This window comes from Rhyacophila brunnea, unplaced genomic scaffold (genome assembly GCF_057557595.1).
Source record: "Rhyacophila brunnea isolate RB1 unplaced genomic scaffold, BYU_Rbru_1.0 scaffold_8, whole genome shotgun sequence".
Lineage (NCBI taxonomy): Eukaryota > Metazoa > Arthropoda > Insecta > Trichoptera > Rhyacophilidae > Rhyacophila > Rhyacophila brunnea.
This window is the reverse complement of record NW_028233350.1, coordinates 35040573-35159633: the sequence shown is the minus strand read 5'-3', so window position 1 is coordinate 35159633 and position 119061 is coordinate 35040573. Positions and strand designations below refer to the sequence as shown.

General features: G+C 32.3%; 3 protein-coding genes across 10 annotated transcripts; 1 reads left to right on the top strand and 2 right to left on the bottom strand.

Moving 5' to 3' along the window:
* The first annotated feature begins 1140 nt into the window (after positions 1-1140).
* On the top strand, positions 1141-44120 carry LOC147064177 (putative phosphorylase b kinase regulatory subunit alpha). 7 transcript variants are annotated; one of them, XM_085959008.1, is made up of 19 exons: positions 1141-1581; positions 1953-2938; positions 3826-4039; positions 4842-4951; positions 8797-8944; positions 10621-10785; positions 11608-11775; positions 11916-12057; positions 17361-17488; positions 19121-19318; positions 24147-24236; positions 25902-26158; positions 30357-30485; positions 30562-30700; positions 32233-32280; positions 33793-33906; positions 35035-35153; positions 35779-36036; positions 41947-44120. In XM_085959008.1, the coding sequence occupies exons 1-19, from the start codon at positions 1323-1325 to the stop codon at positions 42172-42174; spliced, it is 3900 nt and encodes a 1299-aa protein (XP_085815134.1). In that variant the 5' UTR covers positions 1141-1322; the 3' UTR covers positions 42175-44120. The 7 variants fall into 7 exon arrangements, with proteins under 7 accessions (XP_085815134.1, XP_085815133.1, XP_085815138.1 ...); XM_085959007.1 differs by lacking the exon at positions 8797-8944 and adding an exon at positions 6200-6347; XM_085959012.1 differs by lacking the exon at positions 24147-24236.
* Positions 44117-49224, bottom strand: mRpL28 (mitochondrial ribosomal protein L28). Of its 2 annotated transcripts, none has more exons than XM_085959014.1 (5): positions 49078-49224; positions 48731-48992; positions 47647-47966; positions 46920-47101; positions 44117-44345 (listed from the first exon to the last, which is right to left on the bottom strand). In XM_085959014.1, the coding sequence occupies exons 1-5, from the start codon at positions 49096-49098 to the stop codon at positions 44291-44293; spliced, it is 840 nt and encodes a 279-aa protein (XP_085815140.1). In that variant the 5' UTR covers positions 49099-49224; the 3' UTR covers positions 44117-44290. The 2 variants fall into 2 exon arrangements, with proteins under 2 accessions (XP_085815140.1, XP_085815142.1); XM_085959016.1 differs by lacking the exon at positions 44117-44345 and adding an exon at positions 46039-46175.
* Positions 49225-57484: 8260 nt separating this feature from the next.
* On the bottom strand, positions 57485-91662 carry LOC147064175 (fatty acid hydroxylase domain-containing protein 2). Its single transcript, XM_085958794.1, has 7 exons — positions 91469-91662; positions 90901-91075; positions 70083-70156; positions 69494-69669; positions 65788-65969; positions 64575-64847; positions 57485-58843 (listed from the first exon to the last, which is right to left on the bottom strand). Exons 1-7 carry the CDS (start codon positions 91521-91523, stop codon positions 58678-58680), a joined length of 1101 nt encoding a protein of 366 aa, XP_085814920.1. The 5' UTR covers positions 91524-91662; the 3' UTR covers positions 57485-58677.
* Between the last annotated feature and the right edge of the window lie 27399 nt (positions 91663-119061).

Below are 119061 nucleotides of genomic sequence, written 5' to 3'. Positions count from 1 at the left end.
TACCGAGATTGTAATGGCCGATATGAGGCAGCGCAAGACCACTGGTATGGTTCTGTTGGACCCATTGATATACTACTAGATGAGCAATTCCCATACAAGTGTCATTTTAAAAATGTACCACAAAAAATATTACGAATATCGTCTTATAATATTTCCTTGTAGGTATAATGCGTTAAGACCGTTAACATGGATTCCCGAATTTCACCCGTATTGCCCTGGCTGTAAAACTAAATTTGCGTTCTTGAAATAGTGAACCTAAGGGTGACTGCAACGCAAAACAGACAGAGCAAGTCGTCATGCGCTGACTATTAGTTAGAGTAAGATGCAAGCTAGATTGGGCTTACTCAGTAAGTTTTAACAAAGGCCGAGTCGCTGAAAATCGGGCGTCATTTTAAGAAGCATATGATTCATCCAGTCGTATATCAATGGTTGGACCTCGAAAAGGCATTTGATACGGTCTGGCATGACGGTCTAATCCACAAAATTTTTACCACGAACATGCCCGTGTACATCACAAAAATCATCCAGAACTACCTGAGCGGTCGAGCGCTCTTTGCAGTGGTCAAGCGGGAGAATTCATCTCACCGCACTATTGATGCAGAGGTACCACAGGGCAGTTTGATGGGGCCCAGGCTCTTCAATCATTTCATAAGTGATATGCCAAACCCCGCCAACTGCACACTGGCGCTATACGCAGATGACACAGCCATCCTTTCCACTCGTAATTTCAATCGAACATCCCGCTAAAGGATGAACTTTTTGTTTGTTGGACCCATAAGGACAATATTCGGAAGAGGGTTTTTCTTAACTGTTTTCCCTCGAAAGACTTGTTTGAAAAGCGAAGGTAAATGTAAACTCAACAGCCCAATACTTAGCCAGATTACATGCGGGAAAGGGCATTAATGTACTTACAAGACCCAACCCTAGAAATAATAGTCAGGAAACCGAGGTCTGCCTCTCAGACCTCACAAGGTCTCAGTTAAAAGAAAAGGTAGGAAGAAAAAAAATATATGACAACGCGTACTATTGTTTTTGCTGAAATACTACAATTTCTTGGACCGCGTACTATAATCCTGTGACAAAAAGATGGCAACACTGTTTCTCTTTCTCTTTCTCTCTCACTCTCACAGTGTTTTTGACATTCAAGTGACATCGTGCATACTATTAACTTGTCAGCTGGTTATATTTATACATTCAATTTGTAGTGTTATGGGTTCATAGTGTTTTAATAAGAATGGTAGCTAGAAATTATTACAATTGACGACCTCGATATATGTGAAAAACCTTTACAAATAAGATATAAGTAAACAAAACGCACGAAAATGCGGAGTCGCAGCAATTCAGGGGTTAGGTTAGATTATTATCAACGAGTTGTACACAAACTTATTATGGATCACCAACAGCCAGTAACTGGACTTTTCCCTGCGAGTCCTGACAATGAACATGCGTGGATCCGCGACAATGTTTATTGTATACTCGCCGTCTGGGGATTGTCCATGGCGTATAAAAAAATCGCTGACCAAGATGAGGATCGAGCTAAAACTTACGAACTTGAACAGAGCTGTGTCAAATTAATGAGAGGTTTGTAGAACACCTTATTCTTACTTAATAGTCAGTAGGACAACATGTAATTTATTAAAACACAATTTCTACCCACCACTGTATGTATGTATGTATGTATAATAGCAATCACCAATAATTATGACTTATTAATAATGGTTTGTTACGTTACCTCAAATAACTCGATAAGAGGCCTACAGAAAATGGAAACCAGATGAATGATATCGCAATATGTTTGTTTTGTCAATTTTGTTTTTGCTATTTTCCATTAAGTTTCCATGATTATTGTAAACAGTGTTTCATATTGTTTGAGATTCATTATTGTATTTCTTTCCTCGACGTTTCGGGCTATTTATTATATTACTATCATTTTGTAATATTATTTGTTTTAGGATTGCTTATGGCGATGATGCAACAAAAACAGAAAGTGGAAGACTTTAAAACAACTCAAAATCCGTTAGATGCCCTTCACGCCAAATACTCTTCAATAAACGGAAGAGCTGTCGTAGGAGACATGGAATGGGGTCATTTACAAATTGACGCCATCTCTCTTTATTTATTAGTATTAGCCCAAATGACAGCTTCCGGTCTGCAGATTGTCTTCTCTCTCGATGAAGTTTCATTCATACAAAATCTAGTGTTTTACATTGAATCAGCATATTGTATCCCCGACTATGGAGTCTGGGAAAGAGGTGATAAGACAAATCACGGCTTGCCAGAATTGAATGCAAGCTCAATTGGAATGGCGAAAGCGGCCTTAGAAGCCATGAACGAGCTCGATCTGTTCGGAGCCCGAGGCGGACCATCCAGCGTCATTCATGTTTTAGCAGACGAAGCTCAAAAATGTCAAGCCGTGCTTCAATCGATGCTTCCTAGAGAATCAAACAGTAAAGAATTAGACTCCGGTTTACTTGCAATAATTAGTTTCCCTGCGTTTGCCGTCGATGACCCGCAACTGATCATAAAAACGAGAGACGCAATTATAACGAAATTGAAAGGAAAATACGGATGTAAACGTTTCCTGAGAGACGGCCACCGGACTCCTAAAGAAGACCTCAATCGTTTGTATTATGAACCGTGGGAGCTTAGGATGTTTGAAAATATTGAATGCGATTGGCCATTGTTTTTCTGTTACCTCATTCTGGACTTTTGCTTTCAAGGAGATAAGCAATCTATTGTTGAGTATTCAGAAAAATTAGATGAGGTCTTGATCAAATCTGAAGACGGCATAAAATTAGTCCCCGAGCTTTATGCGGTGCCCGGTAATAAAGTCGACGGAGAATATAAGGATCCGGGTAGTCAAGAGAGAATACCGCTTGGAAGATGTCCATTTCTCTGGGGGCAGTCTCTGTATATACTGGGAAAACTTTTACAAGAGGTAAATAGGATTCATTTTTTAAGTCATCAAATTTCATATTGACCAATGTTTATTCTATATAAATTTGATTAAAATATGCGGCTAATGTTGAGCGGAAGTAACAATGTCTGCTTTTTGTTCCATAGATCATGGATCCACCATTTTCGCAATAATTACACATGTTGATTGGGAAAATAATGAATTTTATTTTAAATAAATGTAACTAATCTCTTGTCCACCTTAAGACGATACATCAGTGAAACGGCAAATAATTTTCAACCATAGCCGCGACGAAATTGTCGACTCGCTGGCATTCAGAGAGCGAACGTCGAGGTGTCAATACGTCAATATGTTTAGTGATGGCGACGGGGGTATTAATTCTTAAATCGTGTAAAGATGACTAAAAACGTTACCCATTTACTTGAAAAAGAAAACATGTCAATGAATATAATATTATTATTGTTACTAATAGAATAATAAACAGAACATTAAATGGACGCATGTTGGATTTATATGACAAATTTTATTTCATTCGGCATGCGTCATTTGCACCCGCAATCCGCGCATCGCCTAGCCACAATCTTTTTAGACCATGCCTCAACTGAGGTATAGCCTTAAATGCAATCAGAAATGTCAAACCCCTTTGGTTTTCTACAGTTGTCTCTTTGTGATAAATGCTGAATGACAAACTGTCAGGAAAGCAGATGAGCAGGAAAGAGTAAAACCCGTTTGTAGTGATCAGGTCCATATGTTACGTGACAATGAAATGACAGTTCACTTTAATATTCTGTTCTTGTGTCCATAAACAATACACAATAATATGACTGTACAATAAATAATTATGTGGGTATACATATTATATATTACACCAACGCATACTCTATGCTCCCATGTTACTCATGTTTCAGGGATTCCTGGCTGCCGGAGAATTAGACCCTTTGAACAGAAGGTTATGTTCAGAGAAGAAACCCGATGTGGTTGTGCAAGTTGTAATTCTGGCAGAAGACAATATTATCAGGGACAAGCTAATGGAGCATGACCTCTCCGTTCAGACAATAGCTGAAGTCGCACCCATCGAAGTCCAGCCTGCCCGAGTTCTAAGTCATTTGTACACTTACTTAGGTGTGGACAAGCTTTATATAATTGCCAACGGTTGATTAATTTTAAAACACATAACGTGGGTCATATCAAATATGTTTTTCTGTATAGTTTTTTTTGCGATCTAACTTTTACATTAAAAATCGCAGGTTACCTATCAAATTTACAGAACTGTACATATTTTTTAAAAGGATGACTTACAACTAAATGTTATTTAACCCGTACACTACGTTAAGCATGTTAACATGCCCAAATAAATCGAGCCTATGTTTCAATGGGTATTTAGACATGTCCGAAATTAATTCAAATTAAATTTTACCACAGTTAATTAATACATGGTAATATAATTGACTCCGCACCTTCATATCTTCATTTACCATTCCACCGTTGGTGTATGAAAGTATAACACTTCATTTGGGAGAGAAAATATGATACTTTTAAAACAATATATTTTCAGATTATTCTGTATTAAAACATGTTTTTGCTCAAGTCAATTAATTGCAGATTGTGTAGAGTCTAAATTCTATAAACTGGCGTACACGTCACACGGAAAGCATTGTGCCATCGCGTTCAACTGTTCAAAAGTTTTCAATGGGAGGGAAGCATGCATGCTTAAACGGGGGGAAACCGGTACGCCAGCTTATAGAAGACTCTACCTGAAATATTATGTGTGTGACAGCTGCTCCCAAGTATAGAATATATAGAATCACCAATTAATTTTTTTTGCATTGAAAACTTTACTATAAACTTTATATCAATAGGTACTGTGTAATACTTACAAATGTTGTTATTTATTATGTTTTGTATTTTTGGTTGTTTTTTGTAGGGCGTAATAAGAAACTAGGTCTTTCTGGCAGAAAGTCGAGGGACGTAGGCATTTTAAGTACCAGCAAACTCTACTCTTTAAATGATAGAATATTTGCATTTACACCTCAGGTATGAAGAAGAATACACTTATTTATTTAAATTTATTTTATTCAGAAAAACATTTTACCTACCGCTTCCGCCAATGTTGTAAGCCATAGTAGCCAAGCTTTACGAACCACACATTGGTATGCATATTTAGACAAGTGCAACTTTGACTTACAAAATAAATTCTATGTGCGATGTTTGCTTTAAAGATTTATCAATGTTTGGTCGAAAATGTCCTCAAAGTATGAACTCATGATAAAAGAATTAATTATGTTCAACATTTTCTTCACAGAACTGCAACTAAAAAGTGGATCATAATAATATTATGTTATGGTCATTAACATGTAAATTTTTCAATAATCCAAAGTTTAATTTTTTGGTTTAGAACTTTATAACTAAGAAAATAAAAAAACTTTTAATCATAATACATAGTACTATTATAGAGTGGATTAAAACCTTGTTGAAAATTTTCTAAAAATTGTTTTGAAATGATTATATTGAAGGGTTCATAAGTTTTATAATTTTGCAATCAAAATTTACCGTTTTTGGCCAAAACATTGGCAGTATCTGGTGTCGGTGACTTGCAAGGTTACATGTAAATTGTACGTAAAACAGTTCACTGTGAGCTTTCTTATCGGAAAGAGATGTCCGTATACTAAATGGTCTCCAATTTTATTAGATTCAATATGGACATTAATTCAATTTTCATAGTTGACTTTGGCAAAATTCATGAATTCACGAATGAAATCCTAACCTAAAATTTATTTGCTGCTGGCTTCTTGTAAAGTGTGAACCAACAAAAACCGTGTTCTATTTAGACATGAATTTTATGTCAGTACTATACGACCCAAAGAGGTTTGGCGCTCTTCAATATACGGCCTTACTTTTCCGATAGAATATTTCACGGTGAAGTGTAATAAGGCGAATTGCATACGTACAAGTTTCCGGACACGGACTTGCAATAGGTGAAGTGTTAATAACATGATTCTCATTTCATTTGATGATTGACGGATTCTTCTGGCATTACGGTCATGATGAAATCACTTTGCAACGGTATTGGTGTCATTTGAAACTATCGATACCAACACCTAAATGAGTCGCTTGCACTGCCACAAGAATCTGACACCATTCTACTTAGTCACAAAATTGCATTTTAGTAATTCAGATATGTAGGCAGTAGTTACTTGATTAATTACATTATTTCAATGTTTACAGCTGTTTGTCTCAATATTATTGTAAGATACAGACGATTCAATTTTTTTTTATGTGTAGTTTTCTGACATGACACGGTTCTACATAGCTTCGGATTATGACCTGATGATCGATATCCTGAAGTCCGAAATAAATTTTCTCAAGTCGTCGTGGCAAAATCTTCTAGGGCGGCCGCTTGTCGTTCTGTCGTTGAAACAATTGCACCTAGGTACCCCAAAAGTATTTTTTTCACCTAGCGGTCTTGTATTTTTTTTTGTGAAAATCGGGGCTTTAGAATGATGCTACCTTCCATGTTTTGATTATTCATATTTTGACTCCTCTTTAAAATGATCTTTTCCACCATGGGCTAATTTGAATATCATAACTTTTATGTGTTCCCTTGAAGTTATTGTCTATATATTATCCGTGTTGATTGATTTGTATTGTTTTGAAAATAATATACTGAAAACTACTTCATAATAATACAGGTTACTAGAAGATTATGATATTCATTTTTATCAAAGAAATTTAATTGTATATAGGTGCATTTATTTATATATTATGTATGTAGTAGGCATTGGCGAAGATAGGGGTAGGCTGTGGAGATCCGACATCAATAGTGCACACTAAAACTAGTCAGTCACAGCTATTGACCTAAGAATACAAATTGCAGATAGTTTTTTGTTTAAATTCGATTAAAACCAGACACCAAACCATAATAGATAAAAAATATTGTTCTACCTATAAAATGTCTAAAATGATGTATGATTTCGGGGGCTTAGGGTGACAAGGGTGAAACTACAAAACAATGGTTTTGAGATAAACACAAAAACAGTCTTCTTTTAAGTAATTTTCTCCTTAAGACATATTATTTTTATCAGTAAAAAATACAGTGGAGAGTGTAATGCCAGGTCCACATTGGCAACATGTCGTGCGACAACCTCGTTAAATTTTACGATAAGTATGATAATTATCGTAAAATTTCTTAAGCAATTATGATAATTATCGTAAAATTTAACGAAGTTGTCGCGCGACATGTTGCCAGTGTGGACCCGGCATAAGGTTTTGCCTTTATAATGATTTTATTTGTAATGATGTAATAATAGTGATTTTCGGAGCCAGTTCAATGCTTAACTCAAAACCGTGATTATTGTAGTTTCACCCTTGTCACCCTAAGACCCCGATTTAATGGCATCTCTTAAGGATCATTCTTTATCTTTGCACGAATTATATTTAACAAAGAAGTTTTTAAATAAATAATTATCATGAACTAATTCCTGGCCTATATTACATATTGTTTAACGTTGGTTTAAGTAGGACCAGATGCAAATCCTTCTCTTATTTTTGATTTGTTTATGAGATTATCTAGAACGATAATATTATGTGCTGCAGAAACTTTATTGTCGCCATTGTTGCTTTATCCCAAGTCACATGTACGCCCGGCACTGATGTTGGGTCATACATTGCCCGAGATATGGTGACAGGCAATAATTTCATAATTTTTTCCGGCAATAGTGCCGGCAATGTGAAATTTTTTATACTCGTTTACGCCCGGGTCCCTTTAAATATTTTACAGAGAGAAGAATATTTTTTTTCTTATATCTATTATGGTATGTATGCTTTAGGCAAGGTTCAATTTAATTTAAAAAAACTACCCGATACCACCTGCATTTTGTATTCTTTGTTCATTTAGTATGATTGACAAAGTTTAGTGTTCACAGTTTATGTCGGATTTCCACAGCCTACCTCCACCTTTCGCTATTTGTAGTAGTTTTATATTTAAAAAATTGCGTTTTCACAGACTTTTTGTTGTTTAATAATCTGAAGGGTAGGGTATTTAAAATGCAAAAGAAAGTGGGGCGCACTTGTATATAACCATTATTATTTATGCTGTAAAGTAAACAACAAAAAGTCATTAAAATTCCTTTGTAAAAAATATGTAAAATAATGTAAATTTATTAAAAACACGATTTTTTTCTTGTGAATCGATATTACAGACATTTTCATGCTACGAATAATAATATGCATTAAAAATGGCATTTTTTGAGGGGGCGTCTAAAATCTTTGGCTTAAATTTTTTTTGAGGTGTTTGGGATAAAAGTTTTTATAGTTTGATGGATATTGTATATTGTAGAGAGGTTTTTAAAGCTTTTACGGTTCTGTGTAAACTAATAGGGAGATGACTAAATTGGGTTTTTTCGAGAACACATTGAGGTTTAATGATGTTTCCTAAGCATGTCTACCATTCATTATGAATCCATTCAGTTATTAACATGTCAATAATATTTCCTTATAAAGTTGTAAAAATATTTAATTTAATTAATAATGATATTGTTTAAAAATACTCTTTATTTTGAGACAGAACAGGTGTTGGCCCACAATTAGATTTTCTATATTTAAACTATTCCGTTTAAAAATAACAAATAATATCTTTTAGATTTTATTACTTTCCTACTAATGTATACACTTTTTTAAATCATTTTTAAATTGGCTTAAATTCAGGTTGTTTACATTTAACATTCCTTAATTTTTCGTTCAATAATATAGAAACCCTCTTTTAAATCACCACTATCCGAAGTAGATATCATTATTCCTTGTTGAGTTTTCATCAAAACTATTAGTGGTCTGTTAGTGGTAATGCTATGTGTGCCATTTGAATCACTGAATGCCTTGCGCAGAACTTTGATTACGAAGAGTACTACACGTCGCGTGACCCCGACCTTCTTACGAGCAATTTTACAGCCAACCTGGCATTCCTCGGCATGAGTTGGAAGCAAATGCTCGGCCGTCCCACTATTACACTAATGGCGACGCATTATCTATTAGGTAAACCACTTTCACATAACTTGCTATAGCTTCTACTAACAATGTACAGCTGGGCTGAATGAATGGGCTTTATTTTAATTTTTTGTGATTGTTTTTATAATAATAAGCTTATATTTTTGTGTATGTATTCAGAGCTGGAAATGGAACCAAAACCGAACCCTGAGAAAAACTTTTTTTTTGAACCAGGAACGGAACCCTTGTTTCTGAAACTTGAAAACATTGGTACCGGAAATCCCCGCAAAATTTCAGTACTCCAGTGGTCCCATTGTCAATTTTGTAATATTTATTCTTCACACATGCTTGAATCAGTTATTAAAAAAAAATATTATTCCTTCATAGTCCAATGCGTAAAGCACTGACTTCTCATGTGGTGAGTGATTCCTGGTGAAACTACTTTACATTTTTGTTATTATCTTAGCCTGAATGTTTCTGTAATTGTTTCTCACTGCTTCTATTATACTACTGTCATTGGGCCTAAGCCTATTTTTTTTTTTAAACTAATATTGAATTCACTGAAATTGTGGGATCCATATTTTCTTCGTAAGGATATTTTTAAAAAAGAGTATAGACATATACTTTTGATATTAATACTATCGACTAAAGGTACTTGATGGAATTTGAATTTAAATTCTAATGGATTCAAGCTCTGTACTATTCGATTTAAGTAGTTTTGTTGCGACCCGGGTTTTGCCTTTCGGCATCTTCAGGCGACGTGTACAGTGTGTTTACCTTTGGTGAGTGTACATGGCGCCTGAAGATGCCGAAAGGCGAAACCCGGGTCGCAAAAAGCCACTTAAATGGAATAGTACAGAGCTTGAATCCATTAGAATTTATATACTTTTGAGTTTAGAAATAAAAATAAATATCTTTAACTGGTTTTCAGGATTGGTAACCTGGGTTCCGATTTTTGTTTTGGTAGAACCGAATGTTTAAAAAAATAGGGGGTTCGAACAGCTCTGGTATGCAATTCAATACTATGAAATGACAATAGTAAAATTGTTGTTATCATTAAACTGGGACTATGGTATCCATACCATAGTCACCCATCGTCTGATAAAAAAATCGTGTAATCATTAAATATATCCATCTCCTACAATCAGAAAGGATAGAAATCACATATGTATGTGCTTTATTATAAAACATGTGTTCTTGTTTCTATGTAGCTCACCAGAATGTAAAAATGTTGTTCTTTGATTTTTTATCATTGTTGACCAATGTCTTATTTTCTAAATTTTATTTTTATTCAATTAGCGAACCTTGTTTTATAACCATTATTTTTTTAGCACATTACACTGGATATTGTTATATATTAATTGGAATTGTGTTTGATAACATGATAATATGTATGTAGTTAGTATTGGTTAATAATAAATTAATATCTGTATAGAACAAGAACAACACCCACGGTGGCCGCGCGGCTTAAGCGTTGGACTATAACGCCGTTGGTCCCAGGTTCGAATCCTGGGTCTGGCAAGTACACATATTGTTTTTCAATTTGTTTCTGTCGGTGTATGGAACTAATAGGTTGAGCAAGTGGCTGGCATCCATTTCTCGTAAAAAACAAAAATCTGTTAATACAAACCTCTACTCTGTGGAGGCCCATATGATCCTATTAGGATCGAATATGGTCGAAAAAAAAAAGAACAAGAATTTAATATTACTTAACATTTTTTCAGACCAAGGTAAAATACCGATGGCAATGATAACTACAATGAAAAAGCTCAAATCTGGATACATTAACGGAACCCGTGTCACTTTGGGTAATTTGGGAGACTTTTTGAGCACGTCCGCGATAACGAATCTTAGTTTCTTAGGCAGTCAAGAAGACGGATATCCTGACAGTGAGATTATTGATTTGTTTAAGTTTTTTAAGTATAATAATAACACTTATTCATAATTTTATTATATTAATACTATCGACCGAAGGTACTCGATGGAATTTGAATTTAAATTCTAATGGATTTAAGTTTTTTACTATTCCATTTGAGTAATAGTACAAAACTTCAATCCATTAGAAATCATAATTTTATTGTCAAATATTAAACGACGTACACAAACTATTTTGGAGTCTCTGAAAAGTACGTCTTATGATTGATGGTATCTTACAATCATTGTCAAAAATGCACCAGTTATGACGGAGTTAATGGGGATCGTTTGGTGCGTAGGGGTAAGCTGGTGCGATGGAGCAGGTAATTGAAATACATACTGCCTAAACACGTTGAGTTTGAATCGTGCCCCTAAATGCTATTTAATGTGTTTTCAAGTAGATTATACTAGGCTATTACATTCAAATAAAATCTTACAACAGAACTGCAGAAGGTGAATTTGGCATTAGTGAGGCGAATGTTCACCATTGGACAAATAATGATCATACAAAATTCTATATTTTCATGCAAACCAACGACAAAATACTTTAGGTGGAGAAATGCTGCCTCACTTACATCCTTGATGGCACAGAAGACAATATTTTCAACAATCAAAGTCAAAAGTCAAATTGTGATTCAGAATAATCAGAACTTAATCTGAAGAAGCTTCAGATTTTGAAGGTGATGGGATTACAGATAAAAGTAAAATAAAGATTTTGATTTTATTGGTATTTAATTTAATTATAAGACATGCATAAGGTATATCTATTGGAAATCAATTGATTGTCTCATTCGTAGAATTGAATCCTCAAGTTCAGCAATATTTGGAAGAACACTTGCTGAGGTCGTTCAGTCATAAATCGAGTCTCCTCACGCAGCCCAGGGGTCGAAGAGACGTTAGGACTCTTCGCAGAAAAATGTCTGTTAAAGGAGCCATCAAGAAGACCAGATCAATCAATGTCGATTGTAAGTACAGATTTACTTTCCAAGAATCATATATTATTCTTTTACATTCCTCGATAATTAAATGAACACTCAATAATCAAGACTTTTAACATGTGTACATAGTTTTAAATAATAATCTAATGTTTCTGTCATAAATATAGCTGACACGCTCGGTATGGAAGGTGAATGCGTGGTTCCAACCCTGGAGAGGAAGTCTTCGTGGCTCGACGTTGATTCCGTTGGACGAGTGGGTCGTAGTCCTTCACCTTCATCTGACGATTGGAAGAAAAGGGCTGTCAACAGGTATCAACCAAAGGCGTTAAATCTATAATGTGTGCATACATTTGTAATTTTTTTCGCTTCTAATTTCAGTGTTTTAATTGTAAATGAACACACTACAGATAAAATTTTCCCAGCATTATTTATATTTATTATTGTATGGCAACACGCTCTTCGTGTTCATTAACCCTTAACACTCGAGTGCCGCCATATCGGCGGCATTAGAAGTTTCCCGTATTACTCGAGTGCCGCCGTAGCGGCGGCACGCCAATAAAATAATTTTTTGTAATATTTTCAGCAATTTTTATAATGCGATTTCAATCAAGTTAGAATGAATAATAATAGGTTATTACATTTATCTGGGAAAGAAGTCGGCAAAAGAATACTGCGTGCGTAATTTCTACATAGTATTTTTATCTAAATCTTCTCTTTTTTTATTCGTAGGTCGCTTGCTTGCAAGCAATGTTTTTTTGTCACATAAATTTTATTTATTGAACGTTCCCAGACTAGAGTGAACTGAAGTTGTTTGTCACGCATGATTTTGAAGTGTGTTTATTTATTTTTATTGGTTCTCGCTTGCGCAGGGGCGTCTCGTATAGTTTACAGTTTTATATTTGAATAGACTGTTTTTGATGACAATACTTACTATTATATTATGCCGATTCAGAACCTTACAAATATAATGTGAAATACTCTAATGAGTCAAATGAAAATTATTACGTATCGATTTATTATTTTTTGAGAAATCTTTTGATAATGTGTATCGCACTGGGAATAAGTTGTTATGAGCCCGAAACTAATTTAGAAAATTTACGAGACGGCTGCTTATATTACAAGTGTATTTGAAGGCAAATCATTTGGATCATATTTACAGTCATAACTATATGAAGCGCCGAGCGCCAAAGGAGCTCAAGCACCATTTAACAAAAATGCTACAAAATGGCCGACAAGTTTTCAGTGAATTTATTTTTTTAATTTTAAACTTGAATGTTGAAATGGACAATTATTTTCTAAGCAAAGCAAATTTAAAAAAATCAAAGTATTATTTGCAATAACATTTAATGAAAAATATCTATTGGATTCCAAAAAAATGGTGTTTGAGCCCCTTTGGCATATAGAAAAATGAAAAAAGGTGGCACTTGATACTTTTTTTTGTTGCATAAGCTTCTGTGGCATTAACATTTTCAAACTCAAATAATGGCATTAATTTAAAAAAATAAATCATTTAAAAAAAATGTTTTATTGTAAGGGTTTGGATAGCAATAAAAAAACATTTTGATATAAACAAATTTTATTATGCCAAATAAACACTGAAAAAATGGTCAAATTTGTTATGATTGTTACATGAGTTTGTTTGGCATAAAATTTGCCTTATAATATTAACCTTTTAACAGCCCAGCTGAAAGTACTAGGTATACTCCCCAGGGCCCAGGAATTAATTATATTATAAAAAAATTAAAAGAATAGTGAAAAGTCCAATATAATGCACTTACATATATGAGACCTCAATTGAAGTTCGGCGAAAAAGTTTTTCATACACAATTTCGTGAAAATGTCTGAAAATTTTCAGGTATGGTATGGTTGTCACAACACTGCACTTACAAGAATTAGTTGAATTTTTTTTTTTTTTTTAATATACTTAAGTATTTTGAAAAATAAATTTTATAGTATTTTTGTAAAATGTCACCATAAATACTTATAGCACTAAGAAGTATACTAAACACATTAAAATCACTAAAAACTTTCTTGTGTATGGAAAATTTCGAAGCACGGTTCAAAACACAGAGCAATGTCGCACTGCTTGCACAAATACCTAGTTTCTTTCCGTCTTTTCTGATTTTTTGTATTGGCACATACATAACATCTTCTTGCCGCATTAATTTTATTGTTAGTAGGTGGTATTTTACCCAAAAAATGTCTTTCTGTTAGCCTAGAGGGTAAGGGTGCTTTTCGCTTCAAAAGAGTTTTTGGTTCTAACTTATGTTTTTCGATCAGTTGTCCGATGACTTTCAATTGAAATTCACCCAGCGGTTGTTTTTTTCCAGTTTTTTGTTGGAACAATACATGGGCATTCAGCAGAGATAAATCTATCAAATGGAAAAAAAGTTTTTTGTACCATTTGACAGTTTTTCTTGTCGAATTTACAGAAGAAATTATCATATCACTACGATCCACAGCACCCATGTTTTTATTGTAATCAACAATGCATTCCGGCTTGGAAATCGGAATTTTAGTCTTATAGTCTACTTTTCCAGTAGGTTTGAAAGTATTGTTGTGAATTGTGGACAACATTGTAACATCCTTTTTATCCTTCCACGCCAAAGCCATAATTTCGTCAGTATGGAATGTATCGGTTTCCCCTTTTTTCAATTTCTTAGTAAATTTGGGCATCCCAATTCTGTTTCTCCTTACGGTTCCACAGGCATTCGTCCGGTGATCATAAAGATACTTGAATAACGTTGGGCTGCTGTACCAGTTGTCAATGTACAATGTATGCCCTAGTTCCAAGTATGGTCCAAGCATCGTTACCACCACGTTGCCCGATATACCGATGTAATTATTTTTCTCAATTTCAGTTTGTTTTCCGGTATAAATGATTACATCTAAGACAAAACCAGTTTTGCAATCAGCCATTACAAAAATTTTTATTCCGAAACGACTAGCCTTCGTCCTGATGAATTGGCGGAATAAAAGTCTGCCTTTGAAAAGGAGAAGACTCTCATCAATACATATGTTCTGATATGGACACATGTACTGCTTGAAAGAAATTTTCAGTTCCTCCAGGACCTGTCTAATTTTATATAGTCGATCTCCGGGAACCTGCGTTTCATTGTCACAAAAATGCAACATTCGATGCATCAGTTCGAAACGATTCCTGGACATGGTTTCGGAATAACATGGTGAAAATAACAATCTGTGGATAGACCAGTGTTCAGATATTTTATTCCGTGAATTCCTTGACATTAGCATACACAGCCCCAAAAATGTGTACATATCATCAATTGTGCAGTCTACCCATCGCCGTAGACGATCACTCAAAACTGTGATATTTTTTGTGGCAAATACAAATTGTCTGTTGGTCTCTCGGACTAACATTTCAATAAAAGAAATATCGATGAAACATTTGAAATAGTCCATTTCGAGTGCATCCGAAGTCAAATTATCAGCTTTGCATCCCGAAACGTTAGCATCGAAGGAAAATGCGCGTGGCTCAAACATATCCGATTTCCACTCAAATGTCGGTCTTTCAGTGGATTCCGGTGTGATAATTTCACTTTCATCGACTTCCAAAGTTTCCTCAAGTTCGACATCCGAATCATCACTTCCATCGTCTTCAGATTCAACTGTTTCGATAAGGTTATCGATTTCACCAACTTCGTCGATCTCATCCATTTTGAATAATAAAATTTGTAAAACTAAACTCGTAAATAAAACACTTTGTATACGCAAATCGAATCCGAAATACAAATAAAAAATAGTCACAACACTTAGTCCTTTGTCAATTTCTATCTAAAAACATCGAAAATCTTTCTTTTCATTCATGTTTAGTAGGTAAAATCTAAAACAAAACTCGTAAATATAACACTTTTTTATACGCAAATTGTATATGAAATATAAATAAAAACACTTGGTCACTCAATAGAAATTAAATTTCAATGTAAAAACATTGAAAACATTCCAATTATAACGCAAATCTGAATAAGAAAGCATTCCGAATTAGCATCCCGACTAAATGATATTCCGGCGACAACTGACTCATCACTATCGAATCATATCAACTGCCTATTGTACAAGATATCCCAGTGTGCAGGGGAATTTTGAGCTAACCCTGATTTGGCCTCTCGGGAAATTCCCTTATTCTCTCGATGTATGCGCCGTACAAATGTTTTTTGCTTGCAAGGTCTGATCAGAAATGTAGTTACACGTTTTAAAATTAAATAAATAAATATTTGACTCATACAAGCGTGTAGAACGGCTCGGCGTATATCGTACGGTACGGGCGCCTGAATAGCCGCCGTGTATGACGTAAACGTTACGTTACGGGCAGCTATCAGGTTAAATACGTTTTTGCCATTACAGCAATGATTTCAAAGCTTTTGGATGGTTTTTTTTGTAATAACCGTCTATATACCCAATATTATTAATAATACTAAATCAAATCGTTACTCCAAACTGGCCAAAATAACAAAATCATTATTCAAATTTAACACCATCATTTTTTCTCAAGGATTCGGGTGATTTTTTAAATACTGTTTTTAGTGTATATCTTTAGTAATTGGATATAAAATAAGATGAAATTAGAAATAAGAGTTATTTTCCTTTATGGAAGTAAATGTTTAGTGGACATAATTACTAAAATGACGTTAATAACCATATTTCAAAAGTAATCTAAAATATTTTAAACAACAGCGTATGTGAAAGAAAAACGGATAAAACATGTTATACTTACCATGATTTTCCTCGTTTACAGGTTTAACACACATCGAAATTATTTTTGTAATCCTTCAGCTCATTTTTAGTTTTTTTCACTGTTGAGAACGTATATTCAAAAAAAAAAATCTGACAGCTGTTTTGGTCTTGCACTCTCCATAGAATATTGGCAGATAAGCTTCTGTGGCGTGTCGACATAACGACCAAAACAATTATGCCACAGAAAATAAATCTCTATTGTAAAATATCTATAATTATTTGAGCGATAAGACTTTGTGGCATGATACATATCGATTTATAGAAAAAACCTACATTCAAATGCCAAAAATCGTAAAGTTGGCGCTTGAGCTCCTTTGGCACTCGGCGCCTCATATGTATGGACGATTTACACTTTATAGCCACTTCTCTACATACCGCTATTTCATTACGATTCTGTGATAAGCCAGGATTACATATTGGAGATTGCTTTGTGAAATACCACACAATGAAGAATTATAAATAAACTAAAAATAAGTACAGTATATTCATTATAAATCTATTTTATAGAAATAAAAAAAAAAAAAAAAAATTTACATTTTTTTCACCTATTAAATGTTTTATATTGAAATTATGCTTTTTACGGAAAAAAGTCTCGAGTGGGTGGTATGTACCTATAAAAAAAATTTCGAGTGGTAAAGGTTAATATTATTTACAAACTTTTCCATCGTTTAAAAGTTTGTAAAATTATTCATTCCTTTTTAGTCGGTGTTTCCGTAGATAATCAGTACTTAATATAATCTACCTTTGTCCGAAACTATATTTACTATTTCTGTTTACAAAACGTATGTCGACTGACTAGTGCATAAGCGGAATTATTTAAATATGTACTAGGTATTAATTGTCTTTTTTGTATTTAGAGGAACATCAACAACCAATTTAGGACAAGCGACAAGCCCGAGCAAGGATGCTACTCCCGTAATTAACATTGAGAGAGCTCAGTCAGAATCACCAGCTAAAGATGACGATCGTACCGTAAGAGGCAAAGGTAATATCTTGTCTGATACAGTCATATCTACTATCAAAGTATTCATAGTTATGTAATATTCACTTTAACTTGTAAAGAAATTATATAACAATACGGTGACAATATTAGGTAATACCAAACTTAACCCAAAGAGATAAAAACAATCGACCTGATTTACTGATACTTAATGGAATTAAAATTTAAATTCAAGGTAACAATTTTATTATTATGCAATTTTCAAGCGGACTTGGAGATTGAGTCTTTATATATTCACAAAACTGAAGCTGATAATTAGGTTACTAGACTGCGGCAAGTATAACGTGAAGCGTGGCCGTTTCGAGAACTACAGTCCTCCCTAGGCCTTTCCTCTTCGTTCCCCTCGCCGTGCAATCATTTGATTTTTGTTATTTGTATGTGCTGCAAGTTTGTGTAAAGTGTTTAAACATGCTAATAATGCAAGTGTTGAGAAAAGGTAGCAGGAGGATTATAAGTCATGTTATAACTTACTGCGAAGAAGAAAAAAAAGAAAATGAGCTCACTGGGCCTTTAAATAAGGTCGATGATAGAGTCGCTGCAATGACATGTAGATATTCTTCGACATTTCAGTTTTACAATATAACTAAAAATATTCTAACAGATTGGAAAAATATTGTCGTCTGGTATTGTATTCGATATTCAATTTCTGAACCAAAGTAGGGGGGGAAAGTCTCCTAATACTGGCAATCCTTTTATAATACATCGCAGCGCCATGACGGCGGCGGCCATGACACTTCAAGTTATAATATTCGCAGTCTAAGACCATGATTTGAATTACCCCATCTCTACCCGCCATGTATGTGCAGCCGCAATTTGTGCATGGCCACCTTCCATGATACTATGTCAGAATGAAAAGATTTTAGTGCCACACTTCCTTGTTCCGAAACGAAGCTGCATGGGACTGACGTAGCAATAATGCACCTTGGTGCTTAAAGAAAGAGTTCAGAAATTAAAAATGAATCTTGACTTACTCTTCTGTCATTTATCTTTAGTGACATGAAGTGTCTTCTGTACCCTTATACTGAAACTATGCCGAAACGGGCGTCAGGAGTTGAAAGTGATAAATTTAAAGAGGGATCGGCATTATTCCGTCCTCCACACGACCCTTGACGACTTTTCAAATGCCTCAAAGTTGGCCTTGGTTGATATCAAGTCGACTTGGTCAATTGGGCCCGTATATGGAAGGTCCCTGGCTAACAGCTCCGCTCAGTCGGATTCCATCAGCAGGCAGTCCCAGAGGATGTGTTCAGTATCTTGATAGTAGTGCCCACATAACATCAAATTAGCTGCAAGTCATTTCACATTGCCGTTTAATATGTAGTGAGTTGAACGCTTGTGCTTTGAAATATTATTGATAAAAACATCCATTTCTCGTAAAAAACAAAAAATCTGTTAATACAAGCAACACTCGGTTAAGATCCACACGAACCTCTTAGGATCGAACATGGTAATGTACTGTAATTTTACAAGTAGTATAAATATGTAGAAGTTATTTTCGAAAATGAACCAACATTATTTTGATGAACAATCGTGTAAAATCCCAAGTAGCAATAAGTAAGTAACCCCAGTTTGATGGACTCCTGATATACTAATTTGATATTCAAATTGATTGTGTAGTTATGGTGAACCTTGCACCTCGAGGGGCAGGATCCAGGCACCGCTGCACTTCAGAGACAGGTGGAAACAACTCCAGTCAGTACGCGGAGCAGGAGGTGGCAGAACTCCTCGCCATGTTGCGGGAGGGTGACAGTCTTGAGGAGCAAGGAGACATTCTGCAATATTTGGTTGACACTCATGGCTTAGACTTCAACACTGGTAAAAAATATATATCATCCAACCTTCATTGTTCGTTAGAAAAAACAGGTCTCAAAAAAATACAACCTATGACATGTGTTTTTTTTAATTGCTTATAATTGATATTCCCTTGTGAAGCCATTCACTGATACTTATATATCCAATTGAATGTGAAGCCTGTATTTTATAAAGAATGAGTAGATAAACTAACTCATTTGGTCTTTTCATGAGATTCAATGGTCTCTTGGTGACATTCATGTTAATTCATGATAATTTTATAAAATGTATTTATCATTTGGTAGGTAATCACTCACTAGGTGCATATAAAAATAATTATTCAATATTCATAATGTATAGGTAGATATCAACATTTTAAATTTGAGTTTATATAATATAAATAGTGACAATTCTATGTGGTGGGGTGAGAAAAATGTGTCAATGGTTCTCAAACTTTTTTGTGTTGAACACTAGTTGTGGGTTGGGTGAGTTTGCTATACTCGACACAGTGTCTCACATCTTGGAATCAAACTACTTACCCAGTGACATACATAGGCAAAGTGTTGTCCTTAAGTAGACCCAAAATACCACTTCATATTATTTTTAGTTGCTGATATACACTTACACAGATTATTTGAGCTGCAGGCGATAAATTGACTCAAAATCTATTCTCAAAAGTTGTAATATTCGTATTCCTTCCTTATTTTGCCGCCTCCAAGCAACGTATAACCTCTCCACATGGGATATTACTACAGCTAACCTCATTTCTCTCAGATTTCAAATCCATGTGAAGTTTTGAATACTATCTCTCGAAATATTATTTAAACTTGTTGCTAAGGTGGGACAAATACTTTTCAAAAATGTAATTATAATTCGTAATCTGCGCAATTTTAAGGTTAAGGCCATTGGACCCGTTTTTTCCTGTCTTCTCAGAATTGTGGAAATGGCAAGGACGTTTAACACGAATTGACACATAATAAACACTTTATTTATTTAAAATCTAATAAATAATATTCAAATAAAACTTTTTGTGTCATTAAAATTTTCTGATTCGCTTTACTTTTTAAAATAAATGACAAATAGTCAGTCCTGTTTTCGAAATTGGCCAAAACGACTGTCACGCCACAGTGAATTTTTGAACTTAATAATAGTTTTGCAGGTATATATTGTATGAAAGAAATGGGTAAAATAATACATTTGATTGATTAACCCACGTACTTTTTTTAATATCAGAAAAATAAATATTTTAAAGCCATTTTAGTTTGAGTATACATCAGCCAATTTTGAATGATTTTTTCTCACAAAATAATATATACTGCACAATAAAAATATTTTTTTATTATAATATAACATTCAAGTAATACTATAAATAATAATTAACCATGAAAAAATAAATAAAACCCTATAAATTCGATACAATTAGTGACGCTATATTACCAAAACACGTCGTACGTTTTCATGTATTTATCCTATTTTCAGACAATTTAGAAATATAATTATTTTGCAAAATTAACAAAAAGAGACCATTTAATCGATTAATCCATATAGTTTTTCTAATTTCTCATTTCTAACCTTAGTAGGCTTCTGAATTTCAACGGTGATGACATCTTTTTTTTCCAAGTCGCGAACAGTATTTTAACTCATAGAAAAATGACCTTTACTCGCATTGCAGTAACAATCAAATTGGCAAGACCACATGACGTAGACCAGGTGTTATAATTTGTGTTGACAAATCAAACATCATAAAATACCAGTGAATGTCAAACTGAGAAAAATGTAGTTATATTATATTATTTATTATCTTGTAATACAAATGGTTGCAGCATGTGAGATATTGTAAGATAATTGAATCTTATAACCACAATGGCTACAAAGAAGTCCTAAAGGTATTCGTTCGGTGCAACATTTATAAAAAAAAATATTTTGGACTTGAGCAGTTTAGATAAAATATAGGTGGACTTTAATTATTTTGATAAATACCTACTTGGTTGGGCTTTAAGCGATTTGAAAAACTTTGCATGTACTTAATACAGTTTTTATGTACCTGGGTCGCCATGTTTTGTTATTTTCAAAGGGACGTATCCAGGAGTATGTTTATTGGCATTATCAATAGAAACAAAATAATATTATTTTTCAAGGTCTATTTATTATCGATCTTAAGTGGTTTATGTCACAAATAGTAAATTTGTAGAAAATATAAAGTAAAATACGTTTTCGAATGCTGTCATAGTAATGGCCACTGAAACATGTGTCATAATTTTCCTAATCGTCAAAATAATAATAAAATAAGTGTTTTGGGGCACAAAATCACGTAAATGTTTTATGATGTATATATATTTTTCAGATGGTTTCTGGTAAAATCTTTTTTTTTCATACTGCCACAATTCAACTATTCATAATTAATTGTTTGTTAAATTTTTCATTGTGCACTTTGACTTAATAGGTAGGTGATAAAGTTTTTACCTTACTTTATTGTATTAATTTATTGTTAAGTGAGAATTAGCTGCTTTCGTTGTCATTGTATATTTGATGAGTGCGCATCCTGACGATGTCGAAAGGCGAAACCAGGATCGCATAAAACGACTCAAATGAAATAGTACAAAACTTTTAGAATTTAATATATTTAATGCCGAGTTGAATTGAATGGAATCACCTTAGGCATTTATTAGTAATTATTTAACTCAAGTAAAACATATATTGAGGTAAGAACCTATTTCATTGAATAATAAAAACAATATTACTCTTCACATCACAAGTGACAAGATTTATATGAATTGTGTATTGCCTGAACTCGTTGATCCTAGACTAACACGGTCGATGGATATAAGAAACCCTCAATATAATAATTATCAAGTTAACAATGAATATCTATCAATATAATAATATCAATTATCAATTAATAGCTATCAATAGAAAAGAAAATAAAATTATAAAAAAAACAATTTATAATAGTTATTCTAATACATTGCATACCGTTAAACCTATACACTAATTAAGGAACCAATTATTAATTTTCTATACACTAATGTTCCGAAATCCTCCGCGGCGACCAAAACGTACTGCCGTCAAATACACGCTATTATAATAATTGTTTCTTAAATCATAATTGTTGTGTACTAAATTTAAAAAAAAACGTTCCTCGACAAATATTCATTGAATTGCTTTCTTTTATGAGTCATTTTTTTATAATTTAATAAAAACGCAATAATAACAGATATCTTTCATGCCATCTTGTGAATGTTTTAAACTTATAATTTGTAATGTTAGCTTATGAAAATGAATAAAATTATATTTGTTTACACTTTCGTGTTTTTTAGTATTAGATTTTTTTTTGAAAAATATTTGCACTGAATTTGAACCTACAATATGATAGGTTCAAGAAAAGGTGTCACTTCACAAATTCAGCATATCAATAATATGAGGTTCTTATTTAGAGGTCTACTATTTTTATTCTTATAATTTATTCTACCGACTACAAAAATGTTTATAAAATTTGTTAGGAAAAAAATATTATTAATTCAACACTTTTAAAACCTCTGATTTCGTATCTACTATGTGAGACGCCAAGCGAAGGAAGCGATTGCGAATAAACCCATACGCCTTAAGTTGTTTCTATATAGTATCATCTATCATTGCGACCATGCACAAGCACGCCGTATTAAGGTTGTTGGGAGTCATAAAATTTTTCAAATAGCCTGCGGTGCTCCCAGGTATTGCCGCGGCGCACAGTTTGAATAACAGTACCATATATGGTGAATACCAAGTGATAGATAAATTTTATGAAATTAATTTATTTTTGCCCATGTTTGGACCCTTCAAAATGACAATAACTTAGCTACTGGCTTATTATATTATTCCCTGTTATATATTTTTGCACTTTATCCTTAAAAAACAGTTGTACAAATATGTGAGTATGACCACATATATTTTATAAACCGGTTTGATATCTTTACTTTTAACCCATAGAACATAATATGTACAATGGTACAAGAAAACATCCGTGTGTTGTGAATCTGAATTTGTTTATAAAGACTTTATCATAGAACACTAACATTATAAACTTTGTGTTGGTATGTAGTATATCTTTTTACAAGCTATGCATTTCTGAAAAATGCTTTGCTGTTAGTACTTTGTTGCATGAATATTTTCTTCAATAAACGTAATATTACATTATTGAAGCCTGTTTTCAAGTTTAGCAAATATTTACTCTAAATAATGTGGGTTAGGAATACAATATTACATCATTAAAAAATATTTTCCTGTTGAATAAAAATCCATTTTTTCAACGTAGTCATTCACCATTTAAAGATAAATACAGACTCGTGACAGGGGTTACCTCATCGCATGGTTTGTGGAATTTGCAGAAATGTCCACATATTTAAGTGGTGTACTTCCGCAAGACATAGGTACATACTGAGGAAGCCTCTACCGAAATTCTGTACTCACCTTTAAATGGTATTTTGTAAACAGTTTGCTACATAATATTATTTAATACAAGCTTTTTGCTATCTGATTTTCTTATTATGCAAATTTTTAACTAGACTCAATCATCCATGCTTTATTGCTTTTCAAAAATTCAATGACATTACTAAATAAATATTGTCTTTGGATACATTGATTATTTTTTAGTACTGGCAAATTTGTATTGTAATATACCTACATTCAAAAATAAATATTAATTATTTCTCTCAAATGACAGGAGTGCCAACTACTCAGTGGCTTGTTAGGGTAAAATCAATAATTCTTTCCAATGTATATTTATATTTGTAAATAAATACTTACTTGTTAGAGATGTGACTTTTGTGATTTTTGTATTTTGTTGTGCCTAAAATTGCAAGAATTGCCCATTTAGAGAGCCACACGGATTTTGTGACAGACAGAGATGGAGCATCGATAACAGTGCAAAAGCCTGACAACGCGAATAATATGCAACATCACCAGAGTTAGTAATAATCATTTTATGTTATTAATCGTATAAAAAATACCATGTTACGTACATACATGCACCTGATGTCATATTATAATAATTACCACTGGGATTATAATTAACCCATTGTTTTTATTTGCATTCTTCACTTTTCATTGTTTCAATATATTAAATACTTACCCACGCGGAATTATTACACTTTTGATAACTTATTGACAAATCAAAATTGTCTAATTATTTTTCAATAATAACGCATTCCATATTGACTTTAATTACCTATTCACATTGCAGTAATTTAAAAAAAAAAATGGATGGCAACACTGAGTCAACTGGTTGGTAAAGAAAACAGTTTTAAGCCTGGGGTCGCATCATACTGATGATACATTGCCTACAAAAATAAGATTTTTGTATTCTCTAATATGGCACAAATACGTCTTTTATATGAATGCGTACTTCATTACATATTATCGATCTAATGGGCCCCGAGCTAATCAATATTCTCAATTATTGCATTTCTAATCTTTTCAATTAAAAAAAATCAAGAGCATCTTGTAGCCAAATGTTTTTTGCAACTGCATGTTTTACATATTTAAAAAAAAAAATTGCATACGAAGCATTAAAAATTTAGCAAAACTTGCTGTGGATTTAATAAAGTTACTTACTAATCAATGACAGGCATGATACGCACATACTATAAACATAACTAAAAATCTCAAAAATAGAATAGTAGATAAGAATATAATTATATTATTAATTTCAGGATATGTCATTGTATTGATATTACAATAAGGTTGAATGCATGATTTTATTTGCTGCACATAATACATTTAGGAATAACATTCATAATATTGCAGATATTCATATTGTTGTAAACATTCACAATGTTATAAATAAAAGTAAATTAAATATGTACACTAAAACCTTGATGTAACAGACTGAATCGGGCGCAGGGGTGTCCGTTAAAGCCAAAAGTCAGTTATATAAACGTCGCCCTAAAAGCAAAATGGCACTTGTGCAAAAAAAATTAAAAGAGTTTTGAGTAAAAAAAACGTGTGGAAGCTATTTCTTAATATTTTGAAATAAAATTCAGAGCACAGGTGACTTATTTATTACTCACAGATTGAAATGTAATTTTTTTAATTTTTATATCTTGTGAAAATTCTCAGCACAAGGGACCATTTTTCTGCAACAAAATCTTTTTTTTGTACAAAGGCCTTTACACATCTTAAAATAATTACACATAGTACATTTTTTTAATATTATTTTTGCAACCACTGTACATAGACAGGCAAAATCGTGTACACGTTACGTTTTTATTGTTATTAAAAAATGAGAAATTAAAATCATTCAAATAACCAGTGATCTTAAACTCTAAAAATAAAGGTTAAAATATATAAAAACACGAAAAATCTTATTGACATAGTACGTCACGCGACGCGACAACAGAATCAATTACCATGTTCGACACTGTGTGTCATGTGCTTATCATGCGCCAAATATTGTTTAATAGTGTGATACGGATCAGAAATTTCGTTTGTTAAATCGTGGTCTGCAGAATCGAGGTTTTACTGTAACACAAAACTGACATTTAGATAATTGGGGTCCAATTGAGGTTTTACCGTACAATACAGGTAGGTATTAAGTTATGACTATGGTTAAAATCATTTGACCATTTTTCAGGTATGCTCGAAATGGGAAGAGTTGTTACGGTGAAGGACTTGCTTAAGGGTCTCTACGAAAAGGCTTGTCAGCAAAAGCTTTGGGGCTTGGTGCGCCACACTGCGGGCATGCTCGGAAAGAGAGTAGAGGATCTGGCCAAAGCGGTGACAGATCTTCTCGTTCGACAGAAACAGATTACGGTCGGGATGCCTCCCTCCAATGAACACACCATCACAGCACCACTCCCAGAAAACGAACTCAGGCATCTTATTCATTTGGTGAGATACTTTAATTATCAGGAATATTGGTAATGCTATTATTCTAATTGATTACCAAAATGATCGATTAAATATCAGCTACTAAAACTGACCATAATTTAATATAAGGCATTGATGAGATTAATTTCTTTTGAGAGACAAAATTTGCTGATATATACATCTCTTGAGGCATGACTCCGTAGAAACAACACTTGCTTGGTTAATGTGTCATTGTTTAACTGGAAAGTAATACTATAACTAGACAACATAAGCATGAGGTTTTTGAAGTTCGGGTAGGTTCGCAAGTTTTCGGTCAGTTACAAAAATGGCAGCCCGTATGACACGTAGTAAATCGTTAAAATTACTTTCAATATGACTTATTAAAATACTTAAAATATAAATCGCGTATTACTATGACATCTCATCCGACTCCGCACCAATGTTTATTATCAAGTTTTCCATATATTGTGTCTATTCATATAAACCACTTGCCCTACAAGAATCTTCAATTTTTATATCGTGCTCACAACATTTTTTTCCATTTATTCGGTATGTAATTAACCCGGCACCTGCCTCAAAAATCGTATGACGCACCATAACTACGCATGAATTTCATTATCGTCTTTGTTCTATACTAAAAAAAGCAATAAAAAATATGTCACAGCTCCAGTCGAGAACCCAAAGCCATTAAGATAATTTCGACACACTAAAAAACCGTAATAAATCAGTTATAATATCAGAAACACTCGAACAAACGAATGCTATCCAAATTTGAAAGAACTTACTGCAAGACGCCATTTTGTAGCCAATAGTTAGAGCTCTGCGCGGTGTGTATTATTTCGACACTGGTGCATACGTTCCCACGAATTGGAGTGTTACCAATTTTCAAGTGCATATCGATAAATCACATATTAATGTCTTCGGGTTGAGTCGTAAACAAATATAAAGGGGACCCTTTTAATATATTTAAACTACACAAACACTTAACTTATTGAATATTATTGATAAATTAACACGAACTCACATATTAAAAAAAAAACAAATACAATAATAAACCTATTTTAAAATTCTTTTGATGTGTGATATATTTTAAAACAAGGTGAAAGACATAACGCAACATCACACGTTGGGCACATATAGCGAGAGAGTTTTGTTTTTTTCGGGTTTTTTTTAGAATTCCCGCATACGAAACATCTTCTTCTAGGCTTATCGGTATTTTGTGTCGGTAAAATGTATTCTGGCAAATGTCCCGTTGCACTTTTGGGCAATAATCGTACGGGATTATCGCTAGTTGACACTGTCGGCTTGGGCAGGGGTGCATTTGAAATTCTCACACAATATTTATCCACTAGTTGTTTTATTACGCAGAGTTGAAAATCGCCCAATGTTTTTTTGTCACATTTAATAAATTTATATAAATAAAAAGCATTTAATAAATATAAGTCGATCATGTGGAATGCGACTTTTTTATACCACTTGATCGACTTTCTCATACACGACAAGTTGCTAAGCATCATGTCGGACTTATCTACCGTACCCATATTTTTGTTATAATCTATAACACATTTTGGTTTTTCAATGTTTTCGCCAGTTCTATAGTTCACTTTTCCCGTTGGTCCAAATGATGCATCGTGGAGGGTGGATAGCATGTGAACATCCCTCCTATCGTGCCATTTCAGAGCCAAAAGTGGACTATTGTACTAAGCCTCGGTATCTCCCTTTTTCAGTTTGCTGAACTCTGGCATATCTTTACGATTTTTTCTCACTGTACCGCAAGCATTCGTTTTGTGAGAGTGAAGGTACTTAAAGAGCGCCGGACTTGAATACCAGTTATCACACCATAAGGTGTGACCTTTCCCGATATAGTCTTTCATTAGCGTTGTCACTACCGAACCGGAAATACCGAGATTTTCATTGTCTTGTATGTCTGTCCCTTCCCCACAGTAAATTATAAAGTCAATAATATATCCTGTCATTACGTCACACATCACAAACATTTTTATTCCAAATCGATGTCTTTTGGAAGGAATGAATTGTTTAAAAATTAATCTACTCTTAAACACGATTATGCTCTCATCTATGCAAAGATTCTGTTACGGTATCATCGTTTCCCTAAAAATTGTTCTTGTATGTTCTAACAGTTTTCTAATTTTAGCTAGTCTATCATTTGAGGCGGTCACACTAGGATCAGAAAAATGAAGCATTTGTAAAATAAGTTGGTATCGATTTCTAGCCATTATTTTCCCAAAAATGTCTGCATGCAGGTAAGGATCGGTACTCCAATGTTCCTCTATCGACGTGTGCTTATTTCGAGTCATCAGCATTGATACGGCAAAAAATGTATACAACTCCGGCACTGACGTGTCTGTCCAATCGTGTGACCGCGATTTCGGTCCGAGGTCTCCCGCACTGTACAAATGGTTAAAAAATCTATTCGTTTGGTTCAGTATTTCCGACATTATATTTTTATTCAAAAAATGTTCAAAGAAAAGACATTCGGGAGAGGATTCGTTCAAGTCGTTCGATGTCATGCCAGATCGACAATCATTGAATTCGTGAACTATTGGAATATACGGGCCAGTTTTCCACGACCGCAAAAATTCAATTGGCTCGTCAGAGTCCGTATCGTCAACGTCATGATCAGTCTCATGCTGTTCCAATTCCTCTTCCGACATATCATAATCTGAGTCCAATTCCTCATTAGTACGCACATTTTATTCCTCCATATTTACGCACTATAAAACTATGAAATGTTTTTAAAATGTTTAACTACAGTATTAGGGAATGCCAAATCACAGAAACCATTAAACTCACACACAATAGTTATTGATATCAGTATTAATTTTCACATTCACTAAAATGGGACACGGTGGACAGTACAAAAAGTATTTTAAAAATCGCGGTAAAATAAAATCATACGTTCAATAGTTAATCATGCCAGTTTTAATGTGATAAATACACCAGACAGCAAAAAAAGTATTTATCAACGATTGCGGTAAATATTCAACTTATATGCGATAAATACAATCCCGCGCAATGGCCCGCTCGGTTGAAAATCTGTCGTATACTGCGCAGTCGCGGCGCGCAATTCAAACTGATTTCTGTCGACCGGCAAAACTTGGCCGTACGAATTGGTTCGAAACTTTGGTGATTATTTTATATTTAGAACCAATGCTTTTAAAATATGTCATAGGTGGCAGGAGAAGGACAAATCAGGCCAAATTTACGTGAAAAAATCAGTCCCGTATGATAAATATGGAAGCGGTGACATCGATTTATACACATGCGCATTTCGAAATTTGCCTGATTTGTACAAGGTGTGTGACATCGGCGCCGGCTGGGTTAAGGAATAACTGATTTTATGTTATGTCATATCTATCGATTCTTTGCCTTCCCGCACTACTCTCTGAATGGTGCTAATAGGTACGTAAAGTTGCTTCGTTTGCCGATATAACAATATTAGATTTCAAATTGAACTGTTTTTTCATCACTTAAATATTCGGTCACATTAAAAACAATAATTTCTCGTGCTTGTCAATCTAAAGGTTTTTTGTAATACCCCGATCGAGATGGGGTATTTATTGTAAAACAGACTTTTCACACACATACTCTATGTGCACGAAAGTAACTGTGCTTCTGTGCAGGTCCGTGTTTAAGTTGTTTAGCTATAGGTACTTATTTAATACACTGTTATGTTCCAGCATCATATTTTGTAAGTATAAGTGTAATAAGTACAGTAAAACTTCATTAAAACGAATTCCACGGGACCGAAAATCGAAAAAAAATCGAATTACGAAATGTGAAATGTATGGGGGGGGGGGGGGATATATTAGAATTAAAAAAAATGATTTTCATTATTTTCATTTCCGATCATATGTACATACGTACTAATTAACTGGTGTTTACGTGGTAAAACTACATTATATTTTATTTCTAAGATGGTTGAGTTATTTATGTTGACTATAAACCTATCCTCCAGGCAGTTAGAAATAAATCTTTCTAATATAATAAATGGTAATGAACAAATAGGAAAGCAAATATTAACATAATAAACCCTCTAACTAAGCATGAACATTTGTTATCTGAAGGATGGGTGTATAACCCGAAACAGCTGTTAACATAAACAACTCAAATGTCATAGATTTGATGATAAGAAAGAAAATTTATTTTACAACATTTTTTTAAATGTGAGTTAAGATTTTTTTTTATTTCTTTCAAGGCATATGGAGATGATGAAAGTACTGCCATGTTAACACAAGAATTGCTGGTTTACTTGGCAATGTTTATTCGTACTGAGCCACAGCTCTTCTTGGAAATGTTAAGACTTCGTGTTGGACTCATTATTCAGGTCGGTTTTGAAGACATTACATAGTTACATTACATGATTACAGTTATACATATGTTTGTCTCATTTTGAATTGTAGGTAATGGCCACTGAGCTATCCAGAACATTATCTTGCGGAGGAGATGAAGCATCTGAACATTTGCTTAATTTATCACCGTTTGAAATGAAAAATCTCTTACATCATATTCTCAGCGGAAAAGAATTTGCTATAAACAGTGGTACGTTTTCTATTATAAATAAACAAAAATCTAATTATCTTTATTGAGAAATCTTCAGACAGTATATTTATTAGTGGCTTTAAAATATTATGATCAAATAAGTGGGATAGTCATGTGACTCTATATTCTTGGACCAGCCAAATTTGGAACTTAAATCATCACCACAAAATGTACAAAAAAGATGTCCAAGTATTATAGAATATGTTATCAGAGTTTTCCAAAATACTAAAAATATATTATACAAAAAATAATATTTCCCAACGATATTATACTCACTAGATGACAACTTGTGATCCATCAGTATGTATTAAGCTTTTAAATTAACTGATAGTGATTCCTTATAATTTTTAGAGAACTCAATTTCACATAATTTTTGTGAGGAAATTAAAATAAAGCAAAGTTGTTAATCTACATAATTTAATATTAACAATCCGATTTAGTTTCGTCCACTTGGACAGGTATTGTTAATGACGAAACAGGTTATGAAAGTTATTAGATTATTGAATTTAATATATATTAAGATATTAAATTAAATCTTTTTGTATAATTACAATATATGGAGCCTAAACATATTGCAGTGTGGCAAAAAAAGGATTTGGGAATACTGCACTAATTTTCATACAAAATCTCAGAATTGTCTTGTTTGTTATTTTATGGCACTGACGGCTAACTGGCTCTTGCTTTTATAGGTTAATTAAAGAAAATTCCATCTGGATGTAAATTGAATATCATTAAATTAACTATGAATTATACCCCGTTTACACGTGCATGGATTTACTGTTGACAGTAAGTATTATCGCGGCCATAACAAGAAAATGTATGGGTAAACATGTATTATCCTGCAGTTGGCAAGATTGCATGCATGAATCAAAATGAATCAAAGTTTCTGAATTTTCATGCAACAGTAGAATTTTTTCGATCTGCGCCTGTGGAGTAGAACGATAGTGGTGAACCTGCGGGTAAAAAAACAAACTACGAACGAGGTTGACCGATTTTCACTACCTGTCAAATAGTACGGAATAGTACCATAAACTGACAACATTGCGTCTCGCTCACTCTTATTAAAGAATGAATTGGAGACAGTCGGCACTTTTACGTGTAAACAGTTATTGTCACGATAGTTTAAAATACTCACTATTGCTGCCAGTAAATCCATGCACGTGTACAGGTGCTATAAACGTCAGTTGACAGTATCAAAGTGAGAAATTCTACCTATACAAGAGAACATAATATTATATTTAGATTCATCACATTATGTTTATTTATGAATTATGACTTCATTAGGTTATCACTTTTGAATGTAGTAACTACTTTTGTTTGAAAAGTTATCTGTCTAATATTCAATGATACCAATGTTCTGACAAATTTCGGTATCTATCGGTTGAAGCATGCAAGTATTGCATTGAATATGCGAATAATGGTGTTCACCTGGACTAAAGTATGGTTTGACGCTTTATAAATTGAGTAGGCTTCAAATGTATTAATAATTATTAATTTAAATCACTTTTCGATTATTTATTTATTTATTCCAGCTAAGTCATTCACACAAATCGTTAATGATAAGACGAAAAAGGGCAAAGGCAAGTTGTACAGTTTACAGCATTTCCAAAGCATGGCATACAATACATTACTATGTACATATTATATCCATGCATTTCATCATTAATGAGTGTTTAGAGCAGTGGTTCTGAATTCTCCATTCCCCAACACATTGTAGAATTGAACTGTCTATTTCCAATATGTATCTGGTTAAATTTTTTTTTTTGGCTTAGTGTCTATTGCTAAGCAGCAGTGTTGCCAATTAATTTATTAATATCTTTAATAATACATAATGCTGAATCTCAAATAGAAATAATGGAAATTTGGGAAAGATTATTCAATTAACACCCACACGGGCGACACTAATATTTATATCTGTTAAATGAACACATTTAAAATTCACTACTAATGTAATTTAACTTGAAATCTTGTAAATTGAAATCACACAATTTTTCAAATAATGTATGTATTTAACGAGTTCTTGTAAAAAACCTTGTAAAAAAGACATATTATAATATTATCAATTATGATACGTAATATATAATTAGTAGTCCTATATACAAGTACATATTGGAATATGTAAGTGAGGTTCTTCATTAACAAAATTCTTACACAGAACAAAATTTTTTTAGAGAAAATTCGCAGTAATTTTTTTATTGCTAAAATAAAATAATCCTATTTAAACAATAGTTAAAACTTCAATTATTTTTCCATATCATTTCTTTTCTATTCCATTTCTTATACTATGCAGGGTTCCTCAGGAACCTGTATATCACATAATTTTTGTTAATTACTCTGATTTACTTAAAATAAGTTGTGGATGCTCAATTTTGCTCATAAAACACCCAACACTATAATATGTCACATACTGATTGAAAACTGCTGGCTTATAATATATTAAAATTTGTCGCCTTTCACGTATTGCCGTTATTAAAGAACTTTTGCTTGATCCGTGATGTACCACCAAATAAAGAACATAATATATTAATAAATACTGTATTCTGAAGTGTTGGTGGAAGCTGCTTTGCTATAGTGTTTTATTCTGTCCTGGCAACTTTTTTATGATATTATAATAAAACCTGCTATATCTAAAAAAACCTCTAAAATATCATAAAATACCCTGTTCAAAATGAAATGTATGCCAATCCATTTAAAATGTGTTTCCTGAATTACTTCCAAACCTATCTTTCTTGTGAAATGAAATATTTTCAATGTTTTGCCAGTGTTTGTATTGTAAGCATGTGTTTCATGAAGGACACAGCACCTATTGTCTTTTTTTTTTACTTTCCCAATGTCATTTATACATAATTTTTTCAGAAGGTTTAAATCAATTTTTGTCTAAATTTTGTAATCCTTGTTAATAAGATACATTCGAATAAAATAGCCGATTTTTCCTGGCTAAGATTTACCTTTGTGTGCAAAGTATGTATATACATACCTACCTAATAAATATTTATTAAAGAATGTGTTTTTTTGTGACATAGATGCAATTTTCAATTAGTTGAAATAAATTTTAAAAATTGCCTATTTCATACTACTGTTTTATTTTCCAGTTGGCAGGGGTAACATTTCAGTTGTCAGCCAAAAGTCTGGAAGGCTTAGCAAAAAATCGCAAATTGGTATTATACTCAATGAAGACGGATCAATGATGAACAATTTGGAAGAAGGTTTGTTTTGACATTTATCTTACTTAACCTTTTCACTGCAGGACAAATTTTATCTGTATGTACCTAAATATTTTTGGAATAAATTAAATCACCTTAAAATTTTTATGAAATACGCATGGAATGATGAAAATTTTGTATAATTTACTAAGCACTTTTCTCCTCTGACAATAATGAGAATAAAGTCGTGAGTTAACTCATTTGTGACTTGACGCTACATACAAACTTTGACAAGCTATGTAAGTCACACTCGATTGAAATATATCCAAAACCAAACCACATAAACCAAGTACTGAAGAATTTGTAATCCCCGTTCCACGATTGAATCTGCAAACGCTGTAATGACCTTTTAATCGGGTCTAAGAAAACAAAGATGATACGTTCCCGTAATGACCCGTTAATACGAACACGGATAATTCGAAATTTGCTATGAATCGATTTTTGCGAAAATTCATAATTTTTTTTTATAGCTACAGTACTTTCTCAATAATCCGGCACCCCAAAAACCAGACAAGTGTCCAATTTTAGTGAAAGCGGCGGATTATAGTGCAAACATACAAAATATGGTAAAAATTAAAACAGGATAAATAGTTTTTTTCAGAAATGTATACTAAAAAATTACAGTTTTATTTATAATCAAAATCAAGTATTGAACAGTAAATCACTTGACACAACCAGTTGTTCAGTGAGGCGGATATTGTTGAATGGCTTAGGATTCCTGGCTTTCCCTATGACCAAAAGCTTCAGTTTGTGTGTCCTGGTTGCATTGGAGCACGGCATAATTTTATTGTGATGCGGTCCTTGGGCACTTTCCTCCCAAGTACATTACTTTTTACGCGATGAACGTACGTTTTACGAAGGAGAAGTTTCTAAAATAAACCCGGCGAATTATAGAGCTTGATTGTGTGCTTTCAACTAGTAAAAATAACGGCAGATTATAGTAGTTGTCGGATAATCGAGCGGCGGATTACTGAGAGTGTACTGTATTTTGAATAATTTTAAGAAATTGGAACAAAAGAAAAGTTAATTTTTTTTTGCCTTTTGTATTTCGTAATTCAAATTTTTTGCGATTTTCTGTCCTGTCGATATCGAATTAACAGGGTTATACCGTAATTGATATTTGTTTTCTAGGCAACACTATTGTTGAACCAGACAGGCAAGGACAATGGCTTCGTAGACGTAGACTAGACGGAGCTTTAAATAGAGTTCCGAGAGATTTCTACCCCAAAGTTTGGGCTGTATTGGAAAGGGTTAGTGAAATATTTTATTCTTAACAACAGTTTTTACTGATGCATCCTAGCTCTGAAAACTTTTCCCAAAATGACAGCAAGTACATACAATGGTACTTTTATATTCTGGCCAACATGGCAATTTAGGGAATTAAACATGCGATTCCACCTACATACATTACTAGCCCCACCTCCCGCTTCCAATGGTTTCCACTATATACAGCGGCGCTCTGATGCTTCAGCCAGTACAAATGTAAACTCAACAATATTTCCCAAATTTATTTAATTTTATGTGTTTAAAAAAACAACAATCATAAAATCCAAACGCCAAATGAGGACTTTCCATTGATTTATCATTGTCTACCTTAGCTGGCTCGCACATCTAAACTCGCCTCGTCTGAGATACTTGCGATTTGTTGCTAGCAACACTTTTCCAAACTGAAATGTCGCATTCTACCAATGTGCTGAGCTTCATTTGGCAACATGTGTTTTGTGAATAACGATGACGTCACATTGACGTATTCGACATGTTGCAGATGATGCGAGTTTAGATGTGCGAGCCGGCTTACTATTACTTCTTTTATTGTAGTAAAGACAATTATTACAGAAATATTAGAATATAAATTATTATTATAATTACTTCTAGTGCCAGGGCCTTGCCATCGAAGGCAAAGTTCTGCCACAGAATCTCACCCAGGAGATGACATCTGGTGAATTGAAATTCGCATTAGCTGTGGAGACAGTTTTGAATTCGATTCCTCAACCCGAGTACCGACAGCTTGTGGTGGAAGCTCTGATGGTGCTGACACTTGTTGCTGAATACAATGTCTCTTCTAATCTTGGAGGAATTATTGCCGTCGAACATCTAGTACACAAGGCTAATCAAATATTCTTGGATGATCAGGTAAGTTTATGTTAAGGCGAATTCTTTGCCTCAATTTACGATCAAATGTGACTTCAACGCCATCTAAAGGCATCTACAGGCATCTACCATGAATTTCTAAAAATGTGTTACTAAAAACTTTCGTCGATCGCAACCAGATGGCAATAAAATATAAAATAAAATATTGTGTGTCGCCACATATTAAAAATCATAAGCTTGATAAAAATGCATTTAAATTTATTATATATTTACTTACCTATGTAAAAATATTTACAATTAATATTGTCCCCATAAAATATTTACAATTCTAACATGTCTATTTGATTTGATTTAAAGTGTTTATGATTTTTACATTTTCATTTATTTGTTATAGTAGTAAATGAACATTTAAGTACAAATGTTTATAAGATTGAGTTTAATCTTGTACAATTGACAATTACATCGAATTTCTACTAGAGGTGGAATAAAAGAATGATATGAAATGAATAGCAAAACAAATGCCATTCGAATTATTATTAAACAAAATAAGGAATATACAGTTGTACTTGGTTATTACTAGGAAGGTTGGACCGGCTGAATGTGCTCGTTATAAGCGGTACTCGTTATATCAGAGAATAGGTATTTTTATTGTCGGCGAAAACAACAATTAGACACTTAACTAGTGTCATAAACGTAATCTGTCCCCGGCGGCATCCTGTCCGATCGGATTTTATTGCTTAGGGTCGAAATGTCTTTAAACGATCAACACATTACCAGTATTTTAGCTCGGTATATCCGATAAGTATCTCGTTATAACAGTGAATAAAAATGTACGGAGAAAATCATATACCAAATGTCAACGACTGTTTCCTCATTACATCCGAGATCTCGCTATGTCCGAGATTGTAATAACCGAGTTCGACTGTAGTTATAATTATGACAATGTCGATATTATATAGACATCCCAATTCATTTCGTTTCAACCATGTCCGATCCTAATGGGTTCATATGGGCCTCCACAGAGTGGACGGTTTGTATTAACTAACTAACTATATCTGAGATAAGAATAAAGTAAGACACGCAACGAATTGAATAAAAAAGAAGTTGGAGGTAAGAAAAAACGTAAATAAACATGCGAACAAATCTTGATAAGCAAACCCAAGGACAAAATAAGTGACAAATTAAAAAAAAAATTGTAAAACGTAAGAAAAAAATTTAGAATTTGAAGTAAGTGCACCACTGATTACATAATATTCTAAGAAAAAGACAGAACGTTATTTCTTTGAAAAAATCTAATGTCGATTATAAAGAACAGTGCAAGATAAAATAAAAGATAGTTTTATTTATTTTACCTATAAATGTGTAAGTGAAATGGATTTGGAGATATAAAAAGAAACCTTATTGGCCCAGTGGTTTCTAGGTGTGGACTTTTGTAATTCCCTGAAGATCTCGAATAAATAATTAAAAATTATCAACACCTATACCATATTCCTAGGTATCTACTTATGATTGAAAAGTAGATCTTAATTTTTTGTATTTATGATTGCTTCATAAAAAAACAATATTTACGACTTTATGATGTAGCAGATAAATGAGCAACTAAATAGTGATCCAAATATTATGAAAAGTTCAACTATCAAAGCATCACGGCATAAAATTAGTAATACCACGGTTATACACAATTTATTGTACCTACCTATTGTTATAATTTTCTTAGTTCATTTAATCGTTTTTAATTTAATTTATTTTCAAATTCACCTCTTATGTGTTCATTCACTGAATTGTTTACCCTATATTTTATGGAGACTAATAATAACTTCTATTTTCTACATACTAAATTATCAACCTCCACTTTTTGACAGGACGGCATACAGTTATATAGGCACGTAGATAATAATTTTAAGGCCGTAGACAGGAATGAACGTTTGATGGCCCAAATATAGTACAATAGTATGTATGTAATTAAAGTTAGGGTACAAGTCGGTTATCCTGGATACAGCGGCAAAGACATTTTGAAAATAGCCTATATACTGGATTATTTGTTAGGATTACCTAATCTAACTTAAACTAACCCAAACTAACAAATAATCCAGTATATCGGCTATTTTCAAAATGTGTTTGCCGCTGTATCCAGGATAAACATATAGAACAAAAGTTAGTGAAGTGGAAGTTTGTCGAGGCTGTTTTGATCGGGTTAATTTGTCTTTGAATAATATTGTGACTAGAAATTTTAACAATTCTTATTATTTTTAACATTGTGTATTGTTCATAATTTTCGCGACTACCACGTGAATAGACGATTTTTTTTTACTTATAACATTTTAAACACTTAACATAAATATGGATAAATTGTACAGTTACTAGACAAAGATTAAATTTGATGTGTGTCAGAAGTATCTTAGGCATTTTCGCTCGTATGCTTTCTTTATATTATTATGAAACTATATTTATTTTAAAATCGCTTTATAAAAGGTAGGTACGTCAAAACAGTAATAAATATCTGAAATAATTACACAACACTATTTCAGAAAGTGGAGGTTGATATATGTAGTCCATTGACATATGCTCCAATATCGCAAACAAAAATTATTGACAGCAGAATTAACACAGTTTTTGTCTTCGTACCTGGCGAACCTTTATTTTCAATGTATGTGTGTGTGTATGTATTTTTTAATCTATGCAAGTACTGTTTCAAAAATAGTTCGATTTATTTCCGCGTTAGCAGCATATGTCGATAAAGTCTTGTCAAATATTCATTTTATTTACAATCGATTCGTTAATATACAAAAATACAAGATTAAATTTAAATAACTAGCCTAAAAATTATTAAATAATATTTTTAATAGAAACACTAAGCGTTTTTTGCGATAAATTACGTCTGAACCGAGATGTTTCGATTTTAATTGCATGCTTTCTAACCTCTAAATCGATGTTTTTTAAATTTGAAAAAAAAGATATAAGGATATAATAAATTCCAATTAACGTTTAGCGTTTCCCTAGGTAATAGATTTACGTACATTTTTATCGTAATTTTGATAATAAATCTTATGTCATTCATTCTTACCACCCGATAGAAATGTACCGAATTTGACACGTATTTTTGGTATATAGAACTCCACGATACATCTTAATTTTTTATTTTATTTTTCTCATTACTTTTGAATATATATTTACCGATTAATAAACTTTTCTAGCTATTTTTCGATAACAACTTTACCTAGAGACATCACCTTAAGGCTCGCCAGTCAGGCCGTGTGACATAAAACTGTAAATTTCGATCGTAGTCATAGTTATTGCTCATTTTTTGAGTGCAATATTATGACAAACTATTTGTAAAAAATGATTGTTTCATATTTAAATAAATGGTAACACATTACTAATTGATTTGAACGAAATATACAATCAAAATTTTCATTTACTGCGAACATGTTACTGCAATGCATTCGAAAATAATCAATAATTAGCACTACTTTCGTAACTCGCATTTTAGTGCCCTGGCCTGTCAATAGTCGGCCTTGGTTTACTTTTGTCTTTTTGACTTTAAAAACTACAGAATCTAAACTTTACCTGATGTGGGAATGCAGAAATTTAGTTATTATTATATAGACGCGAGGTTACCAAACTGCATGGCAAGTGGCTTACAGGGGCACCACAGAATATTCTAATATTTTCAATGAAAAATAGTAAATATTTCTGTGGAATACCTAAAAAAACATAGATTTCGGTTAAGGAGGTTGTGAACTGAAAACTAACCCACATTTTGTAAATAATTAATTAATTAGTATTATTAACAAACTATTGAAATCAAATTATCTAACATATATTTTGCAAGGACAATTTTATATGAAAAAATATTGATTTCTTTTCAATACTTTTAAATACATAAGTGTAGACTGTAGAATATGTGTGTAATATTTTGACACCACTAATCTAAGGTAGAGTAAAACTAAGTAAGTAGAGCTTTATATGACCCAATCGGGCACATACTTGGTCAAAATAGCAAATTTAACGTTTTTACTAAAAAATAGTAGCTCCAAAACTAATAGGATACGTTACGGATACGGATAAATTTCTCCCATTGTGTACACAAGACACATTTTTTAACAACTAGTTTTTATCCAGTCCGAATAAAAATATTCCCTTTTTATTTTACCACATTTTAAATGTTGTGTTTATATTCTAGTAAAAGTTAACCTCTCCGTATTAGGCGGCCACAGACGGACAGTTCTCGTAACAGGTTGAACATGGCACAGACAATAACTGTTTAATAACTGTACGTTAGTGGCCACATCACAGATCAATTTAACTACCCCATTTAAATCTGTCGAACTGTCAACAGACGTGCCCATATACGTACAGTTATTGTCTGTGGCAGAGCAAGTGTCAAAAACTATGGAGGTTAGGTTCGCGGAGATATATACGTACAGTTATTGTCTGTGGCAGAGCAAGTGTCAAAAACTATGGAGGTTAGGTTCGCGGAGATATTACACAGGGGTATTGTTTCAATTAGTTTTAGGTAGAGTATACTTAAACGATATTGATGCACGAATAATTTTACTTTGAATTTATTATGGTTATAATTGTTTTTATTAGAAACAAATTGACATAAAATACACACATATGACGTTGGTAAAATAAATCATGATTTCGCTAGTGGATTGTGTATTTTATCGATTCACCGAAACAATATTATACACATTCGTGTAAATATAAAATATAATCTTTTCTTTTGAATAAATTATTCCCTTTAATGGACAGTAATAATTTAGTAAGAAAACGGTAATATTTATAAAGGTATTGATTTTATATACAATAAATTTAAACATGCCACAAAATTATATTTACATCAATCATCAGTATAATAATTAATTACTATGATATTATTAAAATATATACTTAAATTTTATTTAGATTTAGCGACATTGTCATTCACAATTAGGTGTATTAATTTATGTTGTGAACGTCTTAAATTAATAATTTGTAATATTCACTACATACAATAAATAAAATTTGAGTACTGAGTTATTAGTCTATATTTTCACAATAACTTAATATTTATAATGCTCTCTAAAATTTTAACATTTATATTATATTGTATAAAATAATATGTTTACATAAATAACTATAACTTTGTTTTACTCTCGTAAAAATAAATAAAATTTAATATTTGCGATCTCCGCGTACAGAATATTATTATATTTTTAATAATAAATGAATTTGTATTTTATAACAAGCAACACCAGCCGTAGTTGTATCGCGCGGTATATTCTACTTTACGTTACCAACACCTAATGTCACTCGAGAACTTTCGGCTAGTTGAAATTCCAACAGTTTTACAAAAACACGGGAGTGGGGGGTCGCTGGCAGTTTGAACATGGCACACATCTGACAGGTCGAAAAGTGTCCGTCTATGGGCGCAGCAGATTATCTACCAAAGATAACTGTATGGCCGCCATTACGTATTAACTGGCATGTTCAACCTCTTACGAAAACTGTCCGTCTGTGGCCGTCTATTGTCTGTAGAAAGGAAAAAAGGCGTAATCCACACAATTTTACAGGAGGCACAAAAACATTTTTATTGTTTTCAGTCAAATTTAAATACAAAATAGACATAACCTTGAAGTGCATGATAATTAATAATTCAGTTTTTATATTCCTAATCTGATATTAATCATTAATCAATAAATATGAGGGTTACGGCATTTTTAGCTCATATCCTCTGAACACAATGTGTATTTAGTTGTGTACGTTATTATCCAATAAAACCTATTTTGAAAAAACTGAGGGTTATGCCTCTTTTTCCTTTCTAATATCATAACCTGTGACTAATAAAATTGGTATCAAATTAATTGTAACATGAATAAATTTATGTATTCATCATGAATTTCTTAATTTTAATTATTCAGCAGTACTATTAAATACTTACCAAGTTCTTACTTGTCTATTTCTTAGATAAAATGCAACGGTGACGCTACATTATGCTGTGCCAAGCCGACAAGCCAAAGAGAAGCTTCTGCCACGGGGGGACTGCTGTGCGGGGGCGCTGCCTATGTCTGTCAACACTTTTACGACAGTGCTCCCAGCGGAAGTTACGGTACTATGACATATGTCACAAGAGCTGTAGCTACATTACTAGATTGTCTACCAAAGGCCGGCGAACTAGACTGCTCTATTAGTTAGTTTATTAGAGAAATATATAAGCCACAATTAATGGTATTTTCATGACTATAGTATAGAACAGTAGTCGGGGAACTTTTTTGTGTATATCCCCAAATGTACTTGTATCAAAGTAAACAAAATGAAGTTAATTTGATAAAAATTAAGAATAAACTTCTCTCGAAGTCAATATTATTCGATCAATATCAGGAATTTTGGTGTCAGGCAATTGGGTGCTGTCTTCGGTGCCCAAGCAGCTTCTGTACCTACTCTGCTTTTAAATTCATTAGGGTAGAAAATTCTTATTCACAAAGGTAGGTTGTTGCAAAACGCGACAGTATCTTAAGGTTCAAATACATTATGATCACGTCATGTATGCTGGTACGGTGACAAATCTATGATATTGTCATTCCGCAGAATATTTTGAATGATCACTATCTCAATTAATTCAATGATAGAGAGTGCCAACTCTAATGTATTACTTTTACACAAATGTAGAGTAATTGACCCCTGTTCCCCGACTCTTCTTATACAGTTTTTCCCATGTATAAGTAAACCAGAGTAAAATGCTGAGCTTTGGAAAAAGTCAAATGATTTTCCCGATTTTGTTAATCCATTAATCTCCCACATAATCAAGATATGTATTTTAGTGTGCTTTCCTTAATTTTGATCTTAACACAACCTGGAATACAGTATACAATCAGGTTGTATTCCTGTTTGCTCTGTAAAAATAATGTATTGCAACGTTTGAAAAATACTTTCTTATTGAATTAAATTTAAATCGACATTTTTTTTTCTTCGCATCATATCATTCTTAGGTATTTTTTTCTTTGACAATAATTATAAATATAAAAATTATAATCATTATTGTATAAAATGATAGAATAATGATTCACATCATTATAGTGTTAAACAGAATGGAGTTATTGTGTTCTTATTGGAGTATCTTGTTGCTGCCAAAAGTTGGTAAGTCGATGATTTAGGTATTCAGAGTTAAAATTATAGCTGATTTTAGAGGGCATGTCAAATTTTCAAATTGTAATTACTCCATAAGATTTCTAGACTTGCCAACTTTTGGCAGTAACCCTACAATATATTATATTCAGATTTTTAGACATTTTAAGTGTTATTTTTTTAAATTTAATCTAGAGGAACAAAGTATTGTTATATTTGGCAACCTCACTTGTATATGTTAATTTGTTGTATTATATAATCGAAAGCGCCATTTAGGAAAGGGAAAGAAACATCCGGAATATTTGCTGTTCTTGCCAAGAAATATTCGCTTGCAGTCAATGAAACGACCTCTCTGATATTCTGTGCATTCAAAGTCAAAATTTTTGGCAATTGTAATATTGTTATGTATTAGGTAAGTGTTTTTGTAGAATGAAGAAGCTCCCATCACAAGGTTTAAATAAAATGCAGGAAGTTGTGATGCAACAGTTTTTCCCATTTCCGAATCTCATGTCATCGACAAACACTTAACAACTGGTAACTGAATTGCAACATTAAGGTCATCGCACACATTCGTAATAGTCAAATCAACATATTCTAAAACAAAGAATTCATCGGTGCCAATTATTTATTGTAAATAAATAATATTATAACTTTTCGAACGATATTACGCTTAAATTAAAGAAAAAGGTAATTGACAGACTGATTAATCAGAGAACCGCAAAGATAATTAATTATAATTATATCTACATTAAATTTGTAAGTTGACACTTAGATAGGAGTTAGATAATATTTTTAACTCATTTGTTCTTTTCGTTTTTTTCCTTTTAAGTTTTCTAGTATTATTTTGTTATTAAACATTTTGTAGAATGTTTAAAACTTGTGATGATATATGTAATGATTTTTTTTTGTGGTATTATCATCATCTATTATGAATTGACTTTATTATGTAATATTATGTTGGTCATTTAAAAAAAACTGTTATACATAGATTGTTGACAAAAAAATAAATACATTTATTAAGAAAATTCGAATTTATTTATTTATTTTCAAACATACTAATAAATAAATACACCGATGTTATGTTACTCATTTTCATGACAAAATAAAACCATACTCTCGGCATTTTCAACAAAATAACATTATAATTTCTATAACATTTTGACTACATTTACGTACTTTATGTCAACTATGTTTCTTGCTTCTTTCCAAACAAATTGATTTTTGACATCCATGATGATCCTCTGGAACAAAAATTATACAATTTATTTTTATCAATCTAACCTTGAACTTCGAATCGAATTAAGCCATACGCTATAAATAAGTGTCTCAGTGGCAGGCACGTGTACGCATATGAAGAAGCACTACAATAGCTTGCACATATGACTGCCCGCTCGGTGGTGCCAATATATAATTAATTGCATCTATCATACATGCATACTATCTATCAGTCTTTCACCCATTATTGACAAATCACAGTACAGTGAATAAGTATATAATATATACATTATTTTGAAAACACTTCCACACACCAATAGAAAAAATCTTTTTTGAAAAAAGTAAGACACCCAGCAGGATCGAACCTGCATCTCTCGGGTTTCATGCCCATGCACATAGACCACTATGCTATAAGTGTCATACTTAATTGCGTCAAATCTTAACTAATGGCTCTTAATACTCTCTAAGGCGGTTTCCAAATTGAGTTACTAAAATATTTGGATTCAGTGATGTGAATTAAAAAAAGTAAAACTATCTAAAAACAGTTTGTGATTTGGAGTGGGAAGAGACACCCATCGTTATCAATGTCTAAGACATCATAAATAATATGTAAGGGCTTGCGCAGACAGAGCGCGGTCAGGCGGTCTGCGTTCCGCGTTCGGAGTTCGGCGTTCTTTGTACTGTATGGACTTCATACTGTATGGGTACACAGCCGGCGGTCAGACCGCGCCGGTCAATTGGAACGCTAGAGTTCTGGAGTTCTATGCCCGGAATTACAAAGAACGCCGTACCTCCCGTCCAGTCCCCTCATAGGAATTTGAGCAGTCACACAACATAGAGCGAAACCACACGGGGGAGTGAGTACGCGACAGCGATGCTTTCTCACTTCCACTTGCAGTCGGAATATAGCGGTGTCGCATTATGCAGCGCTTGTGTCAGTACAACGTTTGTAAACAAATGGAACGCTTATTGTTGACCGCCACCTGTCTGCTGTCCCTGAACGTTAGCGGTCAACGGTCGGTTGAACGCAGAACTCCAACCGCTCTCTGTCTGCGCAAGCCCTAATACATCTTGCTATCTAAATATAAGATAATTATTTTATTTTACATTGCAATCAAATACGATTGCTAATTGAAAGTTTTTGAAGGTTCATTCATGTCAGAATTCAGCCATGCACAATACAGGAAGGTCCGTGAGATTGTTTCTGGTAACATATTGAATTAAGGGCGAGCATAATGTTTTGACTGGGATATTAAACGCTAGACGTATAGCTAAATGTTGCATAATTATTTGGCACTGACATTATATTATAAAATGATTATTATTTTTAGAATAATACTTCCATGTCAGATGAATCAAATTGTAATGCTAGGTATTAATTATGTTTATCACAATATAAACTGATTAATGACAAAAAAAGTATGGAGATGCATTTAAATATCTATAATATATTTACAAACATGTATGTAGAAAATAATGGAAATTAAATATGAATGTTTCTACATATAATATGTACTCCTGAAATATTAATTTTTTTGAGAGATGTAAGTATTATTTATAATATGCGAGTAAATAAATTCATTTAGTAATGATTGCATACGAATCAGAATAGCTACATATTCTGTATGGAAAACACATGTATATCGATCACTTTTAGTAATGAAAAATGTCTATATTATTAATAATGATTGACATTTTTAAATATTGATAAAAACTCACGAAAATATTGTTTCCATTTATTCGAGGTTTACGTTGTAAAGCATTAGCAAAATATAAAAATAAACTTATTAAAGATATTGTAGGTAGGTGGTTTAAATTAAATAAATAATATTGCAGTCTGTGTTTCTCATTGTTATCTAAACGTGGAGGGACAAATGTAAAATAAAATATTAATTCAATAAAAGTAAAAAAATAAAATGTCAACTAAATTAAATTATTTTATTGAAAACCTTTCCGGTACCTACCTACCTTTGTCAACAAATAAAAACAAAACATTTAATGAAGTCATTGACGTCTTCCGTCAGATTCGTAGAATACTATTCAAAGATAATAATAGATCAGCTATATCTGGTTGAATCCAGATATCAAGACAAATAGTTTTGACAAGATAATAAACATTATTTTAATTATAAACACTGATTACAGTTGTGTCAACTAATAATTTTATTAATTATGTAACAATATTAGTGTCAACCACTTTTATTAAAAAGTTTTTCAATTAGTCAATTTATATCCCAGGCATTTGCCTAACGCCCAGATCCATTGCCACGTAAGTCATGACTTATAGCAATATGTACGAATCAAAATAAAGTACTTCACAGCAAAACATAGCAAAGAGCAGAGGTTGGTAACCTTTTCCAACATAAAGGGGACAACGTAGGGTGCCGACCTCTGCTGTACAGTATGCCAACATAATGACATACCGTTGTGCTATGAAGACTTATTTATATTTTTATTGCTGTCACCTGACTTACTCATTAAAGGAACGCACGCATGCATAAAGATTTGATTAAACACCTAAAAACTGCTGTAATCTTCTTTTAAATAAGTTACCGTTTTCATATCAATATAATTAATTATTATGAGCTTGAAGAACTTACATTTGCTCCGTAGGGGGGTCCTGAGCTTCGGTAATTCCGGCAGCTTTCAATTGTTCTATGAGCTTGGAGCGGTAATGATGCTTTAAAGGCTTTGGTTTATTAGCATTCAATATCTTGGCATTTATTTTGCGGATGGCTTGCGACCATGTCAGTCCATACCATTCAATGTCCTCAGGAGTATACTAGAGATGACAAAAATATGCAAATTATAAACACGAGTTCAGCAGGACAGCACGGGTAAATGTGGGAGCATTTTAAGGTAAGAAAATGACTACATAATAAATAGGATACAGTAATATTTTGCAAATAGAAGATGGAATAATATAGCAGCAGGTTGTCGCTAGCCAAAACAGAAACACTCAACTTAAAATGAACAAAATCACACTATGAAATCTTGACAATATGTACCCACTGGTAGATAGGTATAACAACCTTTGGTCTCATGAATTGTTGGTACCTATTTTAAACCTCTGGATGACGAATTTGGTAACTGTCATCAAATGCAAAAAAACATGCTGCCTTAAATATTCTTGAAATATCAATGACTATCAAAATCGTAATTGGCTCTACAATCCAGTGGACCTTGGACACCTCCCTATGTGTCAGCAGTTTTACTCTAACTACTGGCTTGGGCTCTGAGACAAATTTATGTTACTTATGTATCCACTGTGCTCGTGTACTATAATTGCAATGGATTAAAATGGGTTAAGATATCAATTAAACTCACAGCACTAAGGTATTCCTTATACTCATCATAAATTTCTTGCTGTTTTTCAGGATTATCATTATAAGCCGGACATTTATCTTGAAGAGCTTGCAGAATTTTTTGCTTCAGTTTCAGGGCGAGTTCCGACTTTAGATCGCAGGCGGGAGTTTTCAAAAGATAGTGGTCGAACCCGTAGTTGTCGTGGATGAGTTCCAGAGTCCTATTTGTTACCACAATTGATAAGTGGACATTGAGAACCTCAGAACGGACCACTGACCGTTTTAATGTAGGAACCCAGAAATGCGCAACTCTTAATTTCTTAGGGTCTCTCTTCTGAAAACCTGAAATAAATAATAATTATATTTTATCCACAATAATATAATAAATTAATAACTACACTGTGCAGCCACCGCATGATGTAGGCCAGTTATTGATGATGTAGGTTCGCTATTGCGAACCTATGACACTAATTGACACGCGGGCAAATTTAGCTAAAACCGCTATTTGGGCCATTTTTCAGTAAAGTGTGAACAATTATTGTCATTGAATTATTTCATATCGAAAGTAAAACATGTCTTTTTTATCTGAGATGTGACTTTTCTTTTTTTTCTTTAGTTTAGACCATGTTCAATTCTCATAGGATTGATCTGACACGTGACTACCTACTTAAGTATTTCTTTCAAGATTTTTGCATATAATTTGACACACTTTTAGGAAAAGTGTTCACACATCCTTCATGTACGCTTTTCAAGGCTCTATTAATAAATCCTAATTACTTTTCGACTAACATTTAGATGAGTGGTTGTTATTAAAGGTAAATGCATATAGAATATGGAGCCTTCTGTGGCTTCCTTATCAAAATTTCCGAAGCAAGTTTCAATTCCAGACATTTTACGAAGAATATCAGTTAACATTGTATTCTTGCTCTGGATCAAGCGTAGGTACATTAAAAATACTCATGTGATATTGAGGTGCGGGACTCGACTCACATTTCAGATGTGGGCACGTTGCTACTACCGCACTTTATTATCTATCACCATTGACACAATCTTTTCTTTTACTCAAGACGGAATAATTTTCACAAAATTGTATGTAAATAAAATACCCTTGATAACGGCCTCTCCTCCCCATATTCCGAGGTGAAATTCGCTGGGATACTTAAGAGGTATAGGAATATTTTGAATAGGGTGAATTTCCCCAGTGACGTCGTCCTTCCTCCAGCGACCCTCTTCGGGCACATAATGTACCGCAGCAGGCCGCATCACTTTCCATTCTTGCCAAAACTTTCTATAAGCATCTGGTAATTCCGCAGCGAGCCCTTTATCAAAGCGACTGTTCGGTCGAAACGCTCCTAAATATTTCGCCCCCTGTTGTGATAAAGATAGGTTAAGTAAATTATTTACATTTAAAAGAATCTGTAACTTTAAATTAACGCGTCTAAAATGTGAATACCTGAACGCTCCTCGATGCCATTTATCAGTATAAACAATATTTCAGGTACATGGAATAAATGCGACTGAATATATGCAAGGACTTTTTATTTTCACAACGACAATCCAACGAAATTTGCGTCAATGTATGACGAAATTTTGCGTAACTAACTTCACGCTCAATCTGTCAAATAAGCAATTAATGCCATATATAAAAAAAAATAGTGCAAATTCTTGTGTGTTTCCTTTACGACAATCTTTTTCAGGTATTTATCACTAATTTAAATTTAAATAACGGCGATACAATCAAGAATTCTCAATCATTCGACATATTTTATTTCTCCAATGTTCAAATGGTTCGGCATCGTCAAACTATTCTGGAGGCTACACTACATACCTACCTATTATTATAAAAATAATGGTTGAACCGTGCAATGTCTTATGAATGTCTTTATGTTGAACTCTTATGGTGAGATTATAATAATATGCTATATATTATAACAGTATATTATACTGTTGACGGTAAGAGCAGCTTTGAAAGGTTATGTGAGGTGTGAGCCAGAAATTATTCATATGAATAATTATTATCGTTTCGAAACATCGTTTTACGGAATATAATTTTTTTACACTATGCACACTCAAACTCTAAACTTAATTTTCTTAACTTTTTTTGACGTCTCGTTTTCATTTTTGTTTTATCTTATCCCACTTTTAGGATACAATATTTGGTGTTGGATTTTATTTGATAAATATGTTTAAAATACTTTCTGTTTATTTTTTTATCTCATTACTATTGTATAGTGTCATAAGTGAAGACAATGCGAATCTCCCAAAGATTGTAAACGAAACTACAAGTGATGTCAATAAGGAAATTTCGCCAATAAATGATTTGGCAAGAACGAAGCCATTAAATTTAACAAATAATATCACTACCACCCATCATGGCAGAGAAGGTGTAGATCCCGCTTTATACACGGAAGGCGGACAAATTCAGGGCCTCACGAAAGTTGAAGAAGGAAATAAATTAGTACCGGTGAGCTCTACGAATCATTCCTTAGCCTTGGACATTTCCGCTGAACATGTGGTTCCTAAATCATCAGTGCACAGAAGAAAAGGGGCGCCTGTTTACACCCCTGCAGATAATGATCCTATTTCACATGAGACGGTGAGCGTTGAGTCTTCGAAAATGCTGACTCCGACTGTTTCAAATGCTACAGTTAATATTAGTAATTCATCAAAACCTGATGTGCCTTTAAATGTTAGCAACTCAGTATCGCAAAAGTTACTTCCAAAGTCTACCACTACGCCGACGACTGTAAAACCTTTACCAAAAAAACCTGTAATAACAGTCCCGAGTGAAGATGTTTTCCCTCCATTGAATATCATTCCACTTTCAAAAACAACTATAACAAGCACAACTACAAAAGTTACCACACCTCCGATATCAACTGTCAAATTGAATAATACAGAAAAAAGTACTACACCTGTGATAATTCCTGTTTTAGAAGAATCTATTGATAGTAGTGTCAATAAGGAAAAACAGTTCCGAGAATACTTCAATCCGGTACCGAAAAAACAGCCTGGATTTATAATTCCCATTGTTATAACATTATTAGCTGTTCCAATGCTCGGTTTAATTGGTTATCAAGCAATTCGCAGGGGGAGGGAAGCGTGGCGTAATCGTCACTACAGGAGAATGGATTTTCTTATTGATGGCATGTATAATGACTAAATCATTATGGTAAATATCTAATAATGTGAGCAATACTTATCCTAAATTTCTTAAATCTCTTGGGGTTTTTTTGATCTTATTTTCAGCATTCAGAACAAATAGTACTTTAATAATTTTTGAATGGTGTCTCTTATTATTAATGGGTCCGCCACTCGCTACTTACTAATTTTCTATTAAGGGGTTGTCCATATATGACATCACGCCCTAATGAGGAGAGGGGCTTAATATAATGTGACGAAAGAGATAATGGCGGAGGGTGTAGAAAATGTAACGTTACCAACAATATTTATAATAACATTCTGAGATGAGATTAGGTACGTATACTGAAATCAATTATTTTCAATTAATATAATTTTTGATGATTAGGGGGGTTCAAAAATGTGACCAAATTTTGACAGGGAGCTAAAAGTTTTCATGATGAAATGTGAACAGGGTGGGGAGGGGTTTTTAAAAATTACCAAAATTGCGTGTCGTCATTATGGACAATACCTTACTACAGTTTTTTCATTGCAAAAATGAATACAATTTATAATAACAGTTCCAGTTAATTTATGTTGGCCAAAGGCCTAGCTGAAGTGGGGAATATATTACAGTACTCTCTCAGTAATCCGCCACCCCAAAAACCAGACAAGTGTCCCAAGTAGTGAAAGCGGCGGATTATAGTGAATACATACAAAATATGGTAAAAATTAAAACAGGTATTTTGTAAAAATAGTCTTTTTTTTTTTGAGAAATTTGTACTAGCAAATTACGGTTTTATTTATAATCAAAATCAAGTACAATTTACTAAATTATACATATTTATTAACTAAATATTAAACAGTAAATCACTTGACACAACCAGTTGTTCAGTCAGGCAGATATTCTTGAATGGCTTAGGATTCCTGGCTTTCCCTATGACCAAAAGCTTCAATTTGTGTGTCCCGGTTGCATTGAAGCACGGCATAATAATAATTGTGGTGCGGTCCTTGGGCACTTTCCTCCCTGGTACATTACTTTCTTCGTGATGAACGTACGTTTTACGAAGGAGAAGTTTCCAAAATAAACCCGTCTCATCTGCGTTGTATACTTGTACGCGGCGGACTATTGAATTTGACAATCGAATACTGGCAAATTATAGAGCTTGATATTGTGCTTTCAGCTAGTAAAAATAACGGCGGATTATAGTAGTTGTCGCATAATCGAGCGGCGGATTACTGAGAGTGTACTGTATATAGGTATAATGTTAGTTTTATAAATTTAATATCTCAGAATTTATAATGTTTACAATAAAATTCTATAATGCCAATACAGAAAAACAATTTTGTAATCATGGATGCTTTTTTAATCTGAATTCAACAATATTTTTCAATAATAATTCTGTTCTGTGTTAGATTTTAATTACCAACAACTGAAAGATTTTCTATAATAACTTAATTTATTCTTAACTGCCTGGTCTAAATTATTTCCAAATCTTTCCACGTATACCTGTGTAAGTTCATTACCTTGCTATTACCATTACCTTCATTTAATATCCATGGTATTTCCAAAACAATGTTTCGTTACTTCATGTATATTTACCTACTTAATTATTATATTATAATATGTATCAAAACACAAATATTAATTAGCTGAATGCTTATTTTCTTTATTATTTAATTTCAGATATTATAGCAAAATTGTACGATTAAGAATGGATACTGACACATTTCATACTTATTACAGATCAGGGGTCAGCGCATTCCGTTTGCGTATATTATGATCACAAAATAATAACTGAATTTGTTTTTTTTTTATTAGTTATTTCTCTATCCATTCCACGAACTGATAATATTATTTCACATTGAATAATTACTCACACTTATGTAATTTCGCATTCCACACAAGTATGTATTGGCATCGTGTCTGACCCCTGCTATGCTTGTGACTGTACAGGTTCAAATACATTATGACCACGTCAAGTACTGTCACATGCTGGTATGGTGACAAATTTAGTCTATGGTTTCGTCATTCTGCAGAATATTTTGAATGATCACTATCTCTATAAATTCAATGATGGAGGGTGCCAACTCTAATGTATTAGTATTTTGAATTATTATTCATTATTCATGCTAATTAATTTTAATTAATTTCAACAATTTCTATGTGAGCCGAAAATGTGTAGGCATGTAGAAAATGATAAAAAAAGTTCATTGAGTCATGCAGGTGTCGATTTAGCGCGGTCCACGTGAGGTGACATCATAGTTGTTCTGGTGATTTCGGCATGTTTTACTAACTGACAATGTTCGTTTAAAGGTTCAAAATGTGCTACGGGATGGGAGCATCTGTCAGATAACATTTTAAATACCAAGAAAAACGACATTACACACTTTTTTCCTGTAGCGGTAGCTTATTGTGACAGCACCTAATGTGATGATAATGTATTTGAAGCTTAAGTGTCTTATTTTACATTTCAAATGAGATAACCATTTATGAATCCTTTCATAAATTGTTTATGGCCCTAAAGTATAAAAGTGCCTAAATTTACTGAATATAATGTAATGTCTTCCTATGAAATTTAATAATTATACTATGAAAAAATATATAATTTTTAACTATTGTTAAGTAGTGGCTTGAATGAAATAGAAAAAGACTATTTTATAACCCTTTATACTTACTTGAAGTTGCATTTATGTATTTGTGAAAAATATTCAATTAGTAACAGAAATAATTACTTTTGTTTAAAATATTCCTTAATCTTGTCGTGTTACTATTATTAAAATAATGTCGAACAATGGTTTCGGAATTATTTAGTTATCGACAAACTATAATCTTTTTTATGATGTACCTAATAAAAACAATGTGCCTTAAAATGTTTGAAATCTTCAAAAATTTTCTATCTGAAAACCTATGTGATATTTTTAAAATAGGTAAATTTTAATAATGAATATTCAATATATTATAGTAAATCTATTTATTATAAATAAGTCAAAAATGTTTCCATTTGCTTTTAGCCAGAGTTCATATTATTGTGTTCATTTTATAGACAGACACTGAACATTATCAACAATATATTTTTATAATCCCAATGTTAGCCAATCTTCAACTTTATGGAATACCATAAAGTATATGATGTATGTACTAATAAATGTACACTAGATACATCTATGCTTGGCATTATCAACTGCAAGAAGAAATTTACTTGAAATAATGTATACATACCATGGTTTAGTTTATACTTCTATAATTTTTATAATGAAAAGCAATACCTACTACTATAATGTAAATATTTAATAACTATAACTGTCATGACATAGAGTGCTAACAACTTTGTTAAAATGTGGTATCAATTTAAATATTATGTTACTAGGTTATGTTATATGTTTACACCTATCTGTTATTTCAATAAATATATTATTCGACGATCGTATTTTATTCCTTCCATTTCCTTCATCATTACTTGCCTAATTAGACCGATTAATTTAAGATTAACTACCTAATACATAATACAATAAACGTGGAGTAATGGACTGAATGCCCTGTGATATGCGATTAAATGGATTATAAATATGTGAATAAAATAGAGGAGAGAATGTGTGAATAAAAATATAAATTGGAGAAATTGCAGGTTAAAGGTAGAGCATGATTAGATTTAAGCGTAAATAGTAAAATCGGATAATTGAACTATTCAGGGCCATGAGATCGCGCTGACAAATGTATGCGATTATCAGAGAACTAGCATCTATAGAATATAATAAAAAAAGGAATTTAAATGGACTAAGAGAACTACGTATAAAAGAGACTTGTAAGTGTATGATAAAATTTACTGATAAAAAGGGCGCCAAGTGCTTCCTAAGTGTTTACATAATGAAATAGCATATAAATAAAGAAAACACTAGATTTAGAGATAACAATAATTGTTTATTATAGTCTAAAAAACATAGAATTTATTTTGACAAGTATAATTATAGAGATATGAAATTATTAAGGAGACTCGGTGATCTTTTTTATGCGAAGACATGCTATTCTACAAAAAACATTAAAAGTAAAAATAATAGGGTACTCATCTGCTCTGCATCCCTTCAAATTGTAGACACTGAATTTTGGAAATTAATGCTAATAAAAGTTCAATAAAAGTGAAAGAAAAACTGATTTTTATGTGGCCGGCGTCCGTCCGGCCATGTACAAAAAGTAGGTTAAGTTGAAAGATCCATCCAGTTGAGAAGTCAGGGTAAAAGTGAACGAGATCGATAAAGGTGCAACCCTCCTGTCCGCCAAAGTACAAGTAGGTATCAGCTCCGGCCGCAGGGTGGGGGTTTGTGTGAAAGAGAATCGATCTTGCTTCCTCTTCTATCGGTGGGAATTTACCTACTCTCAAATTACGTATAGGTACGTATCCACAACGTGACAGCCCCTCTAAATCATAAATTGTATTTTTTCAGTGTGTAGAGATCACAGAAGTGATTTGCTAACAATGATTCCTAATAAATAGGTCTAATAGGGTTACCTCTGATTTGGGGTTCAGGAGTCTTCATGAGAGATTCGCTGACCGTGGACCACATGGTTATTTTTCAGTAAACATTAAGAAAACACAGAACTTTTGTTAACGCGCAGAGTGGGTTTATTATTACAACATTATCATTAAAGGCATATTAATACTATAACATTATGGGCACAATACATTTGTAAAGATCGGACAATTAAATACACTACACATGCGGTGTACACTCATAAGTACCGTTGAAATTGATTGTGGTAGTAAAAAAGCACATTCATCGCATGAAAACAAATTAATGTAATATAAGTAGTAAAACCTTGTTTATTTTTATATTTTTTTTCCATTTTTGTATTAGCACATTGTTGACTATTTAGAATGGTGTCTGTATTATTTAATGAAATAAAGGGAGAGAGGCGCCAAGATTTGATTGCGTAGTAACATAAAGTTTGGAAACCACTGAGCTAAGTAATACCAGAAATAAAAAGATCAATTAGGTATAAATTCTTTTATTGTGTTATCAAAATGTATTACATTTATATATATATATCCTACTTAATAACCGAATAGCTCAAATTAACAAAATATATATTTAACAAATCCATCTTAAAGCCATGTGCAAAATCACAAATTGGTTCATATAAAAGATTACACGCTTGCTAATAAAAGAACATGATGAATATTATTATTATAAACTATGAAATCCACTTTAATTAAAACATAATATATATTTGTATACTATGTATGTATAACCATAATAATATAAATGTTTATTACTCCACTAAACGTATCTAGACACATGGAATTTTGTTATTGCATAATATATATAATTGAATGTTGATTGAAACACAAAGACAACCGTTATTATAATAAACACGCTCATTGCTTCATGTTTAAACTCTTAAGGTTTTTCCTGTTTATCACATGTTTTGATAACACTTCATGTCAATCTTTAAAGTGCATTTAATGCATTTTACCTATAGCTATTATCACAAAAGTTTTCAATACCTATCACAACTTTAGTTTAGGTTATCAAATTACCAGGCTATGACTAATACCAGAATTTAAAAAGAGTCCTTACCATTTAATAATAATTATTGCATATAGTCCACTCTAATATTATCTTCATAAATAATATTAAACATTAAGAGCGCGATACAGAGATTTCTTGGATAAGGGAGTTACCCTTAGTTTAAACACCATTCAGAGTCGCCAGTTAGGCACGACTCAGTTAGACGCATGTAGTCAGTCTATTATTAAACGATACTTATTTGGCTTTGTCCCACTTTTCTATTGTAACTTGTACCATATAATTTTGGATTTGAATTTGATTAAATATTTTTTAATTAATAAATAATGGCAAAATTATGAAAAATTTACAATATAAATTGAATATTATAAATTCACAGTTAATTTAAAAAACACTTTACACGATTTTATGGTTGTGTTATCATTTTTTTATCCTTAAAAGAATAAATGCACACACTGTGGTACCATTAAATGTCATTCATTATTGACATTTTCATCTTTGGTATTGACACACGGTGACATTGAAAATGGAAAACACTCCATCAAAATTATTCAAAACCATTTATTTCACATTCGCTGGTATGAATAAATTATTTTTTGCATACCGTTTTTATTTTGACATCAGTCAGTGACCCACTTCCTTTTCTAGATTTACCATAAACTTACATCTGTATATTATGGATATAGGAGGCACCGCAACTTTAAATGTCACTTTTGTACTTACGCTTATAACATCTGCATCGCACTCTGAATTTCTTGGAAAGAATAAATATTGCATTAAGTCCATTTGAAATAAAATAAATAATAGGTACTGTTCTTTGTAAAATTCACTTTAACATTATTTAATAATTATTCAAACTGGTTATAGAAATTTTATGTACCTAACACACAATATAATAAAGGATACATTTAATGTTATAAATAAATCATCAAATCTTAGTACAGTCGAACTTGGTTATTACGAGGAAGATGGGACCGACTGAATTTGCTCGTTATATGTGGTACTCGTTATATCAGAGAATAGGTATTTTTAAATGAGCAGTCACATAACAAAAAAAGTTAAAAATAAAAAATCTGAAAACCATTGTCAAAATCCCCGAAACAAGCATGGCCTTCATAAACTACAAAAGAAGTTGTTTATTGTAATGAACACTGGTAGGTACCTACGGACTTCACAAGCCTTGGATTTTTCAACCATGTGCGTGGATACTTTTTCATTATTGTCGGCGAAAACAGCAATTAGACACTTAACTAATGTCATAAACGTAATCTGTCCCCGGCGGCATCCTGTCCGATAGGATTTATTTTATTTCTTAGTGTCGAAATGTTTTTAAACGATTGACACATTAACAGTATTTTAGCTCGGTATATCCGATAAGTTGCTCGTTAAAACAGTGAATAAATGTATGGAGAAAATCATAAACCAAAATGTCAACGAATGTTTCCTCATTATATCCGAGATCGTAATAACCGAGTTCGACTGTATATAATATTGTTAATTTTTGTCCAGTAAATCTCTTTACATAAGGTGATGCTTACTTAAAAAAAACTCATTCATTAGGAAAATGTGATCCACATAGAAAACTAAATAACCTAATACCTTCACGATGAATATTCATTCACTACTGAATATTAAGAATGATAATTAATCATTTTGATTTCATTCGACTCACAGTACAAAATAGAATATTATATTGTAATGAATACACATTTAGGAGCTACATTCATCCGAGCATTAGAAAAACTAGTTTTAATTTAATATTTTGGAAAATTATTGAAAATCAATGTCTGAGACACGCACCGAAATTCTACAGGTCAGCAGAAAAATATAATATTGAAAAATTAGTTTAACTTTAAATTGATATTTCGCCGAGGAAGTTTCAGTCGAAGGTATGGGTATAAATAATGATAATAATGAATAGTTATCTCTTTTTTTAAAGAAAATAACAAAGCAAACAATTAAAAAATCTTTAATAAACTAAAGATATAACAATATGTATTGATGAAGGATGCAATATGTCAATACATCAAATATAAATATTATTACATTTCGCCTTATCGTGATGCCTGTTTTTAGTTTCAAAAATATTTCTTGTTCCAGTAGAAATTTAATAAACCAAGTAAAAAAAATGTGTAATTTAAATTTACGAATATTAATTATATTATGACATTATTATTGTTTTAAATGTAACAGTCATTCTTTTGAAAATATATTACAAGTATAATTTCAGGCACATCGTTCCTCTATTGATCATCGTTTTATAAAAGTAAAAAATTCTTAGGTATTATTTTACGTAATTATCTGAATCACTCGAGAATATTAATTCACTCATTCCATCTTTGTGCATCGAATTAGGTACCGAGAATGAATATTTCCAGGATAATTGACTTCAAATCTTCACTGCGAGCTATGATTTTGCTTTGCAAGCCGCTTTCTCGTCATCAGGGTATAATTCTCTGGCGGAAGAGAGGCCGATCATGATGTGCCTCGGGAAGGCTTTGGACTGCCTGAATACGTTGTCCGTCCCGTGCAGTTTATCCAGCACACCCAGTACTCCGAAGCATTGGTTGAATCTGGAAATGATAGAAAATTTGTAAAACACACCAATAATTATTTTTTATCTCTGAGTGATTTTAAAAATACCCTTATAAATTATTGTTTGCTATATCCCATTTTTTTTATATTGTCTAATGCCCCAAAAATAAAAAATCAGTTCTTGAATTTTCTACAATAATATCAGTACATAACAATTTTCCACATAAAATGAGCTTTCAAAATAATATTTCAATACGATAAATACTCGAAAAAGGAGAATTTTGATTGGACTAGCATTTATGTAGAAGAACTTTAGTAGATATCATGATTAAGATCAGAATAAATTTGAGGATATTTTAGGATTCCTGTATCAGAACAATAAGACATAATATTATATCTTTGCTGGTAAGATTTTATATGAAAAAGATTGACAAGTCGATTGTTAACCGGTTCAACGCCTTCAGCGAGTTTTCTCGCTCTATGTGGTTGTGATCAACAGGCACATACAAATTTCGCGAGTTATCTCGTCAGACTTTAAACTCAAATTACTAGCCACTGTCGATTGATTTGTATAATCTAAACACATCTGTTTGAATAATTATAAAATACCAAGCCACTTAATATGTGATATGATACACTTATGTGTAAATTTATGGCTACGGCCGTATGTTGTAGCTTAGGCACTGGGAATTGCCAATAAAAATGGCGTATTTCAAAAAAATACTATCTTATTCTTAGGTCAATAATTATTATAAAGCAAACATTATTCGTAGAATGTTTATCACATTTGAATCAGTATCTTTAGAATTATCTTCAAATGTGTTAATCTTGCCCATTTTTTGAATAATAAAATGCCTACTTCTTGTCAAATTTGGGATCACAGAGATTATCAATATAATTTTTTATCGTAAATATTTCACTATAATAATGTCAACATAAATTTTACTAATGCTTTTAAAAATTAATAAAACTGAAAAATTTTAACACCACTGCACATGGATGTACTGAAATATGACTATATTCTAAAACATTAGATCGAGAGGTTTAAAAGAATACTATTTTATGTAATAAAAATACTTTATGCAGTCATCAATTGTTTAAAATAAATATAAAGGATAATAAGGCTTCAAAATTATACAAATAGATTATCTACAACGTTTAAGGAACGTCCAGGATCATGCTTTCAAAATAGCATAAAATCTACATTTTGACCTACGCGGCGCACGTCCCGCCCTTAAGTTTTTTTGTGAATATTTTTATATGATCGAGTCATAATAATAAAATTATAATAAGTGAAGTGTTTGCAGTCTTTGAACATTATTTTTTACTTTTTGTCGTAAACTTCTGATTTTTCCCCCTCAAAATGGAAGAACATCTGTGCGAAGATTTCTTGGAGAGGATTTTCCTTACTGCTGGACACGAAAAACTTTGTGCAAAGTTTTGTGACTACCCTGACGTTTTGTAAAATTTTTTAATGTGATATTTGTGCAACTGGAGGTACAAACGATACATTTTGTATTTATTCGGTATTTTATGGTATACGTTCAACATATTTCCTAAAAAATCTACGGCCTGTCAGATACTGCCATAGTAATTAATATTGTCAGGCATAGAAAAGGTTAATAAAACGAATACATATTGTATTGAAATAATGATGGAATAATGAAAAAATGAGATACCTTTTTGCATCGATTATAAGATAGAACCTTATTTTTAATGCCATTAATAAAATTAATGCAAATAAAAAAAACTTTATTATAAAGCTGACACTTATACAATGACAATCTGTAATATCATCATCCAAAGTCAGAAACCTGTTCAGGTTCAGTTTCCAATTATTTTGGATTCAGGGTTGTTGATCTGTTTGTTATCCCATAAATTATTGTTTTTAACAGCGGTTTGTAAGACGCCATTGATTATAATTAGACTCCGGCCAGCCGGAGTTCTTTTTTTTGGGGACGGACTCTAATATTAAAACATTTTTTAATTAAAAAATGCGTTAATAATTTATGGAACCTATGTTTTTCAGAAAAATAAGGTGTACGATGTAGTAGGTACATTGAATTATTATGAAATAAATATTATTGTTATAGTATCTTTATGAATACCGAGGAACTTTCATTATGTAGAAGCGATGGTATTAGTATAGCTTAGTACCTACTTATTTAGACAAATTATTGAAGAATACAGTCACAGTAGTTCATTAACTATTTAATGTGATCTATGGCGGACAAAAAAATAACAAGTATGTGAGAACTTCCAGAGATCATCGCATCCGAACTGAATGTGTGAATTCAAATGGCAGTGATTTTACTTGTGCATGCGATGCCATCATCGCACTCGATTCTACATTTTGTGCACTGTACTATGTATTTTGGCTGAAATATCACAATAGATTTTGATAAAACACTAAGTAATTTTGCAAACCAAATTACTATTATTTAATATGATGTTATTTGCATGGAGGATGTTTTGGCCCTTGGGTAAATCTACAATCTACCTCGAACAACTCTGCATGTTTTACTCCAAGAATCAAAACTCTTCGTCATCATAATGCGTGGACAGTATGTCAAACTTGTATCTACCTACAGACTATTCATATGAATTTATTCAACAAAATTTCCTATTGCGGTAGCTAATAATATTTATAATAATATGTTAACATATTTAAAATAAATGTATCATATGAAAATACATAATAGCTGTGGAGGGATGTATCTCTTAAATTTCAGCTTAGCTGAATATATTTGTGATGAATGATTTACATCGCAATTGAATATAACGCAGGTAGCTTAGTTGGCAGAGCACATTGGCGCGAATCCAGTGGGCGCAGGTTTGTATCCTGCTGGGCATCGTATTATTTTTTAATAAGATCTTTTCAGTTTTCTTTGATGTGCTTTCAAACTATGTAGCTATCTTCAATTAAAAATGTTACATTGTCAAATCTTGTGAATTATTCGTTGACTAAAAAAATAGTTAATTGGATGATTTATAATTTTCTAAAGCTCTTATTGTACATTTCGTATATTTATTTGTTGTATATTAAATATCTACTTACTTATACATAGGTGTGTAATATTATATCTTTGAATTCCTTACTTATTAACTTATTATATATTATATCACTTCAAGTACCTACCGATAACAAGGGCTGCGCGACTTATCAATACTCTGACTAGAGACGTATACATGTTGCTTTTTATTAGGTATTCTTATAAATTGCTTCACTTACTCTTATTTAAATAACATATCATTTGTGAACGTCGTGGATTAATAATTATATATGTACACAATATCCTTTAAATAAAAAGGGAGTTAAGTAAAACATTGTCTTTATGGAGCTTTCTATATTCTGTTACGCCACTGAATTGTCTTAAACAACTGATTTAAGAACAATACGCATACATAAAATAATGATAGTTAGATGGATACAATTTTCAGTCCTAATTTGAAAACATATATCTCTACGAAGTGCAAGTTATACCCACCTATTAACGTACCATTCTTTACGAGGAATAATTATTATTTAGTCATTCGCCCAACCCACTAACTTCATTCAGTAGATCGAGTAGGTACACGCTGAAAAAACAATATGCACTATTTTTCCCATCTGCCGGATTGAACCCGCAACCCACAGTTTCATAGATGGCTACGCTACATCAGCCGCCGTGTGTACAAAATCTTGTATTTCGATAAAAAATATATACTATATTGGTGTATACCACAGCTGATGATGATAAATAATATTGTATTGAAAATAATTCATTTTAAAGTTGTTCACTTCCTTCATTTATGAAGCGATCACAAGCAATTCAAAATTTGTCATCGATAGAGAACCTTTTTTGACACCTACAGTTGATGAATTTTAGCCATAGCAAATTTTTCAGTGATAAAGTTACCCCATCTCATAACGTACTTATCTATATAAATCAGTCATTTAATAAATAAGTACAAATATCACCAACCAGTTAGTTTTTTATTAAAGTTAATTTTTATGTACGCAACAATATGCACATATATTTCGTTATTATTGTGTTATTCAATTGAAAATGTCTGTTACGATAAAATATGTTGTAAGTATATCAAAATTACAAAAGTTGAAAAAAAATTAAAACTTTCATATTAAGTGTTTATTAAAGTAATATGTGTCTAGGTACCTGTCGTTTTATATCATGAATAGTTTTTTTTACTCTTTATGTGCATTTAAATCAAATAATAATACCTAAATACATGAATAAATGGGCGTGTCTGGAAATCTGTAGGTACATACACAGTTCGCCGTATCCGAAATATTGTATGGGTAATAAATAATATATGGTCGTATATTAAAGACTGTTCAACCTCTTTAGGTCGTATAGTACTGAGATAAAATTCATGTCCAAATAAAACACGGTTCTTATCGGTTTACAGGAAGCCAGTGGCAAACAAATTTTGGAAATAGCCGATTACTGGATAATTTTTTGTTAGGTTAGGTTTTCATTATTGAATTTATGAATTTTGCCACAATCGGCTATGATAATTGAATTAATATTCATATTGAATCTAATAAAATTGGATACCTTATCTTATAGTATACGGTCATCTCTTTCCGATAGAAAGCTCAGCGCAAACTGTGCCACGGTGAAATGCATTACGTACAATTTACATGTAACCTTAAATGGGACGGGCGGTGACTTTTTTTTAAATTAACGGTAACCTACATTTTATCTACTTAAGGTTTTATAACTAATTTAATCACGGTAAGTAGTAAAATGTGTGGCATTGCGGATTAGTAGCTCTGTAATATTCTAAATCTAAATGTATTAACGTAATATTTATAATGAACATAAGTGCAAAACCTTTAGAAGAATGCAATTACGGCTGACGCAATACACAATATATATAACATAATATATTATAATTACTTATATAATAATTATTCAAACGAATATTTCCAGAAAACCTATTGTTTTGATACTATACACATACTTGGTAATGGTATCAATATGATACTTTTAGAATATTTCAAGGTCCACGCACAAAAACTTTCAATATTTGTAGGTATCAATTAATTGTATACATTGGTATTTGTATGCATAGTAGTTGTACGTACCTACGAAAAAGTTCTTAGAAATATAATTATTAAAACATGTATTTTTATACGCATTGTATAAAATGGTTCACTATTGCTTACAATAAATTTGCTGCGATAAAAAGAACAATAAAAGCGGTAACTCGAGAATCTTAATTGGTTCATATTATTATTAATTATTTGCAATACGCCGCTCAGCTAAAATTATTTTCGCAAGATAATTATGATAAGTACCTTCGCACCTGAGCTGGCATAAAAAACAACTGACAAATTGTAGAAATCCATACTAAGAATCATTTGGGCAAAAGTCTCCTTAGGATATTGGATTCGTCCACCATTTTAATGTATTTTTTTATGGGTTGACGGTTAAAAACGTGAGCTGGCCGGTGTTTAATTATAATATATGTCCTGAATTCAGAGATGCATTATTTAGGAAAAATCATACGTCTTATAATCAATGTAATACTGTGTATTATTCCATGAAGAATGTGTAGATAAAAATAAATATCTAACGTGCTTCTGAAATCTATGAAATCATAAAAGTTACATAAAAGATGTACAACTGATATATTATGAACTTTTATGGATGGATGTTTTTATTATTTCAAGGCACTCTTTCCATTAGGATTAACATTTTAATGATCTGTATAAAAATACAATATCAGTAGGTAGGTACCTATATGCTAAGGGGAACTTACTTCAGATGATGAAAGTCGTGGGATTCCGCACTTGGGAAGAATGGTAAGTGATACCCAGAATGCGAGCTCAGCGTCGACATTACCACTATTGACAGCCAAAGCCAGGCAGTCGCCACGTGGCAATTCAAAAGCATCACTCCTCCAATGGGTGGCAGAAGATTCGAGAATATGTGCTCGATGGGATGGCAATACACGGAGGTGATCGCAATCGGCGAAGTCCATTCGTGGTGCTTTTTATGAATGTATTTGTAAAAGAATTTGTTGTGAAGTAACCTGAAAATGAAAAAAAAATATACATTGTAATACAGTCGAATAATTTGACCTTCAATGCGATTTATTCTAGTGCATATGGATTACACAGGATGAATTTGATTCAGACAGATTTGCAAAATTTATTTATTTAACAAAGCAAAACATTGTGGACATAACAAATCTAAATTCAAGACGTTCACAACATGAGATTTACATTATAACAAATATTATTCTCAGAAGAGAGAAGAACAGAATATATAATAATAATAAAAAAAAACAAGTAAAATTTCATACAGTAAAATAAAATTTTGAAAACAAAAAACATGATTTATACAGAAACATAAGATTTCGAATACAAAATACATAGGACGTCACTGAAAATGTTTAGTGTCTCTGGTGTCTGAAGTCATGTGTGGGGGGGGTCAAACCCCGCATCTGACAAAAACATATCGACTGTGTTTAGGAAAAAGGGCGTAGCCCTCGATTTTTCTAAAAGTGCTTTTATTAGATATTAACAATGTTAACAACCAAATACACCTTCTGTAAAAAGAAAGTAAGCCGCAAATGCCGATTTTTCATCTAAATTTAGGCTTTAATAATTTTCTGTAATAACTTCTTTAATTATTAGTAGATGAAAAGATATTACACCAAATCATCAATCATGCATCCAATGTATGTGCCTATTTTTTTTATTAATATTGAACCAAAATCATTCAAAAAACGTTTTTTGCCGCTCCTGTAAAATTTTATCTGTGTGGGTTACGCCCTTTTTCCTAAACACGGCCGACATGTTTCTTTAATCCTTTAATGTGTTAGATTAAGAACAAAGCTTTTTTGGTGCCAAGTCACGGGTTTGAATCCAGCATCTGAATCCAATAGATTTGGCAAATGGCTTGTTAATATGCCTGTGTTTCAAATGTCCACATAATATTACCAAAAATACAATGAAAACGAATCTCACCTATGCGAATAGTAGAATCCTATCTCTTCAATTAAAATGAGCAGGGCAAGTTGCACCAACACCCAGTGGAATGTCGGCAACTCACGTACGTTTGGAAAGGTGAGGTGGCCGAATATTTTAAACAGCACATAGGTTAATGGTAAAGTGACTACAATTTGATTGAAGAGCACCAACAATATTGCCTAGAACAACAAAATAAGTACAAAAAATAATTTATATGTATTATCTATTATGAGATGGAACATATTGGCACCAATGGCGTCCAGTGGTTTCCATTATTGGATGGACAAAAATCTATTTTCATTATACTATATTATGGCTTCATATCTATTGGAATAATATTATATATTTACTTATTAGATCAAAATGAGATGAAAAGAACTGTGCTGTAATACGGCTCAAATAAATGTACAGCCTCCTTCCATTATTCGAGAGGATATTCATTTATTTGAGCATGGCACCTTAGATTTATTTTATTCTGAAAATCTGTTTTGTCCTTTTCTTTGAAAATCAAACACTCATTCACTTCACTTATTGTTGCCCAACGAAGTCAAAAGATTGGACACCTACACAATATGTACATCTGAATCACTTTCAGTATATATTTAGACAAACTGCGATATGATAGCGTGAGTATATACCAGTATATACATAAAGCCTACCTTCTGAGAAAACTATATCTTCAAGTATTTATTTCAAATTTAAATACATATATGGAATATTTTAAAATATTAAGAGTCATCTATGATGTTAATTTGAATGTAGATTGGCCCGACTGTTTAGATTAGTCAAGTTTAGAATCAAACAATAAATTACAAGCGAGTAGCGACATTTGTTTTTGTTCTTTGAATGACGATTATTGACAACATAATCGAAAATTGTTTTCTATACTTATGATGACTCATCTCTTCAAGCAAGTCTACAAATTTTGTCGCGTTTCGGAAGTGCTCGGAGACCCGCTTCCAACTCTTTTTGCAAAGTTTATTGTCTATGCCTGCCGCTTTAAGCAAATAATAAATAAATAAGATGATTTTAGGAAATAATGTCTATTGGGTTCAATCAGATATAATTATTAATGGTTTTTAAAAATAACAAATAATTGTATCTCGTGATAATTATTTAGATTAGTTCAGTCATAGACAAACATAATTGAAGAGTGACATTCCAAACCGGCCTAAGTCTAAAAATCTGATTTTGAGATAATCATATTTTTGTGATTTGCACTTTACTTCTTAACTTTTCGGTACTATAATGTTTGGCAATTTTATAGAAAATTCAAAGACTCGAAAACATAGTATATAAATAACTTTAAAAAGTATAGTAAAACTCCAAAAAAATTCATTCAAAAACTGACTTTTTTTTCAAAATGGCCCTAAGTCTGTACTAAGTACAGTTTGGGACACAATAAAATAAAGTTTAGTGTCTTTTGTGTATACAATTATGATTGTGTAATAGAATGTGGTCATGGACAGTTCTGTTGGGATGATTAATGAATAAAAATTATATAAAATTTCTTTCACTTTGATGCATTTTTTGATAAAAAGGTAAACATTGTAACTTTTACAGCATAATAATATATTATATAATAATACTACAATGTAGGATCATTTTCAATAAAAAAATAGTTTACTGATGTGCACATGAACTTATAAAACACAAATTCTCTAATATTTCGTCTGACATTTCTAATCTGACGTGTTACAATATTATATTATGGCCGCTTGAAGCGTAAATGTAGCAAAAAGAGTTCAACTGCGCATGCGCATATATCCTTAGGCCAGTTTGGAAAGAATCAACCGTTACCTTAGTGCTGTTTTGAGAAAAAAGACACATTTCGACATCAAATTTAAGAGACTTAGGATTTTTTGTAAAATATAAGTTTTAGTGAGAATATAGATCTCAGCACACTCTATCGGATTCCATCAAAACATGAAAATTTGTAATTTTGGACTAAGGCCGGTTTGGAATGTCACTCTTCAATTTATATCGTTTTAATTCAGTCAGATTGTTGTTCAATACATGGTGGTATAGTTTTATTTTGTGAGACAATTCAGTGATTTATTGTGTTCTGAATGTGGATAGATTATATTGTTTTGTACCCTAAGTCATTCGTCAGTGCTTTAAATACAAATTATTTGTAAAAATGTCTAGTTTTCCAATTGAAATTGGTCATTGATTGTTGTAGTACGGATCAAATTTTAAAAATATCGTTTTCGAGTTTGACGTTTATGTGTCCACACATATTGTCAAAATACTCAAAATCAAACTAGATTATCGAATCTTTCAATAATAGCTATTGAAAAAGAATTATTAATTAAATTAAAACGTTTTATATGATGTTTTAAAAAAAAATCTGCAGAAAAACAGACGAATTGACTTAGAGTACAAATGATCATAATTATAGTAAGCCTTTATATTAATTACCTACTGAAATATCTTGAAGTGTTTTGAATGGCAAAATGACAACAACGGCTTTTTTCAAAGCCACCAATGATATATTTTTGGGCGTATGTTACGTGTATGAATGATGATGAAAATACATAATTTAAACTCATCACTCAACTTTATACCGTCGGTGAGCTATTGAAATTTCAACGATTCAGTGTGTCGTTGTCATTAGTGTGCACATATTATTATTATTCATCAGTACTAATATCGTAAGTATTATCTTCTTATTTCCTGTAAGTATACCTTACAAGTGTGCTATTTTTCTCTGATCTCTACAGCCTACCTCTTCCCAAAAGTCACCCTTCGCCACTGGTATATACCTACTATAGTATCATCTATCGGCAGAAAAATAAAACTAATTGTTTCAAATGTACAGTGGGTACAAGCAGACGTTATTCATCCGCAAATGATGTAAAACTAATTAACTTTGTCTGATTATTTTATAAAAATTAAGGTTTAAAATATATATATTGTTATGCAGTCTGCAACAACAAGGCAGACAGTCAATATAAAAAGATAAGTCCTGTGTTTTAATATACAATGTGCATATTCAAAATCAAAGTTCGGAGTTATAAATTATAATATATTATAAACAGCTATAGGACCTAGCTAGAATTTAGATACTTAATTTTATTTAAAAAATATAATATGTTAATATAGTATTGTATTATTGATTTGTATTTAAAAAGGAATTTTGACCTAGCGTCCACTTGTGCAATCTTACGCAATGTAGTTCCACCACTGGTTGATATATAAAACAATAATTATATTAGAGGCAATGTTTAATTATTATAATGTACATAAAACATGCTGGCAAAAGTTCGTAAGTTGATAATTTAGGTATTTAGAGATAACAGTGATGTGTGTCCATATAAGAATATGTATGCTAGAAAAAATATTCAAGGTCATTCGATATAATATAGAGCACGAACAAATTAGCATATTGACTGATATTAGAGGACATGTCAATCTTCAAATTGCAATTTATTCCATAACATGATTTAGAGACTTATCAACTTTTGGCAGTAGACCCACAATATTGCAAAACTGTCACCCGTCCAAATACACGGTTAATAAAGATACGTGTGTATCCTTCCATGTTCTGATCAAGCTTATATTATACATAATAATATGTAAAACAAAATTTAATGTCTTTCAGAGCATGAACTGTTATATGCCATGATTTTAGGTTAGGCATAGAAATTTAAATATTTGTCAGCGGTGCATGTTCGATTCATTGGCATATAGTCAGACATACCTGGAATAGTTTGAAACCGTCAACTGGTTCATTAGTTCCAGGCTGAATTTTGTATTTCCTCAGAAAAGCTGGCTTATTGGTGACATCCATAAGTGTGAAAAGCCCACCGAATGTCCAATATACGGAAAAAACTACAGCGGGAGAATAGACTACCCAAAGGGTCTCAGGATCATCACCTAAAAATTAATAATATAATATTAAGACTATGTTTTGTCGCTCTTTAGCATTTATCCAAGACACAATGCAGTCAATATTATAATGTATGGCTATGAAAATTAAAAAACCAAAAAGATTTATATTTCACAATATATTAAGGAAATATCAAATAAAATATAATAAAAAAGATACATTTACTACCTTCATTTCATAGACGTATAATAAATAGCCTATGTAAATTTTTGAAATTTATTCCAATAATTTGAAAGAATAAAAATGCAGAAAATATGTTTCAAATGGCAATAATAATATAAGTATTGTATTAATTTGAGTCCATAATGTAAGTTGTAGGTCTATACCACATTAAAGAGGAATAAAATATTGTTTATTAGAATAATAAAATTGTTTATTGAAATTATTGTGGGTGACATACCGAGATAATCTAATATTTTGTCCCACTGCGACTGCCAGAAATCTCCAGATGCACCCCAAAATCTTTGAAGATGCCTGAAAAAAGGAAAAATACATAGTCAATAGCATGTTATTGTTAAGAAATTTGAAAAAAATAAATATCTAGAATTATAAATAAGGTGAATGGATACGTATAATCTCTCGAAAATCTCAAAGAAAATCTAACTAAAAAATAATTTCCTTGCTTTGGACCATTGATGTATTCTCTGGGCCCAAGTGTATTCATATATAAAGGCTGGATTTACTCAGACGTTATCTAATATTAATATGAAAGTTGATAATATAATAGTAATAATTTTAAATTCAACAGATATGGAATTTTTGTAATAGACTAAAAACAGAATCATTCAATGTAATAATGTTATTATTTCATTTATTATATAGTATTGTAAAGTAGTATTTTACAAAGTACTCAAATACTCAATCAATTAATATTAATAATACATTGGAGTGCCTGTCCGGGTTTACCACTGTCCGTTTGTTTCTACTGGACCAATATTATTGTAATGTGCACAGCTTACAGACTACAATTATTATTGTTGGTATCATCTTAGTATACATATTATGTTAATCACGATCTTCGATATCTTAAAAAGACTACTCGAAAATAATGCACTTGCAACTAGCGCCTACTAATCGGACGATAATTATTAGTAATGCAAATCAGACTATTTCTTCATTGTGTACTAAAGCTGTCAGCTGTGGGCGATTGTTAGTAGATAATATAATTATATTGTTATGAACGAAGGTATTATGGCAAAAATTATTGATACCACAAAATATTTTCATGTAAAACTACATGAAAATAAAAATAATATGTTTGTATCTACTTAATTATTATCTTCGTTATGAATTATGATGAGTAGAAGTTTGTTATTAATTATTATTGCCAGAACAAAAGAATCTTCATATCATTTTGTGGTTTTAATGTTATTGAATATTGTTATAATTATTTAGAGGCTAATTAGTGATTAATTATCACGAGGGCAGAGAGCATAATTATTCAATATTATAACAATATATAATATTGAAATATTGTTGTTCATAAACATATTGATACATTATGCAAATTTTAATACATATTATGCAATATTAGTACTTTATAAATGTAAGGTTGTAGCTAGTACATAAATCAGGAATTTCTCTATTTTCATGTAGAATACCTACATTAAAATTTTATTGGCAGGGAATACCTCGAAAAATCGTAGGGTTGTAGTCTTTTTGTCCACATCGATGTTCGACCGAAATATTTTTTTAGGTGGCACACAGATTCGAACTTCGAACCTAACGATTAGAAGTTGCATACGCTATCAATACAGTATTGTCGATATCGCGTTAAATGATAATTTTACATGAATAACCACGATAAAAAATAAATTTTCAAAGCATTAATTTGTATTGTGTATCTAATATGTACTTATGCATATTTGCATTATTATTATTATAAATTTGATAGGCCTAAAATTAAAAAAAAAACATTTCTTTTATTCAAGGAATAATTCATAAGATTTGAGAATGCAACATTCTGTTATATTGAACATATTACATAACTTGGAAACACTTCATATAATACCACTAGAAAAAATTTCTTTTGAAAAAAATACGATATCCGACGGAATTTAAATTTGTATAACCACTGGTATCGCGCCAATATGCTTTAACCGATCAAGCTACGGGCATCCTACTTAATTATGATAATTTTAACTGATAGTTCCTGCATGAAATGCTTATGAAATTGAGTTATAATGTTTGGCTATCGGTTTTTCTATAATTAAGGTAGGTATTAATTAAATGCATTAAATACTAACCGACGTCACGGATTATTCCAAGTATTAAAGTATCACGCAGTTAAAGCACATTGGCGCGATACCAGTGGTTATACAGGTTCAAATCCCATTGGGTGTCGAATTTTTTTCAAAAGAGATTTTTTCTGGTATTATCTGAGGCGTTATCAAGTTATGAACGAGTATGTTCAAGACCAAAAATTGATATACACGTTCCCTAAAATATTAATTAGAATTATCGATAGATTATGAACTTGTCATATCATGACATTGACAATATAAATAATTGCTGTATATGTTACGCCGAATGTGCAAAATTGACTATTACATGAAATGGGCAAAATGTTGCCTAAATCATGAAAAATGCAAGCCCGTTGCCTTATTCATGAATTAGACAAAAGATCTGGCGAGTGCGTGAATTTGGCAGAAATTTTTGCTGCCTAGTTCATGCATTGGACAAATTAGATAGTAGCGCTACGGTGGTATTTTTTGCAACTAAACTAAATGTGTCAAATGCTCATGCATTGGTCAAAAAGTACGTATATTATCTATGGTCAAAATAGATGGTCGCGCTCCGGTGGTGTTCACTAATCAAACTAACCAAATGTGTCAAATGTCATTGATTATAATATAAAAATATACCAATCAATAACTACAATGATGTTCATATCCATTTACTATGCGCAAAAGAAATCTAGAACTATAATATGATAACCTAAGAATTTTATTGAAAGGTATTTTCGCGATTTGATTCGTGCTTGGGTATCAATCGTGCAATGGTCGATTGTATGTTTGTGATAGTTTGTTGACACTATTGTTAGCTAACCTTAAAATGGACATTCAGTTGAATAATTCAGAATTACAAAACCTAACCTAACCTAACCTAACTTAACCCAACCTAACCTAATAATAATAATATTATATTTTGTCCAATAATTATTACTAATAAAACCATCCGTATTGAATTTACTTTTTCTACTGTCATGTTGACAGTTTAAAATCTATACCCTGGCGAATTCACGTACTCGGCAGAAAATTTACCTAATTCATGAATAAGGCAACAGGCTTGACTATTACATGAATTAGCCAAAATTTTGCTCATTTCATGTAATAGTCAATTTCGCACATTCGGCGTAACATATACAAAAAATCTTTGAAAGAACCTATTCCAATGCATGATTGACTCAGTATAATTATTATTCTACAAAAACCATAGTCGATGATAGAAAATAATTAAAATTTACATAAGTATTAGTATTTCGATTGACCATCAGGTGAGATCAACACGCGTTTATATTTATGGAGTAAATGAATATTTCTTTAGCATATTAAATTAACTTTTATTGATTACCAAAAATTTTAATATAGATTAGCAAAGGTTATTTTCGTTTGATTTCAGATGATCAACAAAAATTGAATAGTCAGAACCCGCATTAATTCCTCAATTTCTCAATTGAATCGAAATCAAAATCAATTATAGTAGGTAATAATAATAAATAACAATATGAAAATATGACCCTAATAAAATGCATTACCATTGCCATATACATAACAACGGTTAAACTCTGTTAATTTCCTTATTAAAAACGATTATATGATTATTTTCATGAACTAATTTCAATTTAATTTTAACACATAAAATTATAAAACCAGCCTTGACTATAACAGCGGTTCTCAATAATCTTTTTGTAAAAAATATGACATACTTACAAAAAGGTAAAAAATACATTTCACGGCTAAGCTGTACTGTAGTAGGAAGCACCAACAGTAATAGAGAATTCACAAAAGTATTAAATATCTACCTAAAGATAGTGTTGCATGCACAGAACAAATAATTAATAAGATAGAAATGTGAAAGTCTGTCGCCATGAATTGCAGCTTTGAATCCAGATTCGGTTTATTACTTTATGACGGTCATCCCATAAAACTCTTCAAATATTACTAATATTGAATGCGCGTTTCGTTATATATTATGATACTGGTGTAATTATTGAAAATAACATTTTTAACACGTGTATATCTCATATTTCTCCACAATCTTTTTTAGTCATTATCTTGAGAATTGCCTCTGCAACAACCCGACATCTATAGGAAAGGTGTCGTAATAATACACGGTGACAGCTCAAAAACCAAATATATTAACAAATCACGAAAATCTCAAATAATACATATAATTTTATGTAAGTAAGTAGGTATACGATGTACCTAATGTTTAATATCTAGATGTGAACTGTATTGCATATTATGAATATAATTAGTGATGTAACTAACCATATTCAAATTGAAAATTAAAATTGATAATTTTTTGCTCTGTATTATGTATTTATTAAAGGTTTTTTTAAGAGGCGACTTTCCTAGACACATATAACGCAATCGATTTGTCAGAAAATTTAAAGGGGGCTTCGAAACAGTTCAAACCGGTCATAAAATTAAATAGCAAATATTTAAGCGTGTATCTCACAAATTTAGTATACAATATTACCCAAAGCGCAACAAAATCCCTGCATATGTCATCAAACCTAACGTAACAAGTGTAACAACACACATATTATGCTTACTAGTGCATTAAAATAAACCACTAATAATAGGAATTATATGTCATCATTTTCGTCGTCAGATAAAGGATGTGATTTATGCTTTATTTATGGTGGGGGTTTAAATTCAGTCTCGGCATCAGGTCACTTTATCCCTAAACCGCCACTGGGTTTGTTAAATATAATTCCGATGTAGATAAAATACGACAGGTAGATATAAGGACTAAGGCAATGATTCCCAACGCGGGGCGTACGCCCCACTGGGGAACAATTTGAATGTTTTGGGGGGCATTGCGCAAATCATTAAAAATGGCTAATGACTTAAATGACAGATTTCCAGATATAAAAGAAGTTGCCTTCCCACCTTGGATAACACAATCGATGTCACTATATATAACTGGTGTAGCCAATAGCCATGCAGTGTCAAGAAGAACTCTTAGGCCCGTTTTAGACGGGACACCGGTGACGCGCTCGTATATAATAAGGAGGCCTTTGTATTCGAATGAAGGGGCCTTTGTATTATGTTTATGAACGCCCCGAGCTAATGAGTCCAAGCGTGTCCGGTACACTTTTCCGTCGGCCGCTACATTCTCAAGCCGCCGATATACCTACATGTTTTTATGATCGCAGCCAGTTTTATGTTCTAATTTATATCGCGAAATTATGCGTTGACTCATTAGCTCTGGGCGTTCATAAACATAATACAAAGGCCCCTTTATTCGAATACAAAGGCCTCCTTATTATATACGAGCGCGACACCGGTGTCCCGTCTGAAACGGGGGTTAGAATTGCAAAATGAAGAATCTTTTAAAACACTATTCAACGTAAAAAATACAATGGCATGGCTTTGTGTCGAGACAGAAACAAAATACCTAATTATGATAAATTTAGCAAGAGAATTACTGTTGCCATTCCCATCATCATATTTAGTTGAAAGCGCTGTAAATGATTTGTTAGGTAGGTACAGAAAAAATAAACCTTTTTTGATATCAGAAACCGTAGAGATTTAAGATTAAAATTTACCAAATTAGGAGGTAGGTGCCTCACATAAAACTCTTTGCACCTCACACGAAGCATGGGGATCACATTCATTTTCTTCCGAGTTGTACATGTAACATAATATCTATACATATTTACTTTCGAAAGTTAAATTAAAAATAGTATTGCTATGTGCATTTGTTATTTGAAGAAATTCATTTTTTCAGAATTTGTTCGGTAACTATAAAATTACGATAGGGGAAGGGGTTATGGAGATTTTTGTAACGTTGAAGTGGGGCATGGCACACATAAGGTTGGGAAACACTGGACTAAGGATATTAAAGAAAACCTTCTTCTATATTACAAAATACAATTACAAATTAATATATTTAAACGAAAATAAACTATCACAATAATAAACTGAAACATATAAACAATTTTGAAAATAGTGGACAAGTGAGATTTTTAATATAAAATAAATCTTAAGGGCAACACGGTTAAATAAAGAATAATTGTCCTCTAAAATAATTGACGAATGGACACCGTAATTATAGCAGATGTAGACCAAGATTGGTCATAAATATTTATTTTATTACTTAATAAGGTTAACATTTGAAAAAAAAATCCAAACGCCAATTATTATAAATTGTTTACGATTATTTAGTCGGAAAAACCATAATCGTTATAAGGTATAATTAAATTCATTATAAGGTAGGTAGGTACTTACTAAAGCTTGGAGTTTAAAAAAGAATATCTCGTCACGTTTATGTCAATATCTATTTTACAAACGAAATAAAAAAAAACTTTTGGTGCAGTCGCCGGCAGCGTTGCCAACCAAGCATTTTTCTTACCAGATCTAGCATTTTTAAATACGCATCTAGCTTCCAAAATTCGTATCTGACATTAATTTTATGACTTATTTTTAAAACACGATTTTTCTCTTTGATCTTTGTTCTTGTAAAAATGTTGTTAATAATTATTGTGACATATTGTTTTGAAATGCTAGTTTCTAGACACCTTTTGAATTTTGAGAAAATCTAGCATTTTTCCTGCCATCTAGCTTATTTTCGTACCGTATCTGGCATATTTTTGTACAGCGAACAAAGTCGTCACCAAAACATGTTAATTAAGGTGAATGCTTTCCTACCAGAGGCACCAAGCGGGAAAATATGATGATTTTAATTTAAAACATTGATAATTTACACTTTAATGAGTTAATTAATTTTGACTACGTAATATACATAGATAGGTACGCTGTTTGTACAATGTGTATTTGGATTCAAAGAATGGACCCGATAGTATTTGCCTAGTCGAATTGTTAACAACCATTTCTCGTAAGGATACTCTATTAATATACTTCATGAGGCGTCCACCAATGGAAAGACAATAGATCAAGATAACATTTAATCAGTCCGATCCAACTAGATAACAACACAAAGCTTCTTCCTAGCAACATGTATAATATGAAGGTCAGGCATAAAAGTTATCTTAAAAACAATAAAATTACTAATGGAGTAATCGGAAAAAGAAACAGTAAAAATAGCTAAGTATGACAACTTTACTTTACTATGTTATCTGTGTTTGCGTTGCTAAATAAAATAACACAATTCTGAATATATTATTATATTTTTTTTATATTCACAATTATAAAAATAATGATAAGAACTGGAGAATAATGATATTGTGTGTGTATACAATATTATTATCAAGTTTTAAATAAACTAAATTCAGTATGTTTTAAATAGATAGTGTGTATTATAGTGTATAGTGATAGCCACTTTGTCAGTATTTTATTCATATATTAAATGTTTAAATTTGAAACAAATAATATTTTTAGAGTCTGGACTAGCAATACAACTTTGGTATGTGCCTAGGCTACTGGTAATTTTTCCTTCATACATTTTATGTGACAAAACGGAACTCCAATTCAGTCCATTATTTTAACTCCTCCCTCCATGTTGCCAACCGACGTACTATAATAATTATAGTATTTGTACTGTAATGTTGGTCCGCGTACTATGCACGATATAAAAAGGTATATTACGCCCAAAATACTGAATATCGGACAAAATATATTTGTATCATAAAGATTAATTTCGTCCTTACAAAATACGCCAAAAGTACTAAAATTACGATATTTCCGTACTGTGATTTCGTAATAGAAGAAAATTTGGCGAGTCAAGAAAAAAAATTGCATAAAAAAACCATTGGCTTTGATTTACAATTGAATTTCTTGAATTGGTCGGAAGGATTTAAATAAATTTAGACATCGGAATTTCTCAAATTGTCGGTTATTTTTTTGTGAGATTCAAAAAACCTATAAGTACACTTAAAACAAAATGACAACGCGTACTATAGTTTTTTTTACGAAATACTATAATATCTAGGTCCGCGTACTCGGTGACCAAAATGTGGCAACATTGCTCCCCCTGGGCATCTTTTCTAACAGTTGCTTTTTAGCACCTGCATGGACAGGTGACGCGGTTCTAGAATAGGTAAGACAGTGGGAGTGGATATGATGATCAAACGAATACACTTGCATTTTAAGATTTATCAAAAATATTCATAAGCAGGCCGACCACCAAAACAGGTTTATTGCCAATATTATGATTATTGCTGGCATTGACTGGTTGGCACAGTATTCATGTTTATAGCATTTTTTGCTGAAAATAGGATCGAAGTAATATACATACTGAATAGAGCAGTGGTGGGTAATATGTATTTTAGTTTATATAGTATTATATATTATATATGAAGGCGTCCCTCGAAAAGAGGTCTATATGCAATAACGAAAATTTTACAGGAGCGGAAACACTATGCCCGACACCTGTTTCAATATTAGCAAGCAATTAATAGCAATACAACTCCGAATCGCCTTTGCCGTATCTATATAAGGTTCCACTGTATAATAGTTTACCTATAGATATGTATCATTATGTACTTATCAGGCTACAATAATATATAAAAAGATATTACCTATTTAACTAATAATAAAAAATATTATTTCCACAGCAGATTTAAACGAGGAATATTTTTCAGAGTACAACCAGTTGGTTACGATTTATTTTACTATTATCGTCGATAAGAAAGCTTCATCAGAAATATATTGAATTTGATATCCAATCGAAAATGTCTTAAGGACGATATTGATCTTGGAGTAACTAAAAAAATGTGTAAATATTACAAAAACAAACATATGTGGATGTTTTTCTAAATTAATATGTATTTACTTTAAAATCAAAAGATCGTTCTGCAAATGAACTCAGGTAAGGTAGCTTTCAATAGGATTTTTCTCTTAAAAATAAGTACTTACAGTTCGTAATACACCCGCGACATGAAGTAAGCGGGAACATTTTAATAAATATAATGATAATTATTACTAGTCGCTTTCTAAAAGCTAGTATTACTAAAATTAGTAAAATAAAAACATATCCCAGCATAGACACTATTCGTCGTATGAAGTTCAATGAAAATAGGACAGTGAAAGGAAATCGTGATAAGTAAAAAATATAAACACACGAAATTGTATATCATAATATTGTTCAAATATTAGATTTTTAAAAATATTTCTTGGTGTGCAGGTCTATATAGGTGCAACATTTAAATATTACGTTTTTTATGGAAACAATCAAAATATCCAAATATGTACAATTATAATTTATGCTAAACATTAAACTTATGAAAACAGTTGGAACAACTTAAAAAATATATTAACCAGAGCGTTCATCAATAATCTTTAATTGAACATAAAGAATTCAATAATTTTACAGATAAAGAAGACAACTTTAACTTTTAGAAGAATAACCAAAGTTGCAGGTGATAATGAAACGGAAAACGTTAATAATTATAAAAGTAAATTATAGCTATGTATGTATCTAACTACCACACACATTTCGATAGAAGCTGTGATGCACTGATGGAATCGATTTAGAATCACAAAGTGAAAGCAGATCAGGTTTTTTTTTGTTGGATATCTAAGTAAGTACCTATTATATACAACATGGTATTATATCTTTGAAAGTGTTATATTGTATCCCTGATAAAAAAGTTTTTTTCACTTTATAACAGAAATCCCAGTAGGTACAAAACTAACGTTAATTTTTTTTTACATAACCCAGTTCAGTTCTCAGGCGACGATAAATAGTTCAAAGTACATGGTGCAACACGGCGTACTGTAAAGCTAGGTGGGGGACTACTGGTAAACAAACATGTTTGGGTGTTTTTTATGTTTTTTTTAATAACCTGCTCGATGTTTAATTAAAAACTTGTTTTTATCATTTTTGTAGAGCCACCCAAATATAAAATATCTACCAAGAAGGTGACCCGCGGGGCACCGTTATGGAACTACTGGAATACGGAAAACTTTGTAGATGCGACCAACTGTCACAAAAATGTCACCATCCACCGCCATCTTTAGATTAATAAAGCCTGAGCATAACTTTTTGCACAATCAACGAGTTGTCCGCTGCCATACTATTTATTGATAACGTACTTGCAAGCAGAGTTTTGTATTCTATAATGACTGAGGAGTATACATAAGTTATTAGTTATTGTCGTTTAGAATCGACTGTCACATTGACAAACGTCCTAGTGTATTATGATATTATTATCCACAGAAGAAGTTTACTTACTTTGATCATCACTTCCAATTATTAATAACACATAACCACTAAATCAGATGATCTCCGAGGTCTCCAAGATACGTTAAAATAATCTGAAAGAAATCTGAAACTAAGAATACTCCGACAAGTGAACACGACAGTCGCGTCAGTATGAGCATTCTATAGAACAATGACAGGCAATGACAGGTCATCCATAGACAACAGGAGGGGCGAAAAGTAAGACCAGTCGTGTAATGTATCGGCTTCCTTCTTCAGTGGGCAATGCACCATCCGTACCGAAACAATTATATTTGGCGTGCGAAGTCAGAGGGAACGAACACAAGTACCTGTTTACCTAATATGGAAATATTCTACAACCAGAATGCCATGGTTGTGATTTTATAATGTAATGTGACGACATATGCCGGGGTCGGGAAAGACCGGAGGGATTTGTAGTTCAGCAAATCGCCGTCAAGACTAGTTACTAATATAACCATTTAGTTATTTCCAACCAAACACGGGAGAGTATTATTGACTTTTATTTAATTACGCGGTTAAAAAATAATATAAATACTTGCTAAATTTGTTTGTATTTTATAAGTACGTTCGGTGTTATTACAAGCCATTTAAGTTTATTTTTAATACATATATTATTTCTTGAACATACATAATTTGAAAACGCTTCAGATATAAGTATATACAAGTACAAGAACAAATCGTTTGAACAAAATACGACGCCCAGCAGGACTCGAACCCGCATCCACTGGATTCGCACCAATGTGATTTACCAATTGAACCACGTGGGTCTAATAAACTGCATCTAATTACGACGAAATTAACTAGTAGTTGTTAGATTTTTAAGGACTTCACAAATTGTGTTAATCTTGGGAGTCGGGTTTTGTGTTTTCAATCAAATTATCAATTACCTTAATTTCATTTTGATTTCTCTAAATAATTTTAGCTACAACATATTTGCGCTTGCCAAAAATTTAATAAACTATTCTTTTTAACGAATTCACAAGATTTGATTTTTTCTAATGAAATCACATTACCTATTTACTTTTCATCTAAAATTGTATTACTAAACATAATACAAATATTGCCAGAATAAAAAAAGTAAAGATATGAATACAATTATAAGTTCGTAAATACCTCCCCCATATAAACATGCCTAGAAAAATCTAAGTATATTAATTTGCCTGTACTTATAATTACAAATTGCATGATATCGGTAGCTACATAATGTCATTGACCTAAGAGTTGGTACCTAAGTGAGGAACAGGAAGCAAACAACATTATCATCATTATGAAACCAGCTCATGCTATTTGTGCACTAAATTATGAATTAATAAATAACACGACGTATACAGTGAAGTGCCGCGCAAGGCAACACGTTCTCACCTAAATTATTCACCGGTACTCTGTAAGATCTAATCAGCGACTTGACTGGGAGAACAGTGGAATCGCACATTAACGGCGAATACTTTAGTCATCTGCATTTTGCGGACGACATTGTTGTCTTTGCGAACGACACAGATGAGTTCCGGAAGAGAATGCAGAAGCGTGCGAATTAATGAAAGCCACAAACTAGGTTTAAAGGTGAATGCCTCGAAGACATGATAAATTGCTTTACCAAAAGTGATCCTCAATAATGAGACTCCAATTCAGCGCGTCAACAACTTACAACGTCTATATTGGACAACATAATAAAATATGTCGGTTCTTGTCGGTAAGGGAGGCCAGAGACAAACAAATTTTGAAAATAGCCGATATACGTGATTATTTGTTAGGCTCAGTTAGGTTAAGTTATGTTAGGTTAGGTTTTCATCCTTGAATTCATGAATTTTGTCAAAATCGGCTATGAAAATTGGCACGGTGCATCTGAATATCATCAAAACTGACCTCCCATTGTGTTTTAAGCGTTCAACTTATCGTCGCTATAGGATTGGTTTCCCGAATATCCGTTGTTGTCGAAATCAACCTCTTAATGCAGAATGTTTTTTTGTATCTAATTGGACGAGTATCATCCCTTTCTTTAAATCATTTTGTAATGGTAATGAATACATCATTCATATGCTGTAAAAAAACAATTTAAATATCTCCATGTATTTAAATATAGGATTATGAAATTTGTTTTTCGTCTCCTGAACATTTGGTCTATTCGGGAAACCAATCCTACAGCGACGTTATGTGTGCTACCAGTGCTGAGGTATGCATGTTAAACATGGATCATTACAGCGCGCGCCCAGTAGGACCGTCTAGTCGTCGTGTCTTTCACGCTATTCCTCGTACAGAACTCAGCTGCCTTGACTGCCAGCGGATGAAGTTACCAAAAATGACGAGTAGCACAACGTGGCATGGAATAACGTGGAAAGACCACAAAATAAACCAATAGATAATGAAGCGTACAAGAGTACGCGAAGTTCTAGACATCGCTAAGAGGATGAAATGCCAATGGACTGGACATGTCGCTCGGCGAGTGGACAACTGCTGGAAAAATGCCGACATACAGTGGTACCCAAGGGGTACTACACGACCACAAGGACACTCTAAAACTTGCTGGATAGATGAACTCATAAAGTCGGTGGATGTAGGTATGTGGCGGCGAAGAATTAGGAACCGAGAAGAATGAAAGGAGCTAGGGGAAGTCTTTATACAGTAGTAAATCGACCCCGTCTGATGATAATGATATAATGAAGTTTGAATATGAAGATTAACCAACATAACCTAATGAATAAGTAAAATAATTTTGCATTACAACTATGTAGGTAGTAGTAATAAGGACATATTTATGCGTGGTTGGAATGAAATATTATATTAATAGAAGGCATACTAAAATCGATGTCATTTTATTTAGGTACATACATAAAAAGATGTCAAGATGGAGGCCTACAAAATGAGCTCAAAAATAAACGGGTTTAGACTTCAACTTGACAAATTCTCTACGTATTTAAAATATATTATTTTCAAGTAAAATATGAATGCACTCAAATCATTACCTGTTAAAGCAACACAATACTTTATACTAATATTTCACAAGATTCAAGAATGTAAGGTGTTTCCGAATTATATATACATAATACGATTTATTATAGCGTATGCATAATATAATATAAAAAATTCTAACTCGAAAATGACGTAATTCCCCAATATAACTTTTTTATTTCCTAAAATTTCGATAGATAGTTGTTTCATTGCCGTGCCATTTTTTTGCAATTATCATTGCTCCACTTTTTGCAATTAAAAATATAACGCAACAGTTATTTAAAATTTATTTGCACACAGTATTCCAATTGGCGAACAGAATTGTCAGTAGGTACCAGCGTTGAAGACGTCCCGATTTTTAGACTTTTAGAGGACGTTCCGCTTTTTGCAAAAATAGATTTCCCGCGCGGGACAGCTAAATTCACAATTTTTCAAAAAAAAAAAAATACAAATAAGACGTTCAGGTAAATACAAAAGAACGCAGCGGATCCGGGTACACGTGTTAACACACTAATTTCATTTATTTTAAGCATACCAACATCTAATTGCTATACCGAACGGGTATTTTCTTAGATGAATTTAAAATGCTCATAAGCAAGAAACAGATGTTTTATTGAGCTGATTTAACTTATTTACTTACTTATTTAATTCAACGTGAAAATATACTCATGTGCTGAATTTTACCAATAACTACAAAAAGCAGTAGTAAGAAACTATAATAATTACGAGATAAAAAGAACTTTTTATTTACAACGTTTTTAAATTTTCTGTTGAATCATATAAACTTGACTAGCTTAAACGATCAAAAAAATTTGTACTTGTAAATGTCATTTCATATTGATTTCCATAGTAACGCACGTATATATTAATAATTTAGTTGCTAGAACCCCCTAGCAACCAATAATGGTATCGAAATAACTTTTCATACAAAACAGAATTAGCTGAAAATGAATTAAATTCTACTTAAAGATGGCTAAAAGTATTAAAAAAATGCATTGGCATCGTGTTCTGATATATTCTAAAAGTTTCAAATGTTTAGCTAGTCGGGAAGTTAGTTAAAAATCGATTGCAAGATTTGTACCGGACAAATAAGAATACGAGCTAAGAAAAACGTTATAAAAAAATATAAATAAATATTAGAAATATTGAACTATGCGTTTTTTTAGGTTGTCCCGCTTTTGCTCCTAATCCCGATTTGGTAAAATAATTATCTGGCAATGCTGATAAGTGTCCAATAATTTATGAGCAAATTATATAAATACGTGTTATAAATCTATTACTATAATTTAATAATTGGTAGAAATCGGCTAATAAAAATGTTTTTTATCGAGAAGAATGTAATTTAAAGTGGAGTATAATACGGAATCACGAAACATACAATTAAATGCGATTTTTTCTGATACAATATCCTGGCTTCACTCCTGGTTCGCGTGGTGCAACTCGCTGTGTTTAGAAAGATGTAATTCATGATATTTAAGTGATTTATTAATTGTATTCCAAACAAACTACAATATGATAGAAAATACTTATTCGTACTTCTCGCCACAGTTGTATGAGATTGCTACCAATATGAGTGGCATATAATCATTGATATACTTATCAATGCATATAATGTACTTTCGCAAAGATGGATTAACGGTAGAAAGTTTATTTAAAGAAATTAACAGTCTTGAAACATAGATTACATGCAGGCACGCACACAAGAAGGTGGGGTAGTCGGATGCTGATCCAAGAAGAAAAACAATTTAATTAGGTGAATTTAACATTACGTACTTCTTGTTGTTGAATAGGTTAGCCCATAGAGGTAATAAATAAAAAGAGGGGCAAATAATCGGCTTTCTCATACAACTGAATGAAGCAGGCCAATAATAGCCAACAACTTACGAGAAATGGCGACGCGATAAAAAAAATTCAGGGCATCACGGATGATTTACTTTGGTCATCATAACGTACCCATATAATATAATGTTAACTTGGAAATTTTGCCGCAACTTGATTACATCATACTTTTATATAACCTGCCTGCTTCACCATAAGTGGTTTCATATAACCTGCCAACCCTAGAGTTAGCCACACTGGCCGTGTCAGTGACCCGTGGGTCTCTAGTGTAACCATCAGAATCATGCAATGTCTGCTTTATAATTCTTACGCGGCATGTTTAAAAACAAGGCGGCACGGACGACACAAACGGAAACTAATGATATTAATAATTATGACAGTTAGGCGACGCGCATTCGATAACTACGTGTGGATGCGACAAGTCGCAATAACTCGCATCCAGATGATCACCCAACCCGTAGTTATAGCTGCGCGTCAGGTGTTCATTGCTAGACTCAAATTGCGGACTGTCTGGGTATGGGTAATGCACACGGAAAAGTGCGAGGATGCGAGGTTGAGTAGAAGACGTGGTAAATACCGAAAGTCAGTGTCACTTGCTATATTTTCAAAATTGTTAATCTCGCTGCCTCCCGCCGCCTTAAAAGTATTATGGATATTTTCTCGAAATGGATCCATACAATCATCCCACTGCATTTGAAGGCTCTGGAGACAAAAATAGCAATTTCTATTTCCGTAAAATCCTGGCAAGTCAACAAAAATGTACAATTTATTTCTTATAGGTATATCTTCGAAATAAATTATTCTAAAATGTTCTAGGTATGTACAATAAAAAATGCAGTTTAGAATAGTTTTTTCAGACGCTATTTTTATAGCTATAAGCTAGAAAGAAATAAGACATTTTTATTAACTTGCCAACTTGAGAATGGAAATTACCGTTTTTGTTTCCATCATGTTTTTTAATTGATTTGTGGAATGCGACAGGAATGGAACAGAATGGAATGGAACAGTCACTGTTTGAATTAAAATAAATATAAAATCATATGGATTTCTCAATCGTCGTGAAACTGATAAGTACTTCTTTTAGAGACTCATTATATACGCATCATCAAACTATTCTCCCACTGTGCAAAGAGCCTACTGCGCGAGAGTAAATTACACCTCACTTTAAAACACGCAGATTCACATAATTTTTCTCTCACTCCTGCGGCAAGTCATGAGTCATGCAATACAAATCAAGTGATACGACGAAATGACGCGGGATTTTTCATCGTTACCTACTTTAAAAAATACTTTAATGTAAGCCATCTAAGGAAATATAAAAAGGGATGATTAATGCCACCCCTTCAAAATAGCAATGGAATCATATTATAGTATTACAACAGAAAGTACCTACACGTTTTGCACGTGTTTGACCTGTACTAATCAATATTTACATTTAATAAGTACAATATAGACTATCAATAAAACGTTATTCAGTATTTTCGTTTTCGTTGTTTTTAATTTTAATTGGGGCCTTCAAAATATTAGTTGTCCATGGTCTTTCATTGTCATTGATCATTGTATGTATCTATTATAATAATTTAGCGGTTATACAACTGTATTGTAAATTGCACGGCTCTATTAGTTTACGGATTACCTTCTAGTCGCGTATAAGCCTAGATTTTAATATGACAATAAAACTATAATCATGTATAATAATAATATCAATATAATGTTACCAATGTCATCATCTGGCCCAACAACAACGAACGTTGGATACTTAATAATTAATACAGTTTCCTATTTGTACCTAAAATTAAATATTCATTAAACTAACAATAATAATTGAGGAGGTACTAGGCACGCATGTAAATCGATTTAAAAAAAAGTATATGACACTTAATTATTTTTTCATTTATATTTAAACACATCCGACTACTTGGCCTTGTCGTTTTTTTATTATTATATTAAAAATAATATTGGTGTTGTATTGTGTAATTAGCGTTGTGCTGACTGGCAAGGAGTGTGAGCACGTGGAAACGCCTCGGGGGCCTCTTGAGTTTCCGTAAAAATTAGAAGTTCAGCTCGATCAGTCAAGGTTAAAAACAATTTACAAGTCGCGTAATAAAGTTACGACTTATTTCATTCAAAAAAGAAAAGGCAAGATCATTGGAAAAATTAAAAAATATCTGAAAAGAGCAGTGATGACGTCATTATTACATAGATTACGAATGATATAATAATAAGAATAACACACGTGATTGAATATACTAGGGATGGTGAACCTTTTTACGTACGCGTGCCAAAATTTCCCAAATATTATCATTAGACTGTCTGGCGTGCCAAGCAGTTTTTCGAGTAGTTCGAACAGGAAAAATAAAAAGAATGGTTTATAAGATTTCTATTAAAAAAGTTCAAAAATTATAAGCGATTGAGTTCTTGAGTATTATTACAATACTACCTGCTCAGTTTGGTTCTTTACGCATAAATTGACGCCAAAATTTCATCAATTATTATGTGGGATGCATAAAATATACATAAGTATGCAATTATATAAGCAATATATATAAGTATGCAATTTAAATTAATTATAATGCGTATTCTTCAATAGTATCAGCTTATACGATGCGATTTGTCATTTATGCATGAATTTCGTCGTTTTCGTTTACGCATCGATTGATAAATATTATTAAAAACCGAAGAAAATACGCACTTTTAAAATTATATACTTACCTAGTATATATTTAGGCATTTGTAAAATTTTTTGTACAAAAAATATATTTAAAATTATATATCATTTTTTTTCTCTCTTCAACACAAAACATTCGCGTGCCATGCAAAATCATCTCGCGTGCCACTAGTGGCACGCGTGCCATAGGTTCACCATCAATGGAATATACAGTGAAAATAAAGTATTTATTACTCTCGTTGTATTTCATAATTACCGTTATATAAATGTTTTTACGTATATTATGTCCCACATTATCCCTATTTACGCCATTTGTAAAAAGCGAGTACCTACTGCAGTGGCGCACCCAGGATTTAATATTGGGTGGGGCCCAAGGAGGATAATGTAAATTAGTCCCATAGGATCTTTTTCTTCTTCACACCCTAATTTCTCGTTTATCGCCCTTTTGTCTATTGCACTCGGTGTACCTATACCATGGTCCCCACATCCTGAAACGGGCCCTCAGGATAGGATATTTGGCGGGCCCCCTACCTACCGCGAACATTAAAGGCAGTGTGAAACACTACATTAACGTTTTTCAAATTGTGTTTTAGTTCAAATTAAGGGTACTCATACAGTGAAATATTGGCGATTTTTAATGCATTTACTTTAATAATGGAGCTATCGAGTATCGACACATAATAATCAAAAAATATATTGCACAATTACATAATTGAACATGTTCATGGTTATGAAGTATAATAGCGCCGCAGGCGACTTTTTATTATTAAAGCTAATGCATGATGTGTGTTTATCTCACTTATCTGGTCAACCCGACACGCCGGGCCCCCCACAGCCCGGGCCCCCAGGCTAGAGCCCTGTCAGCCATTACCTACACCACTCCGGAATTCGGATGGACACCGAGAATTTTTTGACAGTTCCATTAGGGATTGGGTGTCTAAAATCATTCTGATAATTTTGGGGGGTGCCAGGGCCCCTTGGCCCCCCCCCTGGGTGCGCCACTGACCTACTGTATTTAAGCCACGTGAATAATAATTAACTACATCAATTTCTTGTATAATTATACGAGAAATTGTCTTGACATGGGAATAATTGGTTTAGGAATTTAAAAATATTAACAGGTGCGGATACATCAGTACTCTGAGTGCACGAAGGAGTAGGGTCCGCGTTGACTAGAGTCTAGAGAGTGACAGTTAAAAAAATATTAGGTAAAATAGCCAAATCCTTGGCAACAAAGTTTAAGAACATGAAAATGATCGTGTTGCAAATATTTAAGAAATAATATTATGCTCTTTTGAAACATATTCAATGATACTGAAAGGACTTTGGAACGTTTTTAAAAGGAAATACATGCCGTGACGGACGGATGATTAAATCGTTAAATCCACCCCTGAATAAATTTAGGTCCCAAAGATGCTGCATGTGGAATAGGAACCCCTCAATGGTTTCCCCGTCAGAATCCCTGAAGCAAGTTCCAGTTTGTCAGAAGAGATATTTCTATATGGAGCAACCATCCGAACTACTCAAATATTATCTACTTTAATCGGTTTTTATCAAAACCAGTATACCAAGGGGTCATTATTTTATTCACTTTAGTTCGTTTATGTTCTTTGCTTTTCTTTTTTCTTCAGCATCTTTGGTAGGTATTTAGATACTTGAATAATTTTATTTACGACGCATTTTAATTATGATTACTTTTAGGATGTGTGAAGAAACATTGAGTACCTAGCCTAAAATCACTACTTTTCAGGAGAGTCAAAAGTCAAAAGGAAATTGAGTTTTGGACATATTTGCGTGGGACCTTCTATGTTTCTCTGTGAAATTTACTAATTTAGCAGCGTCGATTCGAAATGTCTCGTTTACACATTTTATCTGCCTAGTGATTAATATGGCATATTTAACTGATTAGTTTATTTGGTTATTTTATATTATTAATAATTTTCACTGTTACTTCTTGATGGAACGACATATTATTAAAAATCACACATACTAAGAATTTTTGGGTTTAGTACTTATTCTACAATAATCAGTAAAGCGTCGATGACATTAAGCTAATTTACAAGCTACACGCCGGCGAATTTACAATCTGCTTGTAAACTCGCCCAGTATCATCATCGAACTAGCTAACAAGCAGATTGTAAACAATCTACCGAGAAAAGTTGAGAGCCGAGCTACTTTACACGCAACTCGCAGGCGTGTGGGCCGATCTGCGTCTGCGCAGTAGAGCGATAGTAGCGAACCTGCCGGTAAAAAAAGCGAACTACTCAATACCTCCTGTCAAATAGTACCAACAATGACGGTTTAAACTCGCTAGTTTGTTGGCTTCTGAGCGAGTGGAAAGTTTTGTGTGTCATCATCACAATCGCACTAGCTGACTCGCCCGCATTTAAAGTCACTGACTAGCAGCTTGTAAAGTAGCTCAATGTCATCAACGCTTTATTTATAAAATCATTTTTTTGACTTTTACAAATTCATAAAATATTGATATCAACACGCACGAAGCTAACCAAACATATAAAAAATATTATTTTGCTATTCGTCAATCAACGTCTTTTTTTTACATTTTAACGAGGAAAAAATAAGTTGATTTTTAAATACGGTCAGATAAAACTCACAAAAAATATCAGACAGTATTCACATTGAATATTGATTACTTTCTTAGTATAAAATAATTACAAGATAAAAATAACTTTTTATATAATATCTACCTATATATATCTACTAAATTTTCTGTTGAATCATATAAACCTGACAATTATGTGTAATAATAAATACTTTTTTTTTGTACTTGATAGAAATACTGAATAAATACAGAATACTGAAATGTCATTTTGACATTTCATATTGATTTCCATAGTAACGCACGTAGGTATATATTGATAATTTAGTTTCTAGGACCCCCTTAGCAACTAACAATAATAACTTTCCATGCAAAACAGAATTAACTGAAAATGAATTCAATTCTGCTTAAAAATGGCTAAAAGTATTAAAAGAATGCATTGTCGTCGTGTTCTGATATATTCTAAAAGTTTCAAATGTGTAGCTAGTCGGGAAGTTAGTTAAAAATCTTCAATCGTCCAATACAAATCTTGGACATACAAGAAAAAAATTATACTGGACACACAAGAAAAAATCTGTACCGGACAAACAAGAATACGAGCTAATAAAAACGTGGTAATATAATTTAATTACATCAAACAATGTCAATTAATTTATTATTATCGCTTGATTCATACGTTGTAAAGTTTACTATTAAATAAGGTCCTGCACACTTTTCTATATAAAGGAGCTACGGAAAATACACAATGACAATGTTAAAACTTTGGAAAGTTTTAATATAATGGAACGTAATAATAATAGGTAAATTGTAAGTAGGTATACTCATACGCACCATGTCAATGAATTCCTGGCTGCCGTAAATGCAATGAGCGCCGATCCAATAACAAACAAAACACTGTACAAAGATGACAGCCATCCAGGGTTCTGGGATCCCTTTGAAGATTGAGATCCGTTTTTATAATCACTGCCAGATCCATTACTTGCATCCGAATCAAACATGTTATCTTCTGAAATTAAGAGCAAAAGAAAAACGTAAACATTCAAACGCAGAACATTATATTATAATTTAAACACAAAACAACATTTAAACACAAAACTGATGCTAAATAACGTACTAACATAATAGATACTAATAGATACTAACACAACGTATATTAGTTAGATTCCAATTAGAATCAAAATAGATATTCTTCAATGTCGTACAGACAATAAAATTTAAGAAAATGCGCACAATAAAATCTATATACATATTATATTGTATTCAATAGAAAACATTTTTATCATAATAATTATTCAAGTCAACTACACAACAAAAATGAAATTGAGTACACTGCACAACAGATAATTAATCATCTACGGAAGTAGTACATAGTTTGTTGTGAATCAAAGACACTTCTTACGGTTTGCTTTGCCCATCTTTTGGGACTTCTTTTTCCTAACGTTCCCCGATATCATGTTAGTGTTACACTTTCTGTTACTTCAGCAAAATGCCCGGCGATAAATTTATAAAATGATAATATTTTGATAAAAAAAATGTATCAGCGCGTGTTATTCGACATCGGCGATCGACTAACTCCGAGGCGTTCTTACAACTGGCGTGTTTTTGAAGCGGTTTCGTATATAAACTAATAAATATAAACATGGACCTAGCGGCCGCGCGGATCGCGAATGATCTCCTTTCTCTCTATGACAGACAACAGTACTGTTATCTTCACTTGTTCTGCTGTTGGTAAAAACTTCATTCAATTCAAAGTATGTGAAGAATATTCCTTTATAATATTTTACTAAAAATATACACAAGTAAAGTATGTCAATATCAATATTTAAACTTAATTTTACCGCACATTTAAAAATTACAAATATTTTTATTGCAGCGACCGTAAAAATATTCGGATAATTGAGAATCGTGTAAATTGTAAGTACACATTATTCACATTAAGTAAATAATATCAATTTTGTGATGAAAATATTTGCACAAATCCCAAATTTCTCGTGTTAAGTATTTTCAGCGGGTTTAAATAAACTTCGCTGAAGTATCTTTACTGTTGAAATCTGCTAAGTAACAATAATTAATATAACATGCAACTTAATTCAAATTTTGGGCAAAGTCGCATGATTACGCGAACAGGCGCGTAAAGGCAGAAACACAGTATTATCACGTCACGTCACGTCAGGTCATTTTTTAGAATAAAAAAAACTGACTACATAAAAAACTATTGTGTCAATTACCTGTCGTTTATAGCTCTCACCCAAACCAGACACACCTTTTTCAGGATTGGGTTTACCAGTGCTGACAAAGAGTTATTAAAAATATTAAACAAACAGCCAAATCCTTGGCAACAATATTTGAAAAACCGAGTCCGCACCGATCGCCCCTCCCGATCGTGTAATGACATTTTGGATCTTTCCCTGGTCGTGGCCAAAATATATATTTTTTTAGGGCCCAAAGTGACCACCCCCGGGGTGATCGACGAAGATGCGCAGCATGCCAGACGATCGTGATAGATCAGCGTGACAATCTGCCAGTGTAATTTGGCCTTAGATGAAAATATTTTTCCATTAAACCGTTAATATGTTACCTCGAATATGTACTCTATAAAAGGAAACCCGTGCAATATAATATTATTATGTAGACGTAGAGATATTCAATAATACCAAAACTTTAAAACGTTTAAAAGGAAACAACACAGTCTGTAACAAAATCCTTATAGTCTACATTTATAAAACTTTAATCTGCAAAATATTAGCTGATTTGCTGAAAAAAATAAACCAAAATAATTGGTCGACATTGAAGATATTTAATGTATTTTGGGTGCAATACTGATGAGGCAAAGAAAAATGAAAGAATTACAAATTAATGAGTATGCACGCAGTCAAATGATATTCCTTGCGTACATTGTAGTGGACATTTAAGAGTAATGCAAGTTTTGACATAATATTACCTAGGTGCCCAGATGAAGTTTGTTATAAATATAAACGTAAGGATGCTTTTCTATTGACCCTAATTGGTGCCGCGAGTAAGGTTCCTGAATCGTCAATTATCAGTTAATGTCCCTGCCATTATTACTACGTCACGCATGAGCAAATGTTTACAAATATGTATTTCAATCAAATTGCAGTCACGTCACTCGTATCACGTCACGTCACACCACCAAGCTCACGCGTGATAGAACTTTTTGTTTATTTTCTGCAAATTTACACATTTCCGAGTCACGTCATATTATGTATTTTTGTTTTTAGTGGTCACAATACAAGGTCACAGTGTTTTCTTATTACCTATTGAGTATTTTGATCGTTCTCGCATATGAGTTCACGTGACGTGATAATTATGTGTTTCTGTCATAAATATATTTTTATTTACTTACATTATAGTTACCTTACCAAAAATTTATTTAATGACACGTAGGTCAGTAGGTATTTATTTATTATAAAAATCAAAGTAATATTTCCGTTTTTAAGAAAAAATGATGTGCCAAATATTTTTTTGTAGCAACGTCGGGTATATAATATCATAACTACTAAATTCATGTTTCACAACCAACGCCGAATAGAATTCAATAATTTTCATATTGCCACGATTATAATATAATATTGTTACTTAAAACGCGAAAATATTTCACTGACTTCTACGAATGGTATGCAAGATCACTATACCAGGACCGCACCATACATATGTGCATTGCACAAGAGCAGCCGAATTTAGAGGGCGGCACAAACATCTTTTCGGTTTTGTTTTCATTTTACGTAAAATATTATATAACATATTATATATATAAGATATCCTCACAGAAAAACAAAAATTATCAAATCAATCATAAAACTGTTATGAAAAGGAATGCATCAAACGTAAAACATCTGTTCCTTTTGTAATTCTTTACAAATTTAATATAAAAAGCATCAAGTAGGTATTGCGAAAAGTTAACTTTCAACGCCTCGTGTACCAATTATTCGATTGCTTGTTTTAATTTGCAAATACACTCCACACTACCACAATACTATTCATAATACTTTAAATTCATGGATATGTACAGACATAATAATGTACTTAATTATGATTTTAAAATTTGATTTTTTGTTCATGAACATTCGCATTGCGCTTTTCTAATGTATATTTCGCATAGGGGCGGCCGACTGAAATGAGGCGGGCCTGAAAGGTTTGAATCAAGTAATTGATACTTGAAATAGGTTTAAACGCTATATATGTCACCGATAAATAAACTAAATCTTTGGAATCCTATGAAATAAATTAAATATTAAAATTACAACATAGTGTTGTTCCATTGCCATTTTTAAAAAATGAAATGAATACCTACACGTTATTTTTACAAATTTTATTATTCCACTTTGTAATGCAATACATCACAATTGCAATGCTGTAAGTTGGGTATTATCTATATGTACAGATTAAAATTGCGTAAGAATTTTACAATTTACTAGAAAAACTCATACTTGATAGAATTTACTTCACGGTGCATGTCTAGAAAATGTCAATAAACAGAACCCACGCATTTATTTCGATCAAATCTTGAATGGATTATAAATCTAAATTATGTATTATTATTATGTTTGCTAATTTTCAAAAGATTTTGGAATTGCATATCAATGCAACTTTTTGAAATTACCATATTATTGCATGATGCGTGTGAAGTGTGGCTATTGGACAAGTCAAAAACCGAAATATCGGTATTATTTGAATACATTGAATATAAGGTTGTAAAAATGTTAATTCCGATATACGAGGGTGGGTCAATAAGTCCTTAGAAAAGCCGACAGGTGGTGCGACTAGTACTGTAAGCGGTTTGTTTTCATGCAGCGGCACTACCGATTCAGTATGTTGCGAAGTTTCAATCAGATTGGTCGGGTTGTTGTGTGTTTCTCGTACATTTAAAAAAAAAAATATGCTTGTGGAAAATGGAAAATGGAGAAAATTGAGTTTAGATCTGCTATTAAACATTTTAATATAAAAGGGTTAACAGCAAAGGAAATAAAAAATGAGTTGGATTTAGTTCACGGCATATCTGCTCCTTCACTTGCAACTATTTATAACTGGTTAAATGAATTTAAACGTGGTCGTACATCAACAAAGGATGAACCACGCTCAGGACGTCCTGTAGAGGTGACTACACCAGAAATGATCAATAAAATCCACGATATGGTGTTAAGTGACCGAAGATTAAAGTTGAGTGAGATAATTGAGGTTACAGGGATCTCAAAAGGTAGCGTCATTTCTATTTTACATGACAAATTGGGCATGAAAAATATTTCTGCAAGATGGGTGCCGCGTTTGCTCACAGTCGACAATAAACGCAATAGGGTGGTGGCCTCTAAAGCCCTGTTGTCGCTCATGCAACCCAATCCGGATGAATTTTTTCGTCGCTTTGTGACTGTGGATGAAACATGGATACACCACTATACTCTCGAGACGAAAGAACAGTCAAAGTAGTGGATTGCGAAGGCAAACCATGTCCAAAGAAGGCGAAAACCGTAAAATCAGCTGGTAAGGTTATGGCTACTGTATTTTGGGATGCACGTGAAATTATTTTCGTTGACTATTTGGAAAAAGGAAAAACAATAACAGGGGATTATTATGCATCTTGATTGGACCAGCTAAAAAACAAAATTGAAGAAAAACGGCCTCATTTAAACAGGAAAAAAATCCTCTTTCATCAGGACAATGCCCGTGTTCACACATGTTTACGATCAATGGCTAAAATTGAAGAATTGAAGTTTGAATTGGTCGACCACCCACCGTATTCGCCAGATTTAGCCCCCAGTGACTTTTTCCTTTTCCCAAACTTAAAAAAATGGCTAAGTGGACAACGTTTTTTTTCAAATGAAGAAGTCATCGATCGGACAAATGCTTATTTTGAGGACCTTCCGAAAACTTATTTTTCTGACGGTTTAAAAAAAATTGAGAAACGTCTTACCAAGTGTATTGAGCTCCAAGGAGATTATGTTGAGAAATAAAAAAAAAAATACAAAAATAAAAACTGTTTTAATGCTTTTTTCTAAGGAATTATTGACCCACCCTCGTATCTTACTTAAAATTGGTTATACCTATAAAGTAAATTTCCAAAAAAATCGTGTCATCTAAACCCGAAAGATAATTAATATGTTTCTCTATATTACGGCTTTTGTGATTTTTTTACTCTTTACAGCGTAGTATACTATGTGCGGTTACATGTAAATTGTACGTAAAACATTTCACCGTGAGCTTTCTATCGGAAAGAGATGACCGTATACTATACGGTCTCCATTTTTATTAGATTCAATATGAATATTAATTCAATTCTGATAGTTGATTTTGGAAAAATTCAAGAATGAAAACCTAACCTAACAAATAATCCAGTATATCGGCTATTTTCAAAATTTGTTTGCTGCTGGCCTTCTGTAAAGCGTAAACCGACAAGAACCGTGTTTTATTTAGACATGAATTTTATGTCAGTACTATACGACCCAAAGAGGTTGAACGGTCTTTAATACACGGCCATATATTTCCGATACAACATTTCACGGTGAAGTGTGATACGGCGAACTGCATACGTACAAGTTTCCGGACACGAATACTTATGTACAATATAATAAAATTCAAACGTGACAACGGCAGAAGAAATCATTAAACTCATGAAAGCGGTCATATGGAAAAATAATAAATATTTTAAAATACCGACACTAACGTCGATATTATAAAACACCGCAAAGCGACACAGTACTCTCGTTCCATTTTGACAATTCGGGTTCAAATCAGAGGGTCAAAATAATAAACGCGCGCTACTTTCGCTACCTACTTATTTACTTAATAATATATTATCGAAGTTTACTAAACCAAAAAGGCGTAAGGTGAGTAATTCGATTGTTTAACTACCAAAAAACAGTTGTAACTTCCTCACGACATCACAACTTTTACCGATGCACTTTTGGGACGTGTCCGGAAATTTGTACGTATGCAGTTCAGCGTATCACACTTCACCGTGAAATGTTGTATCAGAAATATATGATCGTATGAAAGACTGTCCAACCTCTTTGGGTAGTATAGTGAAATTCATGTCTAAATAAAACATGGTTCTTGTCGGTTTACAGGAAGCCAGCGGGAAACAAAATTTGAAAATAGCCGATATACTGGATTATTTGTTAAGTTAGGTTGGGTTTTCATTCTTGAATTCACGAATTTTGCCAAAATCGGCTATGAAAATTGAATTAATGTTCATATTGAATCTAATAAAATTAGAAACCGTATAGGTAGTATACGGTCATCTCTTTCAGATAGAAAGCTCACGGTGAAATGTGCTACGGTGAAATGTTTTACGCACAATTTAGATGTACCTAACCCTTTTGGGACGCTAAAGATAACATTCTAAACCGGGGGTTGGGAACCTTTTAATATTCATTGGCCATATTCAAAATTTAGCCCTGGGTCGCTTGGTTCAAATTTTGGGTCTGGCAAATACACACATTGTTTTTCGGTTTGTGTTTAGAGTCAGAGTAGTATGGACCTAATAGGTTGGGCAAGTGGCTTAACATAAATTTCTTGTACAAACAAAACTCTGTAAATACAAACCTCCACTCTTTGGAGGCCCGTATGATATTATTAGGATCAGACATAGTAAAAAATAAAAATAGGGTCATTAAGAGAAGAGGCATAGAAATCGAGTGCAAAAAAATTACATACGTAAATTTTTATTATTGATTTTTTTTTAAATACTTACTGAATTAAGTATAATATAAAGTATACGATAATAGCAGATATCAAACGAAATGGAATGTAAAATATTTGATAAAAGACAACATTAAAAATAAAGACTTAATACAGTTTATGCAACACAGTCTGCGCGATCTTTGATGCTGTTTTTCCTTAGTCAATTATACACACCCACTTTAAAATCTTAAATGCAAATTCAAATTGAAGCGTCAGCTAATCGAGAGGAAAATTTATTCTTTCTAAAACTGTGGCAGAAAATTTTTGTTTACAAATATCGTCGGTGTTTTGTAAAAAGGGCGAATCAACCATTTTGGCGAAATCGAGTTTTTAATGAAAATACAATATGTACCCCACTAGCTTTGTTGTGTAAAAACGACGAATTTTTATCTCCACAGGAAAGTACTTAAAAACGATAATCGACTAAAATTAAATTAATTAAAATTACGAAATAAAAAGCAAATGTGACATATTAGGCCATTTAAAATATTATATAAAAATACCTATTATAATGACAGTATTCTTTCTAAGCTTTATTATAAACTTGTTAGATATTTATAATCATCTACAGGTAAAAAACAAATAAATGTCAAAAGTTAAAAACCCTCCTCCTGTAAAGTAGCATTTTGGTTGATTCGCCCTTTTTATAAAACAACGACGATATGTGCGCTTCTATTTTTTACTGACAATCGTCTTCTTCGCAAAACTTATCAACACCTTATTTTTTTTTGAGCATCTATCTATAAAACCGGTGGATAGTTTCCAATGAAAACACATTCTTCAATAATATTTCATTGTGTTGTAATTATGAAATGTTCACCTGTAGTAAGTTGATTTAATACGTCATTGACATCTACGTTGAAAAAATTCAATTCTGATTAAAAATTCAACACACGGGTCGCATGGTATGTTAGCATGGTCAACTATGTATGTGCATCTGGTTGTCAACCCCTGCTCTGCACTAAGCATTCTAACACCACAAATAGGTAATTTATATAGAAACATCCCTTACGTTCTTTTGGCTTAGCAATCTTGATATAATATATATGACGTGCCGAATGAAATACTAAATAACGGCGTACATTGGATAAACAGTGTGACTAGGGATTCCAATCCCGGGATCCCGAGCTATTTTCGATATCTATGAATCCCGGGATTGGTAAACATAATCCCGAAACTTTCGGGATTGACTTTTTTTTTTCAATTTTTATGGAAAATAAAATAAAAACGAAAAAATAACGAAAAAATACTTTTAATAAAAAATAACTACATTAGAAATAAACTGAGTTAGAAAGAAGTTTGATTTGATTTATAAGTTGCCGATTCATTTTAATTTTTCAAATAAATTATTGGAATTGGAAAAAAACAATGCTTCGCACTTTTAACAAAGTAAAACAAAGCAGTTTCATATTTGGCTGACTAATTAGATTTATGAAGCAGAAAAGCCATACACCATGATTTGCTTTACTATTTTTAATCTCGCTAACTCATTCATTAAGTCTTTACTATCAGACACAGTAATCTCATATTAAATTCACATTATTATTAAATGTATATTACAATATTATTTACTCCATTAAACTTATGTATTTCCAAGATTGAACGTACACAATAACAATAAATGTCTTGAATAGTATAAATTATACTAGATTTATTTTTGACCGATTTTCTCAATGTTATTTGTACATATAAAGAAATTATATTAACTATGGAAAAAATGCCAATCCCGGGATTGTCAAATTGTAATCCCGAAATCCCGGGATCAAAATTTTGGCTCGGGATTGGATTCCCTAAGTGTGACGTCTACAAACTGTGACGTACCTTTATAATAAAGTTTATTGTATCCCAAATGCTTGTCGAATTTTGACGTACCTAGTGACTAGGACATTTCGCGAATGACACGAATAAAATGAATGAATGTCATAAAAATGCGATGGACTTTCGCTCGTATTGAATAAATATTTGTTGCAGAAATTGACGACGTAGGTACCATTTTTCTCTATTTTCTTTTTGTACATACATGATGTAAGAGAAAGAAATATTATTTCAATAAATATTATATACCGATAGTTGCAATTCCAATGTGAATCACAGAGAAAGACAAGACTACGGCTAAATTATGTGGAAACCAGTGTCCCTAAGGTCCGTCTTACACATACCACATTTTGCGATCGTAACAGCGATAAAATGCGATTGTTACCGTCGTTACTAGACAAGACTTCTTCAGTTTAGACAAAGTCCTCTGTGTGCTGAGAGAAAAATTATATGTTTGTATAGAAACCACAACATAAATTATAATGCGGCTGTCGATATGAACCGCAAAATATGTCTTGTGGGTGACAGGTTCGAGGAAGTAATCTTCAACTATAGAAATTATTATTTGTATGTAGGTTACACATATGTCTTACCATTATAAAACACATGACGTATACTTTGGGTACATTATACACTAATTAGAATTAGATAATATATAGTGTTTTTACATTGTTTTTTTTAATGGAAAAAAAATTATATCCTATCAATCAAGGGCGAGGGGTGGAGGTAGGCTGTTGAATAAATTTTACACTACACTTTGTCAGTCATACTTATTTGTTTTCATTGAACTAAGAACACAATTTGCAGATGGTGATGGTTAGTTTTTAAAATTCAATTAGACCCTGCCTAAAAAACCAAACCATAATAGTTTAGTTATGCTATGAGCGATCCGACAAAAATAGTGTGCCTACACTTTTTCAGTCATTTCATTGAACTAAGAATACAAATTACAGGTGGAGTTGGTAGGAAGTTTTTTTTAATTCATCTGGCTAACCCACAATCGATAAAAATATTCTTATATCTATAAAATATCCAAAATTATGTATGGTTTAATGGTAAAATTTTATATATTTTATAGACAAACGAATATTTTTTTCATTTTTTAATCTAAAAATCTAACAAACACTATCTATAATACATTGTATTCTTAGTTAAATGAAAACAAATACATATGGCTAACAAAGCTTATTGTGCACTATTTATGTCAAATCTTAACAGCCTACTGTTACACCCTTCGCCACTGGCCATCATTATTTTTAAACAAAATTAATAGTCGTTAAATGTTATTCAAATGCAAAGTAAGTTCTTACGGAGATATAAAAACTTATCGCAAATCCATGTATACCAACGAAGTATGTACATACCTACGTTAGATTTAATTTATGAGAGACTAAGTACCTGTGCACCCATAGTATTGATTATAAATACAAAACATTGCAATGCTAAGATAAAAAAGACATACATTTTATTGGGTAATCTTGTAACTACTAACTGATAAAAACTTCTCTCAATTGTGTGCAAGAAATCGCAAAGTACATTTTGCCTTTTTTTTAGATAGGTACCTAATCTTGAGAGGATTACACATTAAAAAAAAGCGAATCAAAGAGTCTTATCTGCAATGACAATCATTTACACTCTATAATAAAATTATTATCGTAATTCATAGATACATACCTACTATAATTTGATAACGTACTGCGTATCTACTAACTTTACAAATAATTACAAATAAGTAATTATTTTCTTTTTCAAACCGCAGGGCAAAATAAAACTAAAAAAAAATATGAAAGAAAAAAAAAAGACAAATTTGAAAGAGCATACATAAATGAAACGGCAAATAATTTTCAACAGTTGGTGGAACGAAGTTTCCCAGTCGTCACCAATCGGAGACAGACAGTCGAGGTGTGAGCACGTCAATTTGTTTTGTGATGGCGTCGGAGGAATATATTTTTAAATCGTGTGAAGATACTAAAAAACGTTCCGCATGTACTTGAAAAAGAAAATATGTCAATGAATATATCTACTATTATTATTACGAATATAAACATAACATTAAAAGGACGCACGTCGAATTTTTATGACAAATTATATTTCGTTCGGCTCGCGTCTTTTGCACAATCCGCGCATCGCCTAGTCACGATCTTTTTAGACCATGGGCCCTATGTAAGAACTTGCTACTGCAAGCCGCCCGGTCGACATGACGTCATATGACATCATTGTGACGTACTACCGGAGTGATAATAGCACTCGAGAAAATAACGCTGGTCAGACAGTGGCGTTATTCATTGTCACCATACACATATAGGTGTTTCATCATAATAATATCTATGGTGAGCACCGTGTGCTGGGCGGCATGCCTCGAGCGTGTATTGGCTGACGTCACAATTACGTCATGTCGTCGGCTGAAACACGAGTCGATAGTTAGGAAATCGTGGTGCATGTCTCAGCTGAATAGTATAGCCTTAAATAAGACATTAATCATGTGATTCTGACCGTTCATATATTGTTGCTGTTATAAATAATTTTAACGGACTGCTTGATATTTCTAATAAAAAAAACTCGTCAGACGATGACTGACATAACAATAATGCACACAATTCATAGCATATGATGTGTGTGACGCCATCTATAAAAAATCTAGATTACTCTCATATATTAAAAAATAAAATACAAGATAATACGGCGTTTTAGGGCTCAAAATATCGATCTCTTGCACGTAGGTATATCACAAAATAATTTTATAACGTTACATAATATAAATAGGGACAGAATGAGTAAGTGACCGGGACTTCGGGACCTATCGTCAAACCGGGACAATCCCTGCGAAATCAGGATGTATGGTAAGCCTATATATAAATGCGACCCAAGTGGATTGAAGGAATATAATTACACAAAAAAGCACAAAACAGAAAAAAAAAAACACTAAAAGCATGTGCATTATTTTCTTCCAAAGTAGGTACCTACATTCTGCAATAATGTTTTGTTTGGTTATTTTTTGTTTTGTTACGCCAAAAAAGTATAACTTCTAACGCGCGTACATAAGTATTGTTAATATAGAGGATTCTTACTATAAAACTATAATATAGAATATAAGGATTTAAAAATAATTTAATAAGTTTGTATTTGGAGTGAGTTCTAAAACTACGATATGAAATAAGTATGTTTGTAATCAGAGTAGTCACTCATGGCCCCCACAAGGGGGGGGGATGACAGGGCTCTAACCTGGGGGCCCGGCGTGGCCGGTTAAGTGAGATGTACATACACCACACATATTATGTTTTAATAGTGTTTCCTGACCATAAAAATGGATATTTATCTAATATGTGGAAGGGTCCCATGTTACTTTATGCCGAGAGCCGGCAACTCAATAAATCAACTGGATGTATTTAAAAATAAAAAATCGCTAAGAAAACACGAAACATCCTTAATTTGACCTCAAAGAACACTGGGGTTTCATGGAATACCATTTGGGGAACACTAACGTAAAAAAATCACACTGCCCTTCACCTTAGCGATAGGTAGGGGGCCCAACAAACATCCGGATCTGGGGGCCCGCTTCCGGATGTGAGGGCCATGTACTCACTATTTAGAGTAGTTATTAATCGCCTATACCAGGGGTTCTCAACAGCGTACCTGCGAGCGCATCTACGTCATCGATTCTAGTAAAATGTTTACCTATATGACAAAAATCATAAATATTTTTTAATGAAACGATCTTTCTTTCATGCCACATTTTTAGCAGGTATATAGGTACACATTTGATAATACGTACGTACGTGATAATATATGATAAGAATGTGGAAGTTTTATCATCGCTGCCTGAGTACAAGTGTCCGAAGTCAGTGCAAAACTCGAATCGACGAAATTTCATCCTCAGATAGCCTAGCTACGAAAAAAGAACTTGCATGGGATATAATGTTATTTTCCTTCTAAATATTGTACATAAATTATATGTCGATACTAAAACATTGAGCTGTATTAAACATTAAGAAAAAACATAAAATAACTAATCATATAACAGGTCACCGTGGAACAAAATATTTTCTGATAACAAGTAATATTTTATTTTTATTACACGTTTTTGTTTCGTATAGTGAAAAATGTGGCCTGTGATATATTATTTGCTTCTTATTAACCTTCACAATGAAAAATACAATATGCAGATGTTTCTATCCCATAAAAATATGGAAGTTTTATAACGAAAATAGTTGCCCGCCACAACAATTATTGATCTTAAATGTGCTCTCCCAATCAAACACCGATTGATTTAATTTAAATGAACTTTATATATTATGTATATAAGTACTTTTTATATTAGTTTTTTTAAATGACGTGCTTGGTTAATTATAATATAAACCATTCATCACATACGACTTATTTCACAAAAAAACTGACGTAAACAAGAACTGCAATAAAATATTAATTATTCATCACTAATTTTACAAGTTAAATGCTATATTTAAAAAAAAACTACTTTCGCATATTTAATTCCATACAAAATATTTAACTAAATTCAAGCAAATTTTTTTTTTATTATTAAACTTTTTTTTTTAAAATTAGATTGTTAAAATAAGTGTTGTTACCTTTCCACAAATAATAAGTCAAGTGCAAAAAATTGAAAATAATATTATTTTTAAATACGCATTAATTCATACACTACAATATATATCTTCTCGCGTCTCTGACGATATTCAGCGGCGATTTTCTTCGACGCAGATGACACAATCGATTCATCAGAATATTTAAAAAGGGGCCTCGGTTACAAACCAGTCATACATTATACCAAAACACTAAAAAGATATGAGTTTCTCACAAATTGAGTTCTTAAAAACACAAAGCATAACAAAAATCGCCACAAGTAACATCGAATGGATCTATAACGTAACCACTCCAACAGAACACGTACTTATACACTAAATAAACCACTACGTAATTTTATTATTTGTCATCATTTTTATCTCTTCAATAAGAATTATTTTAAATTAAGGATGCGATTCCAGGAAAGAGATGCATTTGTATTTATTTACTAGGTATATTGGTTAACCTCAACCCGCCACCCGGCTCCTGTCTCTCTCGCCAATCTTCTCCAATTTACCGGCTAACCCACCACAATCTTCCACCAAACAGTCGATGCACGTATTTTGCGGTCTACCTCTAGCTAGGACCTAGGTAGATATAATTATTGGACTAGCGACAAGGACACAAATTAGTTATATTGCCAAAATATCGACTATATGGGTATGTTCGTATTTTTTGTGACAAAAATATATAACAGATATTTTTCTTGAATTAGTATTACCTACTTATGTTTCTGTTCCTCATACAAATTAATATTTTTTTATGCAAATATTAGATTAATTTAAACGGCCGCACGGTGCACATGAAACTTGATGACTTAAAAAAACCACAGGTTTTCTATCCCTTGACTATGTGGTTCATATTTTATACCGTAAGACTAATTTTCTATTGTGGGTCTTAAAATTTTATCTGATAATTTTTTCTGAAAGGCGACTAATCCCTCTTCTTCGTTTCGGGTCAGACACGGCGTTGCCAACTTAGCGTTTTTCTAGCCAGATTTAGTTTTTCGATACTCATCTAGCTTGCAAAAAGCGCATCTAGCATAATATGGCGCTTTTTATGCCTCCATCAGAATTAATTATCTGAAAAAAAACGGTAGAATTTTTCATTAGTATGTAGTTTTTTTATTTAATGCAATTCTATCATTGAAAAATATCTTTGTCACCGAGAGATGTAAAAAAAGCTCTCGACTTTGATTCTGTACGAAAAATCTACAATTTTTTACTGCCATCTTAATATGTTTTAATTCCATTTGGCATATTTCCGTGAACGACAGTTGGCAACACTGGTCAGACACCATATTTCACTACCACTGCTGGAGATAATGGGGTAAAACGATTGTTTTGAATAATTGTTATAATGTCAATAAAAAGTACCTAAGTACTTTCGAATTACTGTTCATCAATCTGGGCTAAGTACGGCGTAATAATTACATGTATTTTGTTATTTAAAAAAACTAGCTTTTGAAGTAGTCACCTTGGAGTTTGAATGGAAAATTCGCAATAGTTTTTTCCCGATTCACATCATACTTACTGTTTAATCTCCGTGCTTTTAAAACTTAATGATATCTAATTATATGATTGATGACATCCATCTAATTGATTTATCATTGTATTTTCAATCAATCATCAAATAAATTTAATGTCAATTATTAAAAAAAAACATTTTGATTGGTTTTATTGTTGCTAATCTCCTACGTATTAAAATAATAGAAATAAATAATCTTATTTTTTATAATATACATATAAAATAATCTTATTAGAATTATATTAAATAGCTGGGCACCATATTTTCTACAGACTTCATACAATATTTTTCCACAATCCGTAATAACTTCAACGAACTAAAAAAACCATAGATTAACTGCATTTACATGATAATATAATTAGTACTTAGTACGCGAAGATCATAACGTCACACAAAAGGCGAATATACTGTTAGAATATACATATTAAATATTTGTACAAAAGTGCACCACACTTATTCTTAAATTTTAATCGATAATATGATTTGCCATTTTGTTACAATACGAAATTCCATTCGTATGTAAAGGCACCTCTATATTATATTATCACTATGTCATTAATTATTCGTGTAAAAACATTGAATTAATAAAAAAAAATCGTTAGATAATGATAGACAGGTACAGATTGACGTAAATGATTTAAAAAAAGGCTACGTAGTTATAATACTATTATATGAGTGGCCAGTTTGTTAAGTGAATTATAAAACTCGTCCATCGTATGTGAGACAGCAATCCGTCTGTTTATCAGAGGTCATTGATAAAAAAAATCAAATATTCTGAATTATTAAAATGAAACAAACAAACGCAATATGCCACCGTGCCTTGTTGTGTTTGGCAGTATTCTGTGATGAGCCAACAGGTTTATAATATTTTATTTTATATCACAAATTATGTAGATTAAAAATAGTCGAATCATTTTCTCAAAAACTGGTATACAGGAAGCTCACCATTCGAATTGGATAACCTAGAGTTCGCACACGAGGAAAATTGAATATTTTCTTGCTCTAGCAGACTGTCACTGCCGTAGGTACCGCAGCGGGTCTATTTTATACACAAGCCTGCTTTTGGTCCTCTACGGCAGCTAAATAGGGTACGAAAGTATCGAATTATTAACACTTATTGTAACAATTACAATAAGTTAGCCATCTAAACAGTCAAAACTGTCTATCTCGCTCTAAAATTTACCACAGCTAAAAGAGGTGATGTTAAAACATAGCACTTAATGTAACGATTACAACTAAATTATTGTAATTGTTACAATAAGTGCTATTATTTCGATACAAACCTACCCTAGATAGCTGCCGTAGCGGCCAAAAGCAGCCTTGTGTATAGAATAGACCCGCATGAGCGGCCGACCCGCATTTTTTTTTAAAGACAGATCGTGCTCCAACTCTTTTCCCATAGAAAACTTCATTGATAAAATGAATATGTAGCTTTGTCTCAAAGTTTTGTCTAAATGGATTTGAAAGATATGTATATAAATTGCTTTACAGATAATAGCAACATATAGGAACAGTATACGATTTATTAAAAAGCTATGTATTTGTATAAACTATAAATAGCTGGCAATGTCTTTATAAGCGGACGAAACCAGTCCTGATCAACATTAAATTATATGAATTAATCGCTGGGTACTATTATGTTGTTTTATTTTTATTAATAATTTTTTTTTTTTAAATACTTTGGAAATTTAATATCATTTGTCTCTAAATCACGTATCTATGCGGTTCGTTTTTTTGTTTTAACAGGTAAGATAATTTGTTACTCAAATCGAATATCATGAATGCAGAAAGTAATTTTATAAATATATACTATACTAAGTAGTTTAAGGTTATAGTATTTAACGTCAAGTAAAGTTCCTGTCTATATATATTATTGTAATGAATGTTTTTTTTTGCAAACGCCTTGATGGAAATTAAATAGTGGACCATGATAATTATTATCAATTTAATTTAAGCCGCTATTTCTTTATTTCTATCGTGATGGAAAAAATATTTTTTTCAATGTTTTGCGGGCATTTTTTATTGTTTTATCAATCATAAGTATTGCCATTCCATGAGAATACAAGAAATTTTGAATCATTATTTTGTATGGTATTCAATTTAAAAAAAAAACACCACTAAATTGCTAGAATTTCAAAGTCATAAATAAATATATTATTAATTATGATTCAAACAAGCGACATTTTAGACGACTATTTAAATGAAGAAATATATATTTTTTAAAAGTAGCCAATATAATATGTAAGTTTAATATTAGCAACGATACAAAACACATAATAAAATCACTAATAAAAAAATAATCATTATTTAGTTAATGAAGTAGAATTATTCATACAGGATGCATTGAGTAAGTCAACAGACAGGATATGTCAAACGCTAAAAATGTCAACGTTCTTGTCGATGTGCTCAATAATACTATTCAGCTAACAATAAGACCCGCAAGCAAATCAATATAGGGTAACAATATCCGTAGGTAAAGAACGCAATGATTTGAGTATATCGGTATGTATCTATTTCGATAAAGCCGATGTATTTTACGTGAATAAGCGTATGAGCCAAATGCATATACGTGAATAAGCGATGAAGTACAGCGTGCATGAAAGGGATGCAACGTGGGTGTTTTCATTTATGCAATCGCGCAACAAAGTCGAAAATTCATACAAATTTACGTGCGTCAGAGAGATACAGCCTTTGCGTTATATACAGAGTAACAGACAGACTGACAATTAATACATAGGTAACGGAAACATGATCATTAGAAAACTGAGCATTTCCAATAAAAATAATAGATAGGTGTTAATACAGGTGTAATATCCCAACAAACATTAATAATAATAATTCTAGTTACACATATGACGCGTCAAATTCCAAAAAGCGATAAGTCCACATTTGGTCAAAATCGAGGAAAAAATACGCACGTATTCTTTGTATAATTTTACACAATACGTATTGATCTATAAATACCAAAACGCGACATAACCCTACGAAAAAAAATATATTGTAAATGGCGTCTCCCATGCTGTAGCATCTGGTAAACTCATGACAGTCGCACGGATATATTATGTGCCTTATGCGGAATAAATTAAAAGTGAGGTACAAGTAGCGCTACGTCCAATTGTATTTTGTCTTTATTTATTACATTTAAGAGTTTATTGGCTGACAAAAATTGCCATTTGGTTCTAATTTCGACATAGAATACAACGGAAAAAAATAGTCTTACGTTAAAACAAATAATTGGAGCTTGAAACATAGAAACGTTGTTTCCCCCAAATATCAAATTGTGGACTTGTCGCTTTTTGTAATTAGATGCCTTATATATTTTAATGATAATATTGACTATGATGGTACCATGTAAAATAGCCGCGCAGGTCGGATAATCAGGGCTAATTGGTGTGACAGTGGCAAAGTCCATTTTACATACTACATATTATTACATAATATAATGTTGATTTGAAATTACTTTGTCAGTAATAAAACAATGATATAATATTAGAAGCAAAAAATGAATCTAACAAGTAAATTTTCCAGCATGTAATACGACGTGTGCTCGTCTTATATATCTCCTGCATCCTAGGATAGCAAACATTCATTACACCAAGTTACTAACCTAACCTCGGTGGCGAAGACTTCATACTAGGCGATTATTTAAAGCCTACCTTCTCAAGAATCGCTTATATTCTATGAAAATAAAATTATTTGCCAATGACATCTGTTGTATATGTAGGAATGTAATCTGTATTTTCCAACGTAGGTACTTATCGGATTATTCCCAGGAAAAATTAATGTTTTCTTTTTTTTTGTATGGACTTTATGCCACATGACCCCGGCATTTCTGTCACAATGTATGCCAAACGATAGGCTCTGATGCGTAAGCCTAAAATATTTTCGTATATTGCCTATAACTGCAGCTTTGTCCAAAATAATTAATATTTAGATAATTTGAAAACATATTTTCTACGGCATTCACATATGTAAATAAATATTGACTGTTTTTTAAAACAAAAAAATCATTTTATTTAATGATTTTTGATGTGTATACATGTTTAGAAAAATACATAATTTAAACTCGTAGCTCAATTTTATGTCGTCAGTCGAATTAGTGTGTTGTTACCATCATTCCGTACCTATCAATTAATAGTACCTAATATCGTATTATCTTCTTATTTCCTGTAAGTATACCTGACAAGAGTGTTCTTTTTCTCTGATCTCCACTGCCCTCCCGCTTTCCAAAAGTTAGCTTTCGCCACTGCCTAACCTAACCAAACCTAACTTTCATTATCACCAAGTGGTCTATCTAATACGCTGGCAAGTGAAATCACCAGTGAAAGAATAAAAGTATTAAGTATTTACAATGTATTTATGGTGTCATAGAACGCCGACTATATACAGGCCGTGGCACTGAATTGCAAACTACGATGGTAATGCTAGTTATTGATTATCTCCGAATGCAATTCGGTGACCTGTTCGCCATAAATGACGATTTTCGGTTGAATAATTCATTTAAATTATTACCATTTATTTAAATATGAAACCATTATTATTTTCTACCGTCAGGTTACCATATTGCATTCGAAGTATGAGCAATGTTATTAATGTTTACAGTTTCGTGTTGCGCCCTGACTATAGTACTCCTTGGGTGCCATAACAGCAATAATTTTACTCATATGTTGGAATTTTCATTGGTATATTTTTATCTGTTATCTACAAAATCAACCCATCAGTGGATAATTTAGATGATATTTTATGATATCAAATTTAATGATATATTAGCAAATTCGAACATGAAATCAGAAATCATTCATTTATCTTTGACCTCATCATAATAACTACGTATTGTCATATTGTATGTACTCACTCTATTGTTGACTTGATTGATAGAAATAAAAAAAACATCATTACACACAATATCCAATATATTAAAGGTGATAAGTGATAATGATTAGATAATCGATGTATTATTTGAAACCTGTCACACGAACTGTTTATCATAGATTATTGTTTATTAAAAACAAACAGTATAAGGTATGATTATTCTGATAATGGCTTTCTGTGAAAGGATCCGCGACATGGTATACATGGGTACCTACACAATGTGCAAAATAAAGGTTAAATCCAAAGGAAACATAATGGATCAATCACATCATCCGGAGAGTGAATTTAAGCTTCTTCAAAAATTGAGATTATCTGATAAAATAATTTATGATCATCTATATAGATATGAAACAATTTTAATAATTTGATATTCATAATGAGTGTCCAATGTGTCTACTATGGTTTTTTTCCCCAAACACTAGTTTTTATACATGCCTTTTTACTTAGAAAGAAGGGTTTCTCGTTATTTGATTTTATTATGTTTTATATAAACGAAAATTAACTGTATTCTATTATGCCAGTGTCTATTTATCATTGGTGAGTGCGCATAGTGCTGTAAGATGCCGGAAGGCGAAACCCGGGTCGAAAATTGACACAGGTAGAATAGGTATGTAGTGCAAAACGTAAACAAACTAGAATTTAAATAATGCATACCTACTTATTAAAAAAAGTATTTTTTAATTAGGTGTCCTTAATAGATATTATTTATTAGTAATTATAATAATGACTTCTGCATCAGTGAAGATGTAGAGAACCTTCATTATAATAGTGGTGTAACATTACCCGGCACCAAGCATATTTTCGAAGCCAATCGTCATCTTAATACATATCCATAGTCGAACCCCGTCTCGTTTCAAAGCGCCAATTTACCAAAGAAAATGTGTCTCTCATATGTATACGGATTCGATCTCAGAGCCTGGTTTAAATGGCTATAGCGTTCAATCGGCTAGCAGGGCCATTAGGAAACGGGTAGCCAATTATTATTATTAATTTATTATATCTATTATAAGGAAAAAACCAGTGCTATAAAAATTTTGTAGTTGCGACTAAAAAAATTATGCACAACCGCTGCACATTTTAATTACCTTCAATATTTTTATAATGACGTAACATTTTAAATTACTAACGTATTCAAAAATACATTTAATATTGAGTCAGTATATCTGAATGAAAAAATATTATTAAGTCATGAAAAACACATGTCTCAGAGTAATATATTGAACAGTTCATCGAACAACGTCGCATTGCAGATTCATGTATCTCCTGTGCTTTTGTTAGGAGCTCACTTAGAAAAATAAAAACACCTGTTACTAAAGCAAAACGTCAAAACTGGCCGTCATTTTTTATTTGCAAATAATCTAGTCAAAGCAAAGAATTTTATTTTTATTGTATGTAGTTACGAATTAAACTATATCTGCAGAAATCGTTCTGGATTCATTGAAGATTTGAAAAAAAATCACGCGATTCCTTTTGGGAAAAATCCAAACTCATTGAATAAATTTTATTTTAATTTTGGTATACCTACTTATATTATATTTTATTAAATAAAATAATATATACCACACTTAACATTTTATCGTAGGATCAGATGCAGAGATGTTGCCATTAAATTAACTTAACTAGAGTTGGGTATTTCCCGAGAAAATCTCAATCTCGAGATTCGGATTTCCCGAAATGATGAAATTTTGAATTCTCGAGATTCGGGGTTTCCAGAAAAGAATTCTCGAGATATCGGGAAATTAAAAAAAAAACCTGTAAAAATCCTAAAATCAGTGTAAAAACAAACAAATTTCAAAAAAATATGATTTCTTTTATTTATGTAAGAAGACAAACAAAACAGAAGTAGGAAAACAAAAATAATTCAAAACGTTACTTATTAAAATGGTATTTCAAAAAACACAGACTGTGAATCTCTGCGTCAGACAATTGCGTACGCTTTTGAGACATAAAATTCCCTGATGTTGGAAAAATTGCGCTCATTTTGAGTCGACGTTGGCTTAATTGTGTAAAATGCCCCCCCCCCATCAGTCTTTGAACGTTTTCTGTTTTCTGCCCACTTTTTTCATATAGAAAATCGTTTTTTCAATTAATATTCGATAATAAAGAAATCCCGAGGAAAGATTCTCGAGATCCGGGATTTCCCGAAATGTTAAAAATTTAAATTCTCAAGATTCGGGATGGAAAATCTCGAAAATTTCTCGAGAATTTCCGTCGGGAATTTCCCGAAACCCAACTCTAAACTTAACTAACAGCTATTATGCTTAGTCATACCTATGTAACTACGCTAGTCCTCTCACACTGTCTGCAAAACAAGTTGGACATAGAATATTGTGCTACGTAAATATCAAAGGATCGCATAATTTTATTTATTTATGTATTATCCATGTATTATCCTACTCAATATAAGAATTCTTCTCTTGCCGACACAATGGCACCGGTATGTAAACGTTTATTTCACCCATCTAGAGTGTGTCTGAATGACCACTTGAATCTTGAATTGATTTAACATATATTTATCATACTTTTGTGAGTATATTTAATTAGGATGTAAACTGGTTTTTTTCTATATAAGCTTATTTTACATATTCCAATGCAAATATCTGTGGGTTGTCAATTCATGATAAGTGTTAACTGATATTGTTCACCAGGACAGTTTAAAATATTTTTCTCGCTGCAAAGAAATTAAAAGAAAATACATACTTACCACTATTATTTTTACTATAGTAGGTATAGGATACCGACCAAAAGAGCTCACAAAACTTTACCAAGTTCCCGTTACTAGACTCAGGGCTATTCAGAAGGTAGTTGGCGTTCGAGTTGAAAAAAAAAATAACCCTGCTCTAAACGTCGATATTATACATGCGATATTTTTAAGAATTTTTATTGTATTTATCACAATTTGTAACACTTTGCCCAAGACACCACTGCTATACATGCAAATTTTAAATTTCAAAAATCGGAGGAATCGTTTATTTTAATCGGGTCGTGAAAGAAAACAAATAACACTCTCATAATAGTTTGGCAGATACTTTCAGTGCAGTAATAGTAGGGCATTGAACTGTTTTTTTCGTTTCGGTTTTCGTTCAGGTTCAAGTAATAAAATATACTTATATCGGTTCGGTTCCGGTTTTCGTTCCAAAAAATAACGGTTTTTCCGGTTTTCGGTTCTACCACAATTTAGAGAATTTTATGGTACTTGTATGATACCACGACGCCACGCTCCGAAATCAATGGTTACGCTGCGTTTCTTCAAAGTCTTTCCTAGTAACTATCTAGTAACATTCTGTAATATTATTAATAAAACACGGGGGTAGGTACGGAAAAGTAAACAGCGGCCATGTTATCAAATCAATCTTGTTCCACAGGTCAAAAGCATACACCTCGTAGTCACCTATTCAGTTTTATTAGGTTTACCTGCAGTCACTAAGGTGCCTGAATTTATAATAACTAAAAATATCGATTGTGGAGCGAAACGTATTTACTCAAATAAAATATGCATGGCGCCGTCAAAGAGAGTGGGAAATGCCAGTTTTTGTGACGTACATCGGTAAGTAGGTAATACAATAAACTTAAAACCTGTACATTGGATCCATAATAATATTCTATTTTATATAGGTACAGTGCTAATGTTCAAGAACATTACGAATGTGATATAAATAATAAAATGACCTATAGTCTAACTCTCCGGCATTGAATGAGCAAAATTGGTACTGATGCTGCTCGCCAAAGATAAACAGCTGATTTGGTGCCCAGTAGACCAATATCACATGGAGATATTAGAACAACGAGCCACGTGCCTACATCACATTTCGTCAGGCCAACAGCAGCGACATAGCCATACGAATACATCAGTAGCCCAGATCTACATAGCTAACAGAGAGCAGATCATCGAGCAACAAACCAGCAGTAGCATATCTAAGTACACTGAATTATCGAAGGACTTACCTACATGCATGAATGTGATGGTATTATTGAAATTCAACATGACTGAGCATTTATTAATTTATTCAGTATTTTCCGACCGTCGATCTAAGGCCACCCGCTCACGTGAATACTAAAAGAAAATGAGACTGAAACTCCAGTATCTCACTAATGTATTTCAATGGCGGTTCGCTGACGGCAAGACTGGAATCTCTCAGTTTCAAAAAGTCCGCGACCGAAACCGAAGAGACACGACATTATAGTCTCTCGGTCTCTCAGTTTCCAGTCACGCATAAAACATTGGTGCCAATATCAGGAGATTCGATGAAAAATCATATTTTCTTACTAAAATTGGTATCACTGAACTAAACTGAACAAGAAATGACAAGCCAAGACGTCAAAAGTTAAAGATGGGCGAACCGATTTTTAATTTAAAATATGTGGCAGATGTTGAGAAATACTCCTGCCTGTATAATTACAGGCTGCCAGAATATTCCCGTAAAGATATTACGGAAAAAGCTTAGAATGAAGTAGGAAAAACAATGGGTTTGACAGTTTGAGATATTAGGTTTCAGTAGCGTCGTGTGCGAAGTATCAGTCACTGGCCAGTTTATGAGTTCCATCACCAACCAGTTCCAGAGATTTTAGTTTATGTGTGAGCGGATAGTCTTAGAATTACGCATCTGATCTGGCGTATGGAGTAAACAAGCTAATTAATATTAAATAGTAATTAAAAAAAGTAAATTAAAACCAAAATTTAAATTTTCCACTATCCAAATTTTCTTTTTCACTAGGTACTTACTAAACAGAAAATCCTAACCGCACCACATTTACTTTCAAGTAGCTACAGGATTAATTTATTACTGGAATCAAGAGTTTTTAGAAAAAAAACAATGTTTAGACAATCTTTACAACGCGTAATCAGACTGCAAAAAAAGTTGCATTTTCCTGAGATAATAATATTATCATACAAATTAAATATGATATTTTATACCCGATAATAATGTTATTATAATATAGTTAGTATAATATATAATTTAACAAAATGATACACCAACTACCAACTTGAGTTTTTTTGTATATATTTGAATTTTTAATACATTTTTACACATAACATTAATACAGTAATCAGATATATTTTATTGTAACAAAGATAATATTATATTATGAGTTATGAACAATTCTCTTTTTATTGATGCTATCTTTGGATACATACTATAATTATTATATATTATTATGTGGTGCATTGGTCATAAATATTGTAATGACGTTTATAAGTTACAAATCACATAACTTTTAACATATTATTACTAATAAAAAATAATACTTACGTATGTGAATCGCATAAAAATGATAGATACGCAAATATGTAGGTATACGAAAGTGAGAAAGTAAGACAATAATAATATAATATATTATTTTATTGTACATCTAATCTAATCGCAGTTTTTTATTGATATTTTCGTGCTGGGGCAAATAATCATTGGAATATTTATTTTTTTAAATAGTATGACCGTACAGTTTTTTACAATGCGTTTTTAATTTTGCTTATTCTCTTTACAATAAAACGCATGAAAAAAAATGTGATGCAGAGTAAGTATTTTGGCGATAAGCTGGATGCAGTGTGACCCGCCTGAACTATACATATACCTATATCTGACAAATCCTTTGCAAAGAATTCGGACTAATAATAGGTAATTATTGTAATAATAAATGTCTCCACAGTGATTTTGCGACAATGCATTTTCATATATAATATCACAATAGTATAATAGCTAACGTGATCATTTATTTACCTAAAAAGGTAGGTAGGTACTTATCCATTTTAGGTGCCTCACACTTTCATACAATACAATTGACAGGATAGTAATGTTTTTTCATGTCATATTAGGTTACATTTTTTATTTATTTATTTGAAGATTATCAGTAGGTATGTTTGATTAGGCGCATACAACGCCTGAGTTCATACATATTTTTTAATAGTACATATTATTTTATTTATTGATGAAAAGTACACACAGGCATGAATACACGAAAATGTATAAATATGTATATCTGGTGTTGATTTAAAAAACGAATGAAATTCTTAGCAGGATTTTTTCGAATTTACTTTTATAATTAACATTGCTTTAAGGACATCTACTTTCAACTGTGTTTTTTCACTCGTCTACAATTTATTCATAAGAGAGAAGACCTTTTCTACTGATGCATTAGTGCCGGCCAGATATAAAATATATTCAATAATTATACGAAAATTTTTGTGATCCTAATTATAGGCGAGAAAGTTTTTGAACAACTCCACCCAACGACTTTTGGTTGAAACATTCCCAGTGTTCCATTCTGACACTTTTTGCGGTGTAGTGTAAGATAAAAATAACTTTTTATATACAACGTTTTTAAATTTTCTGTTTGAGTCTACTTGACTTGACTAGCTTAAACGATCAAAAAAAATTGTACTTGACATGTCATGTCACATTGATTTCCATAGTAACGCACGTATATATTCATAATTTAGTTGCTAGGACCCTTTTTGCGGTGTAATGTAATAATTAGAAAATAGTGAAATATTTCTGTATCTTGGTCACAAGTTTCTTTATTTTCGAAAACGGGACATTTTGGCGCCCCGAAGCTGTATTCGGGGACACCGGGACACGCCGCCAGAAAACAGGACTGTCCCGGTGAAAACGGGACGTCTGGTCACATTAAGTATAGCAGAAATAACAAACACAATTAATTATAATTAATTATTATGTCAGATAGTTTTTATTGTTCGTACTTATTTCGTCAATTGGTCAAATTGACCAATTGACCAATAATGTATATGGATACATTGTTAATAAAAAAGGGTTTAATTGACTTGTCGATATTAGAAAATCACACCGCATAAAATGTAGCATAACCTTCGTTATTTATGTTCTCATCAATCATATTATTGTTTATTAGGTATTTTCATACTTACCTGTAATTATATTTGACATTGACATTATTGTGACGTAACAGAGCATTTATATCTAATGAATAGATCATTATAGTCGATGAACGTGACATTTTTTAAAATCAATTATTGAAACCATCATGAAAACTATTGCGAAGATTCGTAGCCGGATGGTTGAAATGAAAATGGACGGAAAGCGAAAGTTGGGCGTAACGTGTAGGTAGAGTTGGGTATTTCCCGAGAAAATCTCAATCTCGAGATTCGGGATTTCCCGAAATGATGTAATTTTGAATTTAAGAGATTCGGGATTTCCAGAAAAGAATTCTCGAGAATTCTCAATATCGGGAAAAAACCTGAAAAAATCCTAAAATCAGTGCAAAAACAGACAAATTCGAAAAAAATATGATTTTTTTATTTATATAAGAAGACAAACAAAATATAAAACAAAAATAATTCAAAACATTACTTATTAAAATAGAATTTCAAAAAACACAGACTCAATCGCTGCGTCTGACAATCGCGTACGCTGTTGAGACACAAAATTCCCCGATATTGCAAAAATTGCACTCATTTTGAGTCGACGTTGGCTTAATCGTGTTAAATATCCCGAACAGTCTGAACGTTTTGTGTTTTCTGTCCACTTTTTTCATATAGAAAATCGTTTTTTTTAATTAAGGTAATAAAGAAATTACGAATCCCGAGAAAAGATTCTCGAGATCCGGGATTTCCCGAAATGTTAAAAAATTCAATTCTCGAGATTCAGGATGGAAAATCTCGAAAAATTCTCGAGAATTCCCGTCGGGAAATTCCCGAAACCCAACTCTACGTGCAGGTACTAATTGGTATAAAAAGTGAGTGGCCTAGCGTTGCGATTTTACAATTTTTTACAAGCTAAAATTACATCTCACATGTGACGTTCCATCAAGCTGTTTTTCATATTGCAACATTAGAAAGTAGCTTGAAAGTTTTTTTTATGAAAAATGTTAGATTTTTATATCATAATACATAAACTCACCAGACATTCGTTTCTACGTAAACCGTACTTTGTAAAAAAATCTGATACTGTAACCTCCATTCGATGGATGCCCTTATGTTATGCTTACAGAAAACACTGTTAAAATATATATAAAACTCTTCGCCGTCGTCCGTCTGCCTTATAGGTACGTAACAGCAAACAATTTTTCTACACATAGATGACAAATATGCAGGGCAAAACCGAGAAGAGTGGAGGAGACCAGACTGAAATGATGACGATAATTACCGGTTTTATAAAATAGAAAAAAAAATAACATGTAAACCTCAAAAAACATTAATTAAACATAAGATTTTTTCAGAACTAAAATTTATCTAGAAACTAAAAAAATGAGCCATAAAGTCTGTTTTCATGAGAACAGAGATAATATTTTCCCGATAATTTGATCATTTTCATGATTCCCTTTCACTCTTTTGCTTTCTCTTTCAGGAACACCGCACTAGCTTTTGATTTCATGAATTTTTTCGTTTATCAAGAATAATTCTCGAATTCAAGAATATTTTTTTTCCGAGAATTCGAGATTGGTGGGTATCGATTGCTCTAAAATTCGAAAATTTTCTTTTATTGACTCATCCGACCCGACTTTAGGTTTTTCCCACGAATCTGTTAGTGATGA

Coding starts and splice junctions, on each gene's coding strand:
- LOC147064175 (XM_085958794.1), bottom strand. CDS start 91,523: ATGATATCGGGGAACGTTAGGAAAAAGAAGTCCCAAAAGATGGGCAAA. Junction 69,670..70,082: donor CAAAATATTAGATTATCTCG/GTATGTCACCCA, acceptor ATTAATTTTTAG/GTGATGATCCTGAGACCCTT. Junction 65,970..69,493: donor ACGGTTTCAAACTATTCCAG/GTATGTCTGACT, acceptor TTGTTGTTCTAG/GCAATATTGTTGGTGCTCTT.
- LOC147064177 (XM_085959008.1), top strand. CDS start 1,323: ATGCGGAGTCGCAGCAATTCAGGGGTTAGGTTAGATTATTATCAACGA. Junction 1,582..1,952: donor CTGTGTCAAATTAATGAGAG/GTTTGTAGAACA, acceptor TATTTGTTTTAG/GATTGCTTATGGCGATGATG. Junction 26,159..30,356: donor TCAGGCATCTTATTCATTTG/GTGAGATACTTT, acceptor ATTTCTTTCAAG/GCATATGGAGATGATGAAAG.
- mRpL28 (XM_085959014.1), bottom strand. CDS start 49,098: ATGGCATCGAGGAGCGTTCAG. Junction 48,993..49,077: donor TGGCATCGAGGAGCGTTCAG/GTATTCACATTT, acceptor TTATCACAACAG/GGGGCGAAATATTTAGGAGC. Junction 47,102..47,646: donor ATAAGGAATACCTTAGTGCT/GTGAGTTTAATT, acceptor TGTCATCTCTAG/TATACTCCTGAGGACATTGA.